The sequence below is a fragment of the Phymastichus coffea genome, unplaced genomic scaffold (assembly GCF_024137745.1).
Source record: "Phymastichus coffea isolate CEN01 unplaced genomic scaffold, Cenicafe_Pcof_1.1 PCOF00113, whole genome shotgun sequence".
Taxonomy (NCBI): domain Eukaryota; kingdom Metazoa; phylum Arthropoda; class Insecta; order Hymenoptera; family Eulophidae; genus Phymastichus; species Phymastichus coffea.
Window position 1 is genome coordinate 1,142 of NW_026706924.1, and position 135,209 is coordinate 136,350.

Sequence of the window (135,209 nt, forward strand, 5' to 3'; positions counted from 1 at the left end):
GTGAAAATGACGAAAAAAGTGAAAAATCATGAAATTTCGAAAAAATAAGCAAAAAAGTGAAAAATCTTGAATTCTCGTGAAAATGACAAAAAAAGTGAAAAATCATGAAATTTCGAAAAAATAAGCAAAAAAGTGAAAAATGTGAAAATTCATGAAAAGAGTGAAAAACTTTGAAATATTTGAAAATTTGTGAAAAAAGTCTTGAAAAACTTTGAAATTTGACGTTGAGCCAAGATCTCCCACAGATCTCCCATCCTCGGTTTCCGAATCGGCCTAAACCCAATAACCCAACCCAAGATCGCTCAAAGATCGCTCATCCACGGTTTCCGAATCGACCTAAACCCAATAACCCAATATATATAAACCCAATAATCCTTGTAGGAGGGTTATTGTGTTATTTTGTTCATTGGCCTAAGGGGTTATAATTTGCGACTAACACAACAAGTTACATAAGTCAGACGTGTCAAAATCCATGCGCATTGCTTTTCTGAAACTCCAAAAATGTCAAAGTCCATGCGCATTGCTTTAGTAAGGTTCAAAAAAATATAGTAATAATGGCATTTCGACAAAAAGTTGAAAAAAGTGAAAAATCTTTAATTTTCGTCAAATTTACGAAAAATGTGAAAAATCATGAAATTTCGTGAAAATGACAAAAAAAGTAAAAAATCATGAAATTTCGAAAAAATAAGCAAAAAAGTGAAAAATGTGAAAATTCTTGAAATTTCGACAAAATTACGAAAAATGTGAAAATTCTTGAAATTTCGACGAAAACATGAAAAAAGGGAAAATTCTTGAAATTTCGACAAAAAGATGAAAAAAGGGAAAAATTTTGAAATTTCGACAAAATTACAAAAAATGTGAAAAATCTTGAAATTTCGAAAAAATAAGCAAAAAAGTAAAAAAAGTGAAAAATCATGAAATTTCGACAAAGTGATGAAAAATGTGAAAAAAGTGAAAAATCTTGAAATTTCGTGAAAATGACAAAAAAAGTGAAAAATCATGAAATTTCGTGAAAATGACAAAAAAAGTGAAAAATGTGAAAAATCTTGAAATATCAAATTTACAAAATATAGGAAAAATCTCGATAATTCGACAAAATAATGAAAAATGTGAAAAATGTGAAAATTCTGGAAATTTCGACGAAATGACGAAAAATGTTGAAAATGTGAAAACAGTGGAAAATCTTGAAATTTCGACAAAAAATGTAAAATGATGAAAAATCTTGAAATTTCATCAAAATTACGAAAAATGTGAAAATTCTTGAAATTTTGACAAAATGATGAAAAAAGTGAAAAGTCATGAAAACAGTGAAAAATCTTGAAATTTCGTGAAAATGACAAAAAGTGAAAAATCATGAAATTTCGTGAAAATGACAAAAAAAGTGAAAAATCTTGAAATTTCATCAAATTTACGAAAAATGTGAAAAATCTTGAAATTTCGACAAAATGATGAAAAAGGTAAAAAATGTGAAAAATATTGATATCCCGACGAAATAATGAAAAATGTGAAAAATCTCGAAATTTCGACAAAAAGATAAAAAATGATGAAAAATGTGAAAAATCTTGAAATATCGACAAAATTATAAAAAACGATGAAAAAAGTAAAAAAAACTTGAATAATCTTGAAATTTCAACAAAATGATGAAAAAAGTGAAAAAATAATGAAATTCCGACAAATGTACGAAAAATGTGAAAAAACTTGAAATTTCGACAAAATGATAAAAAATGTGAAAAATCTTGAAATTTTAACAAAATGATAAAAAATGTGAAAAATCTTGGAATTTCGACAAAATGATGAAAAATGTGAAAAAAGTGAAAAATCTTGAAATTTCGACAAAATGACGAAAAAAGTGAAAAATCATGAAATTTCGTGAAATTGATGAAGGTGATCAAAATCCATGCGCATTGCTTATGTGAAGTTCAACAAAATGTCAAAGTCCATGCGCATGTAAATCTTGAAATTTCGTCAAAATTACTAAATATTGAAAAATTTTAAAATCTCAAAAAAATTACACAAAAAATTGAAAAATCTTGAATACTCGAAAAAATTGAATGATTTTTTAATTATTTTTGTTATTTTTAAAGTATGTGTATATTTTGTTCAATCTTTATGCGTGCATACGTACGAATTATTTAAAAAAATCATTAAGTTATTTTCAGGGGGGATAATATGACTAACGAGTCATTTTTACATATACCTACAAATTTATTACATAATTTTAATGATTTTACAATAAGTCTACGTTGGTTTTTTATTTGATAGTTTACATTTCAAAATTTACATAAATTTATGATTCTATTATTGAAATTTACTGTGGATAATCAGTTCCATTCATTTATTCTATCCATGTTGCCTGTATTCCATGCTCCTTGCGGTTTCTCGGAGACGAGAAACGCGCTCACACCTGCTACATAGCGACCGTTATTACCGACGTCAGGCTACGATTTAGCCGCGTATCTGCAGTAGCATATGTTTGTTATGCATTCGGTGCGTGTGTTGCCTTCCCCCACACTTTCTAAATCGCTCTTTTTACGTCATTGTACACTAATTTTTAACTGTTCGACATTGAAATTGTTGCAATTAACAACACGCACTATGACCCGTTGCGTTAAAAATTTGCATGATTTTGCGTCTTCGATCAATCACCAAATGATTTAAGCCGCCCACGTATAAACCTGCAATTTTCTTGTATCATTGTTAATCATCGCTTGCATTTTCATTTGATCAATATTAATAAACGCTACAGTCTCTCTACTCCGAAGATTACTTTTTCAAGTTTGTGTATGTTATTTAAATCGTTGAATATGTTTTTAACCTCGGATCACAAACCAGTAATTTTACCAACAAAACATACCTCTATATTGAAACTCCACTACCTCGTATTTTGCAGAATGTCAGAGCCGATCAACTGTCTTCGGAAAGTATTTATTTACATCATCAACTCACGGACGATTTTAAACCCGTCTTTTAATCGAACATTTTAAATGGCAAAGACATCAAAACTGTTTAAAGACTACATGATTACTCTAAAATAGCAATCGCATTGCACTTCTTTCGTGTAAAAACTACGAAAACGTACGTTACGAACCTTCCGTAAAAACAAAAGTTACATTCGCGAATGATGCGTGGAACTCGTATTGGGCTTTCTATTAAAATTGAAGCCAAGTCTACTGAAATTGTTGATCGAATTCTGAAAAAGCACAAATTCTGCAAGCGCACTCAGTATGCATTTCTTGTAAATTACTCGTCGTCGTTTGTTCCTAATGAGGTTTTAAAACGAATTAACGCTATCAAAAATCTTGATACGCGTTATATTTTCGAAGCCGACGATAATAGAAAAATTAATCGTAATGATTTTTACCCAAGAGTACATATGTACCTGTTACTATTCAAAATGCGGAAAATCCACGAAACATTAGGCTACTCTCCTCCCATTATAAAAAATAGTATGGTTTACATGAGTAAACAAATAACTTACGATCGATTTCTATTCTTGTTGATGGCGATTTTACGGTATTGGTAAGGTATTGTAACGAAAGTACGTAAACCGGGACAGAAAATAGTAGGTGAGAGAGACGGACAGCCAGAGAGTGAAAGCTTTTACTTTACTCTGTGCTACGTTTGAATAGTTGCCACGTACTTTTATACGTTTTCGAGGTTGCTGTTTTCAGTAGTGTTGATTATAAACGTCTGGAAAAAAATGTTTTACCATCAAAAAGTTAAAAATAAAAATAAAACTAGATTTTTCGATTATTTTTTTTGAATCGACTGTTTGTTCTCTTATCATTTTTTAATATGTCCGATAGCTCTCTAGATCACGGCCTCGATATCTGAAACACAAAATGGTGGCCAGAATGAAAATTTTGTTTTCTGTAACTTCACAAATTTTTTTTCTAGAAAACTATGGACTCTTATCAAAATTCCCTAAGAACAAAGATATCTTTTAATCGGTTAAGGAATAGTTTGGAATATTTTTCAGAATCGTCCGAAGGAATGTTAGCCTGTACATAAATATTGAATTATTAATTGTTAACACTTAAATTTACTTTTAATTCTAAGTACTTAGATGTATATCAAATAGGGGATATCGATGTCTATAATGACGGTAAGTAACATTTTTTATCGATCAAATTTCTCTCTCTCTCTCTCTCTCTCTTTCTCAATCTAACAGTATCATCTAAATATATGATTTGTTTCGGAAATCTTGCGATGAATACTTTGATTGTTGAGTAAATAATTATTCAATCAATTATTTACTGCTACGTTGTACTTTTCGGATACGACCTGAACCTGATCCATTACAGGTAAGACCACCGATTCAAATTAAAATATAACGTGCAATATAGCCGTTGGAATAACAGCACGTTTCCATTAAAATCGAAGCCACCCACCACGAGTCCACGGGGATCAGACTTTTAACTTCGCAGCGCAACTCAAACGCCCCTAATTGTACGGGATTATCCAAGTGTCAATGAAAAGACGAGAGATTGTAGCATTGCGGCAGATGACATAAATACTTTTCAACATATTAATCCCTGTGATTGCACGCTTTCATGCGCGCTCACGCGTGAGTCACAATATAATAATTACCATTGTGAGTTGTACCTATCTTCGTATTCTCCATATTCGTATTACAGCACTCGCGCGTCGCGTTTTTTTACGAATATACAATGTTCCGCTGAATAAGTAATTACAGACCGCCGCATTGCAAAACTCGAGCGTGAATAACGAGTCTCTTTTTTTCTCCTTTAAAGCCTGTTCAATGGTCATTAAAAGCATCATCTTACAAAACTATTCGTATTTGACATTCTCTAATTGACCGTGAAATCAATGTAATATAGACCTTGACTAAATGCATATCAATATCTATAATAACAACACATACACACCGTAGCTTGACAATTAACTCGTTGAATGAATGTACTACACAATTATAAAACTGATAACGTGCTGTTCCAAATATTAAATTAATAGACTTAATAAATGTACGATACAACTGTATCGAATGTACCGATGTACGATACGAAGTTTGCGAAACCATATTTGAAAGCATCCAGTAGTATGGCGTCCTTCGACACATGCAAATAAATTCACGTTCAACGTAACTGTAACGCAGTTATCGAAAAATAAGGCAATATCATATGATAATTAAAGTGTTTGGTGTAAGTTACATCGTAATGAGCCCAGTAAAAAAATGGTATCAAGTTTTATCCTCACACGTGTTCCAGGACGAAGACAGGACTCGAGTCAAACACTAACTTTTTTCCTAGTGCGAATTTGCAGAAAACACTGTTTGTTCTCTCATGTGCTCCTCGCACTACACTCCGAATCCGAATTTTATGAAATTCTTGCCTCTGCTCTCTGTAATACAAGCTTCGCACGCGATTGACTGCGAGAAAAGGTATTGTTATTAAAAGATATTATAGATAGTCGTTACATTCGCTGAGTGCAATTTCCAAGTAAATGCGACACATTAGTATGTAACGTGAGAGAGTTGCGAGTACACGCTCTAGCATCTTGTGTTAATTATGTGTGTGTATGTGTGTGTGTGTGTGTGTGTGTGTAGCATTTGCGAATGCTGCACATATGTGAAAGTCAAATATGTTTCTTTTTCATGTCAAGAATCTCGTAATAGGCATATTAATATTTTTGTAATTGCGTCTGGAACGCTCAACTCCACATCGACGATTCCATCTCTTATCATTTTAATTCATTTTTCATTTTAATTCAAAATAAACTCCATCATATACACATTATTCTACATGGAATCGTGACTTCATAGTTTCGACTCCTACATACGAGTTCACCTGACATAGGTGCTAGTAAATTTCATAGCTTTCAAACATCAATCAAACGAGCACGACTCGTTTTTGCGAAAAATAGAATTTCGATATGAAAGAAAAAGAAGAGATCGCTTGTGTTTCCTACCACTCCTTCAATTAGAAATTTCACCGCTAACGTACATTAGCATTAGAAGCATTGTGAAAAACTCAATTTTACAATGCTTCTAATGGAAAAATAATGTCGCCCTGAAATAAATTTTTAGTCACGAATGAAATTATCACTTCTAAGAGTCCATTTTTTATTCGTGTGAATACCGCAAGTCGGCGATTAATAAAGTATCGCGCACTAAGAGGAGGAAAAAAGGTCGAGCGATTCATTGATATTCATAAGCGTTAATCGGGAGGTACCTAAATATTTGCAGAGGTCTTTCACATGTAGAACTTTGTTGTCAATAAAGCTTAGTAAGCCAAGAATGAAGGGAAAGAGAGAGAGAGAGAGAGAGAGAGAGAGAGATAATTCGAACTCTTCCGATAGTATTTTGTCGCGCTGAGAAAGGGAAGTGCACCTACCCAGCGGTGCAATTACGGCGATCAGCCTTCTCGCTTTTTCGAGATTTTGAACTCGCGCACGTTCAAAGTCCCAGGAAAACTTTTGATTTGCAAACAAACGGCGAAACACTGTTCAAAGACTAATTCGGCGGTACTATTCCAGTAACAACTGAGGCTCAACTGAATATTTAAACCCTCGTGCACCCCCCCCCCCCCTCTCACTCTCTCTCTTAGTCGTTCGAACTAACATCGGGTTAAGAGGAGACTTGTGAATTTGACGCCCAAAAAAATTTTTTAATCATATTTTTGAGTTTTCATGAGCTAAAACGTTTTCTCCCTTTTTCGGGATTATGTCTCCGCTCGAAATTTTATTTCCGGATTTTCCGTTTTTAAGAAAATTACGAAAAAAAATCGGGCGTTCGTTCAGCGCGCAAAATACATTAAACATTTTTCTCCTGTTTAAAAAGAAATAATATCGATAGCGGATGATAGCTCCCTATTCCCGGATTACGAAACAATTTTCCTTTTGTCGATTTTCTATCCAAAATTTAAGAAAATGTAAAAATTAGTAATATGCGGCAGTTAGTCGATAAAACAGGTCAAACATTTGCTAATCGCCAGATATCCCTTGTGACGGTAAACGTCAAATTAGCGCTGACCATTTAGCGTAATTGCTGCCTGTGAGGGCAGCACCTGCCGGGGGGACAGAATAGGTAACGAAGGAATTCGGCACGCGAGCAGACGGAACGCGCGCGAACGAATTTAAACCAGTGAAGCATCGACCATCATAGTGTCCGTCCGCTTACGCTATCGTTTCCACCAATTCACGTGCCCTTGACATCTACACGCTTCGAAAATTAGCAGAAATTAGTGATCCGGGATTGCAGCCGCCAAGGAGCTATCCAGCTACGAGCCAGAGGCCAGAACGAGAAAGAGAGAGAGTGTGTGAGGTTTCGCCATCGAGGGCGAAACCAGTACGTGCGCGCATTCGCGACTCGCGAACAATAAAAACGATAAACAACTGTTCCGTGCTGTGCGAGGTATTCGTGTTGTTCTCCGATCGCCTGCAATTATAAGGTAAGCTGGCCAGCTTAATTTCGCGATCGCGATTATACGAATAACAATTTGATTCTAACATTCGATGCGTGCATGTAACGGCTCTAATAACAAAGAGCAGCGTGCGTACCGGCAAAGCGTGTTGTCGACGAGCGAGCGTGCATGTAAACAAACGCGCGGGCCGACCTTTTGTGAATTTTGAGGGATAATAAAAGATCTGATTTACCTTACTAACAAGTGTTTTCATTGATTCTCTCATCTCACATAGCTTCCACTCAATTTAGTATAGGTTATTAACGATTATCGGTTGACTGGCGCATACTTTCTCGTGCTCTCCCGGAATAGTAGTGAGCATTGACAATTTCGCGTGTCTTTTTAATGTAATCGCGCGAATATAATAATTAAACGGTTTCACCCCGTTACACCCTATATGAGTTCTACAGTGCGTAATTATAATAAGTAATTCAAATTCTACTCAATTAATCATTCACATTTTATGTACATATACATAAATAATTTTTTCTAAGGTTTTCTACAAGTTTGTCAACATGTCAATTTTATAATTAATATTTTAATTATATAAAATAACATAATTCTGAACAAAGTAATAAAAAAATTGAATTGACTAGTTAAAATTGAAAAAAACAATCACTGATCAAAAACTTATAGCTTAGTTTTATATTTGTTGAATTATTTAATAACGAACTTAATTTTACTTCCATTCTTCTTAACAGTATAAAGTAATAATTCATTGTAGCATATTATTAAAATACTTCAATATACAGGTCAGGTTAAAATAAACAATATTTATTTTCTCACAAATATATAATTTATTTTTCTTGCTTATGTTACATATACAATATTTATTGATAAACATTGTGAACAATATGTCGTATTATAAAATATATCAAAAACTATAAAACAATAAGGTTGGATTATTTATATTTTTTATGCAAATACCTAATCGTAATCATTATCCACAAAATTAGCAAAATTGTTGCTACGTTGAAACAAATTTAATACAATTTTGAAAATAAAAACACTTTATTTTCGCCAATATTGTGCAAATTTGTGAAATTGTTCAACTAGTGCTACCATAACAGCAGTCATTGATAAATCAAGGAGATTTTGTACATAATGAACAGCTTCTTCGTCGCTCAAATCTAATCGCAACTTATCCTGTACCTTTTTGACAGCTTTATCAGGTTCTAATGCTATATCTGGAACACTTGCATCTACCATCAACGAGAATAAATTTAATATTAAGTTTGCGTGCCGAGGCAAATGCAGAAACGCTGTGTAGCATTGTTTCCTAAATTCATGATAATGATCAGATCCAACTCCTCCCATAGCTTCAATCATTTCTTTACTTAGTTTCATTGGTGGTGGTAGTGGTTTCGGATCTCTACCTAAGATGTAACCAAAGTCAATATGAAATAATTTGCCTGAGGTTGTAAGAAGTAAATTATTAAGGTGTCGATCGCCAACTCCAAGTACATATGTTATAATACAGTAACCAGCACAGCTTCTGATGTATGTATCCATTATTTCAGATGCCACACCATATGGTCCAGTTTCTGAAGGATGATGTTTACGGAAGAAATTAAGAATTGATCCTTCATTAGCTAAGACTTCAGCTACTGCTGTTGATTCAATAAACTGTAAAAATCCATGCTTTGTACTTGTAGCAAGTACCCTATAGGGACTCAATTTTAAATCTAAATTTTCTCGCCTCAGCAACTTATCCATTAAAGCAATTGCTTGTAAAACCAATTGATCTTGTCTTAAATCATCACCATTTTTAAAAATAGCAATATATTCTGTATTAGCTGTTGTAAGGAATGTGAACTTGGATGGCATCAATGCTGATTTGAAAGGGTAGCTTTTTCAGGTTTTATGGCTTTTATGCAAATATCTGGATCAAGAGGGAATGGTATAGGTTCAAAATTGGAAAAGTTAACTTTGAATAATGCATCATCTGCTAACAATGCACGTAATCTTTCTATTTTTCTTTTACGATTGCCACTTTCTCGTGCTACTCTCTTGACTAAAGATACTAATTGATCCACAATACCTTCTGCTTATCCAAAAAAAGCTTTTCTCTTTTGTCAAACACTGTTTCCAAATGAAAGAGCATTGGTGAACATTTTCATAACAGAAACATATATTTCTCTTACACGTGTATCTTGTTTGAGACTAATTATTGGATCTAGTTGGTCTTCACATTCAATTGAAAGGTACCAGTAAAGATAATTAGCTAATGTTGAATTTTGACAAGCACGTGTAATGAGAAAGCTAGCTAAGTTATTCTGAGGACTTGGATTTAAGAAACAATCATTTTTGCATTCTATTGAAATAGTATTGTTTTTAGATGAAAATAAATCATTATTATTTTTGAATTCTTGATCATTAGTTTCACCTAATAAACGCTTACTACTAAAAACTTCACTAGCTGCTTTTGTGCTCTCAAAATCTTCATATTTCAATGCTTGTACTAATTGAAGCAAATAAAGCATCAATTCATCATCTGATTTAAGTGCTTGATTTAAGCGACTGAATGTATATTTTCTCACAGCTTGATGTGTAAATGCTGGACCAAGTAATTCAAGTGCATCATCTGGATCAGGAGGAGCCCATGATGAAAGCATTTCTAAAGCTTGACGTTCTTCACCAGGTACTCGCCAATTATCACATTTTACAAATTTAGTGAGAGCTTTTTTTTTGAGTAGACAAATAAAATCTAAATTTCCATATAAGATCTTGCTCTTCTGTAGATAAAGCCTTTATTGGTGGCTGGATGAAGTATTGTATTTAAAGCATCACGAACATTAGAAGTTATTTCCTCCACTTCTTAAACTCCTAACAAGTTTGTGATGTTTGCGAGAGAATGATCGGATTCTCAGCCTCAGCACTGCACTGTACACACTGTAGAACTTATACAGGGATATCTGGTGATTAGCAAATGTTTGATCTGTTTTATCGACTAACTGCCGCATAATACTAATTTTTACATTTTCCTCAATTGTGGATAGAAAATCGACAAAAGGAAAATTGTTTCGTGATCCGGGAATAGGGAGCTATCATCCGCTATCGATATTATTTCTTTTTAAACAAGAGAAAAATGTTTAATGCATTTTGCGCGCTGAACGAACACCCGATTTTTTTTCGCAATTTTCCAAAAAACGGAAAATCCGAAAATAAAATTTCAAGCGGAGACATAATCCGGAAAAAGGGAGAAAACGTTTTAGCTTATGAAAACTCAAAAATATGATTAAAAAATTTTTTTGGGCGTCAGATTCACAAGTCTAAGCGCATGATGTTTGACATAATTTCCAGGTTTAACGATGTATACGTAATAAAAACCATTGACAAACTCTTAATTGACCATTGATAAATATTAGATAAATTGATAAATATTTGAAGAACCACAAATAGCTAAAACGATGGAAAATGTAAAAATTAAATAAAATACATGTTATAATATTTTTGAGAACAAAATTTTTTAATTTTTTTATATACATACTGTGATTTTATTCTTAAAAAAAACTCTTTCGGAATAGATTATTCTAATTCTCACATGCAGTCGGTATGGTTACAAGGAATCTCGTATCAGCTGCAAAGAAACGACTCGTTACACTTGTGCTTATCAAAAACCAAGATTACGTCGCGGGATTCACATCAGCGACGCACATTGCACCAATAAATTTTTACCACCTCTATCTATTCTTTGGCCGTTTTAAAAGGCGTATAAAGCGGTGGGTAAGTTCGTTCGACAATACAGTTTGTCCTTGCTACTTTCGCATTGAAGCAAATCTAATCAACCAAGATGAAATACTTGATTACTCTTTTCCTCGTTACTCTCTGCGTCGTCTTCGCACAAAGCTTGCGTAAGTAAATGACACTTTTATTAGTCTATTTAAAATAAATCTTACTGCTCAATTCAGTTGCGATTTGGTTGCGATTTATCAAAACTATCAATTTTCACGATGTTAAAATACTTGACGATATTCTAAAAGTGTTTGCGCATTTATTATACCCGTAGTATTTATTTTAAAATCATCTTGAAAATTGAAAATAAATACGTTGTCGCTGAATTCGTCAACGAGCTATTTATCTTCATTTTCATTTATTTCAATTTTGACTTACTCGATTTAAAAACTGTAATATGCGTACTACGGTTCAAAGTGTACTTATTGCCGCATTACTTTTTTTATCGTTAAAGCATAAATACTTGAATATTTTTTTAAATATCAAAAACAATGTCAATCGAATTAAATTTCTATTTTTTGTACAGCTTGTTCTTACGATGCCCATTGCGTAGCCTATCCCTGCAACATCGGCGTCCCCTACTGCGCTAAAGGCTGGAAAGGAAGTGTCTGCGATTGCCGTTTCATTGGATAGATGACAAAATTGATTTTGTTTTTCTTACCAAAAGAATATTTTCAGTGTTCAAATACTTTACAAGTTCGTATTTTTGGAAGATTTACGTTGCAAATGAAATTGTGATATTTCACAATAATTGCTTATAAAAATTGTGTATTCTACCGGATTGTATACTGCTATTACCGTTATCAATAGATAAATTGATTGATACATCAAACAAATAACAATAAATAGTAAATATTTTCCACGTGAATTATATTCCTACCCACCACTAATTTCTCTCTCTCTCTCTCTCTCTCTCTCTTAATTAAATGTTGCTCTATGCGAAAGTTTATTTATGAATAAATAAAGTAGGTAATAAAAGCTATAAATCGATAGATTAATAATCACGATAAAATATTGTGCAGCATTTCACAACCATAAACGTCTTAGAATTTATATTTAATTTATTTTCTTTGATTACATTTTAAAAACACGAGTATCTACGTAACTGCATATTTATTTACCAATAAATAACATTGCCAGCTACGTCTCTTATCAAATCATATTAAGTTTTTGAATTTTCAATTTTGCCAATAAATGTTTTGATCTATATTCGTTCATTAAAATGTAAATTAAATGATAATCGTTAAAATAAAGATACAAATTCGGTATATATAAATTCAACGAATGACCTAAGATGGTAGTAAAAAAAGACAATTTGTTTTTTATATTAGTTATATATAATTTATTAAGTATACAAGTAAAGTTTCACATGATCGCCAAGTACGTGACATACGTAAAAATACGAAATACAACATATGAATTTATAAAACAATATAAATTCCTCTCTTTTTACTGCTATAAAGAAATGTTGGCAAATATGATTTCAGATGTTCATGTTGACGTAAGTGCGCTCAACTCCCGCATCCATTTAACAGCTATGGATTATTATACCCTCGCCTAAATCAAATATCACGAACGCAGTTGATCGATATAATTTTAATTAATCTATCGAAGATTCTATTTCTAGGTGAATAACAAAAGTTGAACGCTCGATAGTAGACTTTTAATCCCTTGCGAGAGTGATCTGCTTGGAGGCGCGTATAATCGTGGAGTTGAGTTGCGGCAGTGCAAAACAACCAGTTTACGTAAGTATCAAAACGCGGCCTAATGGACTAATTAGAGCCATTATGACTACTAAAATAAAATGAATAGAGAGATTCGTTTACATGAACATAGGCATTCTATTCTTTCTTCTTTCAAAACAACATAAAATTTTATATATAATATGGTAACACTAGTTACGTTTTATTTTTGTGTAAAACCTTAGACATCTTCGCAATCGCTATATTACTAGCAAGTTTTTTTTATTATTTCATTTACTTTCCAATTCGAATTTGTAATCAGAGATCAAATAACCTTATATGATTTACTGAAAAGAAGCTGGATAAGTTTAGTACGATTTTATCTTGTATAAAATGTGTCAAACCTGACAATTAAATATTTATAAATTATTATCGATTTGTATGCGATTGCGGTGTAAATAACTAGAAAAAAAAACATTGGTGCAAAAATTGATTCTCCAAATCGCCACGTCCACTTACTTCCAATATTCGCATTATACAAATATATTTTACATATTTATCTTTACATAGTCAAATAGCTTTCGATAAGAGTTTTAAAAGTACGGATTGCATACCATCTGACATATGTAGATAATATTGTAGTACCCTTAAGTTTTTGACTGATTATGCTAACTAAATCAAAACATTGGCTAAACACAACAAATATTAATCTACATTTGTTGTCGTATAAAATCATTAAAAATCTGAGAGCTTACGTAATTACACACGGAGTTTTTTCACTTTTTTCACTAAACTAAATTGTAAGACTAGTGTTTTTGCAAATCGCCTGACGACCTAGAAAACGTATCCAAATGTAGTCGACAAAAACAAATTCTTGTTCAATTTTCAACTAAAAGCTTACGGTAGAGCTTTGAAGTATTTGAATTTTCTCAAGTCATAATGAATCATTTTAAATACTGAACTTACTAATATTCGTTACAGAAGGTAGTTGCGTAAGAGTAGTTAATTACGAAAAAGAAAAAATCATTGACATTTTCACTCTAAGTGTAAGAAATGCATCTCACCCGTCAAAATAAACAACAACATAAAAAAACGAGTCAACGATCGTTCAACTACAAAAGTACATAACAAAAACAAAAAAAGCATTCATTCCTTATCGAACAACTAACACACTACCGTCGATTAAGTTTACACCACAATGCACTGGCAGTGAGTAGATGCATCAGCACCCCTATACCAACGATCAGCGCCAAATTATTCACGACGTTCGCATTAACAATTTCCATCTCTTTTAAAAACATTGTTGGTTTGATGTAATGACAATAGTTCAATTCGTCGGGGGTTGATTCGCAATAAAGATTATCTCGGTTGTTACCGTAGACCGTAATGAGAAGACTGTGAAAACTTGCACGGAAGTAGGAAATGTGAAAGAGCCAACGGAATCCTTTGGGTGTGTCCATGTAACGTATGCAGAAGCCAAATACCGAGAACAACACTGCTATAATAGGACCAGCGAACACTGCGATCTACAAAATAAAAACAACCAAAATAGTCGTATTTCAAAAACAAATGCCACAACTCCATTCATATATATTTACGAGTTTATTACGAAAGACGTTACCTTGACGGGAGTAGTCGCCCCAATGAAAAAGCCCCAAGCTTGAGCACACAAACTCGCAGCGATACTCACTACCATGAACATGATTATCCGTTCGGTCTCGAATGGTTGACCTGTTAGCCAGTAACTGACAGCCAGATAAGTGGCTGCACATGCGGCTTGAAATGGAACTTCGATAAGTAGCATGCTGATATAATATGGTGCTAGTCTGTACCAACGGTTGAAATGTTCTCTCGTTAGTATCTGCATTTCCAAAGGAACTGTAACGAATGATAAAATTATTAGAAACATTGGTGTTTCATCTGTAAAAATATTTAAAAGACTTTTTAGGTAAAGATATGATTCCCTTATTGTAACAACTAAAATCTATGCACTTAAAATCTAAATTCTTATATAGTGGAATAAAAATCATCGAACGCAAATTTTGGGTCAACGAGAAGCTATCGTTACAGACCAACGAGAACATAACAAATATAAAATTCAAATTACTCACAAGCTAACGTCACAGCCATCTTGCCGGTATAAACAATGAGTAGCAGCGAGCCATAAAGATACACGTAATTGGCTAAGACACCGTTAGCCCGATAACCACTGCCCATGTAAAGGTAACCGAATATAATGCCGATGAGTAAGTGACACATCAGCCTGACGACCAGCAGAAAATAATCACGTTTCAAGCTCATCAATTGGCGCTTGTAGAGCAGGTAGCATTGAGCAAGAAAACCCGCCGGCGGCGGTGGTTCGTTTTTCTCCGTTTTACTGTCGTCTGTAAAAAAAAACACAGTTGTGTAAGAGCCTTCGACTACAGTGAACACCCGCATTATACGTATCCTATTATTTCACTCGATGCGTACCGTCTAACGTAGGTTTGACTCGAGGAGCAATCATTTTCTGATTCTCGTAACATTTGTTGACTGCAGTGATCAGCTTGTCCGTCGAGATTCCGTACTCGCCAATCGCTACCTCGAGCACTGTGGGCAACAACCAATGACGCATCGTATCGCAAAATTTCACGACTATTTTATAGAATAGACAAATACTTACGGAAATCGGCGGGATTGTGGTAAGGTGGACAGTGAAGTCCCACGGAAGCTAAATGACTGACGAGATTCGATACTGGGCCGCGATAGATGCAGTGACCATCGGCTAACGCGTACAGCGTGTCGAACATTTCGAATTGTAAGGCGCTCGGCTGATGAATTGTGCAGACGACTGTTCGATGCTCGCTACGTGCTAGCCGCTGGAGGAGGGCTATGCATTGGCTGCACGAGGCAGAGTCTAATCCTGAAAAGTTCGTAACGTTAAACATCGAAAATTCCGCGAATAACGATAAAAAGAAGGCTTGCTGCTGGTTGAATTTCGGCAAAACGAAATTACGTCTTTACGAGAAGATGTGCCGAAACGAATACGATCTCGATCAACTCTAACACGATTCCCAAAGTCAATATAAGTAGCACAGCTCAAAAGTAAATAACGACGACTTATCAAGCGTATTACTCGTGAATATGTCATAAAATTGTTTTTTGCTTCTTTTCGCTTGAATTCCCGAAGGCACGCGACTTCGAAGTGCGCACGAGATGCGGAAGCTCGTAAATTTTTTTTTGTTAACGGCGTCGTAAAGTTTGATAGCAGCGCCACTGGACAGTTGAGTTGTAAACGATAAAAGTGACGTACCAGTGGTGGGCTCGTCCAAAAATAATACTGATGGATTGCTGAGCAACTCGAGCGCGACGTCAAGTCGTTTCTTTTGACCGCCAGACAGTTTGCCGCAGAGTGTGTCGTAACAGTGGCTTAATCCTAATATCTCCAGCAGTTCCAACACCTGTAATCCATGTAAAGATTGGGTTTCGAGGCTTTATGACCTAATTCATTTCACTAGACTGTCTGTAATGTGCCAGAGAATTGCAATGAGAAAATAAAACTTTTTTTTGCGGCAAATTTTTCTATACGCTGAACAGCTTATTTAGAATTTGTTTGCTTGAATTAATTTCGTCTGTTGAGAAACATTTTTATTTAAAAAAATTTTATTTCAATGTACAGAAAGTCTGAGGATTTCCTTTTCTGCATTGTACACTACAAATACTTATTTATATCGTTGCATTATTAATCATCGTTTTGAATTTATAAGAACACACAAGTGGAAATTTCTTAATTTTATCGGGCTATTATTTGATATTAGAGAAAACTTGCTAGAACTTCAATGCTAAATAATGTAAAAATATCTGCTAAAATTAATAAAATCTCCGTCTTGCAAATATCGCGTTGCACTTTTCTTATATCAAGGATTTTCATTTTAATGTGTAGACTTGGGGTATTGAACTGCGTACCGATAATCCAAGTGAATCTCCCCCAATGCAGTCTAATTAGTCAATCCAGTGAGCAAGCAATCAATCATTATCCCCACGCAAAACCATGTAAGTCGGATTTATGAAGCGCGCCGGTCAAACAAAACGAACGGTTCGATATCACAAGCGTGCGCCCGAAATGCGATATTGCCACTCGCACACGATCTTTCTCTCGTCAGCGATGCACGCGATGACGGCGCCGTTGGCCAATTTTTCGTTTCGTCGTTATGAATCTTCCCAACCCAACCCCGCCATTCTCGCGTCGTGTCGATCGTTTGCTCGCGAATTTTCATCAGCGCGCGGCGAAAGCTCACGAAGGCGTCCCGTTTCCTTTTTCTTTTTCACAGTGACGAGCGCGCGGACGTCTATCGGCTAGTGTATGTTTGCGCGACGCGCGACGACCCTTCACTGTCGCAATCGGGAAACAGAATTTGTGTGGCACGCAACTGGTCGTACAACGCGAGTTTCCCTAACGGAACGAGAAGAATCCCGCGTAGTCGGAGTCGCTTAATGAGCTCTTCTCTCCTTTTATTCTTGGCAAATGCATCAATCGCGGATGGGGAATCGTGATACGCTCAGCGAGACCGTAGAAATCTAACTGCGACCATTCGTGCGCGAATCTCATGGAAATGAAGAGGTAGAGTCTCGGCAGTGCGCGGCGTCCAATAAAATGCATGCTCCAAAGATCGTGTCCACACAATACGTGCTCCGCGAATGGAATTTTGGTAATTAAGGAAGACAAATGATGACCGAGCAACGACGTATATCCTTAAATGGACGATCGATTAGAATTTTTACTGCGGCATCGTCTTGTCGTTTAAACAAATCGACCTTCCAACATTTTAATTGTTCGTAGTATCCGGACACCTGATCTGACTGGAAATTAGATGACGAGTGCGACAGATTTATCTGATGATCGCGGGTTAAGTACGTAATCTAGGTGTTCGCTGATAAGAGATCGGTCAACACACCTTAAGCATTATTATTTTCTGTGCATTTGTCGGTGCAGCTTTTTTCTCAAACGAAGACGCCATATAAAAGGAAATCTTGATTCCAAGTCAGCATCATGTTCCGGTCAGTCGAGGAAACGTGTCCTCGACGCGTGACAATTGTTTTATGGTTTGTTTTTTCTCTCAAAACAACTCGTGTGAAAGAACTGACCTGCGTGTGCTTGAAAGCCGAGCTGATGGTGTAGCCGAGCTTGAGATTGGCGGCGAGCGTCATGGCCTCGCCTACGGTGAGTCTGGTGCGTTGCACCGAATACTGCTGTATGTAGCATGAGGTGCGTCGCCACGTCTCGCTGTGCGGCACCCTCGCCTTGCCGTTGACCAAGATCTCGCCGTCCATGCCCTTCACCCTGCCGTCGTGGAAAGAGTTGGTGGGTCAGAATCGTCTCTCGCAGGGAGGACCCCGAGTGCGCCTAGGACTCTGTTTGCCGTTCTTGCCAGAGCGCGAAGTAACGAGCTGTAACTGTGCGCTCGTCACGAATCTGTCCACCGCGAATTAATTGGAAAGCGGAGATGCGGCGCACTTCTCTCTCTCTCTCTCTCTCTCTCTCTCTCTCGCGCGCGCGCGCGCGCGCGTGCGTAATTATGTATACGGGTCGTCCCGCGTAACCTGGATATAATATTAAGTGTCGCGGCGCATTTAGCAATTGGAGTTCGATCCGGCCGTGGATGGCAGTACGAAATTACAAGCTGCCGACGACAGAAGCGTGTCGTTTTTCTCGGAGAATTTTTTAATTGCACGCTTTCAGCGAGACGCGGTATAATGTTGTTTCATTATTTTACCGCAACGTTCTCGCGCGCATCGAGTGAACAAACGAGGTATTTCTCAAGCGAAATGCCTGAATCGGATTCGCACCGACGACTCGATCCACACGGGTAGAGCCCGTCGGCTCGTGAACGCGAGCTTTTCCTTCGTGCGCGGGCCATTGTGTGCCCGCGAGCCGGGTATAGGAGGGGAGGGGGGCACATTGGCTAATCGGCGCCGCGCGTTTCCCAAGCTCGTGAGGCCCACACCGCCACGCGCGGCCAATTATTTCCGCGCCGCGTGCTTTTCCTGGCCTTGCGCGCGTCTCGTTTTCGCAGAGCGGTTGCGCTTCGGCAGATTTCTTTTTCATCGAAGCCTGACGCAATTATCGACTGTTTTTCGAAACTGCTGGGATAAGTTGACCGGAGATTGGGTTTGGGCGAATCGACGAGATTGAAACTCTTCGTAAACTTTTCAAAAACTTTCGTCCACAGTGGGTTGAGTTCTCGATCGAGCTTAATATGTCTTAATATGTCACCGCGAAATATGTCTCAAAGTGAATTTTCATTTCTCATTTTATATATATATTCATTAATATATTCACTTTTCTCTCGGTCCAATCATTATCACACAAGATATTCCACCTGTTGTTAGTTTCATCCACGTAAAAGTTCGGCTTCGATGTAAAAATGTCTGCCAAAGCGTTCACTCTCGTCGCATGTAATATCCCGACTAGACAGTTCAAAGTATCCACGAATATTCGGCGAATGCGTATTAGTGCACGCTTTGCCGCTCGATCGCGCGTTAGATCGATGATAACTGAATCGGATGAGGCGATAACTGTAATCACCGGAGAGCGAGGTGACGCTCGAGACGACAATTGGGCAAATGAAATTTTCCGCCCAAGGTGAGCTACAATATATCGCGGCGCTAGAAGGCGCGAGCGCAACATAATTTTTCTGTGTCAAGGATCGAGGCCGAAAAAGAATTCGCGCGAAAAGGAAACGCAAACGAAAAAATTAAGCTGCTCAAGTCGACTCACGTGTAACCAGCAAGGACGTTGAGTAGAGTTGATTTGCCAGCGCCGGACGGTCCCATGATCGCCGTGAGTTCGCCAGCGCGAAACTCTCCGCTGACACCATGAAGTATCTCGCTCGTCACTGCAACAGCACACAGCGGTTTCGTCCGTGACACTGAAACTTTTCTCCGATTCTATCCACGGGTATTGTCGTCTCGCTACTGACCACGGAAGGGCGAGGAACGTCGCGCGCGTACAGAGCGCGAGCTCTCGGCCGATATCGCTCTACTTGCCAGGGCGCTCGCTGCGTTATTATCAGTTCGACTATCAATAACACGGAAATCAACCAGTTCGACGATCGCGCCCTCTTATCTCGGCAGCGTGTCGTTGGTCGAAAACTGTCGTGCACCGAACAATCATCGTGGAGCACTTCGTCCGCAAAGAAGTGACAATTGATGAGTACAATCAAGGCGATGGGCAAAAAAACCACCTTAGCATGGCGTTCGTGGCGATTAACCTCGGTCCCTGATGCGTAACGATCTGCCGAGTGGAAAAAAAAAGGAGAATGTGAATTGCAATCGATTTGTCGTTTGAACGTCAAAGAGACGAGACAGCCCGAGCGAATTCCGATCGGAGCAGGGAAAAAATGAAGAGTCGACGCGGCTTGGTGCGCTCGCGCGACGATAAGGAGGAAAGTTCAAGGTCGCGTAGCTCAACACGCAATATATCATCGATAGAGCATTCGTCAACTGTCGCTCATGATTGACGGGTATTATCGTTACATAAAGAGACGTTGAATAATGGAATTCTCGATTTATCCTCTGCTCTCGTCCGCCCTCCGGTTTTCTTGCTGATTTGACCGTATCGGTGATCGGCGAAAAGTTATTTTCTCGAGGCTTTTCACTTTCATCGCGAACGCGTCAGATGCATCAAAGTGCGGATTGATCGACGATAACTTGATTTTTTTTTTCGTTCTCGAGACTTTCCATTTCCAATGAGTGTCGAGATAAAACGGTTTATTTTTACGCTAAACTGAAGTGGGCAAACATTGAATCGGCAATTTTTCGCACTGTCAAAACCAAAGCAGTAGAAATGTTTCGTCGATGTTAAAATACCATTCTTACAAAAAGTCAAATTCCTCTCGTTCCATGAATTGCAATGTCGACATTTTTTCCATACCACTTCCGGCATCAACAGATGGTCTGGAAATAACCAAGCGAATCGTGAAAGCGATCAGACTCCCCTTTTTTCGCGGATGTAATGCTCCTCGGTATTCGTCAAGCGTCACCGCGCGACAATTATGACGACGACACTTATTTGCCGCATTATCTATCGGCCGAGAGATTGAGTAATTCACGAGCTTTGTGGATGACGAGCGAGTATAAATTTGATTTCGCAATGATCCGTAATTCATTGCATGCGATAAGGCTACTCTAGAAAACCGTTAACTAAAGTAGAACAGAGTGTCAAGTTCTTAGCGAGAGATCTCGCAATTACTTTTTCTTAAGCCGCTGCCGCGCACAAAAAAACAACGACAGTTTTGTCATCGCGTTGATGCGCTTTGTGGAAAATGAAGCCATGCGTCATAAGCGCAATCAGTTCTTTCTAATGAAAGGATGTTTGACGCACTGCGACCATACGCGATCGTAGGCAATATGGATCTTGCTCCCCTCCCTCCTTCTCTCCCTCTCACCATCTCTCTCTCGCTCTCTCTCTCTCTCTCTCTCTCCTGATAATAGCCTTTGTGTGACGAGCAAAATTTTCAACACAGATGTAAAATAAGTCTACGCGTACGTGAGTAACTGTTGAACGTGAATCACTCGTCGTTTCCAAAGATAATGCAAAAGTTAACGAGTCGTAATTGAGCAATGAGTGAATCGCAGAATAGCCGGCGCTGAAGAAAAAAAAGAAGAGGAGAGAAATAAAGATCGTTGAAAATAGGGACACTAACCCGTCGACCGAATGTTATCAAGAATATTTTTCAATCTCCGTAATAACAGTCCATTAATTCGAACGTGGCAATCATTACTTGGGTCAATAGCACTTGATAGGTCGCCTCGCAGAAACGATACATACTCGCGAGAGCGTGAATTCATACCTTTCATGGAAACGTCGTCCGGCAAATGAGAAATGGTCGTCAGACGCCGACGAGTCGTAACCAAGCGATCGTGCCCGAGAGAAAGAAAAGGAATCTTCTGGACGCTCGCCACGATAAAGCGCCGATGATTTCTCCTTCGCCGTCATCTCGCCGCGGATGTGATAACGTCTTCACGCGCGCGTCACTTTTTATTCTCCAGAAAGTATAATGCGCGATTACGCAAAGCATTGACCGTGACAAAGAGGTTCACTCTATTTTTCTTTTTCTTTTTCTTTTTTTTTTGTTTTTTCATTTTCTTGTTTTTTCTTTCTCGCGTCTCGGCCGAGTCAAAGCGCCTCTGCACGGTAAAATTATTCCACGAAAAGTTGAAAAGTTTCGTCGGGCGATATCGCGGAAGCAGGAGCGACTAACGAAGATGAGCTACCGTAAGAAGAAAGAAAAAGTAGCGCGCATAAGGAAGTAAAAGAACACGGCTGAACTAAGCGACGTCCATTATTGCGAATTAGGCGCACGCGTGTGCGTTTACGCAGCGCCGATACGGCTTTTGCAGCAGAGTAGACGGCTTACTGACGCACTGCATCTCCGCGCTGTGGTTGTAATTAATGCACTCGACGACTACAAAGAGCTTCTGCATACGAGATGCACGGCTTGATCGGCAATAGCGACGATGGTTATTTTAAATTAAATCTTGTGATTAACGTGGTTCTAATATTGATTTGCTCGATAGCTCGCGATCGCTTGGAATGTGGCCGTTGAAAGAGCCATGATTTCTCTCGTCGCGGGATGTGTTTCGCGTGAAACGTAAACGTGTCCGTCTGGTACGACGCACGCGGAGCGAATTACAGCTATTAAACGAGGAGTCGTTGATAATAAAAGTGACCTACAAACTCACATTTCGCAATGGCATAGATAAAAAGGAAAAGATGAGCAGAAGCTATGTTCGTAGCGTCGGGCAAATGGTGTTCGAAGCGACCGAGAAAGACAAAGCTACCGGTGAATCACTCGGGCTTCGTTACGAATTTATAGATACGCACTCGCACATGTCGCCGATGACGCGCGCGCGGCTCGGTACCATAAATCTTCGACACCGCGCTCGCGCCCGATATCAATAAAATAACCGCGTGCCTCAGTTCTTTTCCGGTCGATCGATTAATCAATCGCGCTCGACGATTGCCAATCTGGAATGTTTCCGCGCGCGACACACGCCGCCGAGATTGCGGGTGTCGTTCTCCCATGGCGCTAGCCCTTTGAGTATGACGTGTTCGTCTCTTCCGGCCGACTCGAGAAGGCGAAGCGCGCGCTCGCTTGAATAAATCGTGGGGCGCGTTCCCACGCTTTTCGACGGCGACGTGACAATGGGCTTCCTGCACGAATAAATCGCGCGTGTCCGTCAGCCGTGGACGACGCTCTCTTCGGTCGCGCTCGCGACAAGCGCGCCCGCGAAACGGCCGGGCAAGCGAGCGCGCAAGTTTCGGTCGCGTGGCCCGACGCACGGACGAGCGCGGCGCGTTGTATGTAAACGCTCAATGAGGTGTCTCGATAAAATGCCTGGCCGCCAACTGAAAATCGGTTAATACGATCGGCTTCGGTTATCGTTCGACTCAAGGCTCGCGTTTATCGCGCCCGCCAACTTTCGCTAAATTAACGCGTCTCGCCTCACGTCAGACCTAATTCTCTAATGCAAGTTTCATTATTTTCGCAACGATGACTTCATCGTGCTCATATGTGCGCGTGTGCACGGGCGCACTTTCTTACGACGCACGTTCGCCTGACAGACGTGAGCTTCGTCCGGCTGCTCAGCGATAGATGTCGATATACTGCGCTATTTTTTTCTTTCGAAACGGAGGTGAATTTGCTGAGCGCAGCAGTCGTTCACGTAATATCAGTTGGATTTTCCTTGTACGTCTAACATTTTCTGTTTTGCTATTAGCGCATAAATTCGATAATGAAAGATGACTGCACGTGAGAAATGTGACGACGCGTCCGAGAGAAATTTTATCGCTCTGATTTCTTCAGCATTTTCCAGCGATAGCATATTCTTTCTCTCGCTCCCTCTTCTTTTGACTGTGACTTTTGCGTGTCTTTCGAAATTTTATAATTTTTTTGCGTAACGAAAAAAAATTTCTCTCACGGAGATCCTGAAAGTATATGCTGCGATAACGATAAACTTTCGTAAGATTAACTTTCTATTTTCTTTTCTGCGTTTTTCGTTTTTTTTTGTTTTTTTTTTGTTGGTTTTTTTGTTTTATTCAATCGAATGTCTTATTGAGCGTGTGTGCGCGTTTTCTGCATTAGTCTGCACATTTTTTTCACGCGTATGGCGTGTATAAATTATAGAAAGTTTTGAGTAAGCTCAGAGTAAAGTCTATTGAAAAAAAGAAAATAATCCGACCAAAAGTTTCTTCTGTGACACCTGAATTGGGATTAAAGCTTCGTCCGATATTTAATTGTAGCCACCCACGCTACTTTTGAGATTAATTTTTTGCCATCATCGAGAAATCGAAATTTCCAAAGTAACGTTTATAAAACCGCAGCCAACGTATTTTTTCCAAATACATTAGGCAAGCCCGATCAGTCGCATTTGTTGTTCGAAAAGGAAAAATAACAATGGCACGAGTCCGCGCGCGCCGACGAGTTGAAAAACTAGCTCGACCGGAGGAGGAAGAGAAATTGGAACAAGTTGCTCTTTCTCTCTTTTTCTCCCGGGCAAAAAAAAAATGACCTGCCAAAAAAAATCGCGCTGCCACCTGACTTCTCGACGATCAGGTCAATGGGACGAGAAGCCGCGTAACGTTATCTCGCTTCTCTCAAAGCGGAATCGAAAGGCGCCAATCGGACACGCGCGTCAACGCCGACGGGTCGAGGCACGTTGAGAGCGTTGCCCGCGTACCAACCTGGCTGGAGTCTCTTCATCGACCACGAGGTGACGCGATACCGCACGTCGTTGAACTGCAGGTCAACCTCGGGCCTCTTGGGAAACTGGTGCTTCTCCTGCATGAAGTAGTTGTTGTTCACCTGCACGACGCTCTGGTTGCACGCCTCGTGCACGTCGTTGTGGCTCGCGTTGTCCACTTGGCAGCAGCTCAGCGACGAACGCGACGGCGAGGCGTTGCTTGCCATCTCCCGTTTCGTTGGCCGATCGTTCCTCTCCTAAGAGCCAAGGACGATCTCTCGCGCGCGCGCTCTCTTCCTCTGGCCGCTCCTCTTGCGCTTCCAACGCTACGGTGATCCAACGAGTTATATGCTCCGCTGCGCTCGATCAAGTGGCGGCGGGGCGAAGGATCATAGCGCGTCTCTGAAATGAAAACAAGATCCATGCGATGAGAGGGGTCAACAACTCACGATCGCGATTCGAAAACCAAGTCAAAGCCAAGTTCACGTGGAGATCGGTGTACGCGAGAAACTTTCACTCGATTATGCAAAGGAAACAACGATTTTTGCTTGAATTCTCTCTCTCTCTCTCTCTCTCTCTCTCTCTCTCTCTCTCTCTCTCTCTCTCGTGGAGAAAAAAAAGAGTCAGCGATCGAATCGCGTTTTACGTAATGTGCATCAAAGGTCACAAGCGCGTCGACGCATCGTCGTTCCCCTCGCTCGCGGGACGCGCGAAAAAAATGCAATTGTTTTTTTCCAGAAAATCGGGCCAGAAGTCAAGGATGCGCGTGCGAGCCGCGACACCGATCGTCGCATCTTATCGCGATCGTGTGCTTCTTATCGTCCCTCACTCGGAACTTGTATCTGCGCGCGCCTAGCCTTGGCGTGAAAGTGCACGCACGATATATCGCCCAGATTTGCGGATTGTTATACCGGGCGAGCGGCGATCTAATTCTCTGAGGTGACGCACGGCGAGCGCGCGCACTGTGCTGCCCGGTAAATTGTAAAGGGGCGGGAGCTTAATAGCCGTGAAAAAAAATTGCGTCCTCCTTGTTATGCTCGCGGAGAAGAAAACAATAGATTAGCGCGATTCATCGCGAAAACGAACGATTTGTCGTACAATCACGTAAATTACCCGCCAATTTTCCGCTGAATTACGCCGATGTTTGTCACGGCTTTGCACGTGGTTTGTATATCAATTGCGCAACGAGAGACGGCTCCCTGAATAACGAAAACCATGCGAGAACGACGGTCTTCCTCGTCGTCGGCCAATAGTAAAGGCCCCACGAAAACTTTATCTATTTCACTTTAAGCTTCGCGCTTCTCTGTCGTTTGACGGCAAAGCGGCATGATTCCGAATAGTCTCTCTCTTTCTTTCGCGATTTTCGATCGATCCGAGGAGCGCTCGCGATTTGAAAACACTAGTTGTCGCGCTTTGTTTCGCGCGCCCGCACTTTCCTCTTGAATAAGCGCGAGAACAGTAAAGAAAATTTGCAAGATTATCGCTCGCGTGCGCTCGTGAAAATCACGACCGTTTTCTGTTTCACTCTTCCCCGATACTTGACCTATCGTCAGACACCGTGCAACCGTTTGACGTGTTTTTTTTGTTTGTTTCTTTCTTTCTCGTTGAATGGCAGGAAGTGCGATATCACACGGAAACCGACCGTCACATCGTCGAAATCGTGCTTTCAATAAAAACAAAAGAGAAAAAAAAGACCGTCCTCGCATTATCGGAAAACAAGAACTTAAATCAAAATCGCGGCACTAATACTCCAGATTCTCCACAATAACCCTGTAAAGCGCAAAATCGACTCACTCCTGGGTTCCCGAGCCGCAGGCAGAAAGGTAAAATGAAAAAACCAAACAATGGGAATGACAGAGTGCAACAGACGATCCGTGCTCCCGTGCTCGGGGATGTGCGCGCGAGAGATGGAGAAGCGAAGGAGTTCGCGTCCACGGTGACACTGCGCTCTTGAAAGTTGAGGCGTGCAGATAGTATACGCTGGCGATAACGTGCCACCGTTCCCCACTTCCACGTTTTTCTTTCGCTTCGAGCGCGCGAGGCAGAAGAATGCGCTCCGATCCAGCCCCATCGCGTGCCACTGCGCTGCGCTCCTTTTTCTTCTCTCTCTCTCTCTCTCTCTCTCTCTCTCTCTCTCTCTCTCTCTCTCTCTCTCTCTCTCTCTCTCTCTCTCCTCGCGAGTGTTTGTTTTAAGGCTCGCGTACGGATGTCAACTTTCGCAACGTACGGCATGATTTTCACTAACCGTCTCGGAAACAAATTTTGTCAAAAGTCGCGCTAAGATTAGCGGCGTTTGGGGGTCGAATAAAAGCCGAACGGAGCGATCGCCGCAGCTGTGGACAACCCGCGGCAATGCTCGCGTCGCAATGGATATAAGTTGATTTTAATAAAGCGGAGCACGCCGCGACAAATGTCTAACCCTCTACTAACCCTCCCGATTATCGCGTCGTCGTTATGTACATTCTTAGGCGTCGCCATTGCGAACTAGCGGTCAGTAGTTGCATAAGTCTGGCTAATGATCTATCATCATGAGACTTCAGACTTCGAGCTTTTGTATTATTTTCCCTTGACGCGTGCGGCGCATTCCATTATCTAATGCTGACGCGATATCGACGTCGTTTCGGAGAGCAAATCGCAGCGAAGTCGCTGTGGGAGACGAAATAAAGCAGGTCAAACGAGGCCCAAAGGATGACCGACGCCGTAATGTACGGCACGTGTCGGCAGTGATTCATAAAATAAAAAAAAGGAAAGAAAAGAAGACGAAAAATACGAAGCAATAAACAATATCTCCCCGCGCGCCGCATATTCATGAGAGCAAGTCGGGCGTGCTTAGCCTCCGTAAAATGTTTCGAGCCGAGATAATGCTGATGCAATGTGCGCGTCTGCGAGAGGCTCCTCTTTCACGCGCTAGAACTCGCCTTTATCAATCAAACACTGCGGGCGCTATCTTCGCTCCGAGTGCTCGCAGACCTTGACAATGCCTCGCAGCAAGAAAAGAAAAACAAACAAACAAAAAAAAACATTCGCAATGTTTTTTTCGACGTGGTCAACGAACTCCTCCTTTTTCTCGGTCGTATTCCTTTGCGAATAGAGTCACGTTTTTTGCGCGGGTGGACTTGGAACGTGGCCTCTCAGTGAATCACCGCGTTGTTTCACCGCCGTCGCAGTACTCGAAGGCGGTCTCGAAAAACGGGGGAATATTACACGGCAGCGTGGCGTGTGAAATATGCTGACCTATCTTTCAGAGAGACGAAGGGGAAAAAAATAAATAAAAAAAAGTAAAATACGGACATGAGAACTGGAAATCAACGTAAACAACACATTATCAACTAAAAGACAGCAGTGTATTCCGACTTCCGGTCGATGCAAAAATCGACAGGCTAATTGCCCGTTACGTAAAATAATAAACAATCGGCGCGCGCACGCGCAGCTTTTTACTATTTGAAATGGAAAAAATTGGTTGCTACGCGCGAGCGTCGTGGCAGAAGAAGGCAACAGTGCACGTGCATTATATCCTCCGACCCACGTCTTTGCGCTCGGTGAGTTTTTATCGTCGATGATAGCAGCCACCACGGTAGATTTTTCTCTCTCTCCTCTGACTTTTACAAGCCACGAGCTACTCACGCGTCTGGACATGTTACGAGTATCGATCTTGACACTATTGATGATGTAGCGTTAGAGCGTACTGCTTTCCATGATTAGAGTTGACTTTTAAACGCGAAGAAATTGCTGGCTATTTCTTCTCCCCTTCCCCCTCCCTCGCCTTTCGCGTTACATTATGACCTGGTTTTCCGTTCGTTTACGCCTGTGAAGATTCGCAATATTTATCGAACAATGTCGCGCGCTTTTCGCTCGAGCCATCGGAGCGTTTGCCCTCAGGCTTTAGCCGAACTCGGGGGCCTTTGGCGGTGCGCGCCGGTGAAAAGGGAAAAGGCGAGTGTGCCGACGCCACGTTGATTAAAGGCCGGCGTTTTTTCGTTTTGTCTAGAGAAACCCCGATGGCGCGCGCACGAGCGACCGAAGCAAGGTGGATCCCTTTGCGAAACGCGGAGAGAAGTGTAGCGAGGCGCAAGACGAGTTTAAGGGTCTACGTGACTGAAGTAACGTACGAAAGAGAAGAGGTCGACGATCCTGCACCGACGAGGACACTGGACATGCTCACGACATTATTCATCCGAGCGGCCGTGCGTTTTTGCAAAAAAAAAAAATACAAAACAATGAGGCAGAAGAAGAAGACACCGGGGGAGCGGTACACGTGGCGTGAGTTTTCTTTTTCGAGCGTAGACGAATGGCGCGAACGACCGTGGCGGTACTTTCGGACGTTGCGAGCTTATCGACCGGTATAGAAGAGGCTTTCACGCTGTGTCGTAAGACGACGTCGGAGTTTGCGAGGTGCGCGACGTATGGTAAAAAACTATAATTCGGCGAACTGGCCTCTAGCGAATATCGAAGAGACATAGCGTATATCATCCGTTCGTTTCGCCTCTCTTCTCTTTTCCTTTGTTCGCAAGACGAAGCGGACGATAAAGCGTCGACCCGGATTAACACGACGGACGCTGAGCTAAGACGGCCCAAGCGCGAATCCTTACGATATTGTTTGGGTTGGGCGGCGTCGAGAGACAAGCCACGAGTTTCCTGCGGATAAGAAGACCTTGCGGATTGAGTCGAGTTTTCGAGTTATCGCGGACGGTTGAATATTTAAATGTGCACGCCTCTTGCGGAATCCACTTAAATTAAAGGTGGGACGGGGGTGCACCTATCGCGGCGACCTGCATCGCAGCGTCAGCGTCGCTGACTTTTCAGTGCTGATTGCGCGCGAACGAAAGATTGCCGTTCGCAGCGACGGCAATGCTTCCTCAGCGATAGGCTTGTTGTTTTGAAAATCGCGTCGGCGCGGAATTTCCTCTACGACGCAAGTTTTTCGCTTCGGCCCGGCCCTCGTCGGGGACAAGTTCTCTTTTGTTCTCGGGCGAATCGATTATCGATCCTCCGCGCGCTTCCGCTCTTGAGGCGACTTATTATCGATACGTCGACATTGAACGGCAGATAGCGTGTGCGCGCGCGTCGTGCAGTGCGCGTACACGCGTCGCTCGTGCGCGCCGAGTCGAGCATCGTCTGTGCGGGTTTGGATTCCGAACGGAGAGGTACCTCGTTAGTTCACGCGTCGAGCACGGGAAAATAAATGTAACCTTCATCCGAGGCGATTCCATCGTCCGCGCGTACGAGATGTATGACTTCCGCGCGGATTGATTCGGCGACGCGCTCTGAATTTTATCTCCCAAGGTCGCGCGCGCCTCACTTCTCTTCGATTGCGCAATGCATCTTTTGTACACGTTCGATATGCCCGATTGCCGATGCGGCTCGATGCACGAGGAAAACAACCAAGATCCCGGGGCAGCCTTCGGTCGCGGGCGATCGTTAAGACGTCCTGTTCGCTCTTCACCGACACTCGATGCCGGGACGCTTCATCTTTTTCAAAACGATCGCGAGATTTCGGAGAAGAGCAAAATGTGGGCTTCGTTCTAAAAATTGACGACTCATTGTCAGAAAACAGGACGCGTTGCTTCGCGTTTATTTGGAAGAACTCCATTTTCATTTTCAACGTTCATATACCCGTTCGGATGTTACCTTGTGTACGTCTTTTTAGAAAGACGCGCATGTCACAATCCTCGACATACGCTTTGCACTGATCATGCAACTTTCTTACGATCTCTCGCGTTCACAATATATAATCGAATCGCTGTACTTCAAAACAAACAAGAAAATACCTAATAAAGGCAAAATCAGCCAGAACACTCTTAAGTTTTCGTATTCACGGCGCTTCATCCATCCGTGAGAAAAAAGACAAAAAAAGAAAGTCCTTCGAGTGTGATGCGCTCGTCATATCGAATGATCATCAACGCGCACTGGAACGCCCCAACGTGACCGGAAATTCAAATTCCGCACACGTGCGCGCGCAAAAGTTTGATTTTCTCGGCGTATCGCACGGCGCCGCCTTGGCCTGCTTTGACAAGTATGCATTTGTCCTAATTCAACTTTCTATTGTCGGCAATGGCAGTAACATCGTTGGTCGCGAGAGCGTTGCAAAGGCAATCGTTACAGTTGCGTGCAGAGTCGATCGCCTTCGTCGCCCCATCGCTAGTCCCGCAGATAAGCGCAGATTTCTCCTCCGACGCGATAATGACGTACAACGGTCGTTTCACCGAAAAATCTCAACGTCCCGTTCTAGAAACGCCGAATCAATTCACGCATTTCATTTGGTTGCACGCGTTATAGTATAAAAAGCTCTCGCTCGATAAAGAAAAAGTGTCAAGGTGTCGCCGGTAATTTTTTTTGTTTTTTTTTTTGCTTTTTTTTAATTTCGTAAGTAATACACACCGCGTTGATTGACAGTTAGCCAAGCATCAGTTTATTTGCCGGAGAACTACAAGGCGAACGCGAAGCGCGCGATAATTTTTTCTTCCTTTCCTCTGCCTTTGAGAGTGGCGAAAGATCGGCTTTTCTGTGTGTAAACGCGCAGACAGCAAGAGTCTTTTGCACGCTGCTAATTGAATGGCCACCAGGATCTCGCTGCGCATGTTCGAGGAAAAATATTCAATCTATCTCTCTCTCTCTCTCTCTCTATCTCTCTCTCACTCTGTCTTCGGCGTTACTCTCTGACGTCAGTGATATTGAATACGACACGACAAAGATTCACTTTTACTTTTCGTCACGCACGCGGAGATAAAAAGCTGCGCGATCTCACGGACGGCAAAAACTCTTTTACAATCTCGTCTTCTCGACTTTTCCATCTCGCCTGTATCATCATCCGCGTTTTGTAACGACTCCTCTTTTTTTCCATTTCGCCGCAGTTTCTCATCACTTCGTCTCGCTCGCAGTATCGGAACTGTCGATACAGCAAGCGAGCGTCTTATCGCGAGATATCGCGAAGGGATTTTTCTCGCGGTGCGCGGACTGATTCATTGAGAGAACTGGTTTACGGCAGTTGCGCGCGGCAAAATGAGACGCATGTAAACCAGCCGTGGGTGAAAGAGCTGAACAACACCGCGGCGTTACTTTTAATAAATCTTTCGATTTATTGCCAGGATGAAATGGCAGGACTGCTCGTGTGTCGCACCCGGAAGCTACGACATTCAAGGTTGCTGTTAGATAGCCGCACGTTGCGGAGAGAAGCTTTCGCGCACGAGCGTCGGAAAAATGCATTAGACCATTCTACGACTGTACATCTCGTTAGATTTTCGACTATCGTAAAATCGATTCGACGCTTACTAAAGATTGAAATTTATTTTGTTCACTTGGTAATTTCGCTGCAAAATCCTAGATACCAACATTGTTGATTGACTGTTAAATCAACGGTAATCGAATAATCAAATGCGGTTACAAAGCTATTCATAATACCAGTAAAGTCCGCTTCACTACCTCAATATAGCCTAGCCAATTACCTATCGGTCTACAAAAATAAACTTTTTGCAACGGCAATTATCAATCCGACTGTGCAATTCGCGAACAATTTTGACGACACCAACAAAAGATAAATTATCCGAACCAGAAAATAATACGCCGTGAACTGATTTTAAATCTATTGATTTGAGCAAAAAATCTATTAATTTACCGCTGTCAAAGCTTTCCTCTCGATGACCGATAATTAACCACTAAAATCATAAGAAAAAAAAACAAATTTTGCAAAAAAACAACAGCAAATACGTGGACGCTTTCTCAATTCTTTCTTTCTTCTTTTTACGATGTGCGCCGTAAACTTTCTCCCAAGTCTCTTTCTCCTCATGCACACAAGTCCGGCAACGGTTGTTCGCAACTTTCGCTGCAAAGTTTCAAATTTTCGCACGGCTTTTATATGTACGTTCCTTTTTTTTACGTAACAACATCGTACGCGAGTTCTAACCGGTTGCTTATAATCATGCGCATGCACACGCGCGATTTAATTGTTGTGCTATTTGTGTGTATTGTGAGAGGATATGTGCGAGAGGAAAAAAAACTAACCTTCTGTTCGCGATGTCATTGTTGCAGTCACAAATATCGGATTATTCACAGTGCACGAAGTACAAAACCTACTTACTTTACAGTTATGCTCGAGTGCATTTCGATGCACAATGCAGATATTATACGAATGCGAAATATAAAAAAGATGTATTTATCTGCGAGAGAGAGAGAGAGAGAGCGGACGTCCAAAACGGTGCAAAGTATGTCCACCTTGTTTATTTGCAGATCGTATTTGTAAACAATGGATCGTTGCCGATGATCAACCAAAAATATCGTCTTGATGTTTCAATGCACGCAGTTGTGTTTACTTTAAGAGCACTATTACAACATATTCTTGTTTGTAAAACTCGTGACTCACGGAAGAGCGCAGCGACTAGCCTCAACAAACGGCGGATATAGAAAAAAAATTTATTATCTAATTGTCTCAATGCCAACTATACTCGATAAATCTAGATTTTTGATTCATCATAATGTAGCTCTTTGTGTCGATTCAGCTTTTCACTCGGAACGTAGAAAATAATGCACTTTTATACTTAGCCTCCTTCCCCCGCGAGAAAGAGAGAAAAAGCGAGAAAGAGAAGAGAGAGAGAGAGAGAGAGAGAGAGAGAGAGAGAGAGAGAGAGAGAGAGAGAGAGAGAGAGAGAGAGAGAGAGAGAGAGAGAGAGAGAGAGAGAGAGAGAGAGACAGCCTCTATTGTGTATGCAGTGTAACCTCTATTGTGTATGCAGACAAAAAACTGCGTACTCACTTTGGGCAGATCAGCTGATTATGACAACCCTTCTGGGAAAACACCAACGCACATATAAACGGCCGCAAACTTGAATGAGCGAGGTTGCCGACCCTATGTAACTGTTGCGACTAAACGACGGACCACAAAGTGAAAAAAAAACCTCGGTCGCGCGCGGCATGAGCGCTTACTCTAGCCCCCGCATGCGCCGTTTCGTTCCTTCCCAACTCCCCCTTCTCTTTCGTCGACGGATGGTTGGTTCTAGTTATATGTACTGCGCTAGCGCGCATCCGTTGATCTACAATCGAAAACTTTTTTTTTCGATTTTTCGAAACGTGGGCTAACTTGATTTCCAATTCTAAAAGCCTCGACGACCGATATCAGTTTTTCTTGCGGCTTAGACAGATGCGAACCAAAGTCGATTTCTGTGTCAAATTCGAAAGGTCACTGCCACTCACTCGCGAGCACTGCTGACAGACAGAAAGAAAGTGAAGCGTGAACCGCTACTTTACTACTCGGATAGATGACGGAAGCTCTTTTTCTCCAAGTAAAGCATGCGGGATTAATCGGACGATTTTCAAATTCTTTGGAAAATTATCTTGGCAATTGAAGACAGCGGCTATAACAAATTTGTTTGTATGACTATTTCACAAACTGCTGAATTTAACGCGTTTTGCTAAAAAATCACATATCAATGGTTGCTATTCTACGTACTTTTCTATTTTGTCTTTTGACGACGAGTTGCTATCCTTTATTTTAATACAAAACCAATGCAATGCAACAAAATGCCATGTTCAATTGCATTTTTCTGTTAAATACAAGCTAAAAAAATCTTTTATTTACTCTGCAATACCAACCAAAAACTTTTCATTCAACTTTATCGATAATTTCTCCTTCTTGTAAAACGACGTAGCGTTAGATGGCGCGAAGCTTTACTGTATACAGAAATTATAATGGTAGTATGAGAAATGCCCCTCCATGCACTTTTCAAGAAAAGAAAACTTACATGCGAATAGATTGCCGCTAATACCTAAAACCTAGAAGCGGTTTCGAGATATTTTGTAACTACAAACAATGCAAAATTTTCATTTGATATATTTTTATTATACGAAAGAAAATTTCAATCTCGATAACATAATCCACTATAAAAAAAAATTTTTTAATTTCCACTATGTAGTCATATTAAAAATAGACCTAATCCAAATTTTTAATTGTTTGCAGCAACAAAAATCATTTAGAAACAGTCTCTAGGTTTTAGGTATTTGCAGCAACCTATTCGCACGTAAGTTTTACTTTACTTGGAAAGTAAATCACATGCATGCGTGTATGTGTGTGTCTGTATATTGGAAGGGCAAGGAGTTTCCTAAGTGTACCAGGATAATGAACATTTAGACATGGCTATTTTTATTTATGTATTTATATTAATAATGTTTATGAGATAGATAGATTTATTTATTAGCTATATATGATTGATGGAGATGAAGAAATTCAGCGGAACATTGACGAAAATCGACCTAGAAGAATTAGAGAAAAATTGCGCTCAAGACATATGTATGTTTTGCGATTTGAAAAGAATTGTACCGTCATAAGCATGAACATTTTTTAAATATCCAGTAACTACTTTGACATATAAACAATACCTTATTTCCGAGAATGTCAATATGTAAGAGCTGTCCTGATAAGAACTATGGGTTATTTTTTGAATAATCAATAATTTTAAGTACTTCAAAACTTATCTAGGTTAAAACAATCCACGTCTGTCAAACAGTTAACATTAGCGGTTATTTTAGAAGATAACCCATTTTTATTAAAACTGCTCTTGTTATAATAAGAGCGCAATTCCTAGCTACTTGAGATTCTTTTCTTGAGAGAGTATTTTCTATGTTACCAACCGATCTTTCAGATACATGTATTGCTGTAATGAAAAATAATATTTATTCTTTAACGGATATGGTTATAATAATGTTTTAATTCGATAGTAAAATTACGCATAATTTTGGCTAACGATTCAACACATTCATTGCTACAAAAACCGTATTAAAATGCTACATAAATTTAATTTTTACTGATCAATTTTTTGAATTTTTTTATTAATGAAATCTTAATTGCGAGCAATTATCAATCAGTTGTGCTATCCTTGTCAATCACGCGCAATTTTTCTATAATTTTTCCAGGTCGATTTTCGTCTATTTTTCGTTAAGTTTTTCTTTTGTGGCAATAGATGTCTGGTTCATATCAGTTGTGATGTCGATTAAAGCCAATATCGCCATATCCACATCAGTTTCGTGCTTACTCACATGTATTCTGCTACTGCCTGATTTGGTCTATAGATTTGATCCTCGCGTCTCTGCCTCTAAAGTAAGGTTATACAATTATATTGTTGATAGTAGCATTAATTATTCATTATTTTATTGTTCTGGTGATTGTAGAGTGTATATCAGTGATCGTAGCTATAAACAAACACGCAATTGTCTCTAATTTTGTAATTACATAATCTAAAGCCTTTACTGAGTGAGTTCGGAGCTCACTTGTTAATATGTAAATTGTGCATTGGAATTTAAATATTTTGTGCCACATTCATTCTGCAGTCAATATCATTGCTTTCGATATCGTTTCTGTTTACTTACTGTAAAACATAATTTGATTTTGTACTATTGCGGTATACAGCATGACAGAGCACAATTTCCCACTACTCCAAAATGACAGGATACTAAAAGCAGCTAAAGGAGAACCTGTTGATAAGGTGCCAGTATGGATAATGAGACAAGCAGGACGGTATCTTCCAGAATTTAGAGAAATGAGGATAAAGCATGACTTTTTTACAATATGCCAAACTCCTGAACTTGCTTGTGAAATCACACTGCAACCCATCAGGAGATTTCCTCTGGATGCCAGTATCATTTTCTCTGATATTCTTGTCATTCCACAAGCAATGGGACTTACTGTAGAGATGAAGCCTGGCATTGTAAATTAAATATTATACATTACATATGCTCACTGGGTAAAATGGTTAAAAATTTTATGATTTTGGTATGATATTCATTTTTTTAAGGGGCCAGTTTTGCCAGAGCCTTTAACTGATCCATCGCACATTTCTAGATTAAAGATCCCTGATGTAGACAAGGAACTGAGATATGTTGGTGAAGCTATTACATTGACAAGGCATAAGTTGGAAGGCAAAGTTCCTCTCATTGGTTTCACAGGAGCTCCTGTGAGATATCTGTTCATGTAATTTTTATTATGAGTGTTTAGATAATATTGATTGATTTTTAATTTTATAGTGGACTTTGATGGGATACATGATCCAAGGTGGTGGAAGTTCTACAATGGCAGCTGCAAGAACTTGGTTGTATAAGTATCCAAAAGAGTCACACCAATTATTACAAAAGATTACAGATGTTATTGTTGATTATTTAGTTATGCAAGTTAAAGCTGGTGCTCAGGTACTACTTAAAAATTCCAAAATTTGCATAGAGTAAAGGAAAACTCATAAATTTTGTTCTATATTTTTAGTTGTTACAAGTTTTTGAGAGCCATGGTGATTTTTTAAATACTGAATTATTTAAAGAATATTCTTTAAAATACTTCAAACAAATTAACCAGAGCGTTATTGAAAAATTAGTCAATCTCAACATTCCAAAAGTACCAATGGTAATCTATTAAAATAATAATTAATATAAATATAACGATCGATTGATTAATACCACTGATTAAAATATATTTTATAGATTGCATTTCCTAAAGGAGCAGCTCTTGATTCTATTGAAATATTTGCCAAAGAAGCTGGTTACGACGTGATAGGCCTAGACTGGACTGTCGATCCTGCAGAAGCTCGCCAAAGAGTTGGACCAAACGTCACACTTCAAGGAAATATGGATCCATGTGCTTTATACGCAACCACGGTAAAAATTTAATTGAATGTCGGATAATCTCAGAATAAAGTTGAACACTTTGAATATTTAAAAAAGATGTATTTATTTTACTAATCAAATCGTAAAAATAATTTAATTACAGGAAAAAGTACGTCAGAGAGCTGAAAATATGGTCCGTCAGTTCAGTAAAGAACGTTACATAGCTAATCTAGGTCATGGAATATTACCAGATGCACCAATTCCATCAGTTGAAGCATTCATCGAAGGCATTCATTCTGTATGATAAAGCATTTTTTAAAGAAAGTAAGACTCGAAAATCAATCATGATATTCATTTGTGTAAAGAGATGAAAAGGTTTATTAAGTAAATGTGAAACGAGAGAAAATGCAAATTTTTGATCATTTATTAGTATTTAAATTTTTATTTTCGATATAACAATCGTAGCCACTTGCGTCGTTAATTTAATATATTCATCTCAATGGGAAAAAAATTTTACAAACTATTTAAATCGTTACACCTAAAATATGCCTGAATTTTTCTTTCGCAGGATATCCATAATCTAATTTTTATATTTTCTTCAATTTCTATACGCGAATGTGGATCCGTATTTTCCCACCTCTCCGAGAAAAAAAACATTGATTCCGTGTGTATATGTGTATTTTGCTTCACCTCCTTAATCGCTAAATATACTTCGATAATCTTTATACATGGCTTTGTGTCTTATCACAACATTACATTCTAAAGTATTTTAAAGTTGTACATAATTAGTTTAATCGCAATTGATAGAAAGATTGTAAACGATTAACGCTCCGCACATTTGTTAATTCCGACAGTCGCACAAATCAGTGATACAACCGTTCACTCTTATACTTTCTCGAGTTTTTTTTTTCTTTTGTTGACTTAACCTACAAATAAGATTTGACTTAAAAATTTCTTTCAAGTGGTAAATTGGTATTATGCTACATTATTTACATGCCAAATGATTTACTTCGTACCGTTCAAATTTCATCGGTATTTCAGGAATTACATTGCCGCGCACTTATAAACGATACATAAATTACGATAAACAAAAAAAATATTTATATAAGATAAAACACTAAAACGTGCAAGGAATATGATATAAACGTTAATTATCCGTCTTTTCCATGGCATTATCACGAGAAACTGATTTTCTCGCTGCACATAGATTTCTCGGGAAAAATCCTGGAATGAATACAACAGTTAACATTACTTTTTTGTAAAAAAGAACTTCACCTCGCTTGAATGACAAATCGGAAGTGTAAATTTTTAAAAAATAACGACGAAGTTTAGTACTGAAAAAGACTTAAAAAAAGAAACGAACATCAGCCGCGCATTCGTTGGGCGACAAACGAATAAATTAATTCATCGGCGTTTTAGCCTTTTTCATTGTACAATTCTAAGGGTACGTGGTCCCAGTCCTCGACACTCAATTTGGCACAGAGTCACTCGTCCTCCTCTTCCTCGACCTCCTCCTCCTCCTCCTCCTCCTCTTCTTCCTCCTCTTGGGCTTGGCCGATTTCCATTTCAAAGGTTTGCTGCTCTCCATCATCGTCCTCGTCACCTTGGCCTTCGACGATGGCCTCGTAGTCCTCGAGAGCAAAACCTTCCCCATCTTGGAAAACATACTGTGCCATATCGTGAACTGAGTCGTCATTTTCGAGGTCAGCAATGTTACGCTCGACGAGGATTTGATTGCCGTCGGCATCGTTTGCTAACATCAGTACTGTGCCGTTAAGATTTTGCATGTCATTTTCATCGACTTCCAATACTTCCGTGCCATTTAAACCTTCATCGTCTTCTTCGACTTCCTGTTCTTCACCTTCTTGCTCGTCAACTTCCTGTTCTTCGCCTTCTTGCTCCTCAACTTCTTGTTCTTGTTCATGTTCTTGCTCAATCTCCTCTTCCTCTTCCTCTTCCTCTTCCTCTCCATCTCCTTCTCCTTCCTCCTCTTCTTGCTCGCCTTCTACTTCCTGTTCTTCTGCTTCCAATTCCTGCCCTTCCCCTTGCTCTTGTTCTTAATTTGTAAAAATAATTAATTATATTGTTAGTTAAAGATAAAATGTTTAAGCGAACAAGCACAGTGGGAAGTAAACATAAACGTAAAACAAAATAGCAGGGTAGCGCATGATTTGTACAAAACATAGGATTGGATTATTAAATCGTCTTCTATTAGTAATATTACATAAAAATATTAAAAAAGCAACAGTTTGAACTAAAGTTAATGCTTGAGGAGACTTGGCTTGGTAAGTAAAGTGCACTAATATCTTACGACACGATGATACCGATGGGTAATTATTTTATTAAAGTTGATGCAAATAATAATCGCCGCAGAAATAGAAGTAAAAGAAGCATGCAAAGAAAGCAAAACAAAGAAGCATTGTGTCTCCCAGGCCAGTGTGCACAATCAATCACCTTCATCGGAGTTATCGTCGACGTGGAGTGCACTATTTGGATCAACAATCTGCGCGTGTTGTACCACTTCTTCGACTTCGCTTTCCTCCGCTTCTTCCTCGTCACTACTGTCTTCTTCACTAGCATCACTCTTAGCTTTGTCAGTGCTCAAAGCACTTCTACTTAATTGACTATCATCTTCATTCTGTTCCTTAATGGCCATAGACATCATGGGACTAAGTGCAGGTGGACCTTCGTCATCGAAATAATTGACGAGCATCTGTTCTTTCCGTGGAGCTTCGTACTTCTGCTGTATCTCCTGCTGATTCTTTTTCACGTACTCATCGTTTTCCGATTCTTCGTACATTTCATCTTCGTCGGGCATACTCATCGACTCTTGTGGATTGACTTCTTTGTTCTCGGTTTCTTTACTGCTGTTGCTTGAGTCGTCGTCACTTGAACTATCACTGTCAGAATTACTACTATCGGAATCGTTAGAACTGCTATTATCCGAGTCAGACTGACCATCATCTTCATCACCGATTAAACTACCCTCTTCTTCTTTTATATCGTGATCTTCCATCTTTATCTCGACTTGATCTTCACCAGGTGCTTGACCTTCTCGTGCGCCCATACACATAGCAATGTGTTCCTTTAATTTTTCCTCGTTCTCGAAGCTCCTGTTGCATCTCGCGCATACCGAATTGCTCTTACAATTAATATGTATACTCATGTGCAGCAGCAGCTTACTCCTCGCGTTGTGATATCGTCCGCAAACTTTACAAGTGAAGTTGTTGCCTGTCGTCGTGAGTATCGTCGGATGTACGTTATTCAGATGATCCGACAGATCCTCGTACGTCGCACAAAGTTTCAAGCACACTCCGCAAGTAACCGCCGCTTCCGCTCTATGGAACCTAATCAAATGCTGCCACAGATGTTTCTTCGCTGGCCATTGTTTGCCACACACCTCGCACGTGCATTCGGTATTTGTCGACTCATCGTACACTTTTCTCGAGTCTTTCCTCGAGTACTTGGAGCCCTTCGACATATGGACACTACCGCTACTTGCAAGTGGCATCAAACTCGGCACTGGTTTCTGCCCCGACAGCTGCATGTTGATATCCTCAAACAGATTGAAATCCGGAATATTTAAATTTGTTTCGCACATTACCGGTTCCGGTTCTTCTCTCTTGATCTGAATCTGATTGTTGTTCTTTAAGTGCGCTTCGAGAATTGACGAGCCAGCTTTGCGAGTACACATGCTAACGTGACTCATGTACAGCGTTTTTGTACAGAATTGTTTTTGACAATTCTTACACTCGTAGTTCTCGCGTTCGCGCATATTCTTTCCCGAACCTACTTCCGTCTTAAATTTCTTGATCATTCTTGCCGGATCGGTGTTGTGAACGTTTCTGTAATGCGACGAAAGTAACTCCTGATTGAGGAAGATTTCCGGACAGATTTCACAGTCGTGAGTGTCCATCTCAGAGCGCTTTCGTTTGGAGTCGTTCGAGTTTTCATCGAACGGATCCATATCGAATTCAAGTTCGTCGGGCTCTTCTTTCACCACGACTTCCAGTGGTCCAAGATCAAAATCGTCCATTCGAGCTTGTTTGCCACGAACTTCCAATCTGTACTGATAAGCGTCAAGTTGATCTTTGGGAATGTTATGAATGTGCTCGTAGTGATACCGCAAATCCTCGTCGGATGTGAACACAGCCAAGCATTGTTTGCATGTGCGGAACACTTTACCGTGACACTTTTTCGTGTGATCGAATGCCTTCCACTTCGAAGCGTACTGTTTGCCACAAACTTGACAAGTATTCGGTCGTAAAAGAATACTCTCGTGAACCTCTTCGACGTGTTTCTTCAGATCCTTTGGATCTTTCATAGGAATTAAACAGACCCCACACGAAACGCCGATCTCGTTTCTGTGCAAACTCAGCACGTGCATTTTCAACTTCAACTTGTTTTCAACGGTATCACCACAGAAATCACAGACGTTTGGGCTCGGATGATGCTTGTGATCTTTCTTGTGCGATTCCAAGTCTTCTGTTGTCCTCATTAGTTTCCGACAACTTTCAATTTCGCAGGTAAGATCCGGATGGTTCATGTGATGCACCCGATTGTGCGTCATGATGCCGAGTTTCGATGTAATTGTGATTTTACATAGATGACACTCGTATGAGCTATGATGATTCTCAATGTGTTTCTGTAAACTTGCGCGGTCTTTAAAGATTCGCTCGCACGCGCGGCAACGTGTCAATAGAGAACCCGGATCTTTGCGGTAGTTCTGACAGCCTTTCATGTGACGACGTAACAGGTACCTGGACAAATAACGACAATTGGCATGTCAAATATTTCTTGAAAGTCTAAGTAGACTGTGAGTAGAATGAATTCAGCGAATTACTCACCTTTTATTGAACGATTTGTTACACTTCTCGCAGAAATGTATAACACCATCGTCTTCCTCCATTTCTTGCTTGAAACTTATATTTGTCTCACGAATTTCTTGCTTAACCTCAGGCTCGTATCTGTGAATCTTGGCGATATGTGCTGTAAGATGTTCTCTCGATGCACTGGTTTTCAGACAGTAACGACAGGTAACATCGTCGTGACCTTTATGCACACGATTTACATGTTTCCAGAGGTGAGAGGTACGACCGTAACACTTATTGCACAAGTCGCAAGGGAAAAGATTGTGAACGACACGACGATGGTTACTAAGTTCGTCAAGACAAGAGAACTTCAAGTTTCCGCACATTTCGCAATTTAGGTCCATCGTGGAGCTTGAGTCGATGGGTTGAGGTAAACCGTTATCAATTGGAATTGGCTCTGGCAAGCCTGAAAAAAAAAAACAATAAATTGTTTAAAAAATGTATAAATCAAAAACCGTGACTGAATATAAAATCTCCTTTTTACTAACCAGACATATCACCCATGGAAGCATCATTGATAACCAAACTCGCGTTATTGGAAGAAGGCTCATAAGGTTCATCATCCAAACCGTGAATCCTTCTGTGCCTTTTCATTTTGCTCTTATTTGAATATGGTCTACCGCAAATATCGCAACTGAAGTCACCATTCGTTAAGGGCCAATGTTTAATTTTAACATGCTGACTTAGTTGAATCACATCAGGGAAGACTTTGAGACAAACACCGCAGACAAGAGGCACCGTATTCGAATGTACGCCCATTACGTGCTTCCAATAGTCAACTCGACTGCTCCATAATTTGCCGCAAATCTCGCAGGTATTGGGTACACTGCCTTGTAAATGATGATGTTGCGTATGTTCGTTTCGCAGCGTTTTCGTAGCGAAAATTTTACCGCAATCATCACGTTCACACTGAAAAAGAAAAAATAAAAGTAGATAGTTATATTTTCGAGGCGATTCATTTCTTTCTCGTCGCCGAGTATTTAAAAAAATTTTACCCTGATAGCTGGTTCATCAGCGTGCCTGCTGCTAACATGAAGCCACCTTTCCCACTTGCTAGGATGTGAGCTTCCACAGAGTTCACATACAAAGAACAGATGATACTGCGCTCGATTAGTACTATCATTTAATCCACCAGGAGTACCATTACCACCAAACTCGCCTATTTGTATTTGTTCAGTTTTGTGAGCATTTCGTTGATGTCGAATAAGTTGATCCTCATTAGGGAAAGACTTAAAGCAAACGAAGCAGTCGAGCTTCTCGTCGTCGCAATCCATAATCAATTCATTATTGCTGTCATTGGTATTAACGCTTTCGTTATAGTAGTTAGTATTTAGTTGCACGTAATTGGCTGGGTCGTAGCTTGGATCGATGTTATGAATGGATACGTGAGTAATGAGCTTTTTTCGCGAATCGTGTTGTCGGCCGCATATTGTGCAGCTGTACCTTCTCTGCTCGGATATCTGCAATTTCGAACCACCGTGATACATGTTTACGTGGTTTAGTAATTGAGCATTATCTTGGCAGATTTTCAAGCAAACTCCGCATGCGAATGCGGCATATTCTTTGTGTGTGGCTCGGATGTGCAACCATAGGGAAGCTCGATCGTTAAAATCGCGTGTACAGATCTCGCAGACGAAAACAGTTTCCATATCGGGCTTGATGTCATAGCCGTTCTCTTGATCCTCGTCATCTAAGTTCTGCAAGAATAATTATTAACATTATAATTTATTGATTTCCTTAGATCATACAAATGCACACTTTCAATTTGAAATTCAACTTACGTCAGACATAGGTGACGATGAATTATCATTAGCCTCCTGTTTTATAAGTGGTCGGTTCGCATTAGCCTCCAAAACAGACTTCTTCAAACACTTTTCACTCTCGATAAGAGGAGTTGGGTCAACACCGTGAGATGACAAAATGTGCCTGCTCAATGAAGACTTTAACACAAAGTCTTTCTCACAAAGAATACAAATGAAGGGTTTATCGGCGTCATGTGTTTTCTCATGATCGCGCAACTCATCCGCACTACCAAAGTTCGCCGGGCACGCTTCGCAGTACCATCGTTTACCGTTCGCGTCATTGGTTTCTGCAAAAATGAAATTTCAGGTTATGAATATATAAGAATCCTAACAATACGAATTATTAACACATGAATTACATGAATTTTACAGCTCTCATAATTGAGAGCTGTTTGCTTAATCTTTTTCGTCGAGCCAATTTCAAGTGTTTGTTGTAATGTTCAATAAAAATATGATATCATATAACTTGATCGAACAGATAATCAAGAAAAATGCCGTGCAAATAACATACCTTTGGCCTGCTTTTTAGCTTTGCTCAGCATCTTTTGTCTCTCATCATACTCTTTTTTCACGCTCTCTCCTTTGATTAAGGCTTGTTTGAGGATTGTCAGCTGAGGATTTTTGGCAAGTTTCGCTTCAGCGCTTCTATAATCTCTGTTCTCATAATCCGAATCCACGCTCGATAAATCTGAGTTTGGATCTAAAGCATTTCTCAACTTTGCTGTAAGACAAGGAAATGTCATATTAATTAAAATGTATACTTTTAATAAAAAACTAAGATTTGAAATCCCTGCGTATTTACAGTTCTGAGCATTGAGGCTATTATGCGAGGCATGACAGATACGACTGTGCTTGTTGAGATCAGTAATATTGGTGTACATTTTAGGACAAGTCTTGCACTGGAATCGCGAATCTTGTTGCACGTAATTGACTTGAATTTCGGGCGGTGGCGGTTGACCAGCGTGGCGTGATTTGATGTGTTCCTCGAGATTTGTCCGGGTCGAGTAGATACGTGAACAGTGGCCGCACGTCACTGCTGGATGGCCTCTGCGATGAAAACAAAATAATTGCTTATAGATACGTTCAATTTTTTATTTTGCTGTAATTGTTTTTATGAACGCACAGAATCTTGAAAAAAAAGTAATTTTCGTTTTTCTTCCAGACTCCGTCTGTCTTCAATGTCAAATCAATCAGTGCACACAACCAGGATATACTCCTTTATAGCGCGTCAAGACAATAGAACAGTAAAATTGGCAGAGATGTTTTTCATTCGACAAACGGCAGTCTTTCCTTTATCAAGAATTTCACGAAAAAAGGCATCAAAGTAAAGAAACTCGCGCGTAATGCAAAAAAACCAAAAGCTTCCATTATTCCATTATCGTACCGATGAGTCGTGGAAACGTGTCCCCACCGATGCTTAGCCGTGGAATACGATTTGTTACAAAGATCGCACTGATAGGGTCTCTTGAAGGAAGTGTGATCGTCGGTAATGACTTTCTCGCCGATCACGTCACCAGCGCCAACGTGAATCCTAGCGTGTAGAGACAGGTGCCCCTTGGAACTGAATGCTTTGTTGCACAACGAGCACACGTAAACCTCGTGCTGTTCATTGCGATGTTGAAACTTCTGCTGGTGCTGTGACGGCTGTGGTAAACCACCTTCGTCTTCGGGCACCATTGCGCTCATCTCCAGGAAGTCGCTCGGATTCGTTTCCATGTCCATCTCGTACTCGTCCGACTTGTGATCGTCGTCGAGAGCTAAAAAAGGTTTCGCAGTTAAGAGCTGGAATCCTTATCGATCGCCACAAACGAATAAAAAGCAAAAAAAAAACACCTACCTTCCCCGTGTGAACTGGTGTCGTGGTTGTGCAAATCGTCTGGATCGGCCTCGCCGTCGGATCTGAGCCTCGGTGGAGTGCCAAGTTCTGCGTTCGGATTGACCACCGGTGCTTCCGAGATCATCATTGGCATACCCTCTTTGTTTTTCAATAGCTCCATTCGCAGCTCCGAGTAAGGCTCGTCCTCCTCCTGCTTGATTTCCGGAACCGTCTGTACACGAAAGAAAACATTGGAGGTTTCCTTGAAATGCGTCACATGGATCGTTCTTCGGCCCCGGCGCTCAAGGTCTTACGTCTTCCGGCGGCAGACATCTCTCCAGCATGGCCACCGCGTTGACGCACGCTGTTCTGAAGTCGTAGAAATTTTCCAGATTGTACATGCAGCGATAGCATAGGCATTTCGGCAGTCTGTCATGCTCGACGATCTGCAATGGAAAAAAGGAGAGCGGTCAGGTCAGTCGTGCGCTTTGCGGCATCGGCCAATTGATGGCACAACGCGCCGATAGATGCTTCGCCGTACCAATTGCCAAGGATAGTGAGGTTACCCGTTCTCGCACGCTAATCCTGCCTTTGGGTCGGCCACTCGGTGTCGTCGCGCGCGAACGGCTGCGATCAATCGCGACGCTCGATTCCTTCCTGTTCTCCCGCGCATCGTCGGAAGTACAGTGTCCTCGATTTCCAATCGAATACGCGTGGCAGGAGCAACGACGAACATTCGTACGCCAATCGGCCCGACAAACAGCGCTCGTCGCTTTCGAGGGAGAAGAAAGCTCTCGTCGAAAATCACGAGAAGGGAAAAAAATTCAACGTTCGCGCGAAAAGACACGAGGCGCGCGCGAGCGAACGCTGGATTTTCGAGCATCGCCAGGTGTGTGTGTGTGTGTGTGTGTGTGTGTGTGTGTGTGTGTGTGTGTGTGTGTGTGTGTGTGTGTGCAGGCCTCTGTGTAAACGCTACGGGGCAGGGAGGAGCAGCAGCAGCACCACCACCAGGTAGGTTGGGAGAGAGAGAGAGAGAGAGAGAGAGAGAGAGAGAGAGTGAGAACGCGCGCGTCCGTTCGGTCTCAGGTAACCGGACAGCCTTCGCCCACTCTCTTTCTCTCTCTCCTTCTCCCCTTCAACGGCAGCGTCGGCACGCTGGTCGATTGCATTTTCGGCAAGGGTGCGGCGGGACGGAGGAGGGAAAAGAGGCAGAGATACACTAGATCGCGTGTTAAGAGGAAAACGCGACGCGCAAGCTCGAAGGACGCCGGAGGCGCGTAAAAAGGCTGCCGCGGCATTCTGTCCTCGTCATCGCCGAGGAGAGCCGGTTGCCTGGTGGCGTCGCAGCGGCTGGCGGCGGCAGCGGGCGATGGCGAAGGGGGAGAGAGAGAGCAAGCGAGCGAGCGTGAGGAGGGCGATGTCTACGCCCGACGTTGCCGTTGTTGCTGCCGTCGAGGTTCTTCCGACGATTACTCGCTCGCGTTGGAATGCTCGCTTTCTCGGGGGCACATGTCGGGTGCGCGAATGTGTCTGTTTTACCGGCCGAACGACGATATCTCGTAGCTCGGAAAGAAAATTGCGTGTCATCGTCGCCGAGCCGTTCCTCGTAAATATCCCGATCGTAAAACACCCGTATCGCTGCGGCAGATGCTGCCTCTCTCTCTCTCTCTCTCTCTCTCTCTCTTCGTGCGAGGCGAACATTGTGTTCGCAGCCGTGGCAGCGAGAGTCGAGAAATTTCAATTCCCAGCGAGGCGAGTTACAGCAACGTCGACGCGGCGTAGTTTCCCGAGTCAGCAGCCGCAAGAGGGGACGACCTCGAAGCGAACAGAGAGCGGGGCGGGCGAACAAGCGTGTGTATGTGTGTGTGAGAGAGAGACAGAGAGAGAGAGCGAGGCCGCACCCGTCTCGCAAGCTGGTTGGCCGCCTGGCTCGCCTGCCTGCTGCTGCTGCTGCTGGTTTGCCACGAGGGGCCACGCACCGGGTGTCCGGAACAGAAAAATGCCAGCCGGCGGCGGCTCTCTGGCGTCGCTTGTTCGAGCGTACGAGCGCGCGCTCAGCAATTTCCCTCGGTTCTCGGGCACGGAAACCTACCGCCAAGTGATCAAGCAAAAACCGTCCGACGTAACCGATGCGAATCGTCATGTTTGCCATTTGACGCTCTGCAGGACTTTCACTTTCTCGCGCGGCCGTCTGTTATCTCGCTCGCGAGCTTCTCCCGTGACATTCCCGAACCTCTCGAGCGCCGCGGAAGAGAGAGAGAGAGAGAGAGAGAGAGAGAGAGAGAGGAGAGAGAGGAGAGAGAGAGGAGAGAGAGGAGAGAGAGAGAGAGAGAGGAGAGAGGAGAGAGAGAGAGAGAGAGAGAGAGATGAGAGAGAGAGAGATCGAGCAATTGCTACTCGCATACGATCAGCGCTTCTCCTCCCGGCGCACGTGTCGCGCCCAAGCGAACCTAACCTGCGGCCGCTCGAATCCACCCGGGCAGGCGCTGCTGCGAGAAATCGCGAGGCACACAAAGGCGAGGGCGCGTCCCTCGCCGTGTCGCGCATCTGCCACGTGCCAGCGGCAGCGGCGGTATCGAGTTACTCGCGCGCGGCGCGGTCGCCGGGGGCTGCGTGCTCGCTGCCAGCGCTCCATCTCTGTCTGGCGGCTCGCGCGGGTCCCGGTGTTGCTGCTGCTGCCGCTGCCGCTGCCGCCGCTGCTGCTGCTGTTGGCACGGATCGATCGTGGCAACGCGGCGGCCAGCGGCGAGGTGACGAGGCAGCCAGGCCAGTCCCGCTCTCGAGGAAAACGAGGACGCCGCTGCTCGCCGGGGCGCATCGATCCGGCCGATGGATGTTGCTCTCGCCACGATGACTCTCTACGCCCCCAGCACCCAATGTCGTGCGCTTTTCGACTGCGGGCCACGCGTGGTTATTGAACCTTTCGTCCCTCTACCTTTTTTTCTTTTCCTTATTCAACTAAACTGTTGTTCTAGGTTGAGAAGAGTGGCTCGGAATAGCATCATCTTTCCCCGCAGAAGCGCTTTAATTGTAACGAGATTGGATTTATGCGCGCCGAAGTGATTAATCGTTCGTAATTGACGTGATTTGAGCAGCCGTTCGTACGGCTTGCGAGCCAGTAACTTGAAAACTCAGCAACCCCGTTCGAAGATAAAGTTAAACCACTTGAAGATATATAATGTGAACTCGGGAACGTTGTGATCTCTTTACGGGGGGGGGGGGGGGGAAGCAATCTTGTTAAAACTCACTGTAACCGCAATATCAATAAACGCTCAGCTGCTGGTGTCCTATGTCCATGGAGCTCAGTTTGCGCGAAAAAATCCATACGCGTAAGTACACAACGCACACGTAACCGAGTTATCAACAGCACTAGCAGTCGCGCTATAACTGTTACTGTGCGAGCTGATACACGCCTGTCTTTTAATTAATGTCACTGCAGAAATTGTATTTGGTTTCAGGAATTTCTTTTCTCATTGTTCGGTGCAATTTTATAGCGAAACGCGACTTCGCTGCTGCATGCACCAATTTTGCATTAACCAAAATTTTGTTGTTTTTTCTTTCATTTAAATGCATGCGAGTCTCTCGTTCGCGAGCCTGGTTTTCATTCTCGTTCGTTGGCGAATTTTTCACCCTCGAATGCCTCTACGAGAACTTCGACGTGCATGCCACAGTTTAAGATTAACGTGACGAAGGCTGATATCTATAAGAGCGAATTTGTAAAACAAACAAAAAAAAGTTGACGTATTTTCGTAGCTTGAGGCTAGCCGAGATTCTTTCATGTGCGGGAACTTCGTCACGTGTTTCTCCCTAGCAACATTCTTCGTGGACACCCTTCGAAAACCAGCCCAAACAGACGAAAAAAGAAGAAAAAAAATAACGCCCCAGAACAAACTCAGAGCAAAGTCGAGTTGAGTTGTCTATCCAAAAACTTATCACAGTGCGACGACGGGCACAGCGAAGATAGGCGTCTCTCGCGCCGCTTGAAAACGCCGCTCTAATAAACTACCAAGTCGTATACAGCAGTAGCGGCCGCAATAGACTACACGTACGCGGAGTAGGGGGTGTTTTGATTCCAAAGACACGTGTTTGTCTCTCGGGAGAGAGCCGACCGCCACGGCACGCGTTTTCCTCAATTTTTTTTCTTTCCTTGCCACAGTCTTCGGGATTACGTGCGTCGATATAGTTCGTCGCCCGACGAGAGAGGACTTCCAAGTGAACCTGTCCACCCCGGTTAACGTGAAAGAAAAAAAAAGGGCGCTCCGCCTTTGTTCGTCGCACGACTCTACCCAAGCTGCGACGATTTGCGAAAAAACAAATTAACAGGTAAGGGCGATTGACATCGAGCGTGCTTTCGTTAGCGCCCGCTTCGACTCTGTCAAATACGTTAGAACCCGCGGGCGAATTTTATGAATGAAATGATAAAGGCACGCCCGAGAGTGCCGTGGATAGCCGTAAATGAAAGAAAAAATGCAGTCCGCTCGACGAAGGCAAGAGCCAGTGGAAAATTTCGTCATCCGGGATGGCGTGGTCGTTTGCTTTAGTTCGAATTAAAAGAGTAAAAAATTTGTCCGTAAGCGACGAACAGCGACGAGGTTCAATTATGAGAGACAGGCTGGAATATAACCGCGCGCTCGGCGGCTATGGCGAGAGGCGGAAAACCCATCAAGCCGCAAGAAACATCGCAGCCGGAGAGCGAACGAGGCCGCACCGACGCTGCCGCTGACGACGACACAAGATGGTCGTCGCCGTGGCCCGAGTACGCACAGAGCAGCCAAGGAGGGAGAGAGCGAGAGAGCCAAGCGTATATCCGATACGTCCCGCTGCGCCCACGCCGCTTGTCCGCCTCCTCGGCGTCGGTTCGCTTCGAAAGGGACGCTCGCACACAGCCAGACGCGGGCACACGGATTGGTAAAAACGAGACCGAGGACGGTCAAGCCAAGAAAAGTGGCCAGGTGCAGCTTTGGCGCAGGCGCGCTCAGGGCAGGTAACAGAGAGAGAGAGAGAGAGAGAGAGAGAGAGAGAGAGAGAGACAGAGAGAAAGACAGAGAGAGAGGCAGAGAGAGAGACAGAGAGACAGAGAGACAGGCACAGAGAGAGAGAGAGAGAGAGAGAGAGAGAGAGAGAGAGAGAGAGAGAGAGAGAGAGAGGCGAGGAGAGCGAGAGGCCAGCGTTCTCAGAAACTCTCTTTCTCGTTCTTTCTCTCGCTCTCCAACGCCTCTCCCAGGGAACGACCAAATCAACCCCCCAAGGTCGATAACAAAAGAACGAGAAAGCGAAGTCGTGGCCCGCACCGATGACGCCGAGGAGCACGGAACAAATATAAAATTGGTGAAACTCTAGCAGACGACGCCGCGATTAAATGCGACGTACGTGTATGTGTGCGTGTGTACGGTTGCGTGCATGTATGTGTGTGTACGTACGTGCGAACATAAAAACACAATGTGTGCATACATACCTTGAAGGGTAAGCACGTTTGTATCTTGTCGACGAGCTGTCGGTTCCTGCCTTCCTGCCCGAAGATGTCCATTTTGACGGCATCGTACGAGGCGCATAGTCTGCACAACTCGTCGTACCGCTCCACCATCGTCATCTTGCCTCTTTCCCTGCTGGCGCGCTACTTCACGCTTCGATCGCGCAACCAAACCAAAAAAACGCACGAGCTCGCCGCGAGACTCTTACATGATCAAACAAACAACTGCTGCGCGCACTGCTGCGTGTTGCACCAAGGCCTTTCGCTCACTTCTCTCCGCGTCCTCGACACAAGGTAATTTTTCTAGGTTACAAAGAGCCAAGAGAGAGAGAGAGAGAACGCGCGCGAGAGCGAGAGCGGAGAGGAGTCGTCAGTCCACTGGTGCAGCCGCGGCCAACGACGGGGGGGTACTGGCTGCCGCTCCGCTACGACGCCGCGCTACAGGCTACCTACCGCTGCTGCTGCTGCTGCTCGCCGCCGCCGCCACCGTAGCCGTAGCCGATGTCTGCTGCTGGCTGTCGAGAGCTGCTGTCGTCGACGCAGCGCCCAGCGACTTGCAAACTCCCGAGGCATGACTCGCTCTCTCCGCGCCGCTCGCTTAATATTATCGCTTCGGTGCTCTCGCCTGCGTCCACCACGGGATTTTTTAACCGCGACCGCACCGCGGACACTCGCTACTCTCTTTGAGATTTATTTGCCTCGACGCCGTCGTCGCGGTCGTTGCGCGTTCGATTCTGCGCGCGGATTTTCTGATTGCCGGCAAACCGCGAAGCCAGAACAACAGCGCGAACGATAAAACGCGCGCAACACTATCTCGCGCCGGGGGGAGAGAGAGGCGGGGCAAGAGAGAGACAGAGTGATCGAACTACAGTCGCAGCATATGTGGGCATATTCGCATAGAGGGCGTCACCGCTTAGCTGAAGTTTTCCAAAGCGCGAGATTCGAATGGCCGCGCGTTTTAGAAGACTTACACATCTTAAAATAACCGTTGACAACGTCAAGCATGAGTAATTTTCTTGCTAGTGCTACCTGATATTGCGTTGCTGAAGCAGTGTATAAATCAGGTATTGCGTTTAATCAATTTAGTGACAATTTTATTTCCATTATACACACGTAATGCGAACTTTAGCTTCTGTATAGAAAATGAGGCAAAGGTAAGATCTTTAAAGTATGATTTTGATTCGATACATCAGCTGCTAGTTTGAATCGTTCCATGGCACCAAGATATATGTTTTGCAAATTTCAATCATCGTGCCACAGGCCACGCAAGCTACTGAAAAATTCTTGCCAACGATATTCAATGTTTGTCGTGTTGTTTCGGAACCTGTATTATATCAGAAACGAAATTATAAACAATTCTACTTCTGTAACAATGTCGCGTGTGGAGAATTGCAAAAAATACGATTTCTTCACATGCAACGCTCAACCGTAAAGCGAATCGCAATCCATTTATATACAGTCTAATGTACGAACAAATGCGTGAAGGTTACAATTTCTGTCTACGTCTGTCAATTGAAAAGTATCTGAAGTCTCATGATGAGTATTCACCAGATCATAATCGAAAAGATGAAATTCTTGATAGGAAATTGGATCAACGCGAAACGTCGATAATTTCAATCGCAAGATCTGGTATCAGCGTTTGAAGTGTAAAAGACCGATGTGTTAAAAGCATCCGTGCGAGTTGAACGAGGTTTGCGGTAAACATTATAATTATGATATTTAGGAATTGATTTAAACTATAAATTACGTAAAAAAAATGACATAAATTTTAAGATTTACTTTATATCAAGGACCTGTGAATACACTGTAATTTTAGATTTTGTATAAAAATGCTTTAAATATGCTGCATCTTTATATTTTGCCTAAGTACTCAATAAACACACATTATTTTTCAATTAAAATAATATGTTATTGTATTTTTATATTAAGTTGGGTTTTTCAAGCGAAATATTTCAAATGCTACACAGATATAATTTCGTTGAAAATTTTGGTATAATCGAGTTGACAGCAATTTAAAAATTTCTTTATTTTTTTGAAAATACATTTCTAATAGTAATTGATTTTTACTTTATTGTAATTTTATAAAATAAGCTGTATCCAATTTAATATAAGAATTAACAGGTGTTTGATTGACACTTGAAATTTACAAAAATTTCATACGTTTTATTTTATTATTTCATTAATTATTTAATAATTATTCAATAATTCATTTATTATGCATATTATTTCATACGTAATATTCAATTACGCATTGTAATGTTGAATTCATAAAAATATATTTGTTCGGTGTTACGATTCACTATCATATCTAATATGGCATTCGAATCTAATAGAAATTATTTTCATTATTTAAACTTACATTAAAAAAGATTTCAATCTACACATTTAAAACATTACAAAGTTTATCTGCGTTATACACTTTATCTGCAATAGCATGTCAAACATTACCTGTATACATAGGTGACGGTAATTCAACTTCCTTTTGAATTGTTCTTTTGTAAGAAAAACCATGAATAAAAAATCTTTTTAGCTATAATTAAAAAATTAATGATTATTTTGTTCAAATACACTTGCCGAGAAAAAATCTAAAATAAGCAGGTAACATGACCGTCACCCATCTATGCACGTAGACGTTTTACATATTACATACTATTGTAGATGTAGCCTTAGTACCCAAGGAAGTATATTAAAAAAGAGTATACGACAGCTGATCCTTAGTCAAGAATAAGGTGGGGAGGTTCCACGTGTCTGCCTAGACTTTCCTTCCATCCTTCCACAGTTTACACATGGCTGTAAGTCTGTACACGTTGCTAGGCTTAGGCACTCTGCTGTCAACGTGCTCTTTGATTTTGTTGTTTCGCCATCCCTTTTCTTTCTGTTCTACGCCAAGTTGAGTTAATCGCGTTACAATCATCATCTCTGACGCGTGTCAAACTTTATTCATTCTCGTGCATCACCTTATTTTTGCTGCATTTACATTTATATCTGAAAAATGAGTTTCTTCGCGAAAGTATTCAACTCGAAAAAGAAAGTTCAAGCAGCCCCAACAATTGCTGAGGCGATACAAAAATTACGCGATATAGAGAAAATGCTCGAGAAGAAGAATGAATTCCTTGACTTAAAAATTCAGCAGGAAAAAACAATGGCTAAGAAGTATTCCACAAAGAACAAGCGCGGTAAGGCTAAATATTCAATGAATTTCTTATTTTTGATTTATTAGCATTTGCAACGTTCCTGTTGAAATATTCACATGTCGTTCAAATCACAAAGAAAACAGGGTATAATTTGAACTTTACTTTACAGCAGTATTCATTCACTATATATTTATTGTATTATGAAACTGCTTTGAAGTAGTAAACATAAACACTATATACATGCAAAGAGATATATGAAATGACACAAGAACTCCGATTGATAGGATGTTCTGTAATTATTTTTATAGCTGCAATGCAAGCTCTTAAAAGGAAAAAACGTCACGAAAAGCAACAGCAGCAAATTGATAACATATTAACTAGTATAGAGATGCAAAGAGAAGCCTTGGAAGACTCTACTACAAACACTGCTGTTCTTCACACAATGAAGAGTGCTGCTGATGCTCTCAAAATTGGATATAAACATATGTCAGTTAAATTCTGTTTTTTTTGGTTATTGTGAATTTTTATTTTGAAAATTTATAATGCTATTTTTGTTGAAATTTTAGTGATATCGATAAGATTCATAATATCATAGAGAATATTGCAGAACAACAAGACTTGGCAAGAGAACTATCAGATGCCATCTCTAACCCTGTAACTTATGGTCAAGAGTTAGACGACAATGAATTATTAAAAGAATTGGAAACATTCGAACAAGAGGAACTTGACAGAGAATTGCTTAGTATACAAGCCACTGATAAATTACCTGTTGTTCCTACTTCAAAATTGCCATCTTTACCAAATAGAAGTAATTTGTTAAATACATGTGATTTTACTATTGAGTGTCATTGCCTATGTTTATGCTAATATTACAATTATTTCAGAAATTAGTCGAGATGACTTGCAAAAACTGGCATCATGGGCATCATAAGGCAATAAGTTACACTTTAATTTGTTTTTAAGTATGACAAAGATAAAAACAAACAGTTTAGTTGAGACCTAAGAAGATTATTATTTATAGAATACTTTCAAGATTAATGTAAAAGTGGAGATCACAAAGAAACATTTGAACTTTATTTAATTATCAACTTTTTTATTGATATTTAGTAAGTTAAAGAAAACATTGTGATACGTTTATTACTGAAGAAAGTGTCTTGTACCATAAAGCTGTTGAGTAATGATGTTTATTTAAAAATTAAAAACTTATACAGAAAGTTGAAAGTATAAATTTTTAATTTTAATTTTAAATATCTCAATTAATTTTAGGAAAATTTTATATTTAATTACGATTTTAATAGTTTACTTCGTTCTTAAAAAATTTTGTTGTTTGATATATCTTGATACATGTAACTCATAAAGATTAAAATGAATAAGTTCATTGAGCTACTATTTAGACTCATAAAATTATTTATAAATGTTCTTATTACATTCTATATAGATATTATGAATGATTCTATGTGCATTAGTTAATAAAATTTTGATAACGAATTTTTATAACTTTATACATATAATTATATATCTTTTGCCGTTGAATTTTGTGAAATATTTATTGTTTTATACTTGCTACCATGTAGTAGACCAGATATAAATGCCAAATAATATTTTTCTACTTCAAACGACGTTTAAGAAGACTAAAGGTACTGTTAAGACATTTCCTACAAATATTATGTAAGTTTTGATTCAAGTCAATGAAATTGTATTGCAAACTATATGAAATCACCGAATGACTTTATGTTTGAATAAAATGTATTGAAAATTTTGATGTACAATTACTTGATATTTTTACTTTTTAAAATAACTAATAAATCTACAGTTGTATTACTTTGGAAAGGCTAAGCTAAGATATAAAAATTTTATAAATAAAATACCAATAATATTAGTCTATATTATGGTATACGTTTAGTTCTCATGTCATGAATTAGAAAAAGTAAAAGAAATGTAACAGATAAAATTTTACAATATGGTTTTATTCATTTCATTAAAGGTACTTTGTATATTCTTATTTTAATTATTCGTTAATGACAATAACTATAACTATAATAATATAATCACTTTCACTCGTACCCCAATAAATTGCAAGATCTTCAAAACGTTGTTCTCCGCACTCAAAACACACATACGGAAGGTCCTATCTGAAGGACCAAAATTATATCATACATACAATTATTATCAAAGTACGGAAAATAGAAAATATTCTTTCAGAAACATCATTTACACATTCACGAAAAACAGCTAAATCAGGCTCTCGCTCTCTCTGTCTCTCAAGCTCCCTTTCCCTTTCTTTCTCTCTCTCTCTTTCCCTACCCCCCCCCCCCCCCCTCTTTCTCTCTTCTCAATAAGGAACATCCACAAATAAATTCAAGTTCCTTTTCCACAGATTTGATAAAACGAGGCAGCGCCTAGCACTTAGCCTTTTAATTGCTTTCATAAAAAAAGAAGAAACTAAATTACTTCCACACAATACGGCGTACTTTCATAGTATTCAATTGAAAAGTATCTCCACGTCATCAACATCCGACGCGTTAAACTCGTCCGACGAAAAGATATTATGATAATCAAGACTATCGTCGCCAGAATCGTCGTCCTCGGCTTCACTATTGTCGTCGTTATCGTCGCCATCATTCTGGTCGGCATCGTCGATGATATCATCTCCTTGTGCATCTCCGTTATCGGCATCTATAGTAAAACAAACATTTATTACAATTATTTTGTAAGCTTATTAACTGAGTTTTCATACAATTATTTTAGACCTGACATTAAATGATAAATCATTAATAATTACATTTATAATTATTTAATTTATAAAACAGGTAAAAAGTAACAAACCATCGGCGTTATTATCGTCAGAACCAGTGTTTGATCCTTCATCGTCGGTGGCATCGAGATCTTCATCCTCGTCATCTTCTTCAGCTTCGTCCTCGTCGTCTCTGCGCCTACCAACATCGTAAAGACGCACACTAGATTCTTGAAGGCTGTCAAAGCTACCTACGTTCTCGACAAGAGCTATTTGAGTATCTAACTTGTTGCACGCCAAATCGTAGATGCCTCTTTTGACGTCGAAGGTGGCTAATTTTGGATAAAAATTGATTATTAAGTGGAGACCTAAATTAATTTGTTCGAAAACTCTACATGCTTATATCTTTGATTTGAATAAGTTTTCAATATTTTAAATGTGAAATCAAGCATATAATTGAACTCACAGATACTGCTGTAATCGACGGCATCAAGAGTTTTAAACGACGTCACATAATTGGACTCGTCGTCGTTTTCTTGATCAATGGAAACTGCGTAAATTATATCGTTAACTGGAGAAAAAATGACGTTCATATCATCCAGTGCCGGCACTGTTTTGAGCAAATGAAACGTCCTCAAATCCCAAACTTCGGTATTCGACACGACTTGCGTTCCATTCGGATGAAAGACACCATTGAGCGTTTGATTGAGTTTGTCAAACTTATGCACAACCGCACCAGAGTCGACGTCCCAGAGAATTCCATCACTTAAAATCAATTCATCGTTCATGCTGAAAGTTGCTCTGTTTTTTGTGTACTGGTTCGATATCGTTGGTGTAAACCTTGTTATTAATTTTCCAGACTCTATGTCGTATATCTGTAACAGCAATGATATATTATTAGACTAAGCTCTATTATATTTATTATATTACTGTATAACTCAAAACCTTAAAATAACTAACCGTAGCTACTTCACTCTGTGTGCCAACAATTTTATCCTGGAGCTTACTAAACTCAACGTAATCCTCACGATCAAAATTAATCTTTGGCTCGAAGAACCTACCGCTGCTCCATAGTACTGATAACGGTGGTCTCCACGCTGTCGAGGTTAATACTAAATTTCCTATTTTGTTACACTCGACATGAGAAACGTACGACTCATGACAGTTGTAGGTTGCCTCTTCGGCACCGTTCTTTGTGTTGAACAGTTTTAATTCTCCCGCGTAGGTTCCAACGAAAAGAAAATCTTGGCTATACTGTGACGAAGAAAGTGAATAAATAGTTGTTGCAAAAAGTATTAATCTATAATTAAACTGTATTGACGCTTACCGAGAATGTGCAGCATGTAAAGGTACTATCGACATCCAACGGACGGAAAGTTTTGACGGGACAAAATCGACTATAAATCAGCCGCCTGTCTAATAATTTCCCATCGAATCCCAACAGCCGCCTCGTTAATCTGACTGAGAAATTTTGTGGCGTGGAGTTCTTTTTACATGGGTCTGGACATTTATGAGGCCTAAACAAAAGATGAGTTAGATTTTTAATGTGCTCATCACTCTTTTTGCGACAAAGGAAAATCATAAAAGAATGGTATTTACTCGAATAAATTGAACTGTGGACACGTAACCATAGGATTTTTACAAAGTGCATGTTGATTCGTCAAGTACTCCGTAATAATAGAATCTAACGTGACTGTATTGACATTTGAACTGGCAATCCCAACGGAAGAACTTGATCCAAGTTCTCTTGATATCTGCTTTTGAAGGGACCTACAGGATGACTGACTGGCTATTTGTTGGTTGACTTGTGCTGAGGTAAGCTGCTTATCGGCTGCTTTCCTGAAAACAAAATTCAATGTGAAATTTCCATTTACATTCTACCTATATTTCAGATAAAAAAAATTTACTTTTGATTGATTTGAATTTTTATAGGCTGATTATTTGTAGTAGGACTTTGATTCATCGTATCGGCGAGCTTAATTCTAATAGGATTATTATTGGCGACGGTAGTGGAATTGGTAGCGGCACCCGTGAGCGAGATGAACCTTGACGAATTCGATGTCGGGGTTGTGTTGCTACGGCTTGCAGAATCTCTCTGAGTGATTCTTGTGTTGTAAAGATTTGCTGCTGCACCGGGTGAAAATGCTGTTCTGGGCTATTGATTCAAAAGAAAAAGAATGTAAGTGACATACTGGGATTAAATAATGAAAATATAATATTTTAAAAATTTACACTTGTGATAGCAGGGCTTCGATAGTGAAAAGGCTGATATGTGAGCGATTTTGGTATTACCGGCGATTCTAAACTAGCCTCTCTCGCCAAAATGGAAGCTGTATCTGTCAGACCTCTGGACAATAGATGTTGATAGATCAATTGATAGAGCTGTTGCTCGTTGTACTGAATTCTTGTTTGTGCAACAACGTTTGCCTACAATCATCTCAATTCCATTAATGAAACAATCTTTTATAATTCATATTTAACTATCGATATTCAATTACTTACCCTATGTAGACTAACAAGAGAAATCTCATATTCAGCGCCGGTGGGTTTGACCTTACCCGACACGCGTTCTATAAGTTCTAAGGCATATTTCTGAAAAGTCACGTGTTCTTGGCGTTTCTCTTGGAGTATGGGATCCTTCATTAGTACTTGGATCTGACCGTCAGTGAACATTGGCAATTTACTTATAATTTGTTGAACCTTTTCGCTTCGTGCGAGGCCAGCCAAGGCGCGACAGGCTAAAGCGCGGATACTATCGGCGTCTGTGATTGGCGTTTTTACCATCATTAATTGAAGTAAAATCTAAAAAATATTTAATTTATATGAGAAAAATTTTTAAGTGATAGAAAACAATTCGCTAAAATAACCATTAACTCACCATAATACCATTATTAGACCTAACGCTCGACCAGACCTTCTGAATAAGCTCCTCACTACTGTGCAAATTCGTTTTTTTCTTAGCAGATCCAGTGGATGAATATCTAGCAACGTTACCACCAACCCGATTAACCGGCGCGCAAACGCAATTAATGAGTGCTCTGAGCGCTGCTCTTTGCACATCTGCATCAGCGATTATTTCACACTCGGCTGCAGCAAGCAACAGATTTATGGAGATAGTCATTGAAAGGTCTGGCATATCTACTCGTTCGCATAGTAAAGACATCACTTTGGGAACTACTGAGCAGATGGCTACTACGTCAAGGCAGGCACGGACTGTTTCGGCGCTTGATGTGGTATGAACACTACTTAAAGAAAAAAATGCGATAGTTTGATTATTTGTTTAGTTTGTCATTGTGCGATAAAAAAATCATGGACTCACCGACTGTTGAAATTCCATTCGCGCGCGAAAGCGATAATTTGCAAAAGAAGAGAAATACCACCCAGGCGGTGAAGCTGTTCAACTGGTGGCCACAATGCCCGCATTGACATCAATTCTTGCAGTACCTCGACTTTTGTTTGGACTTCTTCGCTGCTCAATTTCACAGCCTGAAAAGAAAGAATATTATTATTATTTATTAATCAATTACATATAATGCAATATAAAGTTAATTAATTAAAAAATTACACACACGCGCGCACGCACATAATTAATATATATTAATCATTAAATTAAAATAATGTTCTGCATAGAAGTAACCATTTTACATAAATTTTGAGGTATTTCGAATTTTGCCATTTTCTTAATATATATATATACATATATAATAATAAGATTTTTCCATTTCACAATCAAACTAGTATTAAAATTACGGATTTAATATCCATTAGCGTCTGTATGACTATAATTTGAATATGAATATATATATATATATATAATCATGATAAACACATACTTTATACGGTGGTATGGAAGGCTGCCACGTATCGCGTTCGGTCCTCACGTTCTCCGCTCGCTGCAGTTGTTCAGCCTTCCAATACAAATGAGCCTCCATGTACTTCTTCAAGGCCACCGCAACGTGACGTACGATCTGCCTAGATGCGCACTCCTCATCGTCGTTCAGTTGCCCTTCCTCCTCGATATTTAACAGAGGCAAAGTAGATATCTTTAAAAAACAAATAAAATATTATAACATATTACATTATTAAAATTAAATATTTTCTAGTTATTTGTAAAATATTGAGTACCCACCACATTGTAAAGTTTTCTCAGACCATCCTGAGCATCAAATTCCTCGAGAATGACTTTGAATGGAAATGAGAAACCAAAGAACATAGTTGCATGACATCTACCTGAATCGTGACTTCTTTCAAGGAGCCATAATGCGTAAGTCACAAGATCTGAGATTATGTGCTTTGGCAGAAGACAAACTTTTTCCATCGCGTCCTCACAGTAAGCCAAGTAGTACAGACAAATCGACACACCGGTTGCTGCTACACTTGGCCTTGGTACATCGAGAAGTCGTTGAAGACCACCTATGCTCAGAAACTCGATGGAAAATTTTTTGTGGCACAATAATGAAGCAAGATACTTGAGGGCTTCGAAAGCTAAACGGCTGTCTTTTGTTTCGCGTACATTTATGTACTGGAGGATCAAGTCTAACGCGTTTTGTTCAAAGACGTGGCCTAAGAATTCTTGGTACTCTCCCATTGGCGTTAAATACCTGAAGCAGATAAAAATAAATAATAAACTTAAGATTATATTTTGATAAGTAGAATAAGGACGACTGTATACCTGAGAATCAACATCTGTTTAGTAGCTAAAGTTAGAGGGTAAATTTGAATGATTCCAATGACATTAGACTCCATTTCAGCCCAGGATGAGTTTGAGTTTCCTTCGAGTACCTGCGAAGGTGTATTATTTTTACTTCCCATGACTTTTGTCCATGCTGGACTTTGTTTAAGTGGAGTGAATGGAGTATTGGAACTGTCTAAACTTTGATTCTTCATTGGACTTGGTGACTGTAGTAAAAACTCAATTAAAAGTGCAACCAAAATGAGTCAAAGTACATTGAGAAAAGAGAGAAAAATATACCTGAGAATGGCTGGCATTATTTTTCGTTGATAAAGGAGGAATCAAAAGCGGTGGTGACATGAGATCGGGATACGAAGCATCTTTTTTCACTGGGGTTACCTGTTCAGTATCCACACTATTCTTTAATTTTTTTGGAGGTGGAGACCTAGTTTCATTACGATTATTTTCACCTTCTACCTCGTCTTCATCAGACGAGTAACCAGCTAACTTTGGTGGACTCTTCAAAATTCCGTTCTCTCGCTTTTTGTCCCTTACTTTTCTTTTCCCAGGAAATGACTTTTGATCTGAATCCTGCAAACTATTATTCGCTCTATTCTGACCCAGATGAGCAAATGGTCTGGCAGCATTATTCTGTTGTCTCTCAGCTGATGCTTCTTCTTGTAGCTTGTATAGTCTTTTTAACATCAACGGTACCATTTTACCATTCTGCTCTCTAAAACCTGTGGCTATATCTTGAACTTCCATTGCAGCTGCTAGCAAACCAGTTGCATAGCTTTGTAATGGCTCTACACTTTTTTCAGCCCAGGAGAATAGTCTGAGAATAAGACCCTCCATGTCTGGTTGAAAAACTGCAGAGGTTTCAAGGCCAGGTAAAATGTCCAACATTAATCTGCAAGCTGCTGTGTTTAGATCTCTGACATCTTTGTTGGATATACCTGATCTTTGCCAGTAGTTATCTCTCAGATAATCATTTATCAACTACAATCAAAGCAAATAATACAGTACTTGTCTAATTGTTGTAACATTAGTAAAAATAAAATATAATACTAACCTTTGTCATAAAAATTTCTTTTCTGAATAAAATTTTTAAAATGTGGCCAAAGTCGCAGTCAGGATCAGTACGAGACGGATGCCTCTCATCAAATGGATCTGGATCCATTTTATAATAATTTTCAGTTTCTTGCTCTATGATCTCTGCTAAGCGGGTGAGAGTTGGTATGGGATCATATGTGGGTGAGCTTTGATCATCTTCCCATTGGCGTAAGATCTGTACAACATCAGTCACTTCTGCTAATGATTCTGCGGTTGCCATCTAGAAATTAATGGTTAAGAAAACATTATACTTGTTTTGCATAGGTAAGATGGAATCATAATTTTCTGAAAAGATTGGTAATTTTGATGATAGCACTTGGTTGTTTATTGTTTAAGCTACTGCAAGTTCAAAAGTCAATTTTATCCATGACTGACTTTTTTATATATATTTCATAAATAAGCTATGCATCGTTATACAATAGGATCAATAACATGGAAATGTTTTAACAAGTGAAATAACGTTGATAACCACTATTGCTCCAAAACATTCTCGCGAAATACAATACCTTCCACTTCAATACAACGATAACCACATCACTCCAAACCATTCTTCAATCAATCAAACTATCGTTTTGAAGCTTACAATATTTTAAACTTGTTTAAAAGCGTAATTACCTTGCCATTAGCCCTTTTTATGGAACCGTATCCGCGTAGGGCCGAGTATATCATCGCAGCCAACCTAACCTCAAAAGCGGTGGCGACGACGTTTGGAATCTCGACGCCCCGACTTTACTATTTTCTAGCTCCACCTCTCCGACGACGATAACGAGGGAACTTTTGGGACACGATATCTAAGGAAGTTCCTGACGTAACACTGAACACTGTACTCGGAGACACATGTATTAAAAGAGCGACGATGATAGTGCGCCCGTTTGCGAGCGATCAGACGGTCGCGCTTTGAAGTGATGGGTAATTAGGTGGTTTCTTTGATATACGGTGTTTTATTTTAGTATTGAACAATTTTATGACTTTATGGGTTTTATCTAATATTGAGATTTGAAAATATTGTATGACAGATTGTTTACGATCCTATCTCGATAAATTCCTAGAATAATCTTGAGTGAATAAATATGTTTGTTTCTTTATTTTACACATTCAATCGTAAATAAAGGACAAGTTAGAACAAACAATCATTAACGCGAACTTTTTCGTTCCCCAAGCAAAAAATGTATATTTTTTATTACAAGGTGAGAGATTCTGTGTCGCGACACACTTTTAGTGCGGACTGTATACTGATCGGCTCATGTATGTCTAACGTAGTGTTCCAACAAAAATTGCATCTAGGTTATCCTTTCGTTCCAAAATATTTGTGAAAAGTGACATACTGAAAAACTTACTTTTTTGATTACTTCGAGATATTAAGATCTAATACTTCGCCTTTCGACGTTGTTTAAACCACCAATTGATGGTGAAGACTTATTTCTTCCACTCAATAAACTCGTACTTGCAATCTCAAACTGTGCAGCTGTTGTTCTTGTATAGCACATGGTGTATAATGTCGCATCTTTTAGTTGCTTATTATGACGCCAGAGGGACAGATTCACGATTTCGAATTTCAAATGAACGTTCTTTTACTTTTCTATCGTCATATATGATTGGCCACTTAGAATATCAATCATATGAATGTTTGCAAAGAAAGTATATCAAGGAGCAGAGGAAATAGTTGTTAGGGGTGTCTTAAAAATTGTATATCACTTTATTATTACATTTTTGCTAGTCATTGATAACAATAAACATAAAGTATTTTGGTTTACAATACGACATACATTTACAAAATAAAGAATCGATAATTCGTGCTAATAATTTTTTCTACAATCTAACTAACTAATACATACTTCATTATGTTCTTAAAAAAATTATTAGAATCTGCTGCTGACGATGATACGCGCGAAAGTGTGAGAGATAATATTAGTTATAGAAAGAATTAGTTACAATAATGGTTAATTTCGTTTGAGAAACTAGAACATTATATCGTTACGTAATTCTAATATAGAATTTTTTTTCATTCTTAAATTGATTTAGCTAAACTATCTGAATGATGCTGAAATTAATGTACAAATGCATCAACAAAGACGATAATAGATCTGTATTTTTACAAACTAAATTATGTACAATTTACAATTATTATTCTATTTACAAATATTCCTTTTTCTCTTCACTTATTTAATTACATATTAAATAGCTATGTACAAATTAAAATTATATACGTCTTTTTAAATGCACAATGCGGAAATAAGTTCTTTCTTTTTTTGCATTAAGTAAAAGAAAAAAAAAGAAATAGAAAAAATCATTATAGAGTTTGTCCGTAAATTATTCCATATACATGGAAAAAAAATAGAAGAAAACAATGCAATTCTTAGCATTCATAATGAAGTCAATACTATGCATTAGTTTGTGTATGTATTAAAGTTCTTTCTCTTTTAGTGAACAAGTTGTGTACATAAGCGGTCGTTGTCAATACTGGTATTGTCAAGAAGGCGTTCAAAAAAGCGCATTTGGCACAGGAATGCAACTAGAACGCAAACGCTGGTAACTGACCGGTGCATTTTGTTAAATAAAAGATGTGGGAAGAAAAAAAGGAAAAATGCAGCTGATACGAAGGAAAGCGAGATAAGTGTGTAAGTGTGAGTTTCGTGTGTGGGTGTTGAAAACAATGAGAACATCCAACCACTTAGTTATCCTGCTCAGATCTAGTCATCTTCGAAAGGCACGAGAAACAATTGGTTTTTTTCTTTGATTCCTTAGTCGCTATGCGAATTACATATCCAGTAATCCGTTAGAGGAGGTCACAATTGTTGATCTCGACACGGGACCCAAATTGTCGGACCCGATTGTTCGGCTATAACTTTTTTCACCAATGCGTATATATCTTCTGGCGTATCACCTTGTACAACCGCTGAAAAATCAATAAAATATAATGAATAGTTTGTTTAATCAATGCTTGGAATTTGCGAAGACGAGTTTGACATGAATTTTAGATTAGGTATTATGTGTTACCTTGCTAGAAATAACAGCAATATTAAAACGTTAAAATTTGAATAAATTCTGATCTTGCTGTTTAGAGGTAAATTTTCAAATAAAGCTGTGATTAAGGTTAATCTTTAATCACAGCTTTATATGAAAATTTAGTATTTGCAGTTCTATTAACATAGTTGACTTGAATATAACTCAATCAAATTCGATATTTGACTTTTCAAGCATTTAAACTTACAGAATATAGATTGTTCAATCGATTTGTATAATTTTAAAACTAAATCAAGTTCTTAATTAATTTGCTAATGTTTCAAAGTATTGTTCACTATACAGGGTGCTATGACTCTTAAATCTTAAGACGCGATTTTCTACTGAATTAACAACTTGCTATTTCAGAACTTTGTACGTCTAAACACATATAATGTTTAATTGTTTGATCACACTAATTACTTTTAAACGCTTATTTAATAGCCATGCTAGTAAGTATGCATCAATTGTTGGCGCAAACGAAAGGTATTCCGTTAACTTCCGGTAAAAGATGTTGGAAGTAATATTTATAAAAAGTATTACTTCGATAATGTCATCTATACTACCAATAATAAAAAAATCAAACTGATTTCCACTTACCTGTGAAATACTCTCCAAATTCTTGCTCCACTTTAACAGCTCTATCGAAAACTTTTTTAGCTTGATCCTCGGTCATCCTTTTGTTCATCTCCCTGCAATAAAAGAATTCACAAAATAAATTTCTTCTAAACATATTATTATTGCAAATAAGATACATGGTGAATCGTACATAATAGATTCGACAGATTTAGGTTTTATGTAGATAGTAATAGGATACAATTGTGCCATCTGCAATCTCTTGATAGCATTGCCGCTGACATCGAGAATACAATGTTTTCCCTGCGAGTACAAAAGCAATATATTTCTGAAGATAACATACCTCAAATTATATTTCATATCAAATACGATAAGAATCCTTTTTTCTCACCTTCTCGGCAACTTCTCGTACTGAAGCAACGGCTGTGCCGTAGATATTATCATTGTACTGGCCGGCCTCGATGAACAGATTGTTTTGGATGTCCCTTTCCATTTGTTCCCTCGACGTGACAAAATGATAATCACGACCGTCCACCTCATATTCACGCTTACTCCTTGTTGTATCTATATTAACCGTAACAAGAAAAATTACTTCATGTATTTATATATACTATTTTTTCCGATGAAGGACGATAAGTTACATTATGTCTACTAACGTGGTATACAGCTGTCGAACTTGTCTGGAAATTCAGAGATCAGGTCCTCGTTGATGCGGTCTTTTAGAGAACCGACTATTATTATAGGCCGTGTATATTCTATCGTCACTCGCTGAACTGCTTCGTAGGATAGTACATTTTCCTCACCATCAGCGTTCTTATTCTTGTTTTCATTTGTGATTTCTGCGAAATAAAACAATTAAAATTATGTTCCCTTAACTTAGGAAGATTGATATTTATGAAAGTATGGTGTTCGATGAGATGCTTTATACATTAACAAACAACAAGAGAAAATCAATATGAAATAAAAGAAATTACAATAATATTAGACAGAATCATACGAATAACCAATAAAAACTACCACGAACATGTATATTAGCATTTTAAACTGTCACAATTATTTTAAATTTATTTGCGAACCACTCAGCAATTAAAAATAATTATAAAATAAATCCACAACGATAAAGAAATAAGTTTCTCTCCCACGCAGAAACAATGCCAAGAAAAGCTTTCAGCGCTTCGCGCGCCTTTCGTGAATGCGTGTGTATGTACACATCCACACATGTACGCATAAAAATTAAGACTTACGTTCCTGCACGGAACTCTCTTCGGACTTCCCGTCTTTGTGCTTAGAGAACGGGAGCGTTCTGCCAAACGGGAAGTTCTTCTTTTTCCTCTCGAGCGTTGATTGCTGGAAGAGAAGAAAAAGTCAGCATGGCGTTTTATAAAAAGCTATTTAACGCTCGCGTGCACAGATACAGGAATTAAAAATAAAATCGACAGCGAGAGAGGGAAAAACTTCCAAAGGGATAAAAACGAGGTCAAAACCAGGCGCACTCGTTAATTTAGCTCAAGCTGGGGACAATTTCTTTTTTTCCATTTTTATTTTCGATCGGAGCTCATTTCGACGCGCTCGTCGGAAATCTTGCCACCCGCGTGATATCTTAATCAAAGCCAAGAGTGCGACGAGACAGTTTGTATATTTTTGCACGATATCTCGTGCGCGAAAATTTCAAAAATAGTACTCGTACGGAATAAAAACCGAGAGTCGAGCTTGCGAGTAACACTCGTTAACGGTCTCGGATCACTTGGAAAACACATCTGATTGTAAGCTTTCTTTAGAATTGGATTAGAATTGTCGCTCACCTTATCAACAATAACCGGCTGGCAATGTCCCTGAAACTTGACTTGTCGATCTCTAGCACGCTGTTTGCGCTCCCAGCGCTTCTTCGACGGGATTATGCCCAACGCCTCTTGTTCACCGAGATGGGTGACTTTTCGCGCCTGCCACCATTCGTCGTCCGACGCATTGGTTACGTGGAGAATCTCACCATAGGCGAACGACAGACCATGAGACGGTAATCCATCGTCCTTGGCCGGATCATAGTTAAATAGTGTTCTGCACAAGTAAAAACATTTTTTTCTTATTTTAGAGAAGTTATTTTCGTTTTAGTTAGCGTAATGTTCGATGTTGCATTATCTTCATAGTTGGTTCGATAAACGACGCAATATTGGAAAAGTCATTTGATAACGTTCACGTTCTAGCAAACAAAATAAAAGAAAAAACAATTAGATGAAAATTAACAAGATTCTGTGTTTCAAAATTCATCTTGCTAATTAAAATGTGCAAGTTCAAGTTTTGGAAAACCATCGCGGCTTCGCAAAACCATTTAGAAATTTCAATTAATCAGACGTGAAGAGTCTCATTTTACGTTTGATTATACAAAAATGGATAAAAAAATAAAAAATTTCATCAAAAATTTTTCTTATTTCTCGCCCCATCTAATTTGCAATAAAATTGAATATGCTTACTTGACGTAGAGCGATTTCTTTTGCGAGGTCCTCATAAGGCTGCCTGTCATGGAAACTCAGCTCTCAGGAAAATTTATGGACGACGTTTCACCGCCAATATATTTATATATAGATATATATGTATATATGTATATATATATTTTTTTTTTCGTTCACGCGCGCACACACACACACACACACACAGACACGCCTCGTTGATGATTCCTCCTATCGAGAAGCTGCAACAGTCAGAAACAAAATTCAGTGAACTTGGGCGAAATTTATTGGGTTTTGAAAAATAAAATCCGGATTGGTCGTGTACAAGAGGTAGAGGAAGTGCAAGGCGCGGCCGGTTCGTCGCCGTAGAAAAAATAAATTTCAATTTTATTTTTTCGCGGAAAGACACGCGGAGGGGGGAGTGGAATGGTTACGATCTTGCTGATGGACTTTCTTGCAATGGTGACTTTCGTTCTTCCTCATTGGTTCATGCGGCGAACTTTCGGTAACGCGAAGGGAGCGTGAAGTTTCCATTGTAATATCGACAAATGGAACGTCTTATTACGCTGGCAAGGCGTACAAAAAAAAAAAAATTTGTTGACATCTATAATTGCAAAGCTTTCGCTCTCGTAGTACATACGCACATTTCTAGCCTCTATTTTAGGAGTGAAAAACATAGATTTTTTCATAATTAAAAATAAAGCATTCTTTCGACTCAATTGCAAAGTGAAATATTGCAAAAAAAATAAAAGAAAAAAACACTCGCTCACGTAATCAACTGCAGTGTCAATAGTAGCAGAACTGCCGCGACGAAAAATACTAGCGTCGGACAATAGATTTTCCCTTTTCACGGCAAAGCTGTCATAACCTTGCGTGCGGATCGATGTTCTCGCGAAAATGTTCAATCGCGCACAATTAAAACTCGCATCGACCCCCCCCCCCCCCCTTATGCTCCTATTGTGCGCGGAACTACACGAACGTCGTCCATTAGTTGAAATTCCAATCCATTAGCTCGCAAACCAGCGCTAATTCGTCATCGCAAGAGAAAATGGTAAATATCGATTTTCTCTCTCTCTCTCTCTCTCTCTCTTTCTGCCGTTCGTTTGTTCGCTGGTACGCGAGAAAGGTCGATGACGAACATTATGCAAACCAATTAGATGCGATATCACGTGCACGCAGGCCTTCTTCTACGTGCTTCTCTTTCGGTATACGTGCAAGGATGCCGACGGAATGGAAACGAGGAAGCGGCTTTTCAGGCGACGCGGCGAAGAGACAATAGTGCGGAGCAAATTGAACGGCTAATTGACGATTCTGAGGCGTGCGTCTGCTCTGCGCGAACCGTTATAGAGAAGAGATCGCCGTATTCTCTTCTTGTTTTGTTTCCTTTTTTCCTTTGGGCTCGCTTTTTCGATCGCGATGCTTTCGAATCAATCGAACTGCTGCCCCGCCATCGTTGGGGAGCATCGTCAGCCGCGAAACGAATCGCGCTGACCGCAAAACTACGCCCCGATCCAACCGGCGAAACTGTGCGTTCGCCACGCGCGCGCATTTCGGCACCACGGGTTTCGTCGTTAAAACGTGTGAAATCGATCAACGACGAAGACGAGAGCGGCGAGCAACGCGCTCGCGTTGCGATGTTCCAATCGTGGGCGCGCTGTTCGTCCGAGTTTCCTATAGCTTGCTTAGCCAGCGATGCTGACGTTGCCATTTAATTATTCTCTCGGCGAAATGCGTGTCAACTGCAGCGCGCGACTCTTCTCACGGGATCGTTATTTTTGTTCGTTTGTTTTGTTTCCGAAGCTTGGGTCATGCAAATGATTTCAAGGCACGCGGGTTACGCGTCGTGCCAACTCGGCGCCGAGTCAACCTTACTCTACCGCGAGTATCGCGGTGTCACTGAAGGATCTATCAGAATGTTTCACGGACATTCGCGATCAGACCTCGACATCGCGAAACTGTCGGAGGCGCTGCGAAAGCAACAATGGAAAAATCGTATCTTTCAGCGCGCCCAGCTGCTTAAGAATGGGCATAACTGAAGCGTCGCGCCGTCTGTCGACCCAGTTTTTTCCGAAAAAGAAAAAAACAGTGAAAACGCTCGTACGATCGCATGCCAGGGCACGCGCGCGTCGTCATCGGCATGGTGAAAACGTATGGATTCGGGGCATTGCATCGCCATAAAACGTACGTACGTGGGCTGCCCGCCACGCAGGTAAGAAGCACTTGCGTATGTGGCTCACACTGACGCTCATTAAAGACTTTGCGTACATACTCACGATGCAATTGCGCGTGACGTAACGATTCTTTCTTTATTATTTTCTCCTTCGAAACCTGTCGCACGCGTACGTCGTTTTTTTCCGTTCCGAGAACGAAATTGAAAGAACAAGTGTGCTCAAGGGATCCCTTTTAGAATCGATGCTGTAAACGGCGAGCCAGGGATCGTGCTTTGAGTTAACTGCGACTTTTATATTGACGCACCGAGGATGTGAATAATTGCTAGGGATCCCGAAATCTACAAGTTGAAAGCTTCATATAAATGTTTGATCAATCAAGTTAAGCATTACATGTATAAATTGAACAGCATAACCTCGCCATATAAATTGTAGGAGAGTTCGTATATTGGGAATACAATTCAAACCGAACGAAACGGTTGGATAATAATCTTTGTAACTTGAGCTTGATTTTAGCCAAATGCACTCTCTTACTATCTCTTCTCTCCGTAAAAAACCTTTTCGTAAAAGACAAAATGTGTTAAAATAACGGAAAGAACGTTGAAAAAAAACGAAAGAAACCGGTTTCAAAGTCCGCCATCATACTCATACGTTAGATTCGCAATTTTATGCTGCGTAGATTTTGTCTCGCAAAGAAAAAACAAAGTAAAAAAATTGACGAGTAATTGGGGACGAATTGATGACGCTGACATTGTTTCGCGCACATAGCGAGGCATTGGGTTATCGGGTCAAAATTACGTAAAAAAAAATTTGTCGAGCTATGCAGCTTTTTTTCTTTGGGAATAGATACTTTGTAAACTACACTCGCTTCGATTATACGAATGAGAAAAGATTGTTTTGTAATTAAACTACAAAAGTTGTTGCGCGGAATTTTAAAGCTTTATTGTCTAGCCTCGTTATTTAAATGTTATCAATTAAAACTTTCAACTTCCGTTGTTTACAATGCATCGTTCATATCCCTAATTACTCATATTCAAACCCGATCGTAAATAGATTAAGTTCAATTTGAGAGAATCCAATCTAGCGTTTTCCCACTCACGTACGAGCTTCATGAAAAAAAAGGAAAAACTTAAAATGAAATAACGTGAAAATAAACGTTTTTATGACTCATTTATAATTCTTAATGACAGAGAAAAATTTTGCAGAATAGTGAAAAATAAGTCTGCATGTGTACGAATCATCCTTGATTAAAAATAAAAAAGAATATACACACACTCTCAATTGATGTGTGTATCTGGATCCGTCACTGCAACACTCTTAACAGAACCGAACGCATCCACGCACGTGAAGCACAAATGCACAGCACGAAAAATTAATGCTTTACACTGTTGATTGTTTGACGGTAAATCTCGTGAAAAATAACGAAAAATTGAATAATGGCTAAGGGCGGCCTTGAAGGTTTTTCGTTCGGTGAAGAGAGGTTATGCGGCGTCTCCCAAACATGGCGGCCATATACGAACCTGCGAGGAGGTAGCGCATCTTCGGACACACTTTTCTACACACGCGTATCTATATGTACAAGGCACTGCGGAGGAATGCTCGGGCGCGACTGAAAACGACTGTGACTTGTTGGCGCGTCTCGTCGTTGTAGCTCTCTCTCTCTCTCTCTCTGTTTCTCTCTCTCTCTCGCTCGCTCTCTTTTACCGTCCTTGTCTCGCTCGTAAGAACTCTCGGCGCATGCTTTGAATGTCTCGGCAAAGAGAGCAACGTATAGTCCGAGGAGGGGAGCACAGACTACGGGTGGTATAGGATGTGCGACGGCGACGATGACTGTAGTTGTGCTTTTTGTCTTTATGATGCTTTTCCACTTACATCAATTTATATCGATTTGTTGAGAGCGCAAGAAAAATTAATTTCCTTTTTTAAAACGAGCTCAATTTTGTTGATTTTTTTAAAGTTATTTTGCTGTAAGCAAAAAATATATTGAATATTTTTAACTTAATGTGATAACAAGTACATATTATACACTTCAATGATACAGTTTTTCAAAGAATAAAATTAATTCATATTACTATGAATTATAGAGGTAAGAGTAGATGATCATCAGTCACCGATATGATCATTAGAATTGAATATTTATGTCATGAAAATATGAATATTTTGATTCATGGGTATGCCATATGTTCTTAGTTGAAGAATGACAGGTTTTTACAATCTCTGAACATAATCGTGGTCTCTTTTCTGATAAGGTAAAAGCTTTTTCAAACCGTGGTTAATCTGTTGTGAAAATCGCTTCGGATAAAAATATAGGAAGGTAGTTGTTCTTTTCCAATGAAACATCATTGAAAAAGTTCTATGTGCAGTTTCCGCATTAACTTTATTTCTACTTACCTTTTATACATTCCTGAGATTTCAATCTATAACGCGATAACTTGGACGAGTTCCAATTGTTTGATGCATTGTTGTTATATATAAAACAAAACGTATAATTTAAAGTTAAGTTGCTGATACAAATAAAAAAATGTCGTTTTGTAATAAAGTATGTAGAAACTATGATTCAAAGCTTCCGATAAGAAACTTTTAGAATTGAAAGCCCGATAAAATTTACAATCCAGTTAGTACTATGTAATTGAAATAAAGAAAAAAAGAACTGTATACTCAAGTATCTTAATCTAATCCACCGGTCACGGCACGCTAGAAATTCGGTGGAAATGAAGCATAATAGGAAGGTTGTACACGTGCCTGTGTGCGAGATTATAATACCTACGGGGGGATAGCCTCGCGGCGTCGCACTGGGTAGTGAATTCTCTTGCCCCTTTTTTCTTTGCGAATTGATCGCTCGTTCTTCACCGGGAGAGAGGAACGACGAAAAAGGGGAGAAAGGGCAAAACTTGCTGACGACAAATGTGTGAGATATAACGGACCACGTCGTCATGGAGATTAATTGAGAGATAAGAGGGATTTGCCTTTTGTTTTGGGGTCAACCCTCTAATATGACTTTTTTCGTTTGGAGGACAATTGAGGCTTGACGAGGTCATTGATTATACGTATGGTGATTCTACGAGCTATGAATTTAGGTTAATTTCACTTTTTTTTTTAATTGTGAAAAAAAGCTTTTTTTTTGTCAGTTCAGTGGACGGATACTCTGAATTATTTTTAAGATGACTTATTACACCTTGCTTAGAATTAACACGGCAGTTTCCTTTTTATCAAATGAAGAATAATGTAGCTGTATTTGCACAAACGATTCTCCAGATGCTCATGTGTAATTAATCGTTCACAACAGCAAATTTTGTTTAAACTACTGTAATACTCTTTAAGAATTGTCACTGTAAGACTAATTGAATGTAATAATCATTTTAGAAGTCATGCGAACTCGCACAATTCGACTGCGAATAACGAAAATATGATTAATTAAACATCAAATTTAGCATAGAAAATTACCCGTATTTCTATGGCTCGCAGAGTGCCACTGGAGAAAAATAGAAAGAGAGAGAAAAAACATAATACGAACGTTAACAATTATTACAGCAGTAGCGTCTAATAATAACTACGCCCGATTGCAATTGATTTTTCATCCGCATGTACGTTTCTTCAAAGCGGAAAAATTCATTGTTGCAATACCCGTGTACACTTAGTGCACGTTCATACATAACATTAAACCCCAATACGCGAAATAAAATCAGACGAGACGACATTATCGATTAGAATTTTGTAGGGTTGCATAATTTTCTTTTAAAAAAAAATAACTATATTAGTTGAAATTACCAAGTTTATAATTAACGATTCGTAAAACAGAATTACAACGTTCACAACTGATCAAACTCAAATGCACTTGATCTCAACCAGTATGATGAAAGTATTTTAATTTTTGTAGTTTGCTACTCTTTCTTTGGACATTGTAGTTTAGAATAGTAATAAATGCTCTGTGTGTGTTTGGGTGCAAATTACAAAAATTGAGACACTTTCCATTACTAAACACATTTATCTATATTCTTAATGAATTAGTTGACAAAATTAACCAGGCAAAGGTTGTCCTTGGACAAGTTTTGGATCCTGTGTGATCTGAGTCAGTTTTTTGCCAATTCGTTCATGGATGTCCAAGAATTTGGCCACACACCTGTCTAAACAAACTGCTTCACCTTTTCCCAATTCAGGTTCAGAATATGATGGTGGGATACATTTTTTATGACATGCTGCTGTCATTCGATTATACATGTCTGACATCATTTCAATTTCAAGCTCCTGAACTAATTTCAGCTTTTCTTCGTCTAATGGTGGTAGTCCAACTCCAGCCATCTTATGATTCTGCTTGAAGTGAACTGATTCAGTAATTAAATTTGTTTAATTTTTCTATTTGTTTCTGTATCCACATTAGCATAGGCTATGCGTTCTCTTGCTTTCATTGCTTCATATCGATGAGAATCAATGATCTTCTTTGATAAATAAAAACTGTATAAACCAAAACTAACTGCAAATATCCTGGAACATTAAAAATATAATAATTATGCAAATTTAACATTAATTTAACATATGTGCAACATAAATGCAAAAGAATCATAATCATGATATTTTTCACATTACATTAACGATTTTCCTTGTGTATTAAAAAGTTCTATTGTACTATTATTCAAAACAAAGATGCTTAATTCTTTATTGTTACTTTATCTGCTGTAAGGAGTTACATAAATGTAAAAAGAAATATCACGCAAATACGTTTTATAACAAATTCTTTTTTACTTAGATTCTTATTACTAACACAAACTTACGATACAAACTATTTTTGTAAAATGTAATCAATAGTCATAAATTTAAAAAACTCTCAACTACACGAGTAATAAACAATATAACATGCTTCATGATAGTATAATCGCTGTCTAGGAAAAGGTTATAGAACTTTAGGATGACATTTCTCCGAAATCAAAATTTAACAGTTACTTCCTGAACGTGAATGATAATTATACGCACCTACCATCCAATTGTAATTTTTGTGTGAGATCCTAATTTCATGTTTATTATCTTATAACATTCAAGTGAGAAGAAAAAGTGTGATAGATTAAAAAATCTTTTTCACCGTGGTGCTTTGGGAAGCAGAGCAGAATGTAAGCACGTGGTATTGTTCGAGAAATATCGCGATGATACAACTCGAAATATTCAACTTTTGCGCGCCTTTAAATTCTTTTTCTTAAGGCTGTAATGATCATTATAATATTAAAATTAAAAATTGAAAGAAAACAAAGATTGGAAGTTGTAAGTAAATAGGAAATCTTTGAAATTAGTGTACTTACCAATGATAATAATGAACAACGATTGCAAGTCGACTGCTGTTCTAGTTTTTTTACTGAGACTGTAGCTGGCGCAATGAGTTTGTTTACTGCGATTTTGTTCCTAAATTGTAGCGTAGAATATCAATGTTTTTATTCAGAACAGATGCTTATTCTGTTTAATAGTTTTTACAATCTTTGATTTGTTACTAACAGTATAGGCTGGAATGTTTAAATTTATAAAAAGTATTATTACTTTATATAAATTTGTACATAAAGTTGGAATTATAAACTAAGGTTATTTACACAAACAGACATTTGGAAATAAGTTACTCTTGAAATTAATCAAGTTGCAAAATGAGTGAGAAACTAGCACCAAGTAAATCAACTGTTTATATTTCTAATTTACCATTCTCTTTAACAAATAATGATCTGCACAAGCTATTGGAAGATTACGGTAAAATAGTTAAGTGAGTAAATTAAAGTTATCATCAGTAATTCAATTTTGATAAGTTATTTAATATCCATGTGTTTTACAGAGTGACAGTTGTGAAAGATAAACGAACCAGACGTAGTAAAGGTGTTGCATTTGTACTATTTCTATCTAAAGAAGATGCTCAAAATTGTGCAAGCCATCTCAATAATACCGAAGTACATATATTACTACTATAATTATTATTTAAAGAACAAAATAAAAATTAAACTAAACAAAATATTTGTTAATAGATAGGAGGACGTACTGTCAAGAGTTCCATTGCAGTTGATAATGGCAGAGCAACCGAGTTTATAAGACGTAGGGATTATCCAGATAAATCATTTTGCTATGAGTGTGGTGAAGAAGGGCACTTATCTTATCAGTGCCAAAAAAATACCTTAGGAGAAAGAATACCACCACTAAAAAAAGTAAGGAAAAGAAAAAGTAAAAACAAAGGAGAAGCAGAAGAAGCTGATACCAGTTATTATGACAGTGATAGTGAGGATCATGTTAGAGAACCACAGAAGTCAGCAGATATTCCTAGTGACAATGATTCTTCTGATGCAGATCAGGATACTTTGAGTTCTGTTATCCAGAAAGAGGTAACTAGTGAACTATGCAATAATGTTAACTAAAAATTTGTTTATTTTATGTAATAAGTTATTTTTCATTTAAATTCTAAAAAAATATCATGTACAAATTACTATTTCAGAAATTCGTATTGTTTTTTCTCCCTCTTTCTATTAAATAATCCTTACAAATCTCTGTAATTTTATATTTACATTTGTATTTTATAAATTCAATTACACCTTTTACAAAATTTAAGGCAGTTGCAACATAAGATATTGTTGTTGAGAAACAAACTATTTTTTTACCTGCTTTAGAATTTGCAAATACAACATAATGCTATAGAAACAGTTAATTTTAGACTATTATAATATATGATAGTATAACTATCTTATCAGTTATAGAAAAAATTCGATTAACATTTATTCTTTCACAATAGCGCTCGAAACAAGGACAAAACAAATTGTTTCAATACTGACAATTAATATCAATATTTTCAGCAAAAACGTAGAGAGCTGGAGTTGTACAGACATAAAGTTGCAACAGGACAAAACGATTCTGTAGAACAACTGTTTATTAAAAAAAGTAATAAGCGTTTCAAGAAAAGCTCATACTTTAGCGACGAAGAGGAACTTAGCGATTAGTTTTGCAGTTTCTAAATTACTACGAGCAGTTATACAGCTTCAATAAATCAAGACTGGTAGGAGGTGAAATGTCTGTCCACCTTTGGCTTTCAAGATTAATAAGATCAAGTTTGTGTTGGTTGGGTTCCATGTCTTCTCTGTTTTTATCCAAATCAAAAGTCTTTTTAACGATATCTAATGCAGCTTCTAAAAATTTATTGTAAGTTATTGATGCGACATTAACTGTACAAAGTGAAAGACATTAACAATTAACTCACCATCGTACGTCTTCAATTTGAAGTAATTTCTCTTAGTAATATTATGTAGAAATACATGAAACGCATCCTCAATGTATGTCATTCTAATCGTAAAATCTACGTCTCGTTTTGCTAAAAAACTCAATAGTCGGATACCGTGAGAAATAGTAGAAAACTGTAATATTTTCAAAATAGACCAAAAATTTTCTTTCCGATTGTTTTCGAAACTACTCCAATCTTCCCGTAGCTGATGCTTCCACGATATGATTTGCTTTTTATTATTGATATTGCATCTTGAAATTCGCCATAAAATATCGTTTTGAATATATTTGGTTTTCAATTCTTCAACGTCGAATTTAGAACATTCACACTGATATATCATGACCAATTTCAAAATATTTAAACAACAGTTACACGAGTTGATTGTTGTGTCAAACCACGGAATAGAAACTGTCATAAGAGCCGTATGAATGAAAGCTGTTAAATCTCTCGTCATGTGTATCATTGTCACTGGATCTAATTTATATGTTTCTAATTGCGCCGTAAAAATTTCTAAAGCACAACCATCTGTATTTAAAAAATATAAAATCGTAACATCAATTGAATATAACTTTTGATTGTTGCAAACATTAGAATAAATTAAATCCATTACCTAGAGTAAAAGCCGGTGACCCTTTCCAATAAACAACGCCAGTTTTATCTGAAAATCAAAATAAAATTTTTTTACTTGATATCTCTGGTTTAGAAAGCTGTTTGCTTATAATCTTTACCTGAAGAATTGCAAAATGTTTTGACAAAGGTGTCATAATGCGAAAACTCTTTCAGTGATGTACTAATAGGTATGAAACATGCAAGTAATGGTCTGCAAAAAATAATTTCTCTCAATGTGAAGCTTATGCGTTTCAATCTGTAAATAATTAATAATATATAGATATGTATTTTAATATGAAATGTTTTATTCAAAAAAAATACTGATTTTGACATTACCCTAGATTGCAAAATCCAACTGTAGACTGAACATTTATGATTAAAGCTAGTATGGCATTAATGAGACCGGTAAATTGATGAGCTCTTCTCTATTAAAAAATATTTACATGGTTTCATGAAAGTTCTCAACTACTACTAAAAATGAGTAACTTCTTAGCTTACAATAACTCCAACAACGGTGACAAAATCCAAAAATAAATTCAAAAATTCGAAATCTTGACCTTTTTTATCCCACGTTTCGTAACTTTTCATCTGTTTGATATATCTTTGGTACTCAACATCCTTGCTGATGTTCAGCTTAACTTTACCAGCAACAAAATTACCCAGATATATGCAAGACATAACGACATGAGCCAAAGTTCCGATTGCACGACGTGCCTCGATTCCACGTTCAAAGTCATACCAAGAACGAGCTTCGAGGGTAGATTTGGTATGTAATACTGGCATTTCATAGAACTCAGACATATAAAATTCGTTCATGTCGCGAATGTCGTCATTCTGAAGAACTTGCGAGATATTTTGAAGGACTAGAGTTGTGTTTAGAAGAAGCTCTAAAGATGTTGCTACCATCTATAATATTATTTAAATTAAGTAATAAAGCAATTTTCTAAATATTTGCTGTTGTAAATAGAAAAGTAATAATTTACTTTATTGATGATTGGAATGGCTTCGAAAGAATTTATTTCGTCGCTCGATTTATTGACAAGCTTTGCCAAGTCCGGTAAATAAAAATCAGTGCTCAAGTTTTTGTCGTCGACTACTGTTACTTTTGGCTTTGACAACTCTGGGTTTTCTAAAAAATTTAATTTACAATCAATTAATGAAACAACAAACTTCTTTTAGTGAGTTCTTCGCTCTACCGGAAATACGAAATGTCTCCTCATCCTGAATAATAGCTAAATTTCTTTTGCCGATTTTTTCTTCAACTTTCACATCTACTACTGACTTTTCAGGTTGTGATGGCTCAAATGCAAATTGTGGCAAACATTTCAAAGGATACACTAAAATAGAATATCAAATGTATATTATCTAATTATTAACAAAAATTGAAATATTTTAAATACACATATGAAACTCACGAATAATTGTCGATTTTAAATGCTCATTAGAAGAAACTTCTTCAACCTGTATACCAGTTTCTTTTGTTTTTGCTTTCTTTACTGTGGACCTAAAAATAAATTTTCCGATAATATTTATAATAAATGATGTTATAATAAAATGGTCTTTTAAGGATACTATTTGAACTTACATATTTAATGAAGCATTGCCTCTGTCCCTGTTAATTTTACAATAATTTGCTTGAGGTTGTGTAAATTTAATAGCTCCTGACTCTAGCAATTTACATTTTTCAGTCATAGAACTTACTTGCAAATTCTGGAATAATACAATGATCTAGTAAAGTTTTAATATTTAAAGATTACTAAAAATATATTGATTTATAAATACCAATAACTGAATACTTGATTCTAATGTAGCTTTTTCTTTGAGTAATGCATTTTTTTCTGCAGTCATCTGTCGCTCTTTTTCTTCCAATAAACAAGCTTGCTCCTTCTTGACATTTTCTGCTCGAGCTTGAATTTGATTTAGTTGTTGACGAAGGAATTCAGTTTCTCCTTCTTTAGTCATGAAATCTTCCAATAACTTTTTCTTTTCTTCTTTCCACTTTGCAACTTGATCATCATCTGGAGTTGTAGTAAAATTTTATTACAAATTATAATACTACTGATATTTCCTTCATTATATAAAAAATATGGTTTACTACCTGAGACCATAACAATGTTATTTTGAGATGCTGCTTGCCCATTAATTAAAGTAGAATTCATATTGACTTTAATATTAGTTTGAAAATCATCAAATATTATAGCCTGAGTACTTTCAATAATTTCTTTATCTATGTCTGAACAATGGTTTGATGAGATTACTTGAGAGGCTACTATTGGACAATAACGAGCACAACCTCTGAAACCAGAGCTTGTAGATGGAAAAGATTCTAAAGGTGTACTATACTTGGGAGATTTCTTAGGGTTGACAATTGGTTGAGGTTGAACAAAAACTTTTTCCTATTCACGAGTAACAAATTGTTATTCAAACCATTCAACTAAAACTAATATAGAAATATAAAAATACCTCCTGTGTTGCTTGCGATGCAATGATGTCCATCTCCTCAATCTCGTGTTCACCAAAGTCATCACCCCACAGATCCTCCAAATCATTTGGTGTGTTGTTTGATGTAACATTTTGCTGTAGCTTTTGATCCTTTTGTAAATTACTTTGCTCTCTGGTTATATCAAGCTTGATTTTTTTAGCAGGTGAATCATTTTTGCCTCTTGAAAACCTTTTGGACATTTTCAAACTGGAATAGGGATAGAACGCTCGTACTCCACGTGTCAAGAAGAATCCTAAATTTCACTTTCATAAAATTGCAGCTACACTTCGTCTGGTTCATCACTCGAATTTTTGAAAATGTTATCATGTTAAAAAGCACATCTCTGAAGGATTGAGTTTTTTAACAAAAGTTCAATAACGAAAATATTAACGAACTAAGCCTTATTTTGTTTTGCTAGAGTAAACTGTTCATAAATGCATGATCACATCTTCAAAGAAAATTTGTAAGCAACGTAAAAAAAGTTACATTGAAACTGTGCAAGAAAAAAGGCGCGAGATTTATCGCGGTGGCGCGCGACTATAACCTCTAACCTTAGTTGAAAAAAGTAGACCTATATATGTATACACACACACATACATCGTTTGGTATATGGTAATTATACGCGGAAAAAAGTTACAGGCTTTTAAACAATAATATTTCGTAAAAAAGAACAACTTTTTTTTATTAACGTGATGATCTTCTGTTCTAATTAATATTTTAATAATTTACAAAAATCAGTGTATTTGTTGTGTAATAAAAAATTTGGTGTATTTGCGGTTTCCGAAAGTAGATCAAAAGTCACGGCCTTTTCAACAATAAAATATGTAGTCGTTGACGTTTTTTGTTGGTTAATTTGCAATATTTCCAGTTCTAATCATTATTTTTGTAATCTGAAAAAACCAGTACGTTCCTTATAATGAATAAGCAATCATTTGACCCGTTTTCCAGCTCGATAACTTGATTAGCAACAAAGTTATGGTGATTTAAAAATTTAATTTGTTAATAACGAATTATTTTGATCACTTACAGATTTCCACCATCGTGATTATAGTTTTTATGTTTATGCGCTATATAGATAAAGTGATATGTATTACTACATAAAATTTTATTTAAACTGTTTATAGTTTAGGTCTTTTCATTTTGGCTAAAATCATTATTTGAAAAATATTTTTACATTCATGCGAGTGCCTTTTTTTTCTTTTTTACCACGAAAAGTCTTTTACGTTTGCTTTTGCTATGACGAATGTAAAAAAAATTTTAATACGTATAATACAGAAACGCTTATAAAGATTATTATTTGCTTCAATCATTGTAATTTTAATCTGGCTCAATTGATTTTTAAATTATATATTTAAAAAATAAGTCAAATATTTTATTTTATATTTTATTGAGTGATAAATCGAAATACAAAAATTATTACATTTTGTCACAATAATAATTATGACCATATGCTACAGCTGTAGTATTTTTTATTATAAAAGTTTTTCACGTCAATATTGTGTTATTTACATATTACATAGTTATCAAGATGTTATCACAATTTGATTGTTTAACAAAAATTGAATTTTTTAAATTATTTGTTGTTCTATAATTTTCTGTTTAGCCACTTGATATTGATTGAAAAATTCCTTGTATTTATCTTTATTGTATTTCATTTCCTGCTCGAACAAACTATCCGCCTGGTAGCAAAATCCGACTGCATCCATTTCAGCTTGAGTTTTGGTAGAATCGGCTTCGTATATTTAACGCTAACTATATATATTACTGCAATGGTAGGGTGTCTCTCCAATACAGACGTAAATCGCACGCAGCAAGTGTAAAACTTACAAGAAATTCTGAATGCTGCCAACTTCGAAATTCAAAATGAATTGAAAAGACCTCATTTCTGTTGTACGCAGCCTCAAAAAATTGTGCTACGTATATATGAATGCGGACGGATACGGACGCGAATCGCAACTCTAGTAACATCACTAAAAATATCTAGTTCGATTATTTAGTACCAACACTACCGGTAGTGAGCAAAAGTAACTGTTGTTTAAAACTGTAGCGCCGAACGTACCACATTTAATGTTCAAATGTCAGGTCTACAATTTACTTTTCAAATTCTCATGAATATTGCTTATTGATGAGTATGCTAATGTAAAAAAAGCTTTCGGGATGATTAATACATATCATTTATGTATTTTTTCTTCTTCTTCTCATATATTCAAGTACTTCCATAAAATTAAGGCCTAATTCCACTAATTGCAGTTGAAAGTCTATCAATTCTCTATCATTTGCCATCTTATAGACTGCAATAATGTAAAGGTTAGACAAGCGTTCATTAAATGTGGTACACCCAACGTGGATTGAATCGCGACCCCCCCCCAGTTAGGTTGGTATGAGAATTCCGTCGTTGCATCGGAACGAAAAAACCGCGGGAAAATTAAAAAAATGAAAATTCGTTTTAAGACTCGATAAAAAGCTAAAACGTTACTAATTTGTTTTTAGGTTTAAAATTAATTGTTTGCCGAACAATGAATTTAGATGCATGATTATTTGATTTTAGGTTTTAATTATATAATTTAAGAACGAGCGTTATACTATGACCGATCTGAAAACCACCGTTACGGATTGAAAGTAGCAGTCAAAATCAAAGCTCGAATAGCAGACCTGAAAAAGCCTGTTTACACGTGTATATGTCTATTTTAAATGTTTCTTCCGAGTTTCTTATGCTTTTACCTGCTTTTGCTTCAGCAAGGATTTATCGTTATGCTGGCATTTAGATAAGTTATTATTTATTTATTTATTTACTATCTACAATAGAATTTTCCCGCGGTTTCTTCGTTCCGATGCAACGACGGAATTCTCATACCAACCTAACTGGGGGGGGTCGCGATTCAATCCACGTTGGGTGTACCACATTTAATGAACGCTTGTCTAACCTTTACATTATTGCAGTCTATAAGATGGCAAATGATAGAGAATTGATAGACTTTCAACTGCAATTAGTGGAATTAGGCCTTAATTTTATGGAAGTACTTGAATATATGAGAAGAAGAAGAAAAAATACATAAATGATATGTATTAATCATCCCGAAAGCTTTTTTTACATTAGCATACTCATCAATAAGCAATATTCATGAGAATTTGAAAAGTAAATTGTAGACCTGACATTTGAACATTAAATGTGGTACGTTCGGCGCTACAGTTTTAAACAACAGTTACTTTTGCTCTCTACCGGTAGTGTTGGTACTAAATAATCGAACTAGATATTTTTAGTGATGTTACTAAAGTTGCGATTCGCGTCCGTATCCGTCCGCATTCATACGTAGCTATGGGACCGGGGTCTTAATGTCTTTTCTCGCTCCCCACCAAAACTTGACTTCTTGTATTCCGTGAGATGCAGGTAACGATCGCTATCGCCACTACCATTATTACACATATGAAGTGGGCCTCTGTAACCTTGCAACACGTTTCCCCAATCGATTGTGGTGCGGATGCATTTCTGAAAGTGAATTTTTAGATGAAACGGCAATAAATTGTAGAAGTCTCGTATGTTAGTTTTGTCTAAGTCCTTTTCGTAAAAATAGTTCAAGTCGGAAGGCATTACATAAGTTGCTTGAACAATGCACCGAACAAGACAAATACAGCACTGTTGAGAATGACACTGAGCGAACAACTTGATTCATTCTCATTACCTATCTTATCAACGATATATTTCGCTTCATTGTCTACAGTGCTCTGATATGCGGAAATGAAAGACACGCCTGTCTCTATATTCCGCAAAGTGCACATGCCACTTTAATTTTTACGCCTATCGCGTTATTACTTGCGCTGCATCAAATGATTTGCTCATTCGTGATAATCGCTTGACACTGAACAAGATTCTATCGCTCATGAATTGACGCCGAAATGTCTCTTGTATGCTGCTGGTCGACGAATAAAATGCTTACACGTGCCTCAACAAACTTAGCACGGTATGTCAGATTTCTATATGGTTGACGGAAAATGGCAAGTCCCGCGAGTGTATTACCAAACCCGGATAAACGATGCGGTTGCAGTTCACTTTCTCTTTTGGTACTTTTGGTTTTTTTCTCGCTTCTTTATTCGAAGATAAGAATTTCGTATCGTTGCTCGGTGTACAATCTGTTGACAAAACAGTCATCCATACTTTCGAAATAATATTTGCAGAATCTTTGTACACTTTACACGTTTATCGTTCATACAGAAGACTATTTGTTACTTCCCTAACAGATTAAGCAACAAATAGTTATTCCTATTTCATTTTTCTATGTATCTGTGACGATCAACCGTCCATTACTTATGTATTTACAATGATGTGGCAACGACAAACTGTAAATAATAACAGACTAAAATTTTTTAACAAGAAAATGAACGATCACTTTTCCGAGAGACTATAGAGAGTTGAGATTTTAATATTAAAAAATAGAAGTAGATGATGGATGTAGAATAAAAGGCATCATTAGATAAGTTCAAATGTGCCATTAATATTTCAAATGAAAAATATTTCCGGAGATATATAATCTGTTACCCTAATCGCGCACTTTTTCTGCTATACAACTTGTTTATTTTCGCCCGATGGAAAATTTTGTAAATAAAATTGTTGTGACTCAAGCTTTATGGAAAACTTCTTGATAGATTGCCATTGCGATGTTTTAAATTGTTTGCTAAGAGCTTTCACTTGTTGTTGCTGTTCACAAATAGTTATTTAAATCATTTTTCACAGGTTTTGAATTAACCGGATAAAAGATTGGATCCGTTTTTTTTTGCTATTTTACTCTGTGAAATTTGACGTTTCGCAATAGACAAAAATGCTTTATCACGAAATCATCTCGAAATAGTCTGTCTCGATCCAATAGTCGAGATGATCTGAAAAAAAATATTACAATAAGCCTATTTTTATTTTTACACGTGGGCAGATAAAAATAGTAACCAAGGACGTTTCATTACAAAGCGGAACTTGCTTGCAGTAGAAAACGATTTTCTTCAAGGGCGTTTCGACAAATCGTTCGAAAGTTGTGAAGACAATAATCCATGTTTCATTGGAAAGATTTGATGGTTATTTATTCGTTTATTGTGGTTTCTCAAGGTGATCACTTGTATTAACTGTATTAAATCACGACAAGTAACAATTGCAATGGGCACGGCGACGATGTCCGCCGCCTCGGCTCAGTTGCCGACAGGCACAATCGGCTTGCAGCGTCCGCCCACGAGCCGCAGACCTTGGGGGCAGCGGCAGTGTCCGTAGATGCAGGCCATGTTTCCAGGACACAGGCCGCGGGGACCGCACACGATCGGGTTTTCGGCAGCCAGTGCCAGCGTGCCACAGCAGATTACCAGCAGAACGGTGAACAGGAGCTTCATCTCCGGCATATGGCGTAGAGACTGCTTGAGCTCCCCGGCGCTTCGTCGGTTTTTATACCACTTGCGCTGTTTTGCTTTCCTCCGCGCGGGAAATTTTTCCTTTTTGCTGCATCGTCGAGCTTCGCTCGTCGTGGGAATCACCTTTGCCCTCTTCTCAGCCTCGTACGCGCTATTACCGTCTCAAAGTTTGCCACTCGAATAATTTAAGATCACATTACTACTGCGTTATTATGCAAACAAAGGTTTCGACATTTTGTTACCTAACATAGAGCGAGAAAATAGCTGGTAGTCGAAACAGTGCAATAATCAGATTATTGGAACTGATTTTCGGTTTATTGTGCAATCAATCATTGCAGATGCGATACTTTTTATCATATCATAGCAACGAGACAGTTGCAAGTTTAGTTATTTTTCTTTTGCGCATCGTCAACCTTTTATTTTTTTCTTTTGCCTTTTCTTCGCGGTTCGACCAGAATTGGTCACTTAGATATTGCGTCTCTGCGATATACTTTTTTCCAAACTATCATTGGACTTAATCAATTTCGAATGTCTCCATCAAACTATTTTTGTAAAAAGAATTAATGATAAATGGCTCATTTTTGAAAAAAACGAGCTGTCATTCTTTCAACTACTTACTTCGAAAACAATTGTATAAACACTGCGTATCAATGGTTGAAATGAAAAATGTATAGAATAACTATTTCATTTTGTCTGATTGATAGACGACTTTTCAGATAGAATTCAAAAACTGACGCGAGTGTCATACTGTTGAAGCTAACATGTGACACAATAACATAGAATGAATGTTATATTTGCTTATTTACAATTGCCAGGATACTCGAAGAAAAAATATATTCAGCTGCATGGAAAACTTGTGCCTTTTGTTATTTTGAAAAACATATGCATCACCGAAATTTTTCCCGCGACGACTGGCACGAAGTCGATTATTCGATATGTCCTCTTGTTTTGCACACTGCGTCACTTGTTACATTTTATGATTCATCATGAAAAAAAATAGAAACATGTATATTCACATTTGCATACAATTATAAGCAAATTACAATTATAAATTACATGAATACCAAGATATAACAACAATAATAAAAAATTCCTAAGCATTGATTAAATAGTTAAATAAAATGTCCGTATTAGGGACTAAAAAATAACGCACGCTGCATAGACGAATAGAGAGTTTCTCGTCTCGTGTACCTTTCCACGCACGCTTCGCTCGGGCGTAAACGCCACACGAGACCAGAATCTATTTTCCCGCACTTGTATCGTAATGTACTATTTTGTACAAGGGTTTTTACGACGCTGTGACGGTCGTGTTCGCTCGAGAGAGCCCGACTCACCTTCTCCTTTCAAAGGCGCTCCCCCACTTTCTCTGACCTCGGCGCGCGCGTATCGGCACTATCCGAGTAACCAAGAGTTCGCCCTTCCTACTCCCTCACGCGCCCCGTTTTCTCTCTCTGCAGCCTACCGGCTTAAAGACAGTTTATCAGCTGCCTCCGCTGTATCAAGTGATCTTCGATACCCAGAAGCGAAGCTTCTCGCGAGGTCTTACAGCCTCCAAGAGTCAAAGTCTCGGAGCTCGCGGCTTTAAGGCCGTGACGACTTCTTTGCGCCCACGCTCGTTATTTTGAGCTTTGAGCAGAGGAGAGAAAAAGAGATGCCGGGGAATAGACCGATCCTTTCCCAATGAAACGAGATTTCGCCGCCTTTTTCATCGTCGCCTAAATCTATTTTACAACCTTATTTCGCTAGTTCGATTACATTTAAGGCATTAAGAGCAGCAACGTTTTTATTACCACATAATTGGGGAAAAACGACACATCCAAATTGGAAATTTTTGAGGAAACCCCAAATTGCGGCGGCTTCGGAAACAAAGGCTATCTCGCACATGGGCCCTCGCCAGCCAAATCAGGCTTCGCCTCGAACAGTCGGCTCAATGTTTCGAAAGAGCCAATTTTGTACGAATTGTATTTGGAAAAGTGATTTGCATTCGAAATTGATTTAATCCAATTCTACGCAGTAAATCTATCAAACTATATTACTTTTTTTCTGATAATTATCTTTCCTTTGGTTTAAATCACGGGTACAAATTTCTCCATTTACTGTATATATATTTTTATGACCTAAATATACCCGTACAGGCCGGGATTTCAAGATCTCATTTAAGCAGTATTAGCATGCAACTGCAAGCAAAACAGAGTGAAAGTTCTTGCAAGTGCTTCGAATAGTTGAGTAAATTAACGGTACGCATAATTGGGATATATTTTGAATGAATTCATTTTTTTTCACAGTACAAGCATTACAATCTACCAGTAACATTAAAATCCAAATGTCACTTGAAAAGCATCGGCGATGAGCGGCACGCAGCGGTCATCGCGGCAAACATGACCCGCGCTGCACTTGACAGTCATACACTTGTAGGGGAACGGAGATTGGCCTGCAAAGTCCGTTTTGATAAATCGTGTCTTAGAGTCGAACGTACAATCCATCGATGCAAGCCTGGCGCCCGGGGCAGGGTCTGGTGGCGTTGCACGTGGTGCTGCAGCACGCTTCCGCGCACTCGACTGTCGCGCAAACTGGAAGCCTGTTGGCGCTGTCTGCCATCGTAAATACGAGCACCAGAGCGAACGCAAACTTTATTTTTTGGCTAGCTTAAGACTTCGAGGCTCTACGTTCTTTCCATGTTTCGCTGCTCCCTTATGTGGACTGACTCTCTTTCCTTATTATTTGTGCAATTGGCCTTTACGCTCAACCTTTCCTCATTGCCGGGAACTTTTTCTGTGCGTGTTTGTTGGTGTAAGCGATCATTATTCGTGTACGAGATCTTTTTTTTTCTCAGTTTGCATTTGAATAATAAAGCGATTTTACGAAATCATAGACATTTGAAAATAATGAAAATATGATCATATTCATCAACGTATGGAGAATCTCGTTGCTCGCCATAATTAATATTAAAATTGACAAGTAACATTTATTACGAAAAATACTACGCTTCTGTACATGTAGACTTTATGACTCTCTTTCTCTTTCTAAGGCCTGAATTTCAACCATCAGTGTGCTGTTTACAGAATGTATGTTGTAGTTTAGATAATTCATTTGTAGATTCTACATTTTTCATTGATTTAGTACACGCAATCAAAGTAGTTCCTTAAATTATTGAAGTGTGTCAAATTGAGTGATAGCGAAATACGTGCGACCGACTGAGAGGCCGAGAAGGATTACAGAATTGTAAAGGACAATCGCGAAAAAAAACCAAGTCTAACACATGTGTTGACGATCAAAGTCAAAGGTAAACAAATAAGACTTAGATATTTTTTCTAATATATGATATACTAGGGTAGTTCATTATGGAAAATAAATAAGAGTAATAAATAAACCAATATGGCCTACTCAATACTGGGTGAAGAGTATAGAATATATTTTTGTTTAATTTAAAATAGTAATAGATAAAGAATGAGATGTAAAATGAAAGGCGGCGCAAACAAATAAATCTCACTTTGAAATTTTTAATGCCATAATTGAAAAGGTACATGCAGAGGTGTGTAAATTATGAACGATAGGGCAGAACTGTAAATGAACTAAATGTGATGAAATTTGAAAGGAAAGATATTTATCCTACATAAAAAAACAGTCTTAGATGGTGAAAAAAAACAGCCTTTTAAATATGGAAGAATAATATAAAAAATAATATAAAGAACGATCGTGTCCTCTGCTAAGGCAACGGGTAACCCGCTCCTTAGACTCTAAAAGTGTCGCTAGTCACACAAATATCTCACAAGTACAAGACTACTTGAGATACAAGAATGTGGGCAGTTTGAGCAGAAAAATTACTTGCTCAAGTGAATGATTTCCGAGAGCGTCGCTGAACGAGAGATCAAGCTAACACGTCGAATTCCCGAATGTGGGGCTCTTTGTGTTTCATCACTTTTCCTGTACGGAGGCTACAGAAATTCACCCTTCTTTCTGGTCTTTTTTCAGAAACGAATATGTCATAATTGCAAGGACAAGGCGGGCGTAGTCCAAGTGGACCCTTCGGTTATCTGAATACATTATGGTGCTTATAACAAACAAAGCTACATAATTTAAACAGAAAATTCGTGAGGAATGCCTTGGATGACTGATGTCGTCGCAAGTAACACGGAACAATCGTCTAAAAACAACCGTACTCGACAACTGATATCCGTCGAACGCAGGCTTCACGCCAATGCGGCATCTTGGTGACGATTTTTGCTGTACGACCCGAGATGGTGAAAAAACGTGCGATCTCGCCGCTACTTTAACGCCGTCGCGATCAGCCGTCGACTAATCGATCCACGGTAAACTTCCTCTCATTCGAAACGATGTATACAATCAACGCAAATAGTCCAAAGCCAAAACGAATACTATTCAAAGAAAGAAAACATTGTTAAGTATAATGATAATTGAGGTAATCTACAAAAGTAATCATATCAAATACAAAAATTGCAATTTTTATTCAAGTCAAATTATATACAATGAAAAAAATACATTAGACTGTGTGGCTAACTTGCTATGAATGTAAATAAAAAAAAGGCGTCGATCGCAGATGAACGCAATCCAAGCAAAATAAAACACATCCAAATTCACAGGTCATTAGCCGAAAATTCTAGGCTTTACATTTCTTTATTCGCATCAATTTTTTTTCACCATTCCTCGACTTCATCGATCCGTACACAAACTCGTTCGCGATATCAGTAGTAGACGGCCTTTGGGATGGATCGACGCTCACCATGGCTCTCATCAACTTGTTGAGTTTGTTGTGTTGTAACGCGACAATTTGTTAAGAGCGCCGTCGCGTATCGCTCGCCATTTGGATCCTTTCTTCGGGAATGGGCCACCGCCGGCAACTTCGTAAATGGTTAGTCCAAGAGCGAACATGTTTGCCTTCGCCAAATCAGTGTAATCCTCGCACGCTATTTCTCCGCTTAAGTATCTGAAACGATATAAAGCAACCGTTACGAAATCTATCGAATAACTGGAGTTTTCATATAACTGCCGCGGTACAACTACACACCTGCAGTCACCTTTGTTAACAATTTCCGTAGTGTCGATAATCGAGGCAACGTGGTCGAAATCGCCGATTTTATAGACGACTCGTTCCTTGAAATGGCGTCCCTGATGAGCTCGCCACTCCGCTCGTAGGTTAGTTGTCTCGGCGTTCAGACTCGTTCTCTCAAAAGTAAGATGTTCTTGGGTTTGATGTCCATGTGGGCTAGTTTACTACCGCGGATGTACCTGGAAGTCAGACCGTACATTAAATTTGATTTTTCGCAAAAATATGCAACAAGTTGTCAATAAATGTCACATCAACTTACCACAAGCCTTTGGCAATATCCAGCAAAATCCGGCAAACCTCTTCCTCCATGAACCATTTGTCGTTGTCGCTCCTAGTTTTGCTCGAAGCTGCCAGATTACCGCCGTTGCAGTACTCCTGCTGAATGTTCATTCTGTTGTCCTCGACCCAGGCGGAATAATACCTCACGTCATTCAGACGATTGTTGAGCACGGCATTGGTGTGAACCTCGTTCTTCGCTCGTCTCTGAGCGTGGTTGCTTTCCAGTCAAACGTCGGCTGCGTTTGATTGCGTAGACGCGACCGTCGAGACGATTGATGCAACGATAGACGGAACCGAACTCGCCGCTGCCGATCAGGTTCAGCTCGTGGAATTCATGCTTGTCGCGAGTTGTGCAAGTCGAGAGTAGTTCCAGCGTTGTCGATAGCGATGTGGGTGGCAACGTGCTTGGAGATTCCTTGACTGACTCCACTTGAGGTTGAGTAGGGGATTCTTTGCATTCCCAGTCTGAAACGAAAAGAATGCAAGTTTCCGGTAAATATCTACGTTTAAAAAAATCGTTATTTATTAATTCGATTGAGCTTCGTTTAATTAGATCCAATCTGAAATTTTAAACCTTGATATTTTTTACGTCGCTAATTAATTCGCTAATCCAATCGATAAATAAAAACAAATAAAGGTTTTTGATTGCAAAAGTGTTATCTCTTACATAAAAATTTGTACTTCAAATTTTTCAATAAAAATACTTAGATGGCGCGTCCACGCCGATATCAATAGATAATTTACTTTTGCTATAGTGAAACTAATTTTTTTTATTGATTCGTGAAATAAAACAACAATAATCAAACAATGGCCTTTCCTAAACAATATCAATTAGGTTTGCCCGAAAATCACGACGGATAATAACAGTATAAATCACCTTCTGCGTCGATTGTCTGGAAATAGTTGTTTCATTCTCAATTTTGTAGTCGTCCTCGGCGATCGGCGCAAAAGGATTCACAGTAAAAATCAACTGCACGGTCTCCTCGTGATCTTCAATTTCCTCTGCGTTGTTGTGCGACGATGATAAAAAAATCGCTTTAAATCGCCTACACAGCGAATTCACGCAGGCCATTTTAGCTCTTACACATGCACTCTTCGCTTTGGAGTGCCTGCACTTTGTACGACGTGCAAAACATAAAATTACCGATTCACGCGTTTCACAAATATCACAGAGAAAGCTCAACTTTATACAGTATCATACATAAACACACACAACACACAAACATACGAAATAAGAATAGTTGAGGTGATCACATGTTTACTCGGCAGTGTCTAGCTGGAGCAACGACTGATTAGTTACTAGCTTTTCCAACCGTATGGCTTGTATTTCCCAAAATCCAAACGAGAAGGGACGCTACCCCCCCCCCCCCCCCTCTTTCTCTCTCTTTTTCTCTCTTTTTCTCTCTTTCTAACTGTGTTTATGCACGAGCGACCCAAATGGCAGGTATATGGAAAAACGTATGGGAACCCTAGGCGACATCGTTTGAATTTTCACTGCAGATGTCGGCTGGCATTACAGCTCCGAAACTGACCTTTAGCGCTCGGTAAGTTCATTGCGAGACTTATGGATTCTCCGGTTGCATCGGGAACATTGCGCTATGGTGGGTGTGCTTATGATATTAAGATATTTAGGATATTCTTCGTAGAAAACTTTCGGGAAACTCGTTGCAGACTGTATTCAGTTGCGTGCTTAAACGAATGGAAATAATTTTTGTTTTTTAAGTGAAGAAGATAACAGCACATCTTTACTTCCTTATTCGGTTAATGCGGAAAGTCGAGAATGATTTGTAAACTACAGGTGTTATTTACGATTGATAAATACTTCGTTGGTTGAATTAAGTTTGGTAAGACTGCATATTATGATCGCATTATCGTCACGTATTTGACATAAAAAATTGTAATTGATAACTGACCATTATTTTTCACAAATAAACAGTGATATTTATATCGAAATATTGATTGAATGAAATTTGAGAAGACGTACTTTAGAAAAAAGATTAAAAAGCCAATTTGGTTAAAGTCGATTTATTAATAAAAAATTTACAAATAAATAAATAAAAAAATGTACAGCGACGATTTATAATTGACGATTTACATTTAAAAAAAATTAATCAAAAAAATTTTGCGAGGAACAAATTCGCGTCTCAATGAACGGGTCACATTAAATTTGTTTTTTATTTTTTTCAGTTTCATTTATTATCAATTTATTACAAAAAATATTACTCGTATATAATAATTATGTAAGATAAAAAAAAACAACGCCATCTACACCTCGTTCACGGATCGGGGATCCACCCACGTTTTGATAACGCAAACGAGTTGGAAGAAACACTCATATTCAACTACGATCACATATTCATTTTTTTATTTTTTCATTAAATTCGTTTCAACAATTTTTTCAATTTCATATCCCTTTCTCGTAATCGTTGACGGGTCTTACCATGTATATCTACACTGCTTTACAAACAATGACCTCGCATTATCTGTGACACATACACTAATTCGTATACTTTGTGTACAATTCTTTTTTTTTATTTTCATTTGAGACGTTTGCAATACGAAAAGGATTAATTCATTTTCTCTAATTCAAACTTACGAGTTTGCTTCGACTTCAAATTTTTTCGTTGATTCTTTACGAGAAAAAAATTAGTGACATTTACTACCACTATCGATTATCGCCCGATAAGGGTAGGCTTAACAACGAGTGGCACTTCATATCGATGTGACATCTGAACAATGGGAATTAAAAAGTTAATTGGTAAACGTAACGTGGACTAAAAAGATACTATATTACAGATTTTAGGATTTGAAAGATAAGTTCATGAACTGGATCCTCTCTATTTGAAAAATATACACATATCGCAGTTCATTGTCTTTATACTAAAGCGTACAAGATTTTTCCTTCTATATTAAAAAATAATTTTTTCCTTCGTTCTGCTTACACTTTGACGCACTTGTAAATGAGCGCGATTGAAGTTATATGAAGCGATTGACAAAAATTTTTTTTCTCTATACTGGCGATCCATACAAACGTGACAATATACTTTCGTTTTGAGGTAGAGAGCGAAGCAACAGGTGGTTATCATGCTTCACTATAGCATAAACGACTCAATTATTACCCGTTACATTAACTACAAACTAGAACTATACGTACACTTTGAAGAGTTATAGGTAACTAAAAGTAATTTGGTTATATTAAAATGATATTGAAACGATAAAGTAATTTGGTTAAATTAAAACGAAAAAACTGTCTCGATTTGTAAGAATCTCCTAATTTTTTTAATTTTGAATTTAAACAATTCAACACACTCCTACAATAAAGAAATTTATTTTATGATTAACTCATACTTAGGTGCACCGCAACAATAATTGTCAGAAAGCAGCGTAACTGCTTTCCATGCAAATTAATTCACCACACACGCTGTTTAAATTACTGAAAAAAAATACGCCCTCTCGTTCCTTAAGATTATCATTCATAGTCATAAAAATACTTTTTTATACTATACAACGTAATATAGCGTGAGCGATAAAGAGGAATACGTTAAGTTTACGACCGATGAAATTCCAAACCGTTTTACAAAAATGTTAAATTTTTTCATTTTTTTTTTCAACAATGAGAGCAATGCTGTTTAATCAACTCTGAAGTATAATATACATCGACTTAAAATGCTGTGACTCGCGACATCTTATACAGAGTTAAATTGCAGAGATTGGCTTGGATCGCGAAGTTACAGTTTCGATTAAAATTAAAAAAATACCTTGTCAGCTTTGTAAAATAATGGTTTATGTTTATTAATAATGCATAGTCCGTGTCTCAGCTAACTTATAATTTCATGATTGAGATAAAAGAACGAAATATAATTATTGAATAGCAAATCTAGTAAACATATGATGATTCTCGATTTCTGTAGAAATTCTTAGAGTATATTATTGTTTCTTCCATAAAATATAAAATAAGATGTGCACTGTGTTTTGTAGAATATATAATAGAAAAAGATTATTTTATAAATCTAAACTGTTTGAATTGTTCAGTAGAAGAATGATATACGTTCGGAAAAAAGATCTTTTGTATTTCAGTATAAAAAGTTTAACCGATTTGTCAAATATATAGTATCTCTAGTTATTCATAGAATTCAGCGAAAGATACATATACATCTGATGGTACATCTAACGCATGCAAAGCAAATGTAATTTCGTTGATTGTCTAAAAAAGAACAGAAGAAAAAAAACCACCGCGCTGATCAATATTTACACGAGAACGAGCAATTTCACTCTGCATAGAACGACCAGTTCTTTATGCAACGCAACCGAGAAAGAAAACATATTCAACGGACGCACATATCCATTAAATTTTTCCCAAATAAGAGCCCGTAAACTTACAGCCTAAGACCGGATATCACAATATCAGCGAATACAAAAAGCGATTGCAGCAAAAGCTAAATCAAAAGTTGGTAGCGCTGATGCTGCGATTGGTTTTCCTGCCGATTACCCTCGACGACGTTCTCGTTGGCGTCGGTCTCAATTTGTATCCGCTTGTTGCTATAGGTACTGCCGTTGTCGATGCCGTCGTTGGGCCGTTCAATGCCACTACGTTTGGTGCAATGGTTTGTAGACATTTTGCTGCTTCTTGTAGTTGCTTCGAGAGAATCTCATTTTTCAACCGTTCGGCGTTTAATTCTCGCCTTAACTGTGCTTTCGTCTTGTTGCCGTTGGGACTGAGAACTCGATGTTGGATTAGGGTTACTGCTGATGGACGCATTTCCGGGTTCGGATGAATCATTTGCTGTAACGATTGAATACTGTAAATGAGTCTGCTAAAGCAGTTAATTTTATTGGAATTTCCGTTAAAATAAAAAACCGGAAATTTTTATCAGATCTCAACACTAAAAGAATTTCTATAACATAAGGAATATTTCGTTGATGCACTTTCCAAGGAGATTCAGTAATTTTGTGGAAGTCGATGTTCTACTGAAAATAAATTAACACCGCTACAAGCTCAACCGATCGTCACTTGTATCTCGATATTTAAATATAACGATAAAGAAAAAAATGTACCTTAAGCAAATCATTGAATTCTCTGCTATACTGAGGCAGATCCTCGAGATTTCCGCGTCTGATCTCGTGCCACTCTTCACCATTTTTCGGCAAAGGACCACCACCTGCGGCCTCGTACATGGTCAAACCCAGGGCGAATATATCCGCTTTGGTCAGATGTGTGAAGTCCTCTTGAAGGATTTCAGTCGGTAGATACCTGCAGTCACCCTCCTCGACTTGCGGGTTATTTATCGAAGTGACATGGCCTAGATCGCCGATCTTATAGGTGATCTCCTCCTCGGTCTCTTCTTCGTCAAAGCCATCGTCAGCCGAGTCATAATTCACTCGCAGTTGACTCTTTTCGCGCGAGATGAATATATTACCCGGCTTTATGTCCATGTGTACTGTTTATATAAATAAATCATTTAGCTAAGGCTCTCAAGTGGTCATTTAAATTAACTGTTACTAAAGAAACAGTAATAGGATATTTACCGAGCTGCATGCTGTGAATATATCTGAGGCCCTCTGCGATATGTAAAAGTAGTTGCCTGAGCTCAGCTTCAGAGAAGTGCCTGCCCTCTTTGCTGTTCTTAGCAATAGCATCAGCTAAACTCCCACCATTACAATATTCATTCTGAATGATCATGTGATCATCCTCAGCCCAAGCCGAATAATATCTAACGACATGCTGATGTTTGCCAAGTACTGCGTGAGCGTAGACTTCATTCAAGGCATTCTTCTCGTTGACGCTTCCAGCAACTGGCTTGATGCTCTTTTTTACTGCATAGTTACAACCGTCCAACCTGTGCGTGCATTTGTATACCGAACCAAATTCTCCTGCACCTAATTGCTCTAGTTCCAGGAATTCTTGGTAGTAGCGTGAGATGTTGGAGTCGTGAAGAGCTACGCGCTTTGTTGGTTGCTCCACATCGTTGTCTGACTCGTCTGTATCCACTAGGTCGAACTTTGGTATTCGCAGCTCTGGTGATCTATTAAATTTGAAAATTGTATTTTTGTTAGTTGATTTTTATAGAGGATTTGCTTTCAAACAATATTTAAAAAATCTATATGAAAATTTATCTATTTCGTGAACCGCATAATTACTATTGTGAGGTAAAATTTAAAAAAATATTAACTTGCAAAAATTCTTAACAGTTGACATGAATCATGAAAAAAATTACATAATTTTATTGCAACATAATATCCCAGCTTGCCAATAAAGTATTGAACTTCGAATAACAAGTATTTACAGTGGAATGATCAAAGTTGAAATTTGTAATTAATTTCTAGAAAAAATATAAAAATATAATTAAACTTTTTTTTTAATAACAATGTACTATGTCATGAATTGTTGAAAGATATACATTAATACGGTAACCATTAAATTAATTGATTAACAATTTACTTTGTAAAAATTGTGAATGTTCAATTTTTAAAGAAACTGGTTTTAAAGAAATTGATATTTTAGTATTTTTCAGTAATGTTTTAAATATTAAAACATTCTTAAAAAAGAACCAAACAATAATCATTCTACTCAGTAATAAGACTAGCATCTTCTAAATAACTCAAAACATAATGCTCTCTGAAATGTGAAATACACAAACTCACCCAATAAGACTTCGTTTAGATCTTGTCCTTTTCCTCGCTGTAAGCAACATCCCGTTCGGCGTGAAAGGATTGATATTCGCTTGTGGCTTGGTATCACCATTTTTGAGGTGGTGAAGAAGGTGATGCTGATGGTGATAAGCGGTTGGCACGGCTTTTGGCTTATCCGGATGAAAGAGTCGGGTTCCTTTATTGGGTATTGGCGTGTGCATAGCACTTTTCTCGATTAGTGTCTTAGGCGTCGCCGGCGAGTCGAATAGTCGCAGGGCACGGACTCGCTTGTACGGTGGACTACATGCTACGCTATTCTTGTGATAACGGCCCATAGGTCCTGCATGTTTTTGAAAGATATTAGATTTTATGCCCATTATTGCAACTATATGATTGCTTGTATTATGCATCTGCGTGGATAGTTTGTAATACAATATTTCATTCCACCATTATTAAATTTTAATTTACATGGCGACACCATAGAATGAATATTTTTAAAATATTTATAGGCTTGTAATCATTTCATGATTGTTTATTACCAATCTCGTCTGATAAAAATTAGAATTCCTTCCGTACTTAAATAAAGCTTTTTAGCGAGTAAATTCGTTAGAATTTCTTTTTCAACTGGTTAAATAAATGTGTAGTATTCGGAATTGGCACAGTAATAATATCTTCATCAATTTTACCACACATGATGTATGAACGTACTTTACATTTCATTTATTCGACTTCAAATTAAAGTAAAGTACGTAACTAAGGAACGTGACTACTGCAATACTAACTGTGCTGTTTAATCATTTTTGAAAATAGATCGGGCTAATTAAAATCTCTACCGATCGTATGTTTCAAGTGGACGTAAGTAATTAATAAACACAATTTACAACTATCATTTTTGTTACCCGAACTCGGATTGATCGGATTAGAGGCTTTTTTAAGATGTTTACAAACGGGCTTTTTTTATTATTGTAATTCTAACATATAAATTTATTTTCGTAACAATAATATTTTTGTTTTGTATGATTCATTCACATCATATGTTGTTTGATCAAAGGCGACGTTAATACATTGTATCAAGTTCCGCCACTGTAACAGTATATTTTAATTATTAGGTCTTTTTATAGACACGATGTGAAAGTTGATTTTTTAAAGGTCACCGCATGAATTACAAAATTTGAAAAATCACCTGGCGCAAGCACGCGATTGGCTTGGCATAGCAATCCGATTTATAAATATGCAAATTATTACGAGAAAGCGGGTGATGTTATCTATTCTTGTACTTTTGGCCAGCAATAGTTACACTTCAAAAATACAGAACTTTTTATTTTTATAATTACCGAATATATGCTGCAGTATCAATTGAAATTACTTTTTTCTTTTGCTTCAATCGAATCCTCGCGTTCGCATACACGTACATTATGCGTGTCATTAAAAAAAGGTTACTTCCTACCATACTGCTCGCGCACACATACGCACAACACAAAAGATAGCAGAGCGAGTGCGAGCGAGCGTATACAAATAAAATATGTTAACCTGACAGCGTCGCCGATGGCGTACGATCCTGTCCACCATTAGTAGCAATCGTCGTCGGCTCACCGTCATCGCTGAGATCCATTGAATTTTCGAAATCCAGCTTTCTCGGCTGTACCATGTAACTACCGCCGTCGTCGCTATCGCAATCGGCGTCAAGCTCGCAGCCCGAGCTGTTGGTTACGTTGAGCATATCGACATTCGACGAGCCCGGCGAATCCAAATCGTCCTCGTCTGTGGCCACGATGAGCTCGTGGCCCGTCGTCACCACTGTCTCACACATGCAGTCACACTTGTACTATTTTTATTATTGATCGATCTTAAACTGAAGTTCTGTATTCACTCACTTTCGCGACGAAAAGGGCCACGGGCGCCCTTTTTCTAACGTTAACTTGTATATTTCTGTCGTTGCAGAGAAATATACGTCGGATTGACGCTCCTTCAAACAGAACACTAAACGTACTACTACGCTGAGTGTTCGTTATGGCTGCCTAAGTCGTCGCCGTATGGCCGATAGATTCAAAAGCAGAGAGACGACCAATCGACGCCGCGCTTTCAAATTTTACCAGTCGGATGAGGTTATGAGCGGCGAATTCTGATTGGTCGCTGAACAGCGACAATACGACGCCTTTGTCTGTGTGCGCTTGGGGTTGTGAGAAAAAGAAAGAGAGAACGAGAGAGAGAGAGAGAGAGAGAGAGAAAGAGACTGAGAGAGAGAGTGAGCGAGTGAGGACCTCGTATATATACTGCCGCTGCCACGTTTTTACGCATTGTTTTTTCGAGCAGCCGAGTTTATTTTTAGGACGTATATATAGAGCTAGACATACGTGTGAGGAAAGGGTACTTTTGGAGAACTGCGATTTTAGAAATAACGGGGTGACGATCAGGTTTTTTCTAAGATAGAAATTCTGGTGATATGCTTTTTAAAAACAGCTTCTCGTTTTCATACCCCATTACTTCAATTCCAGATTTCTTTCGTAAGAAAATCATCTTGACTGTTCTTAATCTTTTCTTTGGGCGAATTGTTAGAAAAGTAACACAAATAGATTGTTACAATTAATTTTCGTTGCCGCATTTTTTGTCATTGACGTACAGTTTATTTACAACACGCTCACGTTCTGAAGCAAAATAGATCAAGAACGCTCTAAACAAAACAATGTTAATAATCTCAGTCAGTACGAACAAAGGCGATGTACTCGTTATTACATTCTCGAGATAAGCATTTAAAAGCTCTCTCCCTTGTCTGCGAAGGAAAAAACGAAGGAATGATTTCCCTCCTGTTCAGTCCTCATTTTAAAAACCCATCGGAAACCTCGCGGCCCGTTAAATAGATAAAAGAAACCCAGGCCGCGCGAGCCATGAAAAATCCTGTACCGACCTGCAATTTTTCGTGCGGCCCGCGAGAAAGAAAACTCAAACGGCCACAGAGCGCTGTAACGCTGCAGCTTCTGTCTCGCTCCCTTGTTCTGCGCGCCCGTCATCCGCACCTTGCCAAAGAGAGTGCAGTTATAGTCTCTCCCCTATTTGAAAGCGCTCTTTTCTTTTTGTCGCTACGGTACGGATGATGCATTGCTTGCGAATGCCCGGAGAGAGGCTGGCGTGTTTTTATCGATGAGTAATCGTCGCCAAAACTTGTTTTCAGGTGATGAGTAACTGATTTAGTTTGTCGGTTTGGCGGAGATTTATTAGATTTTGATGACGGTCGATGATAAGGTTTTTCGCCGACGTAGTTTGGGAAATTATTTTCGTTTGCTGTTACACCCTCTCGATGCATTTTGCTTTTGTTGCCAACTTTTTCATGTCTTCATTTTTCAAAAACTTCTTCAAAAAAATCTCTGAATGTTTCAATTATTCTGATTCTTGAGTATTGTTCATTTCGAATTGTCAATAATGATTTGATTGTCTTTTCAATATCCATTTTTTTGTTAATAGATATAAGCAGGGGAAAAATTTTTCGGAAACGATCCATTGGTTTGTCCTTCAAAATACGCTTGTCAACATTCGATTATTCGTGTAGGTCTATTAACGGCAAAAATATCGTGACTGGCTGAAACAAACTTTCTCTAAAACCGGTGGTCAGTCGGAATCTAGAAAAAGGAAAAAAGTTTAAATGCTCGACACGGCCGTAATTCGATCCTTTAAATTTGTGCAAAGGAACAGGTTCTTTTTGAAAGACACGAGAGGAGGTTCTCGAGGCGCATTGTTTTTTTTTTGTTATAGCTTTCTCTCGTCTGACAGTATTGAATCCTCTTTTCATGTCCTCGGAGATCCTTCACGCTCCTACGCGACCAGACTACCAGTTTTACGTGTGCGCAACAGGTGGGGAGGGGGCGGGGCGGGGTGGAGGGGATGGGCTGGGGTAGTAAAGGAAAAAAAAATCGTCGGTTACGAATCCTCGTCGCAAGAGCAACGACAATAGTATAAGGCGAGCGCTTTAAACAAATTTGAAATGACACGTGGCGGCCCAAGAACAATGGCGAGGATGCGAGCTCGAATTGGAATTCAGTCGGCTCCGTAAAAACAAGAGCAAGTCGTCGCGCGAACCGCAACTCCTACACCCCTGTCTGCCTATCGGCAGAAGAGGGAGGGGGCAATTGTATAAAGGAATTTTCTTTATCCAGGACAGTAGCAGCTGCAACCTGCGGCGCCTGTTGCTCTTCCCCTCTTCCCCCTCGCCGTAATGTATGTATTTCGGAGTGGCCGCCGGCTGCAGAGCCGAGACCGCAAACGCTGGAATCGCCGCCTGCGATTTATCCTTCGCGAAACGCCTTGCTAGCCTTTCATCCTACTCTTCTTCGGCAGGTATAACGACGTGGCACGTGGCGCAACTGCCGCCTGCATCGTCTTTTGCATGAGCACCGTGTGGCTTTCCTTCCTAAAAGATTGATCGTTGCTTTTTTTTCGTACACGCCCGCAGCTGTTGCCGTTTGGCTGAGAAAGCGGATGTTGCGATTACGACCGCCGATGTTAATAGCGTTCATTGGCAAATCGTTGCAAGAGTTATTCCATCCTTGTTTTCAGTATGAACGTAATTTTTTTAAATTATGCATTCGTCTCTCTATATGCGGCAATTTATGAACATGTTGAATAGTTTCGTCAGCTCTGCGCGATAAAGATGACGAAATCTGCTCTCAAAAAGATTCAGTTCATTTACATTCGTGTGTATATTTTGTTTCTTTATGAATTTTGCTGCAAATACGTATTAATAATTCGTAGACGATTATCATCACTTCTTTCTACAAAAGCAATGTTTTACAATTACATCCTCAATTAAAAAATACAGAGCATAAATTTTGCTACGTTTGTACTATTATAATACTTGACACTATTAGTATTCAATTCGACTGATTTGCTTTTGCGTATAACTCAAAATGACTTAACAATTTTAACAAAAATCAAAGCATATAGCGATTTAAACAATAAATCATTGTAAATTACATCTATTTACATATATTCAGGCGAGTGTAATTGTATAAATTTAGCTTTGTTTATTGAATATAAACGCGAAGTCAAACTTATTTACACATTATATAAGACTTAATAATCGAGTAATAGTAATTTATGTGAAAACAGTTGGTGTGCCAATTACAAACGAAGTCGTGGCACGAATCACAACGAAGAAAATAAATTTACAGAAAATTTACGGAAAAATAAATTAAAAGTAATTCAGTATATCATATTGCTCCGCATTCGCGCAACATAAATTTCTTGCAGCTGATCTACGCTAGTGTGTGTATGTGTGTAACAGCTGCTTCAACGATAGATTCCAATCTGATTCGAGATTCGAGTCGCGTTTCTGCATTCGTGTACACGCAGGTTAGGTCATCGTCGTTTTCCACAACTCTCTGTTTTGTATAAATTATTTTTAATATTGTGGTGAATCGACGTGATTTTCAGTAAAATACAAACGTAAAAAAAAAATTAAAAAAACAAGCTTTCAAAATGACGGATGTGGAAATTAATGTGATGGGTGAAATGGAGGATCCTTATAAAAAAGATCAGAATATTAGTGGGTAAGTATTTTTCAGAAAATGTTTACATTTTTATTTATATTATTAGCATACGTCAACTTAGTTTTCTAGAAGCTATTAAATATTGATTTTTTTATATTTTAAATAATGAACTAAAATAGGATAAAGTGTTCAATACATTTGGATTTTTGAATGTCTTGTCTTTTTTATTTTATTGAAAGTGCATCATAATAATACTTGTATTACCAAGAATGTTGAAACTTGATATTTTATTTTTATATGCACCTTCTTTATTACATTTTTCTAGGTTTGAGCTTCCTAAAATCCCTCCAATTCCGTTAAGTCAGCTTGGCTATCCACAAGCACAAGAGTGGATTCAAACCAGACGGGCTACATTGAGACCATGGTCTTTATTTTTAAATACAAACAATGTTAGGCCTCCACCAAGTATTACAAGACTGAGTAAAAGAATTATGAAAAATATTGAGTACTTCCAGAGTAACTACTTCTTTGTTTTTGTAATATTGGTCATATATTGTTTGTGAGTGTTCTTTTCTATAAACATTATATTTTGATGTCCATGTTATTTTAAAGAAACGCTTATTTTTCAGAATAACTTCTCCACTTCTATTATTCACAGTAGGAATAGCATTAGGAGCTTGCTACAAAGTGTCTCAAGTACATTCAAGACAAGAATTGATGGTCTTCAATCATAAATTAACACTGGCTCAAGTTTATGCTGTTATTGGTATTTGTTCTCTCCCATTATTTTATTTAGTGGGAGCTGGTGCTGCGCTTTTCTGGGTTCTTGGTATGCAAAGCTTTTAATAAAATAAATATATAGACCTATCATTTTTAATTAAATCTTAATAATGTTAATCTATGCTGATTTTATTACACTTTATTTTAGGAGTTTCCTGTTTTCTAATTGCATTACATGCATCATTCTATAACATTGACTCAGTGCTATACCCAGGAGAAGATGAATTAAATTTAGTTATGCATGAAATATAGCAAATGGACTCTGTGCTTCTTCCAACCGGTATAAGCTTTGAGAAATGATTTACTGACCAATTTGTTGTCAAAATGATTTTTTGTACAAAGGTGAAATTGGGAGGTTTTTTATCAGATGATATTGTTTATTAGTTTATTAGAAATTTATTGAGTATTGAACAAAAATTTCTAATTAACAAAAGATAGCAAGTTCTGCACTGCATCAAGAACTCAGGATGTTATAAAATTATAATAAATTATAATCTAATCTCAATAATTTTCATAATAGCAAAATTGTTTATATATTATATATATTCAAATGGTAGTTGATATTTAAAAGATTTTTAATCAAACACATTCTCCATTGATAAAAGATAAAATTATATACATAATGTAAATAGCTATTCATAATTAATTGCTAAAGGTAATGAATTACTTACATAAGACAGTTTTTTAAAATTTATAAAATTTATATAATAATATTCAAATTACTTTTAAGCATAGTAAACTTGATTCTCCATACTTTCAGTGAACTTTTTCAAGAGATTAATTTATTTTGTTTAAAATTATTTATTTACAAAAAACTATTTATTTTTTACACCTCTATTTATACTTAACTAACCATCAAATAAAATGAAACTGTTTTTGAGAAAAAAATAAACAAAAAAACAACAATTTGTTAAAATCACATAATAATCGTTTACAAAATTAAATTTCTTCGGATTCCAATCAAATTCTAGACGATTTGGAGACCGCACCCTCTTCAGCTCTCAAAAGAAATCCTATCGTCTGCCCATGCTAATATAACCTTAAAGTACATTCACTTTTTTCTTTCACACAGTTAACAATATCACAACATGTATACCTACAGCTTGCACATACATTTTTTTATAAAACATTAGTTGAACCTATCCATATAAATTTAGATTACTAATTTCGCAAGTCTGCACCAAAAATGGATTTTTTACACGAGGAAAGCAGAACACGTGCTGATTCTACTTATTGTTAGTGTAAACATAGTTGTAAAATGACGAAGCCGGTGTGTGAAAAAACAAAATGGAAAAGGCATCATGAACCGTGGGAATGGAAATGAACCATACGTAGTTATTTTTTTATTTTTGGATATTACCAGTTTCGCAATGCTATTTTTGAATAACGTGGCAGCAGACGAACAGCATCTCCTTGCTTCTACCGACAAAGGGTGAGAATTAAATATTTATTATTTCCGAGCATCAATAACTGCGAGTCTGTTCTGCAATGTGCTTATTTGTCGAAATAAAGAATTTATCATGCGTTGTAAACGATTTTTTATCTATGAAGGGTGATAATATATGCTAATCAAACGACTGTCTTCTTATGATACACTCCATTTACTGTGCTTATATCCAGTAAATAAAATGCAAGTTTACTGTCTGTTGCGTTTTTAACAGAGAAAACCACTAGTATAAAAACTTTTTTTGTTCTAAATATAATTTAAAATTAAAAATTTGCTAATGATTTTTTATTAATGGAATTCCTTTTATATACAATTTCTCAAATGATTGATTCAAGTTGTTATGTCATTTTGCAGGAATATCGACAACAATCAATGATTATTTACAATGTATAAAATGTATGAATTAGACATATCAAGAGACTCTGGTACCTTAGGGTCAGAAAGCAACAGTTCTAGTCATATACCCAGTGCTTATTACTCAACTAGGACCAGTTTGGGTCATGAAAATTTTACAACGGAAGCTTACAACGAATATGATGATAGTATATCACTTAATCAATTAGTAACTAATGAAAAGAAAATTATGGAAAGAAATAAAACAGAGGAAACTATGCCTGATGGATCTTGCACTGACCTAGACAAGGCAATCCATAGGGGTAGATTAGTAAGTTGAATTTAAATTACATAATTTCAATGCTTAATGATTTTCTGCAAAATGAATATATACATTCTGTTTTACAGGATTCCTATTATGATGCTGCATCTAGTTTATACTTCCGTGATGGGATTAAATCAATAGATTTTGTGCTTGTTTGGGATGAATTAAATCAAGAAGCATCTACTTATCGCTGTGCTGAAATGAGAAAGGTATTGTCAATATCATTTTTGTACACTCAAGCATACAATAAATTCGAATTCATTCAATACTTTTATAATGATTCCTAAATTTATTAAAGCCTTCAAAAAATTATATTGTGTAGACTTTCGAGATACATTTAGAAAGAGAAGGCCTACAATTAGAATATGAATGCGACGAGCCAAACGGATTGTGCTTTATAAAAATTACAACCACCAAGGAAGTTCTACGCCGTTATTCAGAAATTTTAAAACTACGAATGCCAATGCAAGAAGTGCCAGGCTTACAGCTAGTTCCCACTCGCCAAATGACAATTTTGCAGGAGGTGAATTCGTTTTTTCGTCGACTAATGGATAAATACTACGTCGATCCGACAATTTTTCCACCAATGAAGCATAAATTTACCGCAGTTTACAGTCGTGACAAAGAGTACCTTTTTGATATCAACTCGCCAGATTTTTTTACTCAAGCCATTCGCTCGAGGATCGTACAATTCATTTTAGATAGGACGAGATTTACATTAGATAAAGAGGATGATTTCGCATTCGGCATAGACCGATTAATTACCGAAAAGGCCTATTCTGCAGCTTATCCATTACACGATGTAAGTATTTTAAAGCGAAAAAAATGTAATCTAAATTTTAAAAAATGCGGAATTTTAAATCTCTCAAGTTGGTGAACGCTGCGTTAAATCTTTGGAATTCGAAAGGTCTACGAAAGTAAAGAGAAACTTATCAAGCATTGTAATTTTTGTTCGAACGTAGGTTTAAAGCACGAACAAATTCAGGTTAAAATCTTACTGTCTCGACTAAGGCGTGCAAATATTTCGAGCAAAAGATGCACATTACCTCAATGGCTCGATTTCACCATTGTATTAAAATGATTCCGGGATAAGAGTGCATTATAATCTGAATTCAAATATAATTTCCGACAATAGATTTATTATTTTATTCAACGGTTAGTCGGAAAATTAGTAACCGTCGCAAAATATTTTTCTGGCTTTCCAAATTTGTATGGGGGTCTATCTCCTACCTGTTTTACCGGCTCAGCGACCATAAATATAAGTAGCGTTGATTTTCTTGTGCCTGAAAAGCTGATGCGTTCAAGAGAAATGAGACTTTAAATTTCTTTTTTACAAAATCACGACTTAGCTATAAATTATAAATTTTTCCCTTTCCTGTTGAGTTTAATTTTTTGTATTCTCAAGGTATCTTATACCTATAACCTATGTCTGAATTGTCTTGTTATCGAAGATTGTTTATGGTTAAAGACCAGCACTTGTGACGAAAATATTTGCTTTTCAATTAAAAAATAAATAATAATCGATTAAGTATGAGCAATGTGGACAGGAAATTTGTGAAGAAGAAATCACATAATTATGTATTTTAAGTAAAAATTTATTCATACATAAATAGTTGAAAATAATATCCATAAACTACATCCCCATAAGTATTATGTCTTTTCTAGGGGAACTTAAAGTCACCGGATTCGATGCGTTATCTCTTGTATACGGAATGGGCGAGCTTGCAAAAAATGCTTCACTACCAGCCATTGGACTACATCAAGGAATACTTCGGCGTGAAAATCGGCTTGTATTTTGCTTGGCTAGGTTTCTACACTCACATGTTACTTCCAGCAAGTATCGTCGGCCTCATTTGCTTTGGTTACAGCTTAATGACCCTCGACTCAAACGAGTTGAGTCGCGAAATTTGCGGATCAAATCATACGATGTGCTCGCTGTGCGATAACTTTTGTAGCACTTGGAGTTTGAAGGACACATGCTTTCACTCGAAGATCACTTACTTGTTTGACAACCCGTCAACGGTTTTTTTCGCCGTGTTCATGTCTCTGTGGGGTGAGTTTTGTTATTATTCATTAACTACATCATCCAATATTATGGTCGTATTTATAACATAGTCGTTTTTATAAATTTGGTTTTTAAATTAGAGTACATGAGTTGATTTACCTGTGATTGCAATGGACATTGGATATTTACAAAACATTACAGTTTTACAAACTTAGTAACAAATTAGTATTTAACAACTTTTTCACAGTCAAATTGAATTCATTGTCAATTGTCTAATATAAATAATGCTAAATATTAAAAACTAATACTATCAGCTCCAAGTATATAACTTGTTATCGTATGTTAAGCTTTCAAAGTTTTGTATCCTTTCTGGATCAGGACTGCAGAAATGCTCAAGTACTCTTTTGTTGAATCCACAATCTGTCAAGTTTTCAAGTCCAAATACATTTTGTGGTATTTTTTCTTTTTTGTTATCATTACTGTCAATTTTAATTTCTGTTCCATGTTTAGCGATTGTGAATGCTTTTGTATTTGTTAATTGAGCACAAGTTACTGAAAACTTTTCTAAATGGTCACCTGTCATTAGAGCACATAATGATGGTAAAATGTCTGGTAGAATTGGTCCTGTAATTTCCAGAGAATGAAACTTTTCTGTTCCATTACACACAACACTTTCTCTAACTTTTAAAGGTTTTAATGTAGCACTATGGAAAGCAACAGGTGCTAAAAGTGTAGGAGGAACTCCAGAATATGATCCACAGGTTGTTATTATTGTCTTACAATTTATTAGAAAATTAAACAGGGCCTGTGCCTCCACTCCAGTGACAAATACTAAAGATTCAAATGAATTATCTCCATCACACTCACGATTTGTTTGAACTTTCATTTGAGAATTACTAATTCTACGAATTTCTGATTCATCTATGCCTACTTCTTTCATCCACTGACTGTTATGTTCTTCTTCTGCACTAATATGATTTTCTTCTGCATTGGCTTTAACTTTAGGCTTTAATGGCATTGTGAATTGAATTTCTTCATTATTTAATGCTTCTCGTAAACCTCTTGTTGTGGGTGTTAGGAGAGCTTGAACTTCTGAAATTCCACATATACCAGCAGCACGAAACAACACTGTAAAATTGTTTCCACAGACATAAAAATATGGACACTGTCTCACACGTAACAAGTGAAATAAAGAACGAAAGCTGCTGCACCAGTCTTTGTAAAGCGCTTCTTTCATGTTTTGATTCATGGCAACAAAATAATTGCTAGACACATTTAATTTAGCCTGAGATCTTGGGAAAAGATCCATCCAAGGAATAGAAGGATGCTGCCAGACTAAACAACATTGATGAAATCTGGCATTAGGACTGGTATCCAAAGTTGTTTCCTGCTCTCCAATATCTAAACATCTAACGTACCCTGTTGTTCCTGAGGCTTCCTCACTTGCTTTTAGTTTTCCTTTCCAAGAGAAAGGTTTGGGAGACATAACACGCATCTTGGTTTTTAGAGTCCAGTCAATCGGCATAAATTTCTTTCCTTTAGGCTCTTCAATAAGTTGCACTGCAACAGGTTTTTTTCCACTAATTGCACTTTCAATTATATCATTTAATTTTGATTTATCTTTTTTATAACTACTTGATCGATTCAACAATTCAAACGTGCTGTCTGGACTATCAGTATCCAAGGAAAGATATTGATCTTTAGATTTTTTATTTTGCTCATTTTTCGTGAAAGGATTCTTGCGTTTTTTCGAAACTGAATAACTTAAATTAGCTTGTGTGTCGAGTGGTGAGGCAGCACTTGAAAAATTTGTGTTGATATCTTTTGTTTCAAAGTGCGATCCGTTGAATCTTGCCTGCAAATGAACTTTCCTTAGTTTCCACTTTTTAAATTTCATCAGCTCGTCGGGCCGCCAATTTAATTCTACTCCTTTGGAATCTTTTTCCATTTCGACAAAATTAAAGAGTTAAAAATATAGAAATAAATAGATAAAACAAAAATAATGTACGCTAAACTTGATTTGCGTTTATGTGAACACATTCCCTCCCGACTCTGTCTCAACTTTATCTTTCTCAACAAAATCAGTTGATGAGTAAGGTTATGATCAGAGAGCAAGAGAGAAGGAGACCCAACGCCATATAGGAACCGAGGCAGCGACGTTTTCTCTATAGGCAACTTTCTCTTTTTCTCGGAGGTAATTAGTCGATTTTAGCGCTGCGCGCGGTAGTTAGTGAACCACTAGAAGACTTACAATATGAGCACAGCTTATCGAGTCTTATTATATGTTATCAACCATAATACTGTACGAAGATAACCCGCCCATGCATATCTTTTTTTGCAAAAAGGAATCCATTAATTTTATAGAAAATTAATACTATTTTACGATGAAAAAGTCTTGCAATATATCGTTTTTGTTATTTTTTTGAAATGATAGAATACGCTTTTCGATCACTCGATTTTAATAATTCTATAGTTTTTTCTGTTTTTATATTTTCTTATTAAACAATATAATGTCTGATAATAAATAACATTCGATATACTTAACTTTAATGATAGTTACGATGATTAATGTGGTCATTGTCAACTATCCACGAAATTTTTACCGTGTAAAAAATTATCTTTTTAATAGAAAAATATTGTTACGAAAGCCATCATTCAATTGTATAAAAATCATAGATTTTTAACATAAAAATTTACAATAACTATAATTTTTTTAAAATTTGTTAGTAATAGTCACCTGTTTCGAATTTAGTAAAAACTAAATGTTGGCAATTACTTTGATTTTGAATGATAAAAAAAATGAATCAATTATCTTCTTTAGATTGGGAGACGCGACATTTGGACTATTGCCTAGACTAAATGTTATGAAGGCACCCTCCAAAAGATAAAAATTAGATATATTTCAAACTGTCTAATGTTTACACGTTACCAATAGTCAAATATTTTTTCTGTAGTCGATATTTTTATCCCATCATGCGTGTGTGCGTGCGTGTGTGTGTGTGTGCGTGCGCGCGCGCGCGCGCGTGTGTGTGTGTGTGTGTGTGTGTGTGTGTGTGTGTGTGTGTGTGTGTGTGTGTGTGTGTGTGTGTGTGTGTGTGTATGACAATCTCACTTAAACAAACTTCTTAAACTTTCTCGAAAAATTTAGTTATATATATATATATATATATATATATATATATATATATATATATATTTTTTTTTTTTTTTTTTTTTTCAAGATAGGAAATTCAACGTTCTTCACTCTACTTTGAAAATGTAGATTTACGAACAAAATTGCAAGACTTTTTTATTGTAAAACAGTATTCATTTTCTATAAAATTAATTTATGCCTTTTTATAAAAAAAGATATTCGCATGCGGGTTATCTTCGTCACTTACAGTACCATGGTCGATAAGCTGCGCTCATATTGTAAGTCTTCTAGTAGTTCACTAACTACCGTACGCAGCGCTAAAATCGGCTAATTACTTTGGGACTGTGACTTGGGTTTGCCGAACGCTTTAAGGGTGCTCTTACATGGGAGCGGAAAGCGGACAGAGCGACAGCGGACAGCCTTTTCGAGCGGACAAAAAGAGAAAGACGGACAGACGCTCTCCGCTGCGTCCCTAGCCAGCGTCTTGCATGGTTCATCCCTCTTCCCCCTCTCCTCTTATTTATAGCGTCCCTTTCTATTATTCTAAACATGCTATAATTATAATTTTCTCGACAATATTAATTTATATGTCGTATATATATATGTTATATATACATGTGTATATATATTTTATATATATCTGTATATATGTATATATGTATATATATATCGCTCGACCGCGCGTTGGCGCTGCTATCAAATTTACCAACTTATCGGCGTCGTAGGGCCTGTGAGAGTCCACTATTATCGGTTACTGTGTCGCTTCTAATGATCGCTCGATGAATTTTAAAACGGATTCTTAAAGATAAAATGTCAAGGAATGCAATAAAAAAAGAATTTTTAAAATAAAAATAACACTTTTTGAGATATGGGCAATTGTTTAAAAAAATGTTAATAACTTTTGGAAAAATTGATATTAAAGTATTGTTCACTTAATACTTTCAAAGTATACTCTTTTATGCGTAATTAAAAAAAAATTCGCTTCGATAACTTGAATGGTTGCGGAGATATAAATTTTTGAAAATTTCTTGTCAAAAATTTTCAATTGTTTATAACTTTTGATATAATTATTATAATGATCTAATAATCCATACTTGAATATGGTACCATATAAGCAATATGTATACCAAGTTTCAAGAAAATCCGCAACCTACCCCTGAAAAGCTGACCGGCGTAGTCTGGAATGTGCCATATATATACGACATATAAATTAATATTGTCGAGAAAATTATAATTATAGCATGTTTAGAATAATAGAAAGGGACGCTACAAATAAGAGGAGAGGGGAAAGAGGGATGCACTACGTAAGACGCCGGCTAGGGACGCAGCGGAGAGTGTCTGTCTCAAAGTAGCTGACGTCTTGCGTAGTGCATCCCTTTTTCCCCTCTCCTCTTATTTGTAGCGTCCCTTTCTATAATTCTAAACATGCTATAATTATAATTGTCTTATATATATGTTATATATACATGTGTATATATAACGTATATATATGAGACATATAAATTAATATTGTCGAGAATTAGTACATTAGATACAAGTGCGGGAAAGTAGATTCTTGTCTCGTGTGGTGTTTACACTCGAGCGAAGCGAGGGTGGAAAGGTACACGAGACGAGAAACTCTTTCCCGAACATGTGCCGTACCGTATTTCTTTATACGACGTGTGGAAAGTGCGATTTTCAACGCACGTTTTTTGCCGAGCGTGCGGGAAAAACGCACTTTCCGCACGAAGTGTCGAAAATACCTTATCATAGCGTGTTAATTAAGTATGACATTGAATGTTATACTGCTACTAAGGATTATATTATTAATAACTCCATTTATAATTATAATCGTTTCAACGTTGATATTTTTCAGCTACTTTGTTTTTGGAGTTATGGAAAAATTACTCGGCAGAAATAACTCATCGATGGGATCTGACTAGTCTAGATATTCACGAGGAGCATCCTAGGCCAAAGTACTTAGCTCGACTAGCTCACGTCAAAAAGAAATCCGTTAATTTTGTGACCAATGCCGCGGAACCTCGAGTGCCGTTCTGGAAAGTTAGACTACCTGCTACTATTTTCAGCTGCTCAGTCGTGCTTCTGTTGGTGAGTTTTTAATTGTAAATACCTTTTGATACGTTTTAGTTATGAAATATGGATCAAGTGACAGCATCGCGATTCATAATTCATCTATTGTAATATTATTTTTATTTTTATTGTATCAAGGTCTACAATAGTTATTGATTTAATTTAAATTGCAGATTACAGTGGCGATGGCAGCTGTGTTAGGAGTAGTTTTATACAGAATGTCCGTTTTGACAGCATTTTACAGTATCTCAGATAAGAAACACAATAAAATGGTAACTAGTTATGCTATCATTTTGACTACAGCCACAGCAGCGGGAATCAATCTTTGTTGCATCGTTGTTTTCAACTGGCTGTACGTTTGGATTGCAGAATATTTGACAGAGGTAAATATACACAAGAATTATTTTGTTTTATAAAAATACACTTTTTATTGAATTTTAAATTGACTTTCTTTTACACTTTCAGATAGAACTTCCTCGTACACAGACTGAATTTGATGATAGTCTGACATTGAAAATCTACTTACTAGAATTTATTAACTACTATGCCTCAATATTTTACATTGCGTTTTTTAAAGGGAAGTTAGTCGGTTATCCTGGAAAGTACAATCGTTTTCTTAATAGTCGCCAAGAAGAATGTGGGCCAGGCGGGTGTTTTTTGGAGCTGTGTATTCAACTTGGCATAATCATGATTGGAAAACAGGCTGTGAATTCAATCTTAGAAATGTTGTTTCCTTTATTTCAAAAGTGGATGAATACTTTAAGGGTTCAAGTAGGATTACAAAAATCAAGCCCATCGGAGAAAAACTTAGCGAGAATGCACCTTCAGTGGGTTGCAGATTATAAACTCGTTCAGTGGGGTCCTCGAAGTTTATTTCCTGAATACTTAGAAATGGGTAAATAATCGTAATATGCTAATAATATAGGCAAAAATTTCCATTGTTGATACATACTTTTCTTATTTTAGTTTTGCAGTATGGATTTGTAACTATTTTTGTTGCTGCTTTTCCTCTTGCTCCATTTTTCGCTCTCTTAAATAACGTCTTAGAAATGCGATTAGATGCCAAAAAATTACTTATCATGTATCGTCGACCCGTAAGTCAGAGAGTTCGAGATATCGGTGTCTGGTATAAAATTTTAGATTCAGTTTCAAAATTCTCTGTAATTACTAACGTGAGTTTTATCAAACATACATTAATTTATGAAATTTTTCCATTATACTAATCAATGATTTTTTACAGGCTTTTATAATAGCTTTTACGTCTAATTTCATTCCTCGCCTCGTCTATCGCATTGCCGTATCAGAAGATCATACATTGAACGGCTTCGTAGAAAATTCTCTTTCTAAATTCAATACTAGCGATGACCCTGAACATTATAATGAAACTATTATTTGCCACTATCCAGATTACAGAGAACCACCGGATTCATCAGACAAATATCAATACAATCGCTTATTTTGGCATATTCTTGCAGCTCGTTTAGCTTTCGTCGTCGTTTTTGAGGTGCGTATTATATCTATATACATGAATGATATGAAATTTCATAATCTCACATAATAAATTTTTCGTTCTAGAATATCGTTGCTGTGGTAATAATTATTATGCGATGGTGCATTCCGGACATGAGTTCGAAATTAAAAGACCAAATTCGTCGCGAGACTTATATAACGAATGAGATTATAATTCAGCACGAGGCAATGCGTACATGTTATCCACAAGTCGAGGAACCTGTGACACAAACTCACTTATCTGATCATGAAAGTGCAGATCGTTGGAATCGCGTGCTAAGAAATTCTCTGACGACTTTTGACTTCGATTTAGAAGTTCACGGCAGTCCAATGTCACCGGCAGCTAATCAACCGAAAACGGAACCTGTAGAACTTTAGAATATCGAAATAATGATATTTAATATTGAGATGTACATTTGTCTCTATATGCTTTTTTTAATAGTTTGAGTTTTATCGATTTACAAAGATTTATATATTGACTAAGAGTTTCAAGAATCTCAATGTTGATCATTTATATTAAATCTATATCGTTTGTTAACTAGGAACCTTTCACTCAGGTTCTTTTGACTATACCATTTTATAATTGTTCCTCAAAGAAACTGTCAACATCGCATCACATCTTTTTGTGATGCTTTAAATTTACAATGTCTGTGATTTTACTTGAATGTTCAATGCGTTTACAAAAAAAAACTATGCTACTTAAAAAAAAAAGTTTTCAAATAAAACAAACAAAAGAATCTCGATATTCTTAATAAAAATAAAATAATCGTATATAGTTTGTCATTCATTTCGTATTTATGTACATGCGTTAATTGTTTCATAACAAATCTCTCCAGAGCGATAAGCGTATAATATACCTTGCACACGTTAGCGATAAAAAAGAAGAAACCACACACTTTCAGTCTATGCGCATATATATCAATTTATTCCTTCTTCTCATTGGCCGGATGGAAATTGAGCGAAGCCGAGTTAATGCAGAATCTCTTTCTTTTTGGTTTTGGTCCGTCGTTAAACACATGTCCCAGATGTGCTCCGCAATTGGAGCAAGTGACCTCAGTTCTCACCATGTCGAGACTAGTGTCCTTGGTAAGTTTCACTTTGCCCTGATCCAGCACTTCGTTGAAGGCTGGCCAACCGCAGCCACTGTCGTATTTATTCTCGGATGAGAATAACTCTTGCTCGCAGACAATACATGTGTAAATGCCACCCTCGTAATGCTTATTATAACAGCCCGTGAATGGCCTCTCCGTACCCTTCTCTTGCGTCACATGCCACTGGAGCGGAGTCAATTTCGTTTTTAATTCTTTCTTATCAATTGGTTTCTTTATGTTATCACTCATCTTGGCTGTCCAGAAGGTATGACGATTGTTCAGTAAAGTCTTTCTTAGAGCGATGAAAAGCAAACGGCGGTTCATCGATGACTGTCAACTACGGTTGTACTTCGTGTCGTGTACGTGTATGCGACCACCGTGACTACACTGTTGGCTCACGTGCGTGATGGGACTGGTGGGAGACAACAACGAAAAAGATCTATATATATTAACATATTTACTTTGTTGTTTCGTAATGCGCACGATGCGTGATTTGCTCTCATGGACGGCGCATGATGTGTATAGTATTAGGTTAGGGAACAAGTGATTCCTATAATAAACAGTAAAAACGAAGCTACTTTCGCCACTACAATTTACCGTGATTTTGGTTTTCTTTTGTTTGAAGTTCTTTTTGTAGCTATGTCATAATCAGGCCTGGTCATAATGTACATTGAAGTGTTTGTGTTTGAAGTGAACGAGTGTAACTGCTGAGCAGGTAATTTTCATTAGAATGAACATTTGACACAGGTTATTTTTAATCACGGATTCATAGTAAAAGTTTATTTGAAAAATGGGTGACAATTTCATACCGATGAAACGACCAAAGCCCAGTGATGGCGAGGAAGAAATTTTACGTATGCAGGAGGAATTTTTGGAGAACAAATTGTCTCCGTGCACTAAAGTTGTAAATTTGCGTGCAAAAAAGAAAAGGGATGAGGAACTATCGACTAAAAAGCAGTCAATCTTTGCCCAAAGACGTGCTGAGGTTGCTGAGAATAGGATATTTACCAGTCAAAGATGTGGAAGTGTGACAAATGAAGGTATGATGAATTGTAGTGATTTTTTTAATTTGAGAAAATGAATTTCAGCGTTTGGTTCATTGTTTTGTAGATAAAATTGAAGAACTAGAGAAACCAAACAAAAAAACTGATCCCATATACAATTGTAGTAAACTGCCACCTGAAGTTTTATTGGGAGAGATTTTTGAAAGAAAACCAACTAAACATGAATTTAAGCCTAAAATTCAAGTTAATTCAGAGACTGGGTTTCCTAATGTATTTAAATGTCCACATCTGGTATTTTTTAAATTATAAATGTAATATACTACTCTATTGTTATTTGTAAGTAATTAATTTTAGATGTTATTTTAAAGTTTCAAGATGGAGATTCAAAGGAAAGTCTTTTTATGTGTGTCATCTCTAAAGAAAAATCAAGCATTGTCAAATCATCAGCAAATGCAAAAATAGTGGAACTGTCATCAACCTCTACTAAAGAGATTTGTAAAATGGAATTTGATAAAAATTCAGAATTAGTAAGTAATGGTAAAATATCTTTTGGTTCAATTCCTTCTACTCAAGAGCTACACGAAGAAAATGTTCAAAGATTGAATCAGATGACAGAAGAAGAGAAACTTGCAGCCATAAAAGAAATTAAATCTACATGTGATTCAAAGACAATAGCTTTTTTAAAATCTATGAAGAAATTAAAAAATAAATCTAAGAAACAGATACTCAATAAATGTAATAGTATGGAGATGAATAAAAGTACAACATTAGGAAACAGCCAAATGGATGTAGATAAAATATCTTTATCTACTGAGTCAAAGAACGATGAAGTTAAAATGGAAACAAATGCTGGCGATGTTGATGAGGACTTGCCAGAACCAGTAGTCGAGATTGTGAAGAAAGCAGAAGAGAAAGGTTGGGTTCATATGGATGATTTAGAACCAGAAAAAGTTAAGTGGATGGAAAATCTTCCAATTGAGAAAGGTAATCAACAGCCACCTGAAGAGCCTTATAATGCCCGCTTTGATTTTGATGGTATGTTAGAAGGATACTCCAAATTTGCCTTCACAATTTTGTTTTTTAACGTGTTTCCCATTGTTTTATTAGGAACTCTTCTTCCATTCAACGATGAGAATCTTACAGTCGACAAAGGTCTTCATCACCATGGCGAAGAACCTGAACGACCTGGTTATGCTCTTCAGGAGTTATTACAGTTGACTAGGTCGGCAACTCAATCGCAACGTTGTACTGCTCTTACGATTTTGGCGAATATCATAGAGAAGACTCACTTAGGTTCGTACGATCGAGCTTTGCAACCGTCCCTAATGAATACGTTGAATGAGGTATAATACTATTGTTTTTTGTATATCATAAAAATTACCCTCAAAATTTAACGGAAGAAAATTCATTTTTCAGAGCAACATACTTTTATTATTGAGATTCTCGCTAGACGACACAGCCTTGCCTGTCGTCACATCTGCATTGCAAGCACTTCGAGCACTTCTCTTCAGCGAAACTGATGAAATTTGTCTTGATAAGATATTCGGTATTGAGGACTTTGTAGAACCTATTCTCAAACCATCTATGAAAGATGTTAAGAATACCGAAAGTTTGAAAGATAACGAATTGGCTCAAATGGATACTGTTGCTGCTGCTTTGCGTTCAGATATACTTCTAAGGATACGGTAAGATTTAAATGTTTTTTTTTTAATTTTAGTAAATGCCTTTTATTTTTAGATTCATACTGAGCGAGATGAATCTACAGGCTGCAGCAATGACAGCAGCTTTAGAGATATTAACTAGACTTGCAAGACATTCTCGTGAAACGGCTTTAAATATCGCTTGTTTACCGAATTTATTGGATATTGTTGTTAAAAAATGTATACCCCTGTCTATGAATCGACCAGGTATTGTTATTTTTCAGACCGAATGTCATGTTTTTTCTAAATATTTTGTTGAACAAAAGTAATGTTTTATAGTTCAAAATTACGATTCCAGTAAAATATACGGTTGTCCTTTAGTAGCTGCGGTTCGTTTGTGTAGAATCTTGATAATATACGCAGGTAGACCAATTGTCGAAAGATTGAAGCATTTTGAGATCATTCATTCGCTACTAACATATATAAGCAGCGATGCAAGGTATTAAAAATTATTTTAAATTGATTTTACATTTATGTAAAATAATTAAAATTCTTCTCATTTTTTAGCCGACAGGAAATACGCCTTCAAATCGAAAGTCTCCGACTTTGGCGGCTCTTCCTGCATTTCGGCATTGAAACCAATAGTATATCCGGTACGAGACATACATTAATATCCCAACTAAGGTTACTCGAGAGCGCATTGGATTTAGATATGGCATCTCCCTTGAAATGCGATTACGCAACGGCACTCATCGCTATTGCCAAGTACGACGAGCCTTTAAAAGTACACGTGGCTGTATTGCTAGCAAAATGGAGTACGCAATTGTCAAGAATTTCAACACCTACCGTAAGCCCTTGTTTGTTGATTTCTCTACCATTACACTTTACAAACTGTGGAGTGTTAAATTAGTGATGTTACGTTGCAGTGGAATCACACAGTTTTGATTACTGAAGTTTTGAGAACGTTACATAATGTCAATTCGTTCCAGACGGATTGGTTGAAGAATTCAAATATATTTACACAGTTGAGGTAGGTGTTATTACCATGAATTAAAGTCGTAAATTGAAAGATTAAAATTTAGAAAATCATTCTAAATAATAATTTTTTGAAATTTCAGTTCATCATCGAATTTGTTAAGCGATGTTGAACCAGCAGTCGACCGCGAACCAGAATCACTTCCAAGTCTTGGAGTTATGACATACGAAGGAAAGCTACAGCCAATTATGAGTCAAAACTCGCATATAATATTTTTAAAAACAGCTCTCGAGCAATTTTTAGAACACTCGCGTGTTAACGCTGTAGAAGAATTCTTCGAGAACGCTAATGTTCAGAATTATCTACGGCGACTGAGTATCTCCGAGTGGTCACTGGAAAGATCCTGGTTCTCACGAATTGAATATTCATTCCTTATAATAATCATCAAAGCAGAAAATAAGTTGAAAACTTATCTAAAAGAAAAGCTCTGTGATACAATCTGGAAAATTGCTATCAAATTGATTTCTGCACTTCCTGCTGACTGTCCTACTAAAGTGAGAGATATTTTTGTATTGAGTTTAGCACCCGAGCGTGTGAATATACGCTTCCTCGAGAGTGGTATAGCAAGTCTTGATTTGAATAAGAAGTACAATGATGTCGAAGATGTGGACATTGCTGTAAAATATTTTGATAAATTTGTCAGTCGAAATGGTTGTTGGTCTGAAGCAGCACTGCCGAAGGATTGGTTATATTTGCCATTGATCGATGCTTATTCGAGGATAAAGTATGAGAAGGCCTGGCAAGAGTCGGATACTATTAGTATTTTATATATGCTGAAGCTGGAACTGATTATTCCTGAACTCACACAGAATTTATCGCCAAGTGTTCGGTTTAGCAGGATGCTGCTGATTTATCTTTGTGATACAAAGTTCCTGCATTCACCGGAATGCGATCTTCCGCAAAGGATTATTACTCAACTAGGTAAAACTATAGTCTATTATGTAACATTAAATTTTGTATTATAGAGTAAAGTCGGGGTTTACCTACGATGCACAGCAAGTCATTGCTTTATGACAAACTATAGAAAATTCATAAAAACAATGATGAGCTTAGCCTACTCTTTTAGAATACTTCTCGATCTAGCAATTTTTCAAAGTCCACTTATTTAAGATCGAGATTTTTACTCCCGTGGTAAACCAAGATTTTAACCACTCATACTTTTTAGCTATCTAGTCATTTTGAAAATTTACTGCTGGAACAAAAATTGTTTAATATTGTTTTTCCATGAAATTAACCTCTACACAACAATTAAAAATAAAAATACGTACTCGTTCAGTGGCATTAAACTTTCAAAAATTACGTAAGCTTTTATTTTTGTCATTTAAAAAACAGCATCACTAAAAAGTAGTTAAACAGTTAAAGGTTTCTCTTTTAAATCTGAGTTAAACGACAAGCTTTTTAAATTAATTAGACAAAAAACTTAAATCAATCAATTTTGTAATTTTCAGTCCAATCGAACTACAAACAGTTAGACTTAACAACCGAAGTACCAGGACTTACGTCTTTCACTGACCTCTTCACAGCCTTATGTGAAAATTTCTTAGCAAACTCGTACGGAACGGATTGTTTCGCACAAGCTCTCTTGGTGTTCGGGGCCCAACGTTACGAAATTCACTACCGCAAACTTCTCTGGTCGGAGCACGCTGGCGTTTTGCCATACTTGCGCCTTTTACCCGAGAAACTTTTACTGCCTTACCGAGAATATTTGTATCCTTTGGAGCAAGACGCTTCGTTAATTGAATCATATATTACGGCGTTGGTAAGGAATACTGTAAAGGAATTTCAATCACCGGTGATGTATGGGATTGCATTGCATCATTCAGCTATATTTTTGAAAAATAATGAGAAATTAGCGATGTCGATGAGATCTAGTATTGAAAAGTTAATGAGACAAGAAAGTACGAGGATAATCGCGGAAAAGTTATTGAATTACGAACCAAATGTGAAACTTGAATAGGTTCGTATTTTTTTTAAAGAGGAACATAGGTTAAGTGTGTGTTTGATGCAATATCTTTGACAGATGTGACGTCAAAAATAATATACTAGTTTGTTTTACTTATAGCGAGAATCTTTTCTATAATAAATTAAGATATAATTAGTTTTTCTAAGAAATCAACTGCAATCAGTCAAAGCACCATTTCCTTACTTTTAGCCTTCATTCCGTGCATTTTTTGGCAACGTTAATTTTAAAAATTTAACTTTCTTTACTCGTTTACCCGTCTGTACAATATTTTCATATTTTAATATTTTATTCGAAAGGTTAATATTTCGTACAATACTAGTATCGAATATTTACATTATTATCAAGTAACCATAACCTGTTTACCTTACCTCGTTTCGATTATACGACGTACGTATAAAAGTACAGTAACATATTCGACAATTTTTATAACTAATTTATTAAAACATTTGAATTTTATATAAAATAGACTTTTTTTTACAACTTAATAATATGAATGGTATTTAAATAGTAAAACGAACAATTTTTCTTAATATTTACATACACTCAACCGAATGTACATTTTGCATTTATTACTATCTCAACAAGTTCATTTTTTATCGTTAAAGTGTAAAAGTGCGCAGTAGTAGTAAGATAATAAATGCGTAAATTGTATAAAAGTTATAAAAAGAAACGTGACAGGAAAGTAAATTATAATATATAATTAACATTATTACAGATTAGTCAGAGAGATATAATCATATTCGTGTAGAACAAAGCAATTATAATAAGATTGAATGGAGATAATTGGAATAGTTGTGACGAAAAATTGATTCTTTTCAAAAATAACATTGTAACATGCACTCACGGATGCGCTCATTATAGGTGTTACGTAGCACCAAAAGTCCTTATGATAAATTTCTAATAAAGCTACGAGATATAGAAAGAGAGAAAAGGCAATCTTTATAATTAATTAGATCACAAGTTTGTAAAATGTACTTGATGAAAATATGCAATCGAGCATGATGCCCAATTTTCGAACCATCAAATAGCTCCATCTATTTTTATGTATAGCTATTAGCGATCGATAAAAAACTATTTTTTTTAATTGGTACGAAGGTGCGATTTTTCTATGATGTGTTTTGTTTTTGGTCCTATAAAGTTTTTTTGTAAATTCGTATAAGTGCAAGCATTCGTCCAAAAATTCGCGTAAACGCGTAAACGTTCGGTGGCGGTGTTTAATTGTTCTGTATACTACTTTATATTTTCCGTATAATAGTAATTTTAAATTGCAAGTTTTTAAAGCGCTGAGTAGCGATTGCTTTTTTTTTCTCTTCTTTTCAATATTGCACTAATGAGAAAGCTCAGCGTCTGACTGAAAATTTGAGAATCGACTTGGAAAAGATAGAAAAGAATTCTATTTTGTTAGCTCAATGAAAGTTAAGATATTTGGTAACTCAATTAGATTTCGATTAAAGTGAAAATTGTATTATGAAAGCGTGTAAATCGTAGAAGATCCTGTACGGCACAATGCACAATCGATTGCCAATCCATCAATCTACAATCACCTAATCCACACCGAACACCGAGGACAAGCGTCTGTGTTCAAGCTCTGCATGTCAGGACGCCATTCCTGTCTTTGTGTAAGTCTCCTTGTCGACCATCACAAGTCTGCCCTCGACACTCGAGCAGTCCAACTCGATACAGTGCAATCTTGAGCCGAACTCACAGTGACTCTGGTCGCCCGACTTATAATATTTAATTTGTAGGCATGTGGTGAGCTTTCCCGAGCCAAGGACGTTCATGGCTATCTGCAAATCTTCACGCTGACCGCGGGCGCTCACTTCCACTCCCTTGGTACTATGATAGGCACTGTAAGCACAAGCTGTGCCGTCCCGGGCTTTTTCGATTGCGTCCACCTCTTTGCCGCCTATCGCTAGACCTCTAAAAAAATTCAAGAATAAGATTTCGTTTTTAATTTTTTTCTAGTACTATTATTGTTGAACGTGTGTCGCGGACATAAAAATAAGCATTGTTTTTCGGACCAGGAATTTTTTTCCCCACAGTAATCGAATTTTAGCATAAACTATATGTTAAGTTATTCAATCAAAATAATTTATCAGAACTTTTTTCCGTCAATGATTGGAAAAATTCTTTGATTGAATCGAATGTGTGCTTGAAAAACCAGCAATGTGAAATTCAATTTTGTCGCGTGTGCACGCACACACATGCAGAAATCGATTGAATTCCAATGGATAAATTCAATTTACTTTCCATTTTTAGTCCAGTACTATTACTAACTTAGAAATTCATTACGATTGTTCTCTTCTTGAAACAGGTAATAAGCTGCATTTCACGTCTAACGTAAAAAATATACTACTTGCGCTGTTGATCAGTTCTCACAGAGCGTCGGAGTGTAACATGGAGACTAACATGCTACGTGAAGCGATAAAAGGGGACAAGAAAAGAAAAATACACAGAAGCTGCTGTTGCGGCGTCTGTTGCAGTAAATAATATCCGCACTAGATCAGACATGACTCTACTTTAAATTCCTACTTCATTCTGTATTGCATGTACAGCGACCGCATAATTGTCTATATATGTTTTTGGATAACATTTAAATCTTTGAATCTTTCATTATTTCACCACGTCCAATGCCTTTACTTTCGTAGATGGTAAGAATTAATAACTTAAATTAAAAATTTGAAAGAATGCTATTTATTACAGTTACACCAAAAACATTGCCTTACTTTATGCTGAATATTCTTCGAATCACTTCGTCAATATTCTGAATTAGAAAAGTAACCACTAGAAATCAGTTGCTTTAAGAAAACTTTTTATTCAAATTTAATTAATTTTAAAATTATGTAGAAATATATATTTAAATATGATTGAGAATATAGTTCATTTTTACAAATGATTAAAATTAATTCAAAATAATGTATATTTTTTCTTATTCTTTCGTCATAAGAAAATACATTTCTTATTTTAATTTTTAGCATTGTCAAATTTAGTAATAGCTTATACTGTACCGCAGTTCATTGAACATTTCTTATCTTATTTAAATATTTTGTTCTTGTGCTATAATACAGTATATAATGTTTCATATGAAACAAATGGTGAGATTTATTTGATTATATTTTGGTTTATCTAATGTTAAATCTGATAAAATAGCAAATACCAACGTGTGAATTGTTGCATGCGAATAATCAACATTTTCAAAGTCGATGTCAATGTCAAGTCTATCGAGTTTATAAAATGAGATAAATACGCAGTAGTCGACAAATATCAAACGTAGATTAGGAAACGATTGGACGCGATACGTGGTATATAATACGCGTCTCTCTCGGCCATTAAGTGCTAATATAATTGATTTCCTGGCGATGATAAAACAAAACTACCGCAGCGTTCGTGTCGCTCCCAAAACTACTTGCACGACGTTTATTATTCATGAACTGTGTAGTCATGAAATTCAACACGAAGGATATTATCAAATATTCAAGTCTTTCTTTTTTGCTCAACGTGCATGTGCATCGAAACTTTTTATTTCACTGTTAATATATCATTTAGAATGAAATTGAAGTTGAACAAAATAATTTGTTTGTTTTCGTGACATGAACGGAATTTTTTTCCGAAGTAAAATAACGTGAAGCGGAATAGCATCCAAGATGCTGTATTTCTTTTTGCTATTGAAAGAAATAAACGGGAACAAGATTTCTTTATCCTTTTTTTAACGAATATTCGTAGTCGTTTTAATAACTTTGCGTATTGCTTTCGAATCAAATGAATTATTGCGCTGACATATTTTCATGAATAATTTGCAATAAGATAAACGTATATACGATTGCATTTAATCGTCATTCACATTTAATTAGAAAACAGTGCGACTACGTTATTTCATTTTATCAAAAATTCTTTTTTCACGCGTAGCCGAAACAAATTCGTAACGCAAGGTTTTCATGCGTTTAATATCGCGCACACCTTTAGCTCGTCCTTTCACGTAACGGATATATGCGAGGAATACCTAAATATAATTTGGCTACGATGCGCAAAGGGAAGCTCACGTTGTTCCCTTCAAGCCCGAAAAAAGACATTTCCGCGGTTAACTCTATAGTTCCGTGGACAAAGAAGTCCTAGAAAAGCTTTAAGAAGCGGCGGCAATATCGATGTCGTGATAATTGTCGTAACCCCCTTTTTTCTTTGCCCGCGTAACGTGAAAGAATCCTAAGTTCGCTGGTCGATGATTGTGTTTCATTTGAAAAGAATAAAGGTTCCCTCTGACGTAAGCTTTTTCGTTTCCGCGAGTATGACAATTAATAAGTAATTTAATTAGGAACTGTGGCACGGAAAGATACTTATTTCGTTATGTAAGGCCGTGGAAAGATAATGTCATTATATACTTTACTTTTCCTTTTCTTTTTCGAACGTGATATCACATTTCTCTAAAGACAAGAATTTTATGCGTTTTGCTGATCAACCGCCAAGTCTTCCCATTAAAATTCTATTGACAATTCTCACTGGCAAACGTGTGGATTACCATTCTTGATTTATCGTATTTAAGACCGAGAAATTCGGTTGAAATTACAAGAAAGTGCTTTTATTTTTCTCATTACGAAAACATTTCATATCCCTCATCTTAATTAGATCGATTTTACGTTTTGAAAAAAAAGAAAATTATTAAGTATCGATTGTAGAAATCTTATGTATTTTTTCATACTTATTTTTTTATGAAACAACAATGCATCGATTGTATTTATAGGACAATTGAATTTTTCATGATGGTACTTATGAAAATAGTCTTCAAAAAACAAATAAACAAATTCTTCAATCAACTTGAATATTTTATTACATTTATACGTGTGTTCGCCATTTGCGATAGATAAGGATTCGACGATGGGAGTCCCAATTCCAAATCGGCATTCCTTTGACGAACATGTGCATGCATGTACAGCATGATTATCCATAACTAAAAGAAACGAGGCGTAACAGTTTGCCATCGAAATTCTCAGATGAGAAATTATCGACAACAGTTGAAAAATCTATTCTGCTTGAATAAAACACGCACGTCAAGATCTGCCTTTGAATTTGTCAGTTAGCTTCCGAATCGAAGATCAAAGAGATAAACAGACGCACGTAGACGTTAATTCAATCGGTAGTAATCACCTCGACACGCGCCAATGTGCCCACCAATGTGCCGAGTTATCAGCGTGTCGGTTCTCATGTACACATTGATAATCCAACTCTTATTGTCAATGTATTGGCTAGTTATTGAGCGGAGCACCAATCGCTTAGTTTAGTCGAGAATGGACTCGAGATACTTGGAAATGTATGTGATATTTGTCGGGCTCGCGGAATCGGCGATATTCTTATTCATCGCAGAATAAAATCAACGATAACCTTCTGCTAATGTCAGCCAACGTCGCTCCTTGAAGGGAGACGCTTGGATTTTCTTGAAGGAACCCTGTCGATATTGCCGCTCCGCGCGCACGCGGCTTAGTGAATGCATATCGCGGGGAAAATGCACATGCTTTAACGCCGACGCGACAGTTCGTCAATAACGAGAAAAGCTAGACCACAAAATCCAACATCTTTGCTTAAAAAACAAGTGGAAGGATCCATACCATTATTTCTTTAGATCGATGCAAAACGAAATTGAATTTCTTGTTTAAAAGCTTTGAAAGAACAAAACAAAATACAAATATATTTTTCGCGCGACGATTCGTCTCACGACAGAAAAGAATCCGCAGCCCCGTTAAAAAAAACACTGAAGCTCGCGCTTCAAAGTAAGTAGTGAGAGTGAGAGAATTACGCACTGTAACACTTGAGGCGGCTTGAAGCTGATGTCGAGCCTGTAAGTGGCCTGAGCAGACAACTTGACGGTTTTGCACTGTCGGAAGCGCTTCTCGCTCTCCTGTTTGCAGAACACGGGTCCCGCATTGGGCTCTCGTCTGAGGGACAGCGTCACCCGGAAATGGCCATTGCCCCCCATCAGGCTCCATATCTTAAGCCAGCGGCGCACCTGCTCGTCCGTATCGCACGCCGTCGTGACCAACACTGCGCGAGAGACTTCAGTCGCGCTCCGCTTTTTTTTTTCCTTTCCCGCCACCGCAGAAGGGAGGGTGGTAGGTTGCTGCTGTTGTTTCTGCGCGCGCACACGCGCGCGCGTGTGTAGGCAACATTGTGTCGTTGAGCCTGATTCATTATTCAGCAGATGAATCGCGCGTGCGCTAGAATTTCAATTCAAGAGCTGGAGCTTTTTTTCAGACGTGATTCATGAAATAATCGCGCCAGTTGGCTGCAAGTGACGTTCAGGAAGATACAGATTGGAAAGGCGTTCATCCTTAATGGCAAAAGAGACCATCGATTTTATTTGGCCTACGAAAAATGTTCGTTTGGAAAAAAAGAAAAAACATGAAATCAAAAGAATGATTTTCCAAAGCCACGGTCGTCGTAACAAAATAACCAAAGCCTGCGCTACAATAATATCTCGAATCCCATGACGCGAAGCATAACACTGCTGACCTCGAGCGTTGATTATACCAGTTAAACTCAGGAATAACAGCCTACGGCGCAACGATCCAAAAGCTTGCCGAAAGTAACGAGGTCGCAAGCCTCATTATCGCCAAGATATGAGAAAATTGAGGTAATAAACAAAAAGACGATAAGGTTTGTTCTTCGCGAGCAATTACTAGTTTGATGTGCCTGTCGATCTTCTCGGCGGCTTGCTCTTGCCGTTCGCGAACTCGCGGCGCAGACTTAAATTTTGCCGGCGGCGTCGTGGATGCCCCGAAAGCCGTTTTATGGACCGCGCGTGGTTTTATTTAGCAAGGTCGGACGCTTCTTCCTTTGCAGCGTAGAGGAGGACAAAGAGAGCATGAGGGTAACTGCACTGCGCAATTTGACTTCGGAGCGCGCGCTAGGCGTTACGGGCCAAGAAAGCTTCGTCAAGAAACTTTGTTTTATTTTGCACTGGGCGTTCATGAAACACTCGCACAAGTTTTTAACGTTGTTCGCGCGGATACGACATTTATTTCGCTTCAAGCGTAAATTTTTTTCTTAGATTGCACATGCCAGGTGAATCACTGCGGCATTTGAGAAAAAAAAACGTCGGCCTATATTCTTATCTTAAAACAAAAAAAAAAACAATATTATGGTCGCTTACGTTACCGACGTTTAAAAATAATGAAAATAAATTTTTGTTATTCAATTGCTCTGCCTAGACAGTAATGAATAATTCAAGCTCAAGAAGTTTGATCAATATTTGTAATTTAAAATAACTTATAACCGTGTTAAAAAAAAGAGCAAGAGTCTCCATAAAAATTTCATCAATTCAACGGTTTGTATGTTGAATGCGAATATTTCCTGATATTTTATTCGAAGCCTAACAATAAAAAAAACGTGGCCCCGATAAAAAAGGCCAACGCTGAAAGCACAAAAATACTTTGGCTTTCAAGTCACGAGGGTCCCGCGGGCTAAGAGGCTTTTCTGGTCTATTGGAAAAAAGAATCGAGCGAATGGTTCGTTTTGTAATGTCAACGAATTTTGCGATCGCAACGCTGACGAGTTTTGCGTAAAGTCAACGGAGCACGTGGGTGCTCTGGCTAACTGAAATCGATTGCAACTATTGCTGTCTGATTGTCATAATTGCGGAAGTAGAATAATGAGTGACGTTTGCAAAACTGTTCAGGAAAACGTGTTTATAAAAGTTGTTACCACTGGAGGTAACCTTGAGTTAACAAATAAAGTCACTTTATTTGTATTATAGCGTTAATTTTCCGGTTACATTTGATAATTCGTTTTTTTTAATTCTAATCTGTCGATTAATTATTATTATTATTATTCTATTAAGACTTGCAATTACATTTTCGTAAATATAAACTAGTAAATTAATGACCAATTGGTTGTATAAAATATAATAAACGAAGATAGTTGTGTTGGAAACTATATCGTAATATCAACGATAACTCCGTTTTCGACAACTTTCATCGTATTATATAAGAAATGTCAAGATGAGAATTACTTATTATAATTGATAAAAGAATGGATATCTCAAGTGGTGGATAATTTCCTTGAAATTTAATTGTAGCAATTTAATTTAATTGTTTACTGCTCTGGATTCAGTAAAACATTCACCGTCACATATTATTCACGAGTCAAGTAGTCTATATAATTCAACACTACACGTCTGCTCGAACTTGACTTAGACTACTGAAACTCATTACCCGTAAATGATATCAAATATACTCGGCCCTCATAAATTCCTCACGGTAACCTTGTAAGAAATTTCACAGTGATAAAAATCTGCAATTCAGATCAATCCGGGTATTGACCACGAAATTTAAGAATATTACCGTAGCGAATAAGCTTTCGAGCTTGTTCGTCAGTCTTTGGCACGAGTAACGTCAGATGATTAAAAAAGCCAGTTCGATAATCGATGCCACTTTTTGTTTCACGTTTATGTAAAGGAAAAGGGAGAGGGAGAGGGCGCAGCTCTTCTTTTTTCCGTGCCTCGCCTTAGGCCTGCGAGAAAGTGAAAATGAGCGAGCTTGACGGTGATTTACGCGAGGCGCTTTTCAATACAGCGCTTGATTACAAAAGCGACTGGGACAGATGAATTCTTATTTTTTTTCGTTTTATCTACAATCACTGAGCTTAGAAAGTTATAATAATAGTTGAAAGGATTTCTATTTGGATATTTTGATGGCTATTGTAAAATAAAATCTTTTTATTCGGCGAAATCATTTCTCTTTCGCCACGCGATGCCAAATTAAACAAGATGTACATTTTTCTTCAGCCAATTCATTTAAATTATAGCAAAGTATTTTTTTGTGTGGTATTTCCGAAATTAACTCGTACACTGCGTCAAAAATCATTTGTGAAATATATTAGCGAAAAAGTCGTCCTATATCACAGTAGCAAAAAAATCATACCTACTCTGGCTCAATAGCCAGAATTTCAAGCAAATTATTCCAGAATGTGCATGCCGTACGAAATGCTGTCTTTTATCTGCCGCGGATATCACGATGGCACGATTTGACCTGTGCTGTCCAGCTACTTCTGTCGCAATTCCGCATCTGCACGTCAGCGGTTTGTCGCATTACCTTGCGTGCGCGCGCCTTGCGGTTACCAAGGGAACAAGCCCACCCTCGCTAAACCCTGCCGAGAAGTTCACGCGAACGCTTTGCGTAATTGTTAGTCGTATTCACATGCAAGAAGATTTCCAGGTTCACGACAAACTCGGAACTTCCGTCGTGGTTGTCGTCAGGGCGATTGTGTTATCAGTTTTACGTGTCAATTTCGATGGTTCGCAATTGAAACGTATCTATAAAATATATTTGCTTGTGAAGCATGGGTGGTGAACTATACTTCGATAATATCACTTTTATTTTCAGTATCAGGAATAAAAAAACACCTATTATTTTCTCATCTTATCTAAAGCAGCGAATTTTATAAACAAATAACTTCTATTAATTTCGTACTTTGTCATCTATTTAATTTTATGTATAATAAATCAGATCAAATCTATTATAATATTTACATAGTATATTTGTATCTTATGCTCGTCATTCTAATCAAATCATTTATACTGCGAGAGGAAGATTGTAAAAAATAAAATACGCTAAATCGAAACTTAGCAGATTCTGAAACAACATCCCTCTGATATAATGATACCTACTTGTCTTTGAAAAATATGTGATATTTGAAAAACAAAGATTTTTATTGCTTTCGACTAATAGTCCACTGGTAATACCGAGTAAAAATTAAATCGATTGCAAATATCAAAAAAATTTCATTTTTGCTGAGTTTAAAAAAGAACAAGATTTGATATGAATTTGAAGATTTGAAAAAACCATCTGATATCTTGACCTCCGTTGATAGCATTCAGGCAATGTAATTAACAAGTCCTGATCCATTCTATTCAGCATCGACAAATAAGATTTTCCCACGGTAAAGTAGGTCCTTACTCTATGCATAATTCAAACAGCTACTCGTGAGGTTTTTCGACTACAGAAAATTGCCAAACGAAGATAATCATGATATTTGCTTGAATCCGTTCAAATTTTTTTACAACCGATTAGTTTGGCTACGTGAGCGGTTACTCTGAATAAACTGCCATTCATTCCTTAATTTTACTTTACGTCCTGCAAACTCCATCTTCACACGGCGACAGTATGCAAACGACAATGAACGTCGAAGAGCTAGCGTCACTTCCTCGCGCCTAAGCGTCAGCTGGAAAAGTGTGTACGGAGCCTTGACACCAATGCGACGAATGTTTTATCGATTGCTCGCGGCTCGCGTGTGTGTAAGTAGGATCCGGCTGTAGCGAATCGTCGGTTTGTGCAGTTGTGCGGCTTGCGCCACCAGGCTATTACCAAACTGAGTTATCGTCGGGATTGGGAAACGTAGCTCTCGTGGCGTCTCTCACGTTAGCTCTCGAGGGTGAGGCCGCGCGGGCGCGCAGCTTGAGTATTTTTTAAATTACGGACCGAAGAGAGAAATTCGCCACGGGGAAGCTTATTGCCGTTGGGGAATCACGAGTTACACTCGTTCATCGGATACACCCCCTTTGTTCTCGTTCCAACTCGAGAGCTTTTCCCAATTGGGCGATGGACTTATGCCTTCTTTGCTTTCTGTTTTCTGCGAGGGTTACAATTTCCATTCTCGCTTCGGTTGAGCGAGCAAGCATTTTTGATTTTCACTAGTAATTGATATTCTAGAAATCCAAGATTCCAAGAGCGTTTGGTTCCTACGTAGTATGTAATTGCTGTGCACGCAATGGTCGCGCACGTAAGAAAACACCTGGAGTTATCGTAGCCGAAAATTTTGCTTATAGCGCGTTTTACTCGATCAACCTTACGGGATAATTTCTTCCGCACGTAAGAATGACGTTCGCGCTCGAGGTGCGTGCGAGCTGATTGTAAGCAAGTGTATTTTAAGGGCGCAATGGCGCGACGTACATTTATAACGCGAGCTTGCTCGCGATCACTTTCCTATTCTAAATCTATCTTATTTTTATAAACAGGCGAATTGTTTTTTTTGTTTTTATTTCAGCCACGTCAAGCTTACGCGGCAGTTTATTTTGACAAATGCTATCCATTGTTGCCAGGAATAAAATAACCACTCATAGAGGAAAGTAGAATAGCATAGGGAGATTACTTAGAGGATTTAAATTCATTTTTTTCCCGGTCTTCGATAAGAATCACCGAGTGCACGATGGAAATAGCTTAATTTCGTATAAACGCGAATTCATTGCGTACATTAGCATCTTGATCTACTCTTATGATGGACGCGCAGAGTGAGGGCACTGGGAGCTTTATGCCTGACAGTGAGGGCTAGTACGAGATTTTTAAACAGTTTCGTAATCATACGTACGCCCATGTACGCGACGATGGTAAATGATTCCCAACACTCGAGATGGATTATAATTTCTATCGTTTTACCGGCATAATTTCGTAATAAACAAACAGTCATTTCACCACATTACGAAAATCCGACTTAAAAGAAGAGCAACTCAGATGTATAATCCGGTTCGCTCTCGCAAAGGAGCTTGAGCGCGCATCTTTATCGGTCTCTGAGCCAATTAGGATGTGTGTACACGTGAGTCGCTTCTTTGTGTAATCGCAATTCTTGTATGAATCTAAGTTGCGGAAAAAAATATTCATCTGTTTGTGAATTATACAAGTTTCGCTTTACATGCCCGCCAATTGTAATTATTTGACAAGTGCGTTGTCTTATAATATCTAAATAAAGGATATGATCCTGTATAAAAGCGATGCCGCGAAACCTTAATATTCCTGATAATTATTTGTATAGCTTTTCGTACAGAAAGTTATATATTAACCGATAAGTCTTTCATAGTCATTACAATAAATTAATTTTAATTATTGGCTTTATCAAGCCAAAACTATATGGTAATTCTAGTTATGTGAAATGAAATCTTTCGTTGAACTTATTTTATCATTTATAAACGTAATGTCACAATATATTATAAGTAATATGTAATTAACCATTTAAGTTGTTTTGTGCGAACATATACACCCTTGTGATACGTTACAATTGCCTTTTAAAGTCTCTTGCTCTCTTGTTGTTCATTTGTTCTGCAAATTCTGAAAAATGTACACGACACGGTAATCAATCCATGGAAAGATACCAATCAAAATCCATCGTATAATTTGCCTAATAATTTTGTGCCGATTCCGTCACTGTTTATAGTCGTAAGCAAATGCATCATGAAACTTATTATTCCACGATTTGTCGGTCGTACCATAAACTGTTGATATATTTTCGTACGAGCTTCTAGAAACAAGTGATAAATGTAAAACTTTATTACTGAAGGTTTTGTGTAACGTAAACTTTATCATTCAAATTCAAACTTAACACATATGATAAACTGTAATGATCCTTGGTAATCTTCCATTTACTTTTATTTATTGTAAATTCGTTTCAGATTCAAAATTTAAGCGCCTTTTTATACTTTTAGTTTGAAAACTGGCATTGTCTCGTTGAAAAATGAAGGAATGAAGAAAGGGTAGGATTTCTTTTTACACAAAAGCCAATGAATGCTAAAGAGAACAGCTTCTTTTTCTCGTTGAAGATAATAAAAGCATGTTTGTTTTCACATCGCTATTCGGGAGAAAAAAGTGGATAGTTCGACTGTAAATAGGAAAAATTAAAAAAAAAATTAATCTCTTCGTAATATTGCTTCGTAGTTGGAATGTAATGAGTAGGTTGATCGTGTCGATAAAATGAGTTTTATCTTCAACAAAAGCTTCTATTGAAACAAAATATCAGTAAATT

The 135,209-nt window shown here is 38.0% G+C and overlaps 16 protein-coding genes and 1 pseudogene across 28 annotated transcripts; 6 read left to right on the forward strand and 11 right to left on the reverse strand.

Annotated features, from left to right (window-relative positions):
• Positions 1-8,432: 8,432 nt before the first annotated feature.
• On the reverse strand, positions 8,433-10,944 carry LOC131670643 (phosphatidylinositol 3-kinase catalytic subunit type 3-like; annotated as a pseudogene).
• A 1,537-nt stretch (positions 10,945-12,481) lies between these two features.
• LOC131670686 (ATP-binding cassette sub-family G member 1) lies at positions 12,482-33,458 on the reverse strand. Of its 2 annotated transcripts, none has more exons than XM_058946498.1 (10): positions 33,309-33,458; positions 24,564-24,964; positions 19,596-19,713; positions 17,963-18,158; positions 16,131-16,278; positions 15,501-15,740; positions 15,311-15,427; positions 14,950-15,222; positions 14,460-14,716; positions 12,482-14,364 (listed from the first exon to the last, which is right to left on the reverse strand). In XM_058946498.1, the coding sequence occupies exons 2-10, from the start codon at positions 24,787-24,789 to the stop codon at positions 14,011-14,013; spliced, it is 1,929 nt and encodes a 642-aa protein (XP_058802481.1). In that variant the 5' UTR covers positions 24,790-24,964; positions 33,309-33,458; the 3' UTR covers positions 12,482-14,010. The 2 variants fall into 2 exon arrangements, with proteins under 2 accessions (XP_058802481.1, XP_058802480.1); XM_058946497.1 differs by lacking the exon at positions 33,309-33,458 and adding an exon at positions 26,357-26,502.
• A 2,028-nt stretch (positions 33,459-35,486) lies between these two features.
• Positions 35,487-37,442, forward strand: LOC131670645 (uroporphyrinogen decarboxylase). The gene is made up of 7 exons (XM_058946389.1): positions 35,487-35,645; positions 35,955-36,252; positions 36,340-36,498; positions 36,569-36,730; positions 36,801-36,938; positions 37,016-37,189; positions 37,302-37,442. The coding sequence occupies exons 2-7, from the start codon at positions 35,956-35,958 to the stop codon at positions 37,440-37,442; spliced, it is 1,071 nt and encodes a 356-aa protein (XP_058802372.1). The 5' UTR covers positions 35,487-35,645; position 35,955.
• A 1,180-nt stretch (positions 37,443-38,622) lies between these two features.
• Positions 38,623-51,411, reverse strand: LOC131670644 (zinc finger protein Xfin-like). The gene is made up of 12 exons (XM_058946388.1): positions 51,083-51,411; positions 45,942-46,073; positions 45,649-45,859; positions 45,196-45,568; positions 44,614-44,858; positions 44,323-44,532; positions 43,791-44,098; positions 43,005-43,706; positions 42,498-42,918; positions 41,986-42,415; positions 39,593-41,898; positions 38,623-39,194 (listed from the first exon to the last, which is right to left on the reverse strand). Exons 1-12 carry the CDS (start codon positions 51,215-51,217, stop codon positions 38,623-38,625), a joined length of 6,045 nt encoding a protein of 2,014 aa, XP_058802371.1. The 5' UTR covers positions 51,218-51,411.
• Positions 51,412-53,836: 2,425 nt separating this feature from the next.
• Positions 53,837-55,597, forward strand: LOC131670667 (charged multivesicular body protein 4b-like). Of its 2 annotated transcripts, none has more exons than XM_058946450.1 (4): positions 53,837-54,273; positions 54,516-54,717; positions 54,798-55,039; positions 55,116-55,597. In XM_058946450.1, the coding sequence occupies exons 1-4, from the start codon at positions 54,090-54,092 to the stop codon at positions 55,160-55,162; spliced, it is 675 nt and encodes a 224-aa protein (XP_058802433.1). In that variant the 5' UTR covers positions 53,837-54,089; the 3' UTR covers positions 55,163-55,597. The 2 variants fall into 2 exon arrangements, with proteins under 2 accessions (XP_058802433.1, XP_058802434.1); XM_058946451.1 differs by having other exon boundaries at positions 54,540-54,717; positions 55,116-55,576.
• A 950-nt stretch (positions 55,598-56,547) lies between these two features.
• LOC131670666 (protein mahjong) lies at positions 56,548-64,218 on the reverse strand. 3 transcript variants are annotated; one of them, XM_058946449.1, is made up of 17 exons: positions 64,088-64,218; positions 62,710-62,970; positions 61,938-62,636; positions 61,638-61,864; positions 61,095-61,566; positions 60,799-61,008; positions 60,285-60,451; positions 59,844-60,210; positions 59,468-59,767; positions 59,198-59,392; positions 58,873-59,120; positions 58,565-58,804; positions 58,293-58,482; positions 57,926-58,219; positions 57,432-57,840; positions 57,058-57,297; positions 56,548-56,907 (listed from the first exon to the last, which is right to left on the reverse strand). In XM_058946449.1, exons 2-17 carry the CDS (start codon positions 62,968-62,970, stop codon positions 56,714-56,716), a joined length of 4,713 nt encoding a protein of 1,570 aa, XP_058802432.1. In that variant the 5' UTR covers positions 64,088-64,218; the 3' UTR covers positions 56,548-56,713. The 3 variants fall into 3 exon arrangements, with proteins under 3 accessions (XP_058802432.1, XP_058802429.1, XP_058802431.1); XM_058946446.1 differs by lacking the exon at positions 64,088-64,218 and adding an exon at positions 63,366-64,022; XM_058946448.1 differs by lacking the exon at positions 64,088-64,218 and adding an exon at positions 63,366-64,021 and having other exon boundaries at positions 59,844-60,207.
• A 211-nt stretch (positions 64,219-64,429) lies between these two features.
• Positions 64,430-72,540, reverse strand: LOC131670640 (disks large 1 tumor suppressor protein-like). 3 transcript variants are annotated; one of them, XM_058946383.1, is made up of 9 exons: positions 72,459-72,540; positions 68,795-69,012; positions 68,129-68,381; positions 67,571-67,673; positions 66,983-67,165; positions 66,718-66,890; positions 66,520-66,629; positions 66,351-66,442; positions 64,430-65,646 (listed from the first exon to the last, which is right to left on the reverse strand). In XM_058946383.1, the coding sequence occupies exons 2-9, from the start codon at positions 68,842-68,844 to the stop codon at positions 65,537-65,539; spliced, it is 1,074 nt and encodes a 357-aa protein (XP_058802366.1). In that variant the 5' UTR covers positions 68,845-69,012; positions 72,459-72,540; the 3' UTR covers positions 64,430-65,536. The 3 variants fall into 3 exon arrangements, with proteins under 3 accessions (XP_058802366.1, XP_058802367.1, XP_058802365.1); XM_058946384.1 differs by having other exon boundaries at positions 72,214-72,538; XM_058946382.1 differs by having other exon boundaries at positions 68,795-72,538.
• A 3,520-nt stretch (positions 72,541-76,060) lies between these two features.
• LOC131670641 (zinc finger CCHC-type and RNA-binding motif-containing protein 1-like) lies at positions 76,061-77,888 on the forward strand. Its single transcript, XM_058946385.1, has 5 exons — positions 76,061-76,188; positions 76,517-76,672; positions 76,742-76,853; positions 76,929-77,279; positions 77,745-77,888. Exons 2-5 carry the CDS (start codon positions 76,560-76,562, stop codon positions 77,886-77,888), a joined length of 720 nt encoding a protein of 239 aa, XP_058802368.1. The 5' UTR covers positions 76,061-76,188; positions 76,517-76,559.
• Positions 77,889-77,907: 19 nt separating this feature from the next.
• LOC131670639 (uncharacterized) lies at positions 77,908-81,774 on the reverse strand. Its single transcript, XM_058946381.1, has 13 exons — positions 81,239-81,774; positions 80,874-81,171; positions 80,558-80,793; positions 80,361-80,485; positions 80,191-80,279; positions 79,972-80,112; positions 79,759-79,904; positions 79,274-79,681; positions 79,112-79,200; positions 78,895-79,031; positions 78,777-78,824; positions 78,146-78,691; positions 77,908-78,074 (listed from the first exon to the last, which is right to left on the reverse strand). Exons 1-13 carry the CDS (start codon positions 81,455-81,457, stop codon positions 77,908-77,910), a joined length of 2,649 nt encoding a protein of 882 aa, XP_058802364.1. The 5' UTR covers positions 81,458-81,774.
• A 9,900-nt stretch (positions 81,775-91,674) lies between these two features.
• On the reverse strand, positions 91,675-93,061 carry LOC131670669 (wee1-like protein kinase 1-A). Its single transcript, XM_058946454.1, is given in 4 exon segments — positions 91,675-91,889; positions 91,970-92,214; positions 92,216-92,454; positions 92,842-93,061. Coding segments are annotated over 4 exon segments (780 nt in total). The 3' UTR covers positions 91,675-91,813.
• Positions 93,062-95,245: 2,184 nt separating this feature from the next.
• Positions 95,246-100,603, reverse strand: LOC131670642 (wee1-like protein kinase 1-A). Of its 2 annotated transcripts, none has more exons than XM_058946387.1 (5): positions 100,213-100,603; positions 98,632-98,959; positions 97,516-98,012; positions 97,045-97,427; positions 95,246-96,772 (listed from the first exon to the last, which is right to left on the reverse strand). In XM_058946387.1, exons 1-5 carry the CDS (start codon positions 100,427-100,429, stop codon positions 96,431-96,433), a joined length of 1,767 nt encoding a protein of 588 aa, XP_058802370.1. In that variant the 5' UTR covers positions 100,430-100,603; the 3' UTR covers positions 95,246-96,430. The 2 variants fall into 2 exon arrangements, with proteins under 2 accessions (XP_058802370.1, XP_058802369.1); XM_058946386.1 differs by having other exon boundaries at positions 100,150-100,603.
• A 3,485-nt stretch (positions 100,604-104,088) lies between these two features.
• Positions 104,089-104,945, forward strand: LOC131670670 (prenylated Rab acceptor protein 1). The gene is made up of 3 exons (XM_058946455.1): positions 104,089-104,159; positions 104,425-104,658; positions 104,729-104,945. The coding sequence occupies exons 1-3, from the start codon at positions 104,089-104,091 to the stop codon at positions 104,943-104,945; spliced, it is 522 nt and encodes a 173-aa protein (XP_058802438.1).
• A 185-nt stretch (positions 104,946-105,130) lies between these two features.
• On the forward strand, positions 105,131-116,617 carry LOC131670678 (anoctamin-1). Of its 2 annotated transcripts, XM_058946477.1 has the most exons (11): positions 105,131-106,311; positions 106,681-106,990; positions 107,068-107,193; positions 107,307-107,786; positions 108,650-109,037; positions 113,978-114,210; positions 114,366-114,575; positions 114,658-115,087; positions 115,159-115,364; positions 115,433-115,696; positions 115,768-116,617. In XM_058946477.1, the coding sequence occupies exons 2-11, from the start codon at positions 106,712-106,714 to the stop codon at positions 116,077-116,079; spliced, it is 2,928 nt and encodes a 975-aa protein (XP_058802460.1). In that variant the 5' UTR covers positions 105,131-106,311; positions 106,681-106,711; the 3' UTR covers positions 116,080-116,617. The 2 variants fall into 2 exon arrangements, with proteins under 2 accessions (XP_058802460.1, XP_058802461.1); XM_058946478.1 differs by lacking the exons at positions 105,131-106,311; positions 106,681-106,990 and having other exon boundaries at positions 107,077-107,193; positions 107,307-107,507; positions 107,593-107,786.
• Positions 108,903-111,133, reverse strand: LOC131670679 (protein downstream neighbor of son homolog). Its single transcript, XM_058946479.1, has 2 exons — positions 109,149-111,133; positions 108,903-109,030 (listed from the first exon to the last, which is right to left on the reverse strand). Exon 1 carries the CDS (start codon positions 110,935-110,937, stop codon positions 109,300-109,302), a length of 1,638 nt encoding a protein of 545 aa, XP_058802462.1. The 5' UTR covers positions 110,938-111,133; the 3' UTR covers positions 108,903-109,030; positions 109,149-109,299.
• A 7-nt stretch (positions 116,618-116,624) lies between the features above and the next one.
• LOC131670672 (methionine-R-sulfoxide reductase B1) lies at positions 116,625-117,041 on the reverse strand. The gene has a single exon (XM_058946456.1). It carries the CDS (start codon positions 117,039-117,041, stop codon positions 116,625-116,627), a length of 417 nt encoding a protein of 138 aa, XP_058802439.1.
• A 169-nt stretch (positions 117,042-117,210) lies between these two features.
• On the forward strand, positions 117,211-123,281 carry LOC131670677 (RNA polymerase II-associated protein 1). 5 transcript variants are annotated; one of them, XM_058946472.1, is made up of 12 exons: positions 117,211-117,323; positions 117,418-117,832; positions 117,903-118,087; positions 118,165-118,831; positions 118,904-119,139; positions 119,213-119,481; positions 119,534-119,703; positions 119,776-119,935; positions 120,004-120,283; positions 120,363-120,466; positions 120,555-121,393; positions 121,921-122,691. In XM_058946472.1, the coding sequence occupies exons 2-12, from the start codon at positions 117,583-117,585 to the stop codon at positions 122,427-122,429; spliced, it is 3,669 nt and encodes a 1,222-aa protein (XP_058802455.1). In that variant the 5' UTR covers positions 117,211-117,323; positions 117,418-117,582; the 3' UTR covers positions 122,430-122,691. The 5 variants fall into 5 exon arrangements, with proteins under 5 accessions (XP_058802455.1, XP_058802457.1, XP_058802456.1 ...); XM_058946474.1 differs by adding an exon at positions 123,151-123,281 and having other exon boundaries at positions 117,249-117,832; positions 121,921-122,429; XM_058946473.1 differs by having other exon boundaries at positions 117,249-117,507; positions 117,565-117,832.
• On the reverse strand, positions 122,942-128,474 carry LOC131670680 (CB1 cannabinoid receptor-interacting protein 1-like). The gene is made up of 2 exons (XM_058946480.1): positions 128,225-128,474; positions 122,942-124,355 (listed from the first exon to the last, which is right to left on the reverse strand). The coding sequence occupies exons 1-2, from the start codon at positions 128,398-128,400 to the stop codon at positions 124,031-124,033; spliced, it is 501 nt and encodes a 166-aa protein (XP_058802463.1). The 5' UTR covers positions 128,401-128,474; the 3' UTR covers positions 122,942-124,030.
• Between the last annotated feature and the right edge of the window lie 6,735 nt (positions 128,475-135,209).

Bases quoted from the DNA above. Each gene is read 5' to 3' on its own strand.
- LOC131670686 (XM_058946498.1), bottom strand. From the start codon at position 24,789: ATGGCAAGCAACGCCTCGCCGTCGCGTTCGTCGCTGAGCTGCTGCCAA. The intron at 15,741-16,130 runs GTACGTCACTTT...CGAACTTTTCAG, and splicing joins TTTGGACGAGCCCACCACTG to GATTAGACTCTGCCTCGTGC. The intron at 14,717-14,949 runs GTGAGTAATTTG...CATTCGTTACAG, and splicing joins GATGGCTGTGACGTTAGCTT to TTCCTTTGGAAATGCAGATA.
- LOC131670680 (XM_058946480.1), bottom strand. From the start codon at position 128,400: ATGGGGGGCAATGGCCATTTCCGGGTGACGCTGTCCCTCAGACGAGAG. The intron at 124,356-128,224 runs GTGCGTAATTCT...GAATTTTTTTAG, and splicing joins AAGCCGCCTCAAGTGTTACA to AGGTCTAGCGATAGGCGGCA.
- LOC131670666 (XM_058946446.1), bottom strand. From the start codon at position 63,419: ATGATATACTCGGCCCTACGCGGATACGGTTCCATAAAAAGGGCTAAT. The intron at 57,298-57,431 runs GTGAGTTCAATT...ATCCAAAATTAG, and splicing joins CGTCGATTACAGCAGTATCT to CCACCTTCGACGTCAAAAGA. The intron at 56,908-57,057 runs GTTTGTTACTTT...GTTTTACTATAG, and splicing joins TGACGATAATAACGCCGATG to ATGCCGATAACGGAGATGCA.
- LOC131670644 (XM_058946388.1), bottom strand. From the start codon at position 51,217: ATGACGATGGTGGAGCGGTACGACGAGTTGTGCAGACTATGCGCCTCG. The intron at 46,074-51,082 runs GTATGTATGCAC...TTTCCATTGCAG, and splicing joins AAACGTGCTTACCCTTCAAG to ATCGTCGAGCATGACAGACT. The intron at 42,919-43,004 runs GTAAAATTTTTT...TTTCTTTTTCAG, and splicing joins CTGATGAACCAGCTATCAGG to TGTGAACGTGATGATTGCGG.
- LOC131670640 (XM_058946383.1), bottom strand. From the start codon at position 68,844: ATGACAGGCAGCCTTATGAGGACCTCGCAAAAGAAATCGCTCTACGTC. The intron at 67,166-67,570 runs GTAAGTCTTAAT...TTTATTTCGCAG, and splicing joins AGAGAGTTCCGTGCAGGAAC to AAATCACAAATGAAAACAAG. The intron at 65,647-66,350 runs GTAAGTGGAAAT...TTGATTTTTCAG, and splicing joins ATTTGGAGAGTATTTCACAG to CGGTTGTACAAGGTGATACG.
- LOC131670645 (XM_058946389.1), top strand. From the start codon at position 35,956: ATGACAGAGCACAATTTCCCACTACTCCAAAATGACAGGATACTAAAA. The intron at 36,253-36,339 runs GTAAATTAAATA...CATTTTTTTAAG, and splicing joins TAGAGATGAAGCCTGGCATT to GGGCCAGTTTTGCCAGAGCC. The intron at 37,190-37,301 runs GTAAAAATTTAA...ATTTAATTACAG, and splicing joins GTGCTTTATACGCAACCACG to GAAAAAGTACGTCAGAGAGC.
- LOC131670641 (XM_058946385.1), top strand. From the start codon at position 76,560: ATGAGTGAGAAACTAGCACCAAGTAAATCAACTGTTTATATTTCTAAT. The intron at 76,854-76,928 runs GTACATATATTA...ATTTGTTAATAG, and splicing joins GCCATCTCAATAATACCGAA to ATAGGAGGACGTACTGTCAA. The intron at 77,280-77,744 runs GTAACTAGTGAA...CAATATTTTCAG, and splicing joins GTTCTGTTATCCAGAAAGAG to CAAAAACGTAGAGAGCTGGA.
- LOC131670678 (XM_058946477.1), top strand. From the start codon at position 106,712: ATGTATAAAATGTATGAATTAGACATATCAAGAGACTCTGGTACCTTA. The intron at 107,787-108,649 runs GTAAGTATTTTA...TGTCTTTTCTAG, and splicing joins CAGCTTATCCATTACACGAT to GGGAACTTAAAGTCACCGGA. The intron at 115,088-115,158 runs GTAAATAATCGT...TTCTTATTTTAG, and splicing joins TCCTGAATACTTAGAAATGG to TTTTGCAGTATGGATTTGTA.
- LOC131670677 (XM_058946472.1), top strand. From the start codon at position 117,583: ATGGGTGACAATTTCATACCGATGAAACGACCAAAGCCCAGTGATGGC. The intron at 117,833-117,902 runs GTATGATGAATT...ATTGTTTTGTAG, and splicing joins TGGAAGTGTGACAAATGAAG to ATAAAATTGAAGAACTAGAG. The intron at 121,394-121,920 runs GTAAAACTATAG...TGTAATTTTCAG, and splicing joins AAGGATTATTACTCAACTAG to TCCAATCGAACTACAAACAG.
- LOC131670672 (XM_058946456.1), bottom strand. From the start codon at position 117,041: ATGAGTGATAACATAAAGAAACCAATTGATAAGAAAGAATTAAAAACG.
- LOC131670639 (XM_058946381.1), bottom strand. From the start codon at position 81,457: ATGTCCAAAAGGTTTTCAAGAGGCAAAAATGATTCACCTGCTAAAAAA. The intron at 80,280-80,360 runs GTAAGTTCAAAT...ATTTATTTTTAG, and splicing joins GGCAATGCTTCATTAAATAT to GTCCACAGTAAAGAAAGCAA. The intron at 78,825-78,894 runs GTAAAGATTATA...TTTGATTTTCAG, and splicing joins AACATTTTGCAATTCTTCAG to ATAAAACTGGCGTTGTTTAT.
- LOC131670679 (XM_058946479.1), bottom strand. From the start codon at position 110,937: ATGGAAAAAGATTCCAAAGGAGTAGAATTAAATTGGCGGCCCGACGAG.
- LOC131670642 (XM_058946386.1), bottom strand. From the start codon at position 100,429: ATGTGTGAGACAGTGGTGACGACGGGCCACGAGCTCATCGTGGCCACA. The intron at 98,960-100,149 runs GTTAACATATTT...AAAAACATGCAG, and splicing joins GCCATCGGCGACGCTGTCAG to GACCTATGGGCCGTTATCAC. The intron at 98,013-98,631 runs GTGAGTTTGTGT...CAAATTTAATAG, and splicing joins TCTAAACGAAGTCTTATTGG to ATCACCAGAGCTGCGAATAC.
- LOC131670667 (XM_058946450.1), top strand. From the start codon at position 54,090: ATGAGTTTCTTCGCGAAAGTATTCAACTCGAAAAAGAAAGTTCAAGCA. The intron at 54,274-54,515 runs GTAAGGCTAAAT...TCCGATTGATAG, and splicing joins TTCCACAAAGAACAAGCGCG to GATGTTCTGTAATTATTTTT. The intron at 55,040-55,115 runs GTAATTTGTTAA...CAATTATTTCAG, and splicing joins GCCATCTTTACCAAATAGAA to AAATTAGTCGAGATGACTTG.
- LOC131670670 (XM_058946455.1), top strand. From the start codon at position 104,089: ATGACGGATGTGGAAATTAATGTGATGGGTGAAATGGAGGATCCTTAT. The intron at 104,160-104,424 runs GTAAGTATTTTT...ACATTTTTCTAG, and splicing joins AAAGATCAGAATATTAGTGG to GTTTGAGCTTCCTAAAATCC. The intron at 104,659-104,728 runs GTGAGTGTTCTT...CTTATTTTTCAG, and splicing joins ATATTGGTCATATATTGTTT to AATAACTTCTCCACTTCTAT.